Source organism: Danio rerio, chromosome 5 (assembly GCF_052040795.2).
Source record: "Danio rerio strain M-AB ecotype USA chromosome 5, GRCz13ab, whole genome shotgun sequence".
NCBI lineage: Eukaryota > Metazoa > Chordata > Actinopteri > Cypriniformes > Danionidae > Danio > Danio rerio.
Genome location: NC_141025.1, coordinates 5,061,265 through 5,205,443, shown reverse-complemented (window position 1 = coordinate 5,205,443; position 144,179 = coordinate 5,061,265). Strand labels below are relative to the sequence as shown.

Sequence of the window (144,179 nt, the reverse complement as noted above, 5' to 3'; positions counted from 1 at the left end):
CACACTGAACTGAGCTAAACTGAACTGAACTTAAACACTAAAAACTGAACCACACTGTTCCAGTTACTATGACCATTTATGTGAAGCTGCTTTGACATATCTACATTGTAAAAGCGCTATACAAATAAAGCTGAATTGAGTTGAATTGAGGGTGATATGCAAATTAATGCTTTTGTGTGCATGATGTGTTGGAAAAAATTTTATTCTTTAATTTGTTTTAATTCTGGTCATCTAGTTTGTGTGTGATATGGTGAAATATATATTCTAAAAGAGCTGGTTTATATATTCTCTTAGAACTGGTTTAGAATGGGAGTTGGTAAACCTATTCAAGGGCATGCACAGATTTTCAATACTTTATTATTATCATTATATTTTTCCATATCTGCAATGCCTGTATTTTGGCATTTTTTTGCAGTCCACTTAGAATCCAACATGGAAATCAATGTTGTATTGTTTCACAGTTACACCCAACATCCCTCATGTTGCAGATATGTGTAGATGTGCTGACCTCTGCAAAAACAATTGAAATGGGGAAAAACTATTTATTGTTTTTTTTTTATTTATGGTATTTATTTTATTTTTAATTCAAATTCGAGTAATTCACATAGCATGATCAGTTTATTTCATTTTTTTTATTGCAATTAACAACAAACATCACTGTATATACTAATCAAACAGATAATATAGTCTGTACAAACCATACAGAGATTACATTTTAATCAGGGAATTATGACGCAAATTTATGGATCATAATAAAAGTAGAGAGAAAAAGGATATGAGAGAAATGAAAATACATATTATTGAAGAATATTTTAAAGAGATGTTTCAGCATCTTTTTTGTTTCTAGAAATTGAAATTATACTTAAATACTATTCCAGTTCTTGTTTGAAGATGCTAAAAAGGGAATACATTTAATATTACATTGAAGCTAAAGTACAAAGGACACCTGAACTACCTGTTTTTAATTTTTAGACTATGACTAGTTTCATTCAGATGAAACATTTGAAATCTGACTGAGATGTTTATATGGAGCATTTTCATTCAGATTAGACTTTGCCTGTTGTGAGTTTTATTTCATGCAGAAGAGTTAAGTGTTCAGGCTCTACTTCTGAAAACAGTCTCACAGCACTTCTGATTTTATCATCGAGGTAAATAAATAATAAGCAAAAAATAATAAGATCAATGCCGTGCACATGATGCTGATCTTGTGTAATAACCATTTGAATACCTGATTAAATAATATCTAACTATAGAAACTAAACTTAAGTTCACCGCCCACATTTCTTCAGGTCATGTGATCTCGAGAGCTTTAAAAGCACAGTAAGATCCTCCTGGTAGTCAGATTGAGTGAAAACTACACTTCTGCACACCGATCACTCATCAGATCATCAATAATGTCCGAGACAGAGCTTGAAGGATGTCCAAAAGCAGCCCCAGTCACCCTAAAGGTGATACAAGTCTGCCTTGAGGTATGAGATGCTAAATCACCTTTCTTTTGGTTACAGGCAGTAAAGTGTGTGTGTGTGTGTGTGTGTGTGTGTGTGTGTGTGTGTGTGTGTGTGTGTGTGTGTGTGTGTGTGTGTGTGTGTGTGTGTGTGTGTGTGTGTGTGTGTGTGTGTGTTTAGCTCTTTATTGTTTGCATTGTTGTTTATTGTTTTTATTCCACTATATGAAGGGTATATGTGTAACTGTTTGCAATAAATTGAGATGAATAATCACTGTGAATAAACTTTTCTTTAAACATTTTATCAAACTGATGTACTGTAGTCCAACATTCAAATCATCTCTAAATTGTCTTTATAACTAACAATAATCAATACTTCTGCACCAGTCTTTACTATAGTCAGTGGCGCAAAAAGGGGGTATGCAGTATATGCAGTGCATAGGGGCGCCACACATGGGGGGCGCCATTGTGCCAAAACTATTTGAAATTATCCATATTAAAAGTTTCAAATAATGTATATATTTTTTTGTTAAAAAAATTTATTTAGCATTTTATGCGTGTATAATATTGTATTTTATTAAATTAAAAATCGTTCCACCCCTCCCCCCATTTTTTATACCATATACATGTTTTTATGAATTTATTATGTATCATATTGATTCATCAGGCCTTTTGGTAACTTCTTAACTCAAAACTATTTTAATTTTAGCTACAAACAAAGTTATAACATTTCAATTAAATAGAACATTTCACACTGTTGGTTTCTGTTTGTTTTTTTTTTACACTAAACATTTGACAGTCTTTTTTATTTCACTTTTAGCAGTTTCAGTCAATTCTTCTTGCAAAGACAGACCTTCTGCCTCAGTCTGGATGTGAGAAGTAATTGCAATGTTCTTTTGCCCTTTAGGACTCCCATGTCTATCATTTTGTTTTGACAAATGTAGTACAAAAAGTCCAAAAGCAAGGCTAGTCAAGGTGCTATAATCATTTAGTAAGTGAAAATTAAATTGAGAAGAAATTTGGGGTGGTATGAGATGCATTTCTTTGCGACTTAACATGCTTAATGTAATTATACCTTTTACTACTTCAAACTATTTCAGTTGTGTTCAGAACTGTGAAACTGTTTTAAGCATATTGATATCTTTATGAAATAATATCTTTATTTTATTGATGGAAATATTTTCCACATTTTATCACTTGCCTGTTTTAAAATATAGTTGGATTGAAGGGGGGCGCGCAAAAGTTGAAGCCGCATACCCATCAGTAAATGTGCAGTTGCGCCCCTGACTATAGTAAATGTTTACTAATGTTCTCTTTATTCAGGTGAGGAAAGTCATACAGGAGAAAACTACTATCAGTCCTGGTGTTTTCTTGTGAGCTTAGAACCTAAAGGGAACCTGGATCTACACAGTCAAGGCAAGTATTTGTGTTTGTACTTTATTGATTGTAAGCATTTACAACTTGATTTGTTTCCCAACACAGAAGTTGACTGTGGCAGTGAGCACTAAACATATGTGATCCGCACTGAAAGTTAAAGTGCAACATATAAACTGACAATTGAAATGGGGGGAAATGTCAATCTTTTCAATTAAATGCAAAAGCATTGCTGAACTGTCAAGCTGTCACCCCTGAAGTTTAACATATTTAACAAGTGTGTGTCCATATTTACCATGGAGATTTCTCTCTCTCTCTGGGCAGGTGTATGTTGGTGAAGATGCATGTGCTCATGTGAAGATACATCAGGATGCTCCCAGCAATGGAGGGAAACTGACTGTGTCTGGAGTCCAGTTTCCCAAGCCATTTGGTGATCAACTGGTCTGCTTCTGATCATCTAGATAATGAGTGTGTGTAACTAGTGTAAGTGCAGACACATTAAGTGATCTGCCATACTGTATAGAGGAACTGTTCAAAACTGCTTCATTCCTCAACATTAAACTCTCAACTCAACTCCTGCAGTGTCTGTGTGTTTACCGTTGATGTTGATAATATCAAACTCTCTTTGCTTTATGCTAAAATAACAGAGTGCAGGTATTCCTCAAGATCTTTAATATAATCAGTGAAATAGCATTATCAAATGTGACTTCGTGTCTCTATGAGATTTTTGAAAAGAGCATAAGGAAGCTGATTTATCTTTGCACAAAAGCATCTGGTTTGTGTTTATCGCAGCTGATTTAGTGTAAAAGGCTTCCTTCTACACCTGAGACACTATTTTAACAGCATTATCACATGACAAAATCTAAACGTAAGTTCAGTAAGACTATAATCCCCGTAAGCGCTAATGATGTCAGACACTGTAATACTGTATGCTCTAATATGTAATATGCAGGTGACGCGGTGGCGCAGTAGGTAGTGCTGTCACCTCAAAGCAAGAAGGTCACTGGTTCGATCCTCGGCTGGCTCAGTTGGCATTTCTGTGTGGAGTTTGCATGTTCTCTCTGCATTCGCATGGGTTTCCTCTGGGTGCTCCGGTTTCCCCCACAGTCCAAACATGTGTGGTACAGGTGAACTGTGTAGGCTAAATTGTCCATAGTGTATGAGTGTAAATGAGTGTGTATGGTTGTTTACCAGAGATGGATTGCAGCTGGAAGGGCATCCGCTGCGTAAAACATATGCTGGATAAGTTGGCGGTTCATTCCACTGTGGCGACCCCAGATTAATAAAGGGACTGAGCCGAAAAGAAAATGAATGAATGTAATATGCCCTGCCACACTGCCAGGGCCCAAACATGCCCCATCTTCAGCTGGTGAACAAAACAACTGTCATTGATGTGTGTCGGCTGCCTGCTTAAATGACAGTATCTTTATCAGATGTTTACAGAACAATTGGGAACCCAATGTGACTGTAGCTTTCTCTATGCAGATATGTGTTGTATTATGTGACTGAAAATCAAAGGCCTCTTCAAGTCATAGAGCAAGTCATTCAAATGTAGATCTGAGACTACTGTAGGGAAAAAAGCTAAACTGTTAAGCACTTTTAAACATCCGATCACTTAACAAAAAGTCACTTCTAGTCATTGATTTTATCAACAGTCTTTAAGCTTTTTTATAGAGCTTTACACTGCTAGGCACACTTTCTTTTTAAGTCTTATAAACAGCAACTTAAATAATGCCCACACTCTCTTTGCAACAGCAGAGAGACTCACTAATCCCCCAGTAGGATTCCCAGTGAGCTACTCTCTGGAAGAAAATGTAATGAGTTTGCTCATTTCTTTACTGATAAGATCAATGATATCAGAAAGCCAATCAGCTCATCCAATCAGCCAATTTGTGTCTCATCAGACAAGCTCAACTACAAATTGATGTAACGTGTGGCGATGCAAGGTTTAACAACCACACTACCGCCCGTCTTCTGAGTCCTTATATGCAAATCCCTCAATTATAAAAAATATAAAAATGGATCAATAAAGGGACCCAGGGAGCAGGAAAGAAAGAGGTGTTCTGTGGTTGGCTGTGTGGGTTGGAGGAAGAAGATGAGCTGAGCGGAAGTGAAGGTGGAGTGAGTGTTTTTCTTAAGTTGCCATAATAGCGGAGTGTCCTAATAAAGAGAGTTGTTTACCAGAAAATCCTGGACTACTTGGATGTTCTCTCCGTGAGTAAAATGTCTTTCAAATCTGCTACGTTCAACATCTTCACGTCAAATCTTCACGTGAACTCCACAGACACTTGCACAACACGCTAAATTCCTTTTATGTGCAATGGTGCATATCAACACACCGGTGAGAAAAAGTTTTTTTTTTAAGAGCGTCATGTGGCCAAGTGGTTATGGCGCAGAGCTCTGACCCAAGAGACCCATGTCTGGATCCTGCCTCGGCAAAGATTTTTTTTTTTTGTCACAAATTAATGACATATTAAATTGTTCACTCCCACCGTTACATAAGTGGCGCCCGAACAGGGACATAAATAATTGCAACTTTCATTGATTGATTGACTTGAATAACTGAAATTTTCATTGACTGTGATTGTTTGTGAATGTTTAATAGTTGAAAATAGCTTTTTTTTTTCTTTTTCTCTTTTTGCTGAATGTGAGAACTATTGACAAAAATCATCAAACAACTGAATTTAGTTAGGGAATAAAAACTACTACTAATGTATGTGCATTTTGGTAAATTAGATGATTTATTGACAATAACTTGCTATGGTTACAACTGAATTAATTTCAAAATAACTGTATAAAATGATAAAATATGAAATGATTAAATATATGATATAAATTGTACCCAGCTTAAATTTAAAATTAAAGTTGCCAGAGGTAGAAGGACAGACAGGGGAGGGAGAGAGAGACAAAGAGAGCACGCCCAGAAGTTAGCCTGCAATCAGGCTAACTTCTGGGCCTGCTCTCTTTGTCTCTGAGCAGGAGAGGGCAGAGACAGAAAAGAGGCCAGGAAAAGAGACAGACCAGAGATTTACACCTGACCTTACAACTTGACCATGTGACTAAAGCCCAAATGCTGAGACATTCAAACTGACCAATCAGCATGTTACCACACCATAAAACCCCTAAAGACCACACACCAGGCCCTGATCTTATCAGTATCTGCCTTTCGAGTCAGTATGGACCTTCTTGAGTCAAAAAGACATGTTCTGTCATATAAACAAATGCATATGATAATTTAGCCTCTTTCTAGCTTTTCTGCATCTGAGATGGACAGCATACTTCGTAATTTAGCGATATTTCTCAGGTGAAAGAAGGCGGTTTTTGTGACATGGGATATGTGATTTTCAAAAGTTAGATTGCTGTCTAATATGACACCCAGATATTTTATAGTAGAGCCAACGCTAACTCTGTATCCCTCTAATTGTGGATTGAGTTGCGAGATCTGCTGTGTACAGAATTAAGGCCCAATAAGTAATAATTCTGTTTTTTCTGAGTTTAAGAGAAGGAAATTGTTGGTCATCCAGTCTTTAACATCTCTAATACACTCAGTTAGTTTTGACAGTTCAAACGTCTCATGAGGTTTAGTTGAAATATATAATTGAGTATCATCTGCATAGCAGTGAAAGCTGATCCCATGTCTTCTAATAATGTTTTCCAGAGGGAGCATGTAAATTGTAAACAGTAAAGGGCCTAAAACTGATCCTTGAGGCACCCCATACTTTACTGGGCTGACTTGTGAAGGCTGTCCATTAATATTCACAAACTGCTAACGGTCAGCTAAGTATGACTTAAACCGTTGTAGAGCCTGTCCCTGGACACCTCTAGACTTTAAGCGGTTTATGAGGATATTGTGGTCAATGGTGTCAAATGCCGCACTAAGATCGAGTAAAACTAATAGGGAGACGCAGCCTCAGTCATCAGCTAAGAGTAGATTATTTTCACTAAGGCGGTTTCTGTACTGTGATGAGCCCTGAAACCTGACTGAAACACTTTAAAAATATTGTTCGTCTGCAGAAAGGAGCATAATTGAGTAGAAACAACTTTTTCTAATATTTTAGACATAAATGGAAGATTTGAAATAGGCCTATAGTTAGCTAAGTTGTTGGTGTCTAGTTGCGGTTTCTTAATAATAGGCTTAATAACAGCAAGCTTGTAAGAGTTTGGAACATGGCCTATAGATAAAGAAGAGTTGATAATGTTAAGAAGAGGTTCTCCTATAGCAGGAGCAGCTCTTTCAGTAATTTTGTTGGAAAATTTTGTATATTGTTGAGTCCAGCATGCACGTGGATGGTTTAGAGCTATTTATAATTTTATCTTGCTCTTTTTGTTCTATGATGTTAAAGCACTGTAGGTTATTATTATGATTCAGTGAAATACTTACAGGATTTGGAGTATAAGCCGGTGCAGAAAGTTTAGCATCTCCTAATTTCTGTCTAAAGCCTTCTATTTTATCACTGAAAAAATTAATGAAGTCATCACTACTTATTTGTGGTGGAACATTTTGTTACAATGATGGCTGATTAATTGTTTAATTTAGCGATGGTGTTAAATAAAAATCTAGGATTGTTATGATTATTTTCTATCAGTTTGCGCAGGTGCTCGGTCCTGGCAGATTTTAGAGCCCTCCTATAGCTGGACATACTGTCTTTGTACGCAATTCTAAAGACCTCTAAATGAGTTTTTTTTCCCATTTATGTTCCAGGGCGCAGGTTGCTGTTTTGAGAGTGCAAGTATGACTATTATACCATGGTGTAGTTTTAGTCTCTCTAGTCTTTTTTAATTTGATGGTAATTTCACAGTATTTAGTGTGCTAGTAAAATGGCATCCATACTGCTGGTTAATACATCAAGGTCATTTGAGTTTGCGGGAGCATTTATAGATAGAGAAAGATCAGGTAAGTTATTTGTGAATTAGGAGGAAACCCACGCGAACATGGGGAAAACATGCAAACTCCTCACAGAAATTCAGACCGGCTCGCTGAGGGGCCAAACCAGCGGGCTTCTTGCTGTGAGGCAACAGTGCTACCCACTGGGCCGCCGTGCCACCCTATCAGAGAAGAGGAGGAATAGGGGTGGATGGAGGGATTCTTCAAGAAGAAGATGACTGGAGTAGAAAGTTCTGGTTATTTACATATTTATTTATATATGGAGCCGATGCAGTACCAGCTGTGTTCAATCATAAGCATGTGATCCTCTCGAAATTAGTTTATAAATAAACCATACATTTTAGAATGAAAACCCTTCCTCGTTACAAGGCAAGGCAAGGCAAGTTTATTTATATAGCACATTTCATACACAGTGGCAATTCAAAGTGCTTTACATAAACAAGAATAAAAGAAACAAGTAAAATAAAAATAAAAACAAATAATAAAAATGCGTAAAAACAAAACAAAACATAAAAACAGGTAAAATGTGATATAAAAGAATGAAGAAGAAGAGAAAAACATGGTAGTGCAATCTGTCGGACGCAGCACAGTGCTCATTCAGTATTAGTACAGCTAAACAGATGTGTTTTCAGTCTTGATTTGAATGTGCCTAATGTTGGAGCACATCTGATCATTTCTGGAAGCTGATTCCAGCAGCGAGGAGCATAGTGGCTGAAAGCTAATTCACCCTGCTAACACCAAAAACAGCTTTTACTGAAATAAAGGTGACCAAAAAATCTAGATTTTCTACTTATGTATGAGTAAAAGCCACCTATAAAAACAAGATCAAACAGTCTTCAGCTTCACTGGTTCTGAAAATCGTTTTTTTTACCAGCCAGCTTTGAGAAAAATCACAACATTACAAGCTTTATTTTAAAGCAGAGTTCTGTATACACTGTAAAACACTCATCTTTATCAAATAAAATAAGTGTAGTGAACTCAAATTGACTGAAAGTTAAGTCTACTCATTTAAAAAGAGTTTTGAACTCAGTGTTGAAGGTAAAGAGTTAAAAAAATACCTCATTACTTCTACTTAAATGGTTTGTTGTTTCCTCAAACGGTTTGAGTTTCCTTAACTAATTGGGTTTTACAGACTTGGTTTAAGTTTTCTTCATTTATTGGGTTTTACTGTGCTCAAATTGCATCATTTACTCGAATGGATTAAGTTCACATTACTCATTTCAATTAGTTTTTTAACTTAAATGATTTGTTGCAATCGGTTTCCTCAAATGGTTTGATTCACCTTAACTTTTGGGGTTTTACAGTGTATGAAGACGAAAAGATAAAGCACTGTTAAGTCCGTCTTTGAGAAAGTACCACAATCATTAACAGATTTTACATAATAATGAGCATTTGACCAGGACATATATATACATTCAGATAAAACTTTTTATTAGAAAAAAATTAATTAGACAAGAAGCAGAGTAATACAATATTTTCAATCAGCAGTCCATTTGTTATTAAGTTTACAATAGCTTCGTTTCCATCCACCTATATTTTTATGCACATTTTGGAGATGCGCATAATAAAGTTAGTTGATGGAAACATCATAAATTTTGAAAATGTGCATTAAAAAATTGCGTGCATAACTGAGTAGGATAAACTTTTTTATTTGGTGAGACAAGATGCACATAAACTGAGATGGAAACACTTTTACTGTTTCTGGTTGATTGGATTTTCATAGATTATCTGTGTCTCTAAAAAAGATCAAGCATGAAAAAAAATCAGCGATTCTCTTTGATTACATGTGGACTTTGTCTCCTGATGTTCAGATCAGAAAACACCACTGATGTTCAGATCATCATTTTTTCCTAATGACTTCATTGATCACATTAATCAGCTCCTGTTTGTTGTTTGAGATGTTTTTTCCAGCGACGTTCATTAGATCCATGATCTTCTCAGCGCTGTAAGCTCCTTGAAAAGTAGTATAGTTCTTCCTATATTGCCCAAGTTTATCTGATGAAACAGTAACACAGTTAAATCAGATCACAGCATTATGAATCAGATCTTTATTTAGCTAGACAATCTAACTTACCTCCACAGTTGATCACATTAAAGAGAGGAATATGGATCACGGTTGGGGCCTTTTTGTCTGTTGATGTGTTTTTGAACACATAGAAATCCTTCGGGTTCTTGATGTCCTCATCAAGTAAGTTGATTGGAGGGAAAGGGATGTTTAGTTTCCTGCATGCCTCGGCAGCTTCTTTCACTGTCTGTAGTAGAAAATCAACACAGATTTAACATTGAGATTCTGAAACTTGTGAATAAAACTGTAGAGCATTATTTTTGCATATACAGTTGAAGTCCCCCTGAATTATTCGCCCCCTTTGAATTTCTTTTTCTATTATAAATATTTCCCAAATGATGTTTAACAGAGCAAGGAAATTTTCACAGTATGTCTGATTATTTTTTTCTTATTTGTTTTGTTTCGGGTAGAATAATAGCAGATCTTAATTTTTTTAACATTTAAAGAACAAAACTATTAGCCCCTTTAAATTATATATTTTTTCGATAGTCTACAGAACAAACCATCAACATACAATAACTTGCCCTAACCTGCCTAGTTAACCTAGTTAAGCCTTTAAATGTCAATTTAAGCTGTGTAGACTTGAAGTGACTTAAAAATATCTAGTAAAGTATTATTTACTGTCAGCATGGCAAAGATAAAATAAATCAGTTATTAGAAATGAGTTATTAAAACTATTATGTTTAGAAATGTGTTGAAGCGATCTTCTCTCCGTTAAACAGAAATTGGAGAAAAAAATAAACAGGGGGGGCTAATAATTCTGATTTCAACTATAATACCTGGAAAGGATCGCCTTCACTGAAATCCAGAGAAATGATGATGTCAATCTTTCTTTCTGTTCTCAGCACAGAGAAATAGGGTGAGTTCAGCAACAGTCCAGCATCTTCATAGTCTCTGGTTTTACTTTTCAGAAGAGCAGCAGGAACTGCGGGATCTGGGGGATCATGGTGTAAATGAGTCTGTTTTATTATTCACACTGAATTTACAGTTAACAGCAGGTCTTTTCTCACCTCTCATGTTGTAGAGAAAGTCATAATTCCTGCCCCAGGTCCACTTAGCCATGCATACAAAAATCCTTATCCACATCTTCAAATCTGAAATTGAAATTCAGTAAATGGCTCTTATATTGTTTTACAGGTAACTATATGTGTTCTTTGGTAAAGTAAAATAATTTGATCTTGTTTATGCTTTTAATTTTATTACTGGCTGTGTAAAGAAACCTAGTCTATTAACTTTTTTGCTGTCTTTTAGTAAAACGCATCTTACTTTAAAGCATCAGTCTGGTTTTACAAGTCAAAAGTGAAGGACATTTCCAAGACCTCTGCCATGTGTCAAAAGTGTAAGATATCTACTGGGACACTTCTTCATATGCTCTGGAGCTGTCCAGTTTTGGAGACATTCTGGAAGTTTGTCATTGCAACATCCTCTGGAATATCAAATAATCAAATTGATCCAGATCCTAAAATTTCAACACAATCTCACGGCAATTTAGTGGCTAATTCGTATGAATTCGTATGATCTAATTCGCACAGTTTAGTGTGGCTTGCTCATCCCCCAATGATGGTTGGGGTTAGGGGTGGGGTTAGGTGCCACGCCTCCTTTTTCAAATCGTACAATTTCGTACGACTGAACTCGTATGAATTCGTACGAATTAGTCACTAAACTGGCAAAACGTAAAATTCTTACTTTTTCTCGTGAGATCAGGCTTAAAATTTTGATACTAGGTGATATCAGTTCACTTCAGTTGACTTACCACAGCAGCTATTTTATTTTGCTCGCAAGCACTGCAGCTAAAATGCATACTTCAAAAATGTCAATCTGAGAACTCTGCTAGTGAAAAATCTGCTAGTGTTTTTTTTGTTGTTGTTTTTACTTTCTCTTATTTTATGTTATTTGTGGCGAGGGGGCGTGGCCGAGAGCCGTGGGAACGGGGTGAGGCCACCGCGTAAGTGGATACACGTGCGGTGCGCACCTGCCTCGGATCCCACGGAAGGAGCTCTGGACGATAAAGGGAAGACCGATGGCAGAGGAAGCCGAGAGAGGACCGGGCCCGGGAATATATTGTTTTACTTTTGCTTTCAGTTTGACGGCAGTCTCCGCGAGGAGCTGCCGTCCGTTTGTTTTGGTTTAAATGGCAGTCTCCATGAGGAGCTGCCGTCATTATTATTAATAAATATTTTAAACCTGCGTCGGTTCTCCGCCTCCTTTTTCCCGGCGGCCAAAGGGCCGTAAACTTCATTACATTATTGTTTTAATTTAATGTTTTATCATATATGTAAATGTAATTTATTTGTGCATCATTCTGGACATTACTGTTTTTATTTATTATTACCATCAACCATTTCAACTTTCTTTACGTAACTTCAAAATGAGAAATGTTTTGACAGAATTTGTGACAATTATATCTTGTATGGATGGGGGGTGGCGGGGTGGGTTGTATTTGTATTTCTTTTTTTTTTTTTATTATTAATATTTATCTTTGCTAATTGTTAAAAAAAAGTCCTGATATTCTTTGTAATTTCACTTTCTACACAATGTCATGTATATTGTCAATAAACATACTTATTAAAAAAAAAAGTGAAGCACATTATACAAACCAGTAGATTGTAAAGATAATTTAACCTACCTACAGGCCAGCTTATGTTCAATTTCACTTGCAATTCCTCCAAGAGTCCGCACACTTCCAACGTGTATTCATCTTCACTGCTTTTATCAGGAGAAATTAATTGAGGATCGTGTCCAGCGAGATCTGTAGAAAATAAGAATATGAGGTCTTTCATCTGACAACATAGTCTATTTGAAATGTGTGTATGTTGTAATGCATTTGATTGGCCCAACAGGTTTTTGCATGTTTTATTAAAGGGGTATACCCAAAAATGAAAACTCTGTCAGCATTTACTTCATTCAAATCAGGCAAGTGCACACATAGGGCTCAACCTGTGTAGTGCACATGCCCTTTTTAGTCTTGGACAGAAAGTGCCCTTCCAAAATGATCAAAAGTGCCCCCTTGACGCGGCACACCCTACCTTCAGTAGGCGCGCATCAACACCGCTCTTCAGTACGCGCGCAACAACAACAACCCGGGCTGATTTGTGGTCATGGAGGAGTGGAGAGCATGAGACTGACTCCAGTGACGCTCCAGGGACAGACGAGTCTTCGCTTAGGCCAGCTTCCAGCCTCCACCGCTGAGACTGCAGCTCTGCACAAGACTTTTGGCCAGCGGAGGAAATAAAATGGTCTTGCCGAACTGACTCTGGTTCTCTCAAGGTTTTTTTTCTTCACTCTTCTATTGGTGAAGTTTGTTCCTCTCCGCTGTCGCCACTGGCTTGCATGGTTTGGGATCGGTGGAGCTACGCATCGAGGAATTTGCTCTTCAGTGTTTGGACTCTCAGTAATTATTTAAAACCACACTGAACTGAGCTAAACTGAACTGAACTTAAACACTAAAAACTGAACTACACTGTTGTGATTGTGTGTTTTAAACTGTGAGAACTCCTGTTTAAAGGAAAGGGGGTCTGGATGCAGACCTGGTGCCTAACCCTACCCGTCACAGTGACATCACTCACTCCATTGAGTGCATTGTGTCTGACATTGCATCGCTGAGGGATGCAATCTCAGCTTGCATCATAAAAGCTGCATCCAGATACTATTGGCTGCTTTACACAACTACGAACACACGTTAAACACATGTTTGATAATAATTTTACCAGTGATGCAGCATGGGGAAATTCCAGAGTTTGCAGTAACTGATATGCCAACACAACAGCACTGGTCTGCAGAAGGGCTTCTCTAGAATGTATCTGCTCCACAAGTGCTGCAGCCATGCACCTCTGGCTCTGCACCAAAGTTGGGTTATTATTACCATCTGATGATGCAATGAACTAAAGTAAACATTCTAAGCACACCGTTGTGATCGTACGCTTCAGGAAACACCCATTGCTGATCACATCAGTGTAAGCATTTGTGTCAAAGGGTTAAAAGTGTTTTTTTTCCTTTTCTTTCGTTATTCAGTATACGCTTATTTCACGCGGTCGCCATTTTAAAGAACCAAAGCGAGCCTGCGGTATGAAGAAACTCAGAAGTATAGGACCAGCACTGTAAACATTGCAGTAACATACTGTGGACTACAAACCTCCAGCGGTTGCAGAGATTTTAAAATGCAGAAATGGTGTAAACATCACTTTAATATCATACAGTACGTTTAATTTAAACAATTAAAAGCAGATTAGGCATCAAACAACATCACAATCTCTGTAAGAGTAATACACTTAAGTGTCCTCCTAGGCTTCACTTCATGGCACCAGTTAAACACGGTGGGTACGTTTTCCTGTTTCAGCCTATGTAACCCGGTGAGCAATAAAATGCTGCAGTCCTCTGTAGCACACCCTCGTGTTGTCTGCAATAGTGTGTTCTGGTAATGAAGTTTTAATACCGTCTATTTCCCGCTAACATTCAAGCACCGCTGAGCGCGTTCATAAACAGCGCTGATTTACCATAGTATTCACCAGAGGTCATCAGTTTACCGCTCTTCACCCAGTGCAAACACAGACACTGGAGCGCGAAGCAGCCGTGAAGATCAGTCGAGTCATCAAACAGATCGCTCGGCTCGTCTGTGTTTGTACTCGGTAAACAGTGGTGGGTGAACTGATGACCTTCTCGGCCAATCACAGTCATTTCTGTTGAGCACGTGATCACAATGGCAAATCAGTGCTGTTTAAGAACGCCATCAACAGTGCCTTGAATGTTAGCAGGAAATTGACGACTTTACTTTTAATTCAGTATCATGACAAGTCTGATATAGTGAAAGAATCAGTTCATTAACTCGAGTTTGATAAGTGAAGTTTATTCATAAACTAATTTCGAGAGGAGCACGTGATTATGATTGAACACGGCTGGTCCTGCATTAGCATGCTTGATCCACCAATCAGGCCATTCCTAACCACTATAAAGAGCCAGGGTTTTCTCACTACAGTCATCTTCGATTTGAAGAATACACTGCTACTGCTACTGCTACTGCTACTGCTACTGCTACTGCTACTGCTACTGCTACTGCTACTGCATCAACTTCTCCAGCTACAACTTCTCCAGCAACAACATCAACTTCTCCAACAACAACTTCTCCAGCTACATCAACAACAACTTCTCCAGCTACATCAACTTCTCCAACAACATCAACTTCTCCAACAACATCAACTTCTCCAGCTACATCAACTTCTCCAACAACAACAACAACTTCTCCAACAACAACAACTTCTCCAGCTACATCAACTTCTCCAACAACATCAACTTCTCCAACATCAACAACAACTTCTCCAGCTACATCAACAACAACTTCTCCAGCTACATCAACTTCTCCAGCTACATCAACTTCTCCAACAACATCAACTTCTCCAACAACATCAACTTCTCCAACAACAACAACAACTTCTCCAACAACAACAACTTCTCCAGCTACATCAACTTCTCCAACAACATCAACTTCTCCAACATCAACAACAACTTCTCCAGCTACATCAACTTCTCCAACAACATCAACTTCTCCAACAACAACAACAACAACTTCTCCAGCTACATCAACTTCTCCAGCTACATCAACTTCTCCAGCTACATCAACTTCTCCAACAACAACAACTTCTCCAGCTACATCAACTTCTTCAACAACTTCTCCAGCTACATCAACTTCTCCAGCTACAACTTCTCAACCTTCTACTTCAATTGCCTCACACAATGCAATCTCTGTGTCTTCAACCCAATTCTCCAACAAGATCACAGTAAAAACTCGATCACCATCCATGAACTTTGCCTAAACTCTCGATGCCTGCGATTCAAGCTGAACTCTCTTCTAGGGGTGCACCAGCGGTAACATACATGACACTTTTTAAGGGGAAGCCTCACAAACTACAACTATAATTAAACATCCATCTTTAAAGGATGATTCTAGCGTGAATAGAATGACTCACCTCTCAATCAAGGTTGTAGACAATCCAATCCTTAAAACATCAGTCCACAACTTATGCATACATTGATAAACATCCATGTTAATCCTCCAAACTAGTCGCTGTGGTGCATTCAATAGAGTAGCGTCTCCAATCATAACACTAGTTCTCTGGCAAACAAAATGGCCGCCAGCCTTTTTCTGCAACTTTGATTGACACTCCTTCGAGCCAATAGCTGAAAGGAGAAGCGTCACCATCCAATGAACTCTCAAAAATTTGAGATGGTCCCACCCTCTCTCATGACAAGCTCATGAATGATTATCATTACATTTACACAATTACTACTAAATGGTGACATTAATTTTAAGTTCAGGGTTTGATGTTGGCAGATGATAAATAAATAAATACATAAATTAATAAATAAATAATAAAGAAAATAAATAATTATAAAATGTATAAAAAAAATAAATAAATAAAAAATAATAATAAAAAAAAATAAATAAATAAAAAATAAAAAATAAAAATAAAAATAAAAAAAAAAATAAAAATAAAAATAAAATAAAAAATAAATAAATAAATAAATAAATAAATTAAAAAAAAAAAAAAAAAAAAAAAAAAAACTGCCAAATCTGATAGCAGTTTAACTTCTAAAAAGTTTACTCTGCTACTAAAAAACATTCAACGCATTAGGCATAGAAGTCCAATCGTAATATGCCCCAGTGACTCATGTCCATACACTTATAAGCCATAAGCTTATAATGGCAAGTTGGTTAGATGTGAAAACAGCAAAGAAACAAACTTCCCGCTTTGACTTCCACGAATGAGAGGAGGACATTTCTGACATGTCTGATGTTTCATCAATTGACTCTGCGTTAGATACAAACCAAGGGGTTTAAACTCCACTATAATTCCACCTACCCTGTCTTCAAGAGGTACATCAGGATCACTAGACGAGCAGATTTCCCATTTAATATGCCATCCTTAGGAGGGACAAATGCCTACCTCTACTATCTTTGCTCGTTGCGACAATGAGGCTTCGTACCATGCATTAACAAAGGCACTTCCACACTTAGTTGCCCATGCTCTTATTAAGACGCCCCGCATGGTTATCAGCTAAAATAATTCATTGTGTTTGCCATACATGTACCATGTTGTAATGTCATTTCTGATTCTCTCTTGTTTTTCTCATTTCAGAGATCATGTCAGCTGGTTGCAGAAGCTGACCCTCATCCAACCTATTACACTCCACATCCATTTCTAAATACATTTACACTCTTTGCAAATGACACTTTTCCACTCACATAGCCCACACCCTCGATGCCATATTCACACTAGCCTTTTTAATTTAAGTCTTCTGAACTAAGTATGACATTTCAATCCAACGATACACCTAACCATATCTGATCTATCTTCGCAGGATGAAGGGATGCAGGATGATATCCGTTCCCCCACACACCTGTTCTAAACAGGCCCGGATTGGCTAATTGGGAGGACCGGGAGAATTCCCGGTGGGCCGGTCTGTTTTTTTTTTGGCCGCGAGGGCCGGTGTCCCTAGCTCCAGAATCTGTTGCTCTCAGCAGTGACACTTTTTTAATTCATTTACTTGACCACAGCTTTTTATTCATTATTTTACCACAACTTTTCTCTTTTGTTGTGGTCGAGTGGTTGGCACGTTAGGTTAAGACGCTGCGGACCTGGGTTCGATCCTTGCTAGAGTAATTTAGTGTTTTCATTTTTTGATAAGACATATAATACTGTTAGGGTTGTAGAACATTTGAAGTTCTAAAGCAGCTGTTTTCTCAAAAAAAAAAAAAAAAAAAAAAAAAAAAAAAAAAAAATGATAGTGCTATTAGAAACTGATTTGGAAATATTTATTTACTTATTTTAATATAGTCAGTCGTGAACTGAGGTGGGCTGGTCTGAGGCTTGAAACTCCAGAGCTGAAAAGGTGTCCCACTCCGGCCCTGGTTCTAAACCTCTTAGCATTTTTACACCACAGAAGAGCAATACCACCTCGGGGAAGCCCAGCCGATCCTCTCCAGCCAACTTCCACCATCATGCATTATTGGGTATGAAGTATGACTCTGTCATTTCCTTCCTATTTCCCTTCCTATTTAACATAGGAGCTCCTTCACTACCCTTCCCTGTTTTTCTAGCTTTAACTTTTTCTCTCCAAATTTAAACTATCCTATACTTCTATTCACTTTCATTCACCACCGCTCCGACCAATTCAGGGGTTGTTTTGAGTTTCAGTTGCTGCAAAAGGAACGTTCTAAATGAGCTTGCATACACTTACAAATTTTCTAAATACCACTATCGTTGCACTCCCCGCACTAATACAGCAGTAAATGCTTCTGCGGGAGCACAAGTTGCCTCCATACTGGCCCATTACACCACTGCAGCCGCAGAAATGCTCCGCAGAGTTGCACACCCAAAGCACCACTGCTACCGCAGTGACCCTCTAGCATATGCCTTATTCACCTTCATCTTTACATATCACTAAAGGCAGTATTTAACGTCCCTGCGGGAGCACTCAAAACTTACCAATATCGACTGTTTAGGTGCTCCACTTAACTATACACCCCATTAACATCACTGCAACTGCAGTGACGCTCTAGCTGAGCCCCTTTTTCACTTTCATCTCTAAATATCACTGCTAATAGTACTTAGTATTTCCGTGTGAGGCTCTAATACTGAGTACCACTGCACCTCTGCTCTTGCAGAGACGCTTTGCCGAGCCTTATTCTCCCTCTGCACCACTGCTGCAACAGTTAAGCTTTGCCTGAGCTGCAACTGCAGAGACGGCTGTTTAGCCTTAATTCTCTGCACCACTGATTTTATTGCACTTCTGTAACTGCAGAGAAGCTCTGCTGAGATTATTTTTTCCCCTGCACCAATGCTGCAGCAGTGACGCCCTGCCTGAACAGTCTTCCAACAACAGATATAAACTGTCATTGGTCCTCTAACACCTCTAAATCCTCAATTTGCCTCAGCCAATATTTCCTCAGAGAAGCCCAGCTGATTCTCGGTTGTAGACTTCAACCTAGTTTCCAAGCAGCACGACTCTGTCTGTTCTTCCTACTTTCTGTCTTAGTTGCATAGGACTCATTTTTACTAAACTTTCCTTTTTATTTTATTAAACTTCCCTTCTCTTTCTCTTCATAATTTTTTAATTTCACTTGCACTCATTCTCCGCAGCCCGGACTCCCACAGGGGTAGCCCCAAGCTCCCACTGCCACAGCAGTGAAGCTTTTTAAAAGCTCACATGTACACTTTTCAAAAAATTTAACCATTATCACACTCCGCCGCAATAATACAGCCGTAAAGGCGTAGCGGGAACTCGTATTGCTTCCATACTGACTACAATTACACCTCTACAGCAGCTCCACTTAATTACATTGCATTGTAGCATCAATTTATTCTCCATCACCACACTCCCCGCAACAATACAGCCATAAAGGCTTAGCGGGAACTCGTATTGCTTACATACTGACCACCATCACACCTTTACAGCAGCTCCACTTAATTACATTGCATTGTAGTATCAATTTATTTTCCATCACCACACTCCCCGCTATAATACAGCTGTAAAGGCTTAGCGGGAACATGTATTGCTTTCACACATATAATGCACCAGACTCTGAATACCTATGCACCCCTGCAGCCACAGAGTTGGTCTACTGTGCCTGATTCCTATCTGCTACACAGCTGTTAATCAGCTCTCCAAAGCGCACTTCCCTTTAGAAACTGACTTTCACCGCACCTCTGCAGCCGCAGAGACGCTCAGCCGAGCATCACTCCCCTCTACATCACTGCCGCAGCAGTGACGCTTAGCGAGCGCATATACACTTCCACTTAGCAATCCACTACTGATACACTCTCCAGCACTGCCAAAGCAGTTAAACGTCTCTGCGAAGGCGTATTTACCTTCCAGATACTGACTTCCATTGCACCTCTGCAGCAGCAGAGACGCTCAGCCGAGCATCATTTACATCCCCTGCACCACTGCTGCAGCAGTGACGCTCTGCTGGAGCTCATGCACACTTCCATTACACTTATACCACTTCTGTCACTCCCAGCACTGCTAAAGCAGTTAAAACGCTGCTGCAGAAGCGTATTCTTCCCCTTAGGACTGACTACCACCGCACCTCTGCAGTCGCAGAGACGCTCAGCCGAGCATCACTCCCCTCCACATCACTGCCGCAGCAGTGACGCTCAGCGAGCGCATATACACTTTCATTTAGCAACCCAATACTGATACACTCTCCAGCACTGCTAAAGCAGTTAAACGTCCCTGCGGAGGCGTATTTCCCTTACAAATACTGACTTCCATTGCACCTCTGCAGCAGCAGAGACGCTCAGCCGAGCATCATTTACATCCCCTGCACCACTGCTGCAGCAGTGACGCTCTGCTGGAGCTCATGCACACTTCCATTACACTTATACCACTTCTGTCACTCCCAGCACTGCTAAAGCAGTTAAAACGCTGCTGCAGAAGCGTATTCTTCCCCTTAGTACTGACTACCATCGCACCTCTGCAGTCGCAGAGACGCTCAGCCGAGCTTCATCCCCCCTGCACCACTGCTGAAGCAGTGTCGCTCCACCGGAGCTCACGCACACTACCATTTATCCATACCACTACTGACACACTCCCCATTGGACTGCCAAAGCGGTTAATCAGTTAACCGCTTCTCATCTGCAGCTACAGCTCCGCAGAAACTTACAGCTTTATTTTCCATCACTACTATACTAAACCTTTACGAAACTCACCACATATGTTTTAAACCTTTACACTTACCCCACTCACTCTCCCGCTGGTCCTTACAATTAACAGAACCCGGGAGCACACATAGTCATACATAAGCACTTTCAGTTAATTTTTACACCCACACCAGTCTCTGTTGCTCCTCCAAGCTATTTCTATATCACTTTTCAGCAGCCGGATATGGCATTAATCTCCTGTGCCTTTTGGGGGGTTCTTCAAATACGCGGCTGCTGTCCCGAGCGGAGCATTTTGGGGAGTTGTCGAGATCTACCTGAGCTCGAGGCTCCCCTCTCTTCCTCCAAACGGGAGGGAGCCCAGGGCTCAAGAACCTTCGAGCTCAGGGCTCTCTCCCGGGACAGCATGCCAAATTTGCTTAATCAATCATCAGCTAAGTGTGAACTCTTGAAGTGAAGTTTATTCATAAACTAATTTCGAGAGGAGCACGTGATTATGATTGAACACGGCTGGTCCTGCATTAGCATGCTTGATCCACCAATCAGGCCATTCCTAACCACTATAAAGAGCCAGGGTTTTCTCACTACAGTCATCTTCGATTTGAAGAATCCCCCCTTCCACCCCTACCTTTTCACCTTTCCCTCCATAGGGCAGCACGGTGGCTCAGTGACTAGCACTGTCGCCTCACAGCAAGAACGTCACCGGTTCTAGTTCCTTAACAGGCCGGTGGTCGTTTCTGTGTGTAGTTTGCATGTTCTTCCCGTGCTTGCGTGGGTTTTCCCCGGGTTCTCCGGTTTCCTCCCACATTCCAAAAACATGTACAACAAGTTAATCGTTAAATCTAAATTTTAATACAGGTAATCTAATAATGCAGCATATCTTTTAATAGCCTTTAATCTTAATCTTTAGCTATTATAAAAAGGGGAGTTGTCGAGATCTACCTGAGCTCGAGGCTCCCCTCTCTTCCTCCAAACGGGAGGGAGCCCAGGGCTCAAGAACCTTCGAGCTCAGGGCTCCCTCCCGGGACAGCATGCCAAATTTGCTTAATCAATCATCAGCTAAGTGTGAACTCTTGAAATGGCATCTAAAACGTGTGTTTGGGAAAGAAAACGTAAGCTAACTAGTGCCATTTCTCAAAATGAGCTCTGATATGCCTTTTTATTTTCACCATTCATTCAGAACGGACCTTCACTGATAAGATATTCAGCCAGGTACACACCGTTCCTATGTAACTCCCAACGATACTTCCGGGTTTTTTCCTACCGCAGCCTCGATTTCACTTTTAAAAAAGGCGGCCGCGTGAAATCAGTCTATTCCTCCGCGTACTACTTGTGGTACAATTTGAGACCCACTGCTCTAACAGATTGTTCAGAGGAACATGACTTTAACTAATGGCTAAAAGTAATATCTACTAATTATATTGTTGCGCAGTAGTCACAGGTCTTACCTTTCAGACTTTTTCTGATAGAATGATCAAGAGTCGTAGGATCTTCTCCATCCAAAAGACAGATATTTATGGCCGCAAGTTCCTCCAGCACGTCTGAACACGTGTCTACCTGTTGGAGGATTGGATCTTTCAAAGGAAACACACAGTAAACAAACATCACCATACTGTAGTAGATTGACTCAGATATCAAATAATTTTTTTTCGCTGCAAATTCAAAATATTTAAACTAAAACTAAAATTGAGGTGACACTTTATTTTGATGGTTCATTTGAGTAGTAGTAGACTGTTAATGTCTGCTTATTCTGCTCCTTCAACAGACATTTAACTGACTATAAGAAACTGAGCAAGTACATGTCAACTTACACTAACCCTAACCCCAACCTAACAGTCTACTTATAATCTAATGAGAATTAGTTGGCATGTAGATCAAATGTAACTTAAACTCAACAAACGAACAATTAAAATAAAGTGTGACCAAAATTGCTTAATTGAAACTATAATATGCTACTGATACGCCACAAAAATGTGTGCAAGCATTATATTGGTTATAATACTTAAGACACAAAAGATAAACTAAAATGCAAATGAGAAGAAATGCTTTACCTTGCTCCATCTGCTCAATCATTTGATCACTTGCATGTCTAAACAGACCTGTGGAGAAAATCAGATGGAATCAGTACTGAAATAACAAAATGATTCAGAAGTGAATCTTTAAATGCGACGGCACCTTTGATTTTGCTCCAGAGGAATTTCTTATTTTCTTCTCCATCAGCCAGAGCACTGCCACACAGAGCTGTAGAAAACACAGTTAACAGTGTTCAGGGTTTCCCCTACCATTATATTAAGGGGGCTAAAATATATACAGATGCGGTGGAACCTGTTTGCAGTTTATTGGCGCGACTCGAGTGAGTGATGCTCTCTTTGTTGCAAGTGCAGCTATTGTATTTTCAGTGTTTTGAGCTGCAGTGACGCGAGCGGAGCGATCGCCCCTATGTAGTGTATCATCCAACTTTATGACCTCTCCCGGAAACCCGTGAGTCTCTTGCAGTGATCCCCAAAAATTTGTTAAAGTTGCAGGAAATCATGTCGATGAGAGTGAATGACAAGTGAACAGATTGCGAGAGGCACAGTGATCATAGATATATACATTAGATGTCACCTACCCTGTTCTTGCACTGCAAAAAATGCTTTTCTTACTTAGATTTTTTGTCTTGTTTCGAGTCCAAATGTCTAAAAAAATCTCAAAACAAGAAGAATTTTCTCGACAAGCAAAACATATTGTCTTGTTTTGAGAAATAATATGCCATAATTAGGTGAGTTTTTCCTTAATACAAGCAAAATTTGCACTTGAAACAAGACAAAAAATCTAAATAAGAAAAGCATTTTTTGCAGTGTGTCTATTAGAAGGAATGTGTCAATAGAGCCGCCATTTTAGTACAGGGTAGCGCTCCTTTAAAATTTATGCGGGACCAAGCAGCAATGGAGGACTGTGGCCATCCAGAGCCAGAGAATTACAAATATACACATATATCTATGACCTCCAGTTTTCCCAGTGGTCAGTATGCAATTTTTTTATTTTTATAAGAAACTTATAGGCATTTTACATCATTTTTCTACATTAATGGATCCGTGATCACACGGGCATTGCACGGGATGCAGACCTGGTGCAATGCAATCTGAGCTGCATCCAAAGCTTTTTAAAGCCGTCACCTAACCCTAGCCGTCACAGTGGTGTCACTCACTCCATTGTGTCTGACATCGCATCGCTGAGGGATGCAACCTCAGCTTGCATCATAAAGGCTGCATCCAGATACTATTGGCTGCTTTACACAACTACGAACACACATTTAACGCATTTTTTGATAATAATTTTACCAATGATGCAGCATGGGGAAATTCTAAAGTTTGCAGTAACTGATATGCCAACACAACAGCACTGGTCTGCAGAGGGGCTTCTCTAGTGAGTATCTGCTCCACAAGCGCCGCAGCCACGCACCTCTATCTCTGGCTCTGTGCCAAAGTGGGTTGATTTTTAGCATCTGATGATGCAATGAACTAAAGTAAACATTCTAAGCACTCCATTGCGTTTGTACCCATCAGCGAACAGCCGGTGCTGATCACATCAGTGTAATCCTTTGCGTCAAAGGGTTCATTCATTCATTCATTTTCTTGTCGGCTTAGTCCCTTTATTAATCCAGGGTCGCCACAGTGGAATGAAACGCCAACTTATCCAGCAAGTTTTTAGACATCAGATGCGCTTCCAGCCACAACCCGTCTCTGGGAAACATCCACACACACATTCATACACCACAGACAATTTAGCCTACCCAATTCACCTGTACCGCATGTCTTTGGACTGTGGGGGAAACCGGAGCACTCGGAGGAAACCCACGCGAGCGCAGGGAGAACATGCAAACTCCACATAGAAACACCAACTAAGCTGAGGCTCGAACCCCCTGTCGCTTTAATGAAGACTAATTGTTTAATTATTACATGCAATAGAATAAAGACTATTAAGTGGTATTTTGCATATAAGTATGGAATTTCTATTATTGAAGGCTGTTAATGTTGTTGTTCAGTTCATTTTTATCTTAGTTTATTTTGTTTTGCAGGATTTTGTACATTTTATATTTCATTCTGTAGAGAAGATGTTATATCTCTACCTTTCCTCCGGGTGGAGCTGTGTGTTGTGTTAGGGAGATGGGCAGTTGTTTGGCCTCAGTTGTGTTTCCTTGAGGGAAAGGTAAGGAGGATTGATCCAGCTCTACACAAAATCTGTTTAATTTTGTCAATAATATTTGCCATTCATGTGATTTTATAAGATATGTTATAGTTAGGGCATTAACTAATGTGTGGGTGTGCTTATTTTTGATAGATTGACTTATATTTCTGACATTTTAGATGTTTCCATGTGGCAGAGCACATTTTGTGTTGTTTCGGGTTTGATTTGGTTGGTTCATTAAAGGGCCATGAAACCCCCTCGTTTCAGCAGGATGTTTTCACACCTCTACTTTGGAAAAAGTCAGAAAAGGGGCGAGTCAAAATACACACACACACACACACAGGAGAAAGTGATGGTGTTTAACCTACATGGACATCTGTAGTCGAATTATTCGCCAAATTATTAAATGTTGGACTTTAACTGCAGTTTGGCTCTTTCATTCAGGGAATTCATTCATGCCCCTCACGACAAACGAGATATTTGATTGGAGGATCTGCTCTAAGCGTGTATTTTTTATGCAATGTTTGATACCGCACGGCGAATGAGAGAAAAAAACCTCCGCATTTCCCGGAAACTTAGATGCACACGACAGGTAGTGTCAGAAAGCCGCGTGTGTTATTCCGGTCACTAAATGCGGTGAAAACCCTAGACGAGGTTAAAGTTTGGTTGTGGTGCTAACATGTTTACACTTGGTGCTATAGTTAACTTAGTTCGATACGAACAAACTGAATAAACAAAGAGCACTGGTCGCTCACTTACCAAATCTGTAGAGACAGGACAATCACCAGAAACTAGAGCCGCGTCTTTATGAAGAGAAGACTACAAACGAATCCGGATCTCAGCGTTTGCAGATGAGAACAGCTCTCAGGTAAACAATAATCCTCCTTAGACACGTAAGTTATTGTTGTCGAGGGTCGCGTACACTGTTAATCCACACGTGAGTCTGAGCTCTCACAGAGAGAAAAAACTATAAAAGCAACACTTCACGCTTGTTTTGCCAACACAACGTGGCGTCTCTGTCGTCTAAACACTGTGACAGTAATAAATATTAATGAAGTTGCACAATGGAGCGCGCTGATTGGTTTGAACCAAGCCTTACTCATGCATTAATGCAGCACACTCTGAGACGTAATGAGACACACTCTGGCACAGACGTTCAGTCTGCACGCTGGAATACACGCTATTATGTCATGGCCGTGACGCAGCTTCAAAAATTCGTTTACAACCGGATGTACGAATTTGCTTGAAATAACGCAAAAACAACCAATTTACACTTTTTAGTGTAATATATGTGTCCTAATAGTGTTTTTAGCAGTGTGGGACACATATACGACTATCAACAGCTCAAAAAATGTGTTTTGGTGTTTCGTGACCCTTTAAATTCTAGGTCATATGTTGTAGTCATATGTTGTAGTTTATCTTTTAAGTGGTTAAGTTAGTTTGTGAACAGCTAGCTTACTAGTTATTTAGCTGCAGCCACATTTACATCATTTATTTGTGATAATTTGTTGCACGTTGTAATCTTTGAAGTTATTTTGTGATGTTCTCAGTTGTGTTTCCTTGTGGGAAAGATGTTGCAGTGCCATTGCTGCTGTGCGAGTGACAAAATAAAGAGAGGAGTCCATTAAAGGGAAAGCTGCTCTGTTTGGCTCAACCACAGTCTTGGTGTCCTTCTAATTCATCCTATCACACATACACAACGCAAAGACCTTTTGGGGAAGCAAACCAACAAAGAGGGTTACAATTCCAATCAATATAAAATGAGGAATTCTTTCCAAATAGTGTCATCTTGTAAAGTAATTTTCACATTGCAGTATACAGTTGAAGTCAGAATTATGAGCCCCCCTTTGAATTTTCTTCTTTTTAAAATATTTCCCAAATAAAGTTTAACAGAGCAAGGAAATTTTCACAGTATAATATTTTTCCCTCTGGATAAAGTCTTATTTTTTTTTATTTCAGCTAGAATAAAAGCAGTTTTTAATTTATTAAATCCCATTTTTTCGATAGTCTACAGAACAAACCATCCTTATACAATAACTTGCCTAATTACCCTAACCTGCCTAGTTCACCTAATTAACCTAGTTAAGCCTTTAAATGCCACTTTAAGCTGTATAGAAGTGTCTTGAAGTATATCTAATCAAATATTATTTACTGTCATCATGGCAAAGATAAAGTAAATCAGTTATTATAGATGAGTTAATAAAACTATTATGTTTAGAAATGTGCTGAAAAAAAATCTCTCCATTAAATTGGGGGAAAATAAACAGGGGGGGAGCTAATAATTCAGGGGGCTACTAATTCTGACTTCAACTGTATATCCTAGAGAAAGAAAATATCGCAAGTCTGTTTTTGTCCTGTATCATGCAGCCCTGTCTCCTGTATGTGTTACCTTGCAGCAGCAGCATGTCCATTTCAGGCTGAGATGTTGTCTTACGGCCATTTACAAACTGACTGCCGAAGCTGGGAGTTTTCACAAACGCTCCAGTGAGAGAATAGCCTGCTTCACATGGACTAATCTCGAACCAGGGATCTGTAGACTCACAACACAGAATTATAAAGATGTGATGATTACAGCTTAAGGGTAACAACTGTAATCTTTCTATTATACAGACCTCCATCTCCGGACTGTTTACATTCCTTGTCAATCAAAGTGTAGATGGGAAACGGGTTGTTCTTGGACTGTCCCAGCCAATCTGTGAATGTGCGCTCGTCGATCTATAACATATATACATATTTTTGCAGATCTTATGGCAGTCCTGAGGCAATTTCTTGACTCAAATCATAAAAACAAACATCCTAGTAATACTATTTTATCACCTTTGACCAGTAGGTGGCACTGTTATCGAATTTATCAGGGGTCGCCACAGCAGAAAGAACAACCATAACATATTGTTTTCATATTTCAAGAGTTCACTCTTAGCTGATGATTGATTATAAAGCTTGTTTGGCATGCTGTCCGGGGAGAGAGCCCTGAACTAATAAGATCCTCAAGTCCAGGGCTCCCTCCCGATCGCAAGGTGAAAAGGGAGTTTGAGCTTTGGTAGGTCTCGAGAACTTCCCTGCTTATTATATGGGTAATGGCAATTAAGAATTCTGATTAAGAGCTCATCAATGGTGCCAATTTGGTTTGGTCAATTCACCTATGTCATATGTCTTTGGACAGTAGGAGGAGACCGGGGAACCCGGATGAAAACCACGCAAGTACAAGTAGAGCATGTGAACTCTGCACAGAGACATCTACTGGCCAAGTAAGAATTTGAACCAATGACATTCTTGCTGTGAGGCGACAATGCTAACCCTTGGGCCGCTGTGCTGCCCTGCCTTGTTAAGAAAAGGAGGGAGGGGTAGGGGTGGAAGGGGAGAAACCTAAGGTAAGCTCTGATTATTTGTAGTGAGTAAGAAATCATCTGATTGGTGAATTTTGTGTTGCTATTGCAGGACCAGCTGTGATCAATCATACACACGTGCTCCTCTCGAAGTTAAGCTGCTGTCACACTTGACTTTTCTCCTCATAGACTTCCATTCATACGCACGCGAATGCCTCAGACCGGTAACGCAGGGTCATGCGCAGGGCCAGACGGAATCTGCAGACGTTTTTTGCTATTTCTGCGAAGAATTTTGGAATTTTACGGAATTATTTTGGGAGTATCCAGCGGAGTGTCATAACTAAAACCTTAATATATGAAATAAAAAGTAACAAATTACTGAATAAAAACTGACTACATTCAGATTTACACATTTACTCAAGTAAATAAACAGAATTAATAATGGGCTGAAAATCTGCAGAAATCAGCGGAATTTTGCTCGCGCAGATTCGTGTGGGCCTAGTCATGTGTTAAGTTTCCGAGTTAGCTGTGGTGCAAAGTTCAAGCTTGGTAAACTCTGACCTGCGAAATCGCACCACTTGACTGCGTGAGACCAATCAAGGATCAAAACATGACCTCTCTGGACAGAAATTTAAAACATGGAGCAATCGCTCGCTTTTTTTTATGTCTAATCATCTTGTTTAATCCCGCCCCTTTTCGCATCGCTGTACGACAGAATTTCGCACACACAAACTCTACTGTGACCGCAGCTTTATATCATAAACAAACTTCGCTAATTGGACCAATAATAGACAGAGACTAAAGGTAAATTTAAAGTTTTATGATGGGAAATGTCAGCTTGAACCAATATACTTTTTAGGTACAGCTTTTCACCGACGTAAAACTACAAGCTTTGAAACAGGTTCAACATTGACTCGGTTTTAATCAAATAAAAGTTTACTAATTAAAACTTGTCATTCAGCCACTACTGCGCATAGGAGGATATGGGTGAAGTATGTTTGTTAAACAGAACAGCGATAGACTGTATAGGAGCCATATTACTTTTCATTTAATTATAATGTTTATTTGTATACTGATTGGTTTGGGTTTCACAGTGACGTTTTATGTTTTGGTCACGTGGGCATAACCGGCACCTGCTCGAACATATAAAGCGCGTGCACAATCACACAGGTGGAGGAGAGAAGGAGAGTGGGGTAGCCGTATTTTTTGGTGACCACAAACAGCAGCGCAAACCAAGCAACGCAAAACTGTATCACAACGGCACACGCAACAATCATCACACCAACGCAATAATCGGCACCATACAAAACAGGTATTCAAAGACACAAATTGCTGTACTGTTTTTTCATGCTTCAAGTTTACATAAAGTTTTCCATATAACATCTTGGGCTCAGTGTCTCTGTCTAAAGCCACCAGCGCGTCACAAATATAAAGGACCCTCACTGCCTCTCGAGCGACCTATAGGAGCCATCAGGAAGTCGCAATAGACTGTTTAGGGATTTATAGAAAAGAAGATGTTAGATTTATTTCTATAATGATCAGGCAACCAATGTAGAGATCTGAGAGGTGAAACAAAGGATTCGTTTTTACATCCCTTGAGGAATCTAGCTGCTGAGTTTTCAAGTACTTGTAAACAATCTTTGAAATACTATAACATTCCTACCATAAAAACACACACAATGCTCACACACGCAGCAGTTGGATAATGATGTTGCTATTTACAGTTTCACTATCAGTAGAGTCATGACTGTTGCTTCAACTCGCTCTCTCTCTTTCTCATGTGTAATTCCTGCATTACTCTGTATGCATGGCTCCTGCCCGTGTTACTACTGTAGTTCTAATATTTCATTTAGTAATTTGATATATAGACTAAGGGCTCTATTTTGACGATCCATGCACAAATTGCAAAGTGCAGGGCACAAACGGATTAAGGGCATGTCAGAATCCACTTGCTATTTTAAGGATGGAAAAATCGGCTTTGTGCTATTGCACATGGTCTAACAGGGTTGAGCTTATTCTCTTAATGTGTTATAGGTGTGTTTTGAGAATAAACCAATCAGAGTCTCATCTCCCACTTTCTTTAAGAGCCATGTTGCGCAGCGCCATTGCGCATTTGCTATTTACATGGCAGACCAGCTTTGATATGATCTATTGAACAGTCTATTTAAGTTCCTCAAAATAGCAATGCACCTCAACAAGCCTAGAACGCCTTTAGGCGCACATATGAGGGCAAATGCATTTGCTATTTAAACAGCGTGGCGCAAAACGTCAAAACGACTCTTGCACCAAGCTATACTATGGCAAACTATAGCAAACAACAATTGCGTTATAGTTTAATCAAAAAGGAAACTGAGCATATAGGCACAGAAAAAACCATGCCTGCGTGCCTCACGCACCATTCCTGCTTGACGCTGACGTGCTGCTCTGCTTCCAGTTGTGAACATGCACGCCAAAGAAAAGTTGCACTGCTCATGCACCGCCCATGCATTGTGAAACCGACATAGCAGTCTTTTATGTGGAGGCATTCAGTGAGTATTGCAAGTCGACAAAACAGTTTTTTAAATGTAACTTTTATAAAGTTTAAATAATATGATGGTGTTTTTATTTAAAGCATGGCTCCTGATAGATTTTTTTTTTTTTGTATTGTGGAAAAAGGAGGGATAATGAGTCAGGTCTAAGACAACGCACAACAGATAATTCTATATTCTTATAATAATCTTAATAAATATAAATAATGAATCTTATGAAATAGCATCTTCTGTTTTGTATTCTATAGAATTGTCTATTAAATTTCGTTCTAATAAAATTTTGTACTTGCAAAAGATTTCTTGAATTTTCTTCGCATCACTCCAGTTGTGTCTTTACATTGTTTTCCAGTTACATTTAGAATAATTTATGTTATTTATTTAGGATAATAATTGTATAATAACAATAATACCGTTATTTATTTATAATTGTACGTAATTTTTTTTGTTTTATTAAGAAGAAAAAAATTATATATATACATATATCTTCTTCTTCTTTGGCCTTAGTCCCGTATGGTTGCGGGGTCGGCTCTTTGGAACAAGTCCTCAATTTAGACTTGTCCATATGATAACGACTTTTTTACACATTCTGGCCGGCCTGTCGTCTGTGCCTTTCACCCTCATACACTACGGACAATTAAGCCTACCCAATTCACATGTAGCTTGTCTTTGGACCCTGCTGAAAAATCCAGCCTAGGCCTGTTGGCTGGTTTTAGCTAGTTGACCAGGCTGGTTTTAGAGGGGTTTTGGCCACTTCCAGGCTGGTTTCCAGCCATTTCCAGCCTGGTCTTAGCTGGTCAGGCTGGAAAATGACCAGATAAATCCAGCTAAAACCAGCTGGACCAGCCTGGTTTAAGCTGGACATAGCTGGTTTTGGCTGGGCTCCTAGCTTGGCTAGGCTGGTCAAGCTGGTTTTAGATGGTCATCTCCCAGCCTGACCAGCTAAGACCAGGCTAGACATGGCTGGAAACCAGCCTGGAAATGGCCAAAACCCCTCTAAAACCAGCCTGGTCAACCAGCTAAAACCAGCCAACCAGCTTAGGCTGGTTTAAGCTAGATTTTTCAGCAGGGGACTGTGGGGGGAAACTGGAGCACCCGAAGGAAACCGATGCGAACGCAGGGAGAACATGCCAACTCCTCACAGAAATGCCAACTGAGCCGAGGTTCGACCCAGCGACCTTCTTGCTGTAAAGCGACAGCACTACCTACTGCACCACTGCTTCGCCCCATATATATATATAAATTTTTTGAGGGAAAGCTGTGAACCAGCAGATATAGATTAGAAAATTGTCTTGCTTGTGCATAAGGTTCCCTGACGTCTCACTTTGGAAATGCAAACTTTTACCAAATCTGCATGAAGATTGTGCATCAAGGAGTGTTTGAATAGTTACCAACCTCTTTCACATATGTTGTGACGACCATCGTTGCCCACACATCAGTCAAGCTGAAGTACTCTTTCTCTCTGTAATATTTCTTCAGTTTGGCATACGCATCTGACCAGCTGACTGGTGGACCGCTGATTCTCCTGACGATTTTCTCTTTCACAGCCTGTAGTTTAGTGGACCAGTCTGGTTCCTGATATAAGGAGGCCATGCACCTTCAGAAGAATAACACACTGCTCTCATTTCTGACGTGCAACACAATTCAATCTTTATCTGTGTGTGTGTGTGTGTGTCTGTGTGTGTGTGTGTGTGTGTTTGTTTGTTTGTTTGTTTGTTTGTTTGTTTGTTTGTTTGTTTGTTACCAGGTGGATCCAGAAACTCCGCTCAGATAAAGAAGACAGCTCAGAAGACCTGTTTTATCAAGCTGATCCAGGGATCCCAGCAAACCCACCATGGCTCTTTGTCCTCCTCCAGAACCCAGTAATGCAATGTTTGGAACTTTATCCTGCATGTACACACACACACATTCATTAACTACATCTGAATTTTTTTTTTTTTTCAGTTCTTGAAGAAAAATCAAGAAATATGACATGTTTGACCTAGTCTTGCTTTTGCATAAATATACTGAATGTAAAAATAATGGTCAATTTCCCGCTAATATTTGAACACTGTTGAGCACTTTCTTAAACACAGATGTTTGGCCATTAAAGGTAATCACTTCACCACTATTCACCAAGCGCAAATACAGACATACATACACTGAAGTGTTTGAAAGCCATGGCTGTCAGCGGATTGCTCATATGTCTGATGATTGACGGATCAGCTGACAGACATGGCTTAATGGATGTTTTTAAAATTCCAGTATTGATTATCAAAGTCAATACTTTCGATGTTAGACTAACCTGACTACAGTTTATACCAAGTGTTTTCAGGCTTGACCAGATTTCACTTCTCCTTTTTTTCACACACGCCGCCTCCTTCATATTCAGAGAGTGTGCGATTCGCACTTCACTGCACAAAAAGACAACATTGGGCTGAATTTTACATCATAGATACTGTATGTATTGAAGCCATATTGAAGAGTACTAAGTTTTTCTTCAATAGTTGTTCACAGAATTATATATTTTTTACTGTGTGAATCTGAACAGATCTCTGCTTACCTTTCCTGTACATTAGATGCACTCATCTGCAAAAGGATAGTCAACAAGAAATGCTAAAGTATTTACAAAAAATAACAGTACAACATCAGTCACCTCTAGAGCCACTGTTTTTGGCATTAATGCTATTTACTCAAGTAGTGTATTAGAAAAACAAGAGAGCCAACTGTTGTGTCATGTGCGCTGTTTTAGTTAATTATTGGAAAGAGTGTGTTCAAAATAATAACAGTGTGAACTTTTATTCAATTAGAGGGAAAAAATTCTAAAAAATAAACTGCAGTCATCAATGGTTCTTTATTAAGGAGGAAGGTCAATAATGTGTCGCACCATGAGAAATCCAATATGGCACTATATGGAAATTACGTATCTGATATATAAGGATTTCACAAATATAAAATATGTCAAATATGCACTTGATTTACATTTTTTCAACCTTCTTGAGCCTACGCTACAAATACAACAATGTATATATGTACATACCCAGCAGGCACACATCATACGACGTTAATATTAGGTTAGATTTATGTCATGATATCAGGTGACCAAAATTTAATCTATAGTCAACGTCTAAGAACAACATTATTTTGACATCCAATAACAACATCAAATATATTTGGTTGTTTTTAGGTTGTGTTGGAAAGTGACCAAAATCCAACGTCTTATAGATAAGTCCCACACAAAGTCAAGGTGTAACATTGAAAGTAGACATTGAAATTTAGTTGATTTTAGGTTAGACGTTGGACATTGACATCGGCCTGACATTGGTTTCTGACGTCAACCCGATTTTCATTTCCAAACCAAATCCAACGTCTCAACGATGTTGGGGTACAACGGGGTACAATGTCAATATGACATCATGTTGACCTCATGTGCCTGCAGGGTACTATACAGTGTGTACATATATGCTATAATTGTGTACAATTGTAGTCAGAATTATTAACCCCTGTTTTTTTCCCACAATTTCTGTTTAATGGAGAGAAGATTTTTTCAACATTTCTAATCATAACAGTTTTAATAACTCATTTCTAATAACTGATTTATTTTATCTTTCTCATGATGACAGTAAATAATATTTGACTAGATATTCTTCAAGACACTTCTATACAGCTTAAAGTGACATTTAAAGGCTTAACTAGGTTAATTAGGTTATCTAGGCAGGTTAAGGTAATTAGGCAAGTTATTGTATAAAAATGGTTTGTTCTGTAGACTATTGAAAAAAATATATAGCTTGCAGGGGCTAATAATTTTGTTCGTAAAATGGTGTTTAAAAAATTAAAAACTGCTTTTATTTTAGCAGAAATAAAACAAATAAGACTTTCTCCAGAAGGAAAAATATTATCAGACATACTGTGGAAATTTCCTTGTTCTGTTGAGCATCAAAAAAAAAATCAAAAGGGGGGCTAATAATTCTAACTTCAACTGTATATATATATGTATGTATATATATATATATATATATATATATATATATATATATATATATATATATATATATATATATATATATATATATATATATATATTAGGCCGGTTAGAACAAAGACAGCCATTCTGGCACGGAAGACACATTTTCAAAGCAGAATATCTGACTTCAGTATTGTTTTACAGATTAACAAGAATATTCACTGAACATGTTTCTGAAATATCTACAAACATTTTATGCGAACATATAATAGTAGTTATACTTTAGAAGAGTGAAAAACTCACATACAGCACCTTTAAATTAGATGAAATGCTGAAGAATCACAAAAACATGGACTAACAAGTGATGTCCATTGTAATAAACAAAGGGGCTGAAGGAAAGTGCTGCAGAACGCTGAAATGTTTTATCATACTGTTATATTGTAAAATTTATTAAATTGTTGTTTTATCAAATGTGTTGTATGAACAAAAACATTATTTTGACACTCCTGTTATGCAGAGATGTTTAGGCCCCGTTTACATTAACAAGTTTTAGTTTTAAAACAGCGTTTTAGAATGAAAATGATCCGCGTCCACACTGGCGTTTCACCCAGTGTTTCTGAACAACTCTCCATCCACACTACACTGCTGAAAATGCACATCATGTAACCACACTCACACACACACACACACACTCAGGCATGCACTGCAGTGTGCTTTGAGCACGTCTACCCATATGAGAGCTGTGCACGTTGGACTGTTTATCAAGGATCTACCGCTGGATCTAATTTCACGATATTTGTTAAACAGGATATTTAGTTAATCTCGTCTATAACTAACGACATATTTCTTGTCTTTGGTCTTTTGAATCAATACTTGCTCTCAGGTAACGTGTTTTGGCTGAGTGCAACATAAGTTCATATATTATTTTATGTAATTGCGCATTTGACTCATTCCTTGCCTCTATTTCCTATATTGTATGAACTTATCGTACGTTATACTTTTATAATGGCCATTATTGACTATTAAAACTGATAGTCAGCAAAAGAGAATGTATGTTTTGTAATTTTCACTGAGAAGGAAAGGAGGCGGTAATTTTATCAGCTCCGTTTTGTTATAAATATGCATACAGTGAAGATGACGCTCATATAAATATGCAGCTACACAATGTCTCAACATTTCTGCTGTCGGTTAAGTTGATATTGAAATGAAAATAGGCAGTTCCTCATATCATGTTTTCATTGTTAAGAAAGTGAAACAGCGTAGCCAGGGTGATGTGAATGAGGCTATATAGTTCACTGTTGCCTTTGAAGATTTACCCGATGTGTCTTCGGGAGTTTGTTTTCCATATCAAACTTGAGAAGTCTGAACTTACAAGGAGAGGATGAAGGACTAAACTGTGTGTAGACTACTTAATATTGAAGAAAAAGCCCCAATCAAATAGCAGCCCCGCCTCCGTTTTCAGATGTCTCCGTTTTCCCCATCCACACACAGAGCAGCAGTGGTTTTAAAACAAAAATGTCTCCTCAGCGTTTTTAAAAAAGCTCAGTTTTCAGCGCTCAAAAATTCCACCGTAATGTGGACAGATTTCGAAACATGCATTTTAAAACAAAAACGTATTAGTGTAAACAGGGCCTTAAAGTAATGACTGATACAGCCGATTACTTAAGATGTTATCTAATCACACAGCTTTGTAGATTAAAGTCTAAAAAAGATAAATTAACGATTTTCAAATGCTTATATGCTGTTATTTTCCTTTTTGTGAAAATAGCAACAATTTGTGTCAAACACACAATAGTTTATTAAATGTTTGTCAAGCAGAAATATCAACTTCCCAAATTATTATTATTATTACTATAAGTATTATTATTATTATATACTTTATAAAGGACACTATTTCTGACCATATTTAAAATGTTTTTAATGCTAATTGCTAAAAAAAAAAAAAAGCTATTAATTGCCCTGCATTATTAAAAAAAACAGCTTTAAAAACTGAAAAAAAAAAAAAAAAAAAAGCACTTACTGTTTTTGTGAGTCTTCACCAACAATAGCAAACCAATAGCAACATCCAGAGAGATGATGCTCTTTTATAGAGAGATGATGCTCTTATATGCTCTTTTATCTAAGACTCCAAGTCCAGGTATCTTCATAGGGTTGGGCTTATGAGTAATGCAATAATTCAGTTCTGGGGAAGTGTGGCATTTTCTTGTGAATCCATCCTACACCTGTCTTTATGGCAGGTTGCTAAACATATTTATGTAAAGATTAACTCATGTCACAAAAGTGTTGCTATGAAGTTCTGAGGTAGTTTTTAGGGATTGGTTGAACTGATTAAATAAATGCAATTGTGTAGTTTTTGTTTTTGCGAATCCGCGAAGGGCTACTGTGTGCGCTTTTTCGCGTCTGGAACACATCTCGGGAGCGCACGCCGTTTGCGCCCGCGCTGCTCTCGCGTGAAAAGCCGCCGGAGGCCGCTGTCGAGCAACCGTCTGTCTGACTGACTGAATGACCAAACGATTGACTGTGCGACCCAGCCCCCCTCCTCCTCCTCCTTCCCTAAACCCAAGCGACGATTTACAAAAGCCATCCAGAAAACAACAGCAAAAGCCCTCGTCTGATTTTGACCGGGTTTTCGGATCTCACTGCGTTCTCGCCCCGCCGCAAACTCATTTGCTTTTATTTTATGGATTCTGTTTTTCATCTTACCTGATTTCTGGAACCGCTCTTCCCCAGACTCGAACACGGTCGTTGCTGCAGGCGGCTCCTCCTCCTCCGTGCCTCCGCTCCGCTAAAGTAACACTACGAGCTAAGTGAACAAACTGGTTGTGGCAGGACAGCCCCCCACACGGAGGTGAGCCATCATGGCCTCCAGAAACGTCCGCAGGGCTACATTTCCAGAATGAGCCGGGTTGTTCGTTTACCTCACAAATTTAGAATGGAACCAGATATGTGGTAAAGCATTTGTCAATTAACACTAGATTTAAACTGATCCAATACAACTGGCGTATTTCACACCAGAAAAACTAATTAAGTAAGTTTGAATCAAACATATAGATATATGCTTCAAATGCCTAAAACATAAAGAAACACTGTTTCACTGCATATGGGAATGTGGGATGGTTAAAACCTTCTGGCAAAAAGTAATAACATTAATTTCCTCGATAATTTCAAACAAATTCCAGTTACCCCTATCTAGAGGCCAGTCCAAATAGTTCTCAAATACCTTTCAATTAATCAGATTGTTAAATAAACTTTAGTATTTGTGCACTCCATTTTAAAATGAAATAGTCATCCATAGCATAACGGACATAATTATTAAAGGTGCAGTAGGTGATCTGCCAGAATGCTAGCATTAGCATAATAGCTTAGAAATTTTACAACCCTCCTCTGCCGTCCAAAGCCACTCCTCCTTAAGTCATGAACGTGCACTGATTAGATATAACACTAGGCCATGTCATTCACCAGTTAGAAAACTCTATGGAGACCTATGGCAGCCTTTATCAAGCGTAGTTTTTGACAGGCCAGCAGTTGCAGGATTATATTTCCCCAAAACTGTGTCATAGACTGTCACTGTTCAAAAATGAACAAATGTGTGAATATAAATCAAACTTCACCTCAGAAGAGCTGGTTAGGTGGAAGAGCACATTTAGTGCTGTTTTGTTATTAAACTAAATTAAAATCAGATCAGAATAAAGCCGTGCAAAAAACAGAAATATCCTGTCATCTTTTTACATTACACTTATGTTTACATTACCAGAACAACAAGTTACTTTTAATTTTCAACTGTGCTCGCTGCATCTCCTTTTTCACTTGAACAACTAAACGAATGCTCAGGTCTATAAGCCACTATATTATAAGGGTGTCACGATCCTCCAAATCCTCGATTCGATTACATTTTCGATTCTGAAGGCACGATTCGATTCGATTTTCGATTATGAATAATTAATTAATTAATGACCAATTAATTATTTGTAGCCTACCGTTGAAACTACCTGACCTGCATGGTCTTTGTTTTACCCATAAACAAATCATACAGTAAATGAATAAAGGCAAGATACACACATAATTACCACCTGTCAATCACTTTTTCTGCGGGACTCGTGAATAGGCAGTGATCTGTGTCGTTATAATGGCGTCGGTAAAAAAAGACGCACAACCAACAGGAACCAGCCAACAGTATCTGAGGTGTTCGCTAAAATGACTAAGTACAAGTGAGTGAAAGATTGAAGCAGTCCTCTGACTGCCTGGACCTGCTGTCTCGAGCGCATGGCTGTGTGTGCGTCTGTGTCTGTGTGGTCACGTGATGTGCATTTTCAGAGGTAGAGAGGAAGGAGGGCTGCTCAGAAATGCTACACGCCACTGTGATTGTCAAACCGTTGTCGTTCTAAAATGCCATTTAAAAACAAAGACAGTGTAAACAGGGCCTGAGTGTGTACTTTTCACGAGCGGATTTGCAACGGGGGCGGGCGGAGGATCGCGATGCCGGTGTTGTCTATCGGACGAACCGTACGTAATACGTACATAGCAGAGCTTGTAAAACTGTGTTTTTTTTGTCGACAACACGAACGTTGTCAACATAACTCACTGAAAATCCAAAATGCTTCCACACCGGCGACTTCATTGAAAGAGGAGAGGGTTTAAGCTCTGTCGACGGGTCTCCTGCTTCTGCAGTTTAACAAGCACTTCAACAAGCCTGCTTTTTCCCGCTTGGCAAGCCAAGCTGACGTGACATGGGGGCGTGGCAGCATCGACGATTCTATTTTTTGATTCGATAATCGAAATTGAGCATAAATCAAGGATAATTGAGCATAAATCGAAATCGTGACACCCTTACTATATTATCGATGCTGTAAAAGGTGCTCCATTAACTTGAAAATAGCCAATCTTCTGCCGGATGTTTTGAGTGGCTGAACAACACTACTGTGCAAATAAACCCATTCATAAAAAAGAACACAATCTACATCATGTCTAGACTAGTTTTAAAAAAGACCTGTCTAAAAGAAATACTTCAGCCTTGTTGAACTGCATAGCATAATTTCCCTCCAGCGTGCAAAAGTAATTCTGATATTGATTCAGGGTTTAGAAAAGTTTTAATTCCGCATTTCTGGCAGAAGCCCTTTCAGATACAATCTTTCTTTTCATGGATACAAGGCCACGCTGGTCTTTTAGAAAGAAGTTCAGGTTGATGCACAGTTTGCCTGACGTGTCTCTGTCAGCTGTAGATCCGTGCTTCATTTGAGTGACGTATCTGTCTGCTTAAAGAGGCAGCGCAGAAATTCAAATTTAAATTTGTTGACAGACAGTTTGAGATACACATCGTAATTGAGTTATTTGTCGGTCCGACAATATTTAATTGAATAAACATTTATTAGTCTTATGCCTTACCCAAAATATAAAAATACATAATAATACATTTAGATCATTTACTTTAATCAGTACTATTGGAATATGAAGAGACTTTCAACCAGCACAACAACACGCTTCTGAAGACGATCACCTACTGCACCTTTAAAGCTTTGATGCATTAAAGTGTTGGTAATTGTCAATACAGACAATTGTTTCATTGCACATGAACACATCTTATTATTGTTTGTATTTCAAGAGTTCACACTTTAGTATTGCATGATAATAATAATAGCAAGTTTGGCATGCTGTCTCAGGACAGAACCCTGAGCTTTGAGATAATTAAGCCCAGGGCTCCCACCTGTAAAGCCTGGTTTATACTTCTGTGTCAAGTGATCGGTGTGACCGCGTTATCCAATCAGGAGCTTTCTCTTGTTGGGGCGTGCTTATGACGTAGTGGCTGTTGTTAGTGTCTCAAAGGAAAATCCTCCAGCCGACAGTTCATCAAACTGGGCTTGGCTCAGTCGGAAGCACTGCTGAAAGCCTCCACCATCCAGGTTAAGTTTCTGAAGGAGTTTATGAACTCATAGAGCGGGGTGCACCTCTAAAAGGATCTAGTGGACTCAGACACGACTCCAAATGAATCAATGCTGTTTTTCAGCCTTCTTAAAACACAAAAACACTGTTATTTTCTTAATAAAATCCATGTTAGCCATTTAGCAATGAAGCTACAGTTACCGGGTAGATAGAAGCCCTGCCCAGGACGCAAATCCGCCTCTGTTCTGAAGTAATTTTTATGCACGAATGAAGCAAATTTGACGTGCAAATGAAGCAGATTTTGACGCGTGAATAAAGCAAGAGAACTCAAAACACTCACGCATCTATTTACGAGCGAATAGCATGATTTATCCGCGCGTTCCGCGTCTGGTGTGAACACAGCATTACAGTCTTTGATATGTTTCCAATTACAGAAAAACTACACACAGCAGACATTTAGTCCTTATTTGTGTTCAAAAACAACACGCAACATATAATGTAGCCCACAGTCAGTGCAAACCTCTCATCTGTGTCTGTAATCTTCACCACCACATGTATCCTCCTGTTAGAGAGTAATTTCATCATTCCGAGTTGATAATAGTCCAAAAGGTAATGGCAGTTTGTTCATGTTTTAGGTTGCTGAAAAAATGATTCGCTTCTTCAATTTTTCGGCACCTTTTTTGTTTATTTTTTGCGCTTCACTCTCGCGTTGGTCTGTTTCTGAAAAGATCGGATGTCAGAAGCACTTCAATAATCACATGCAATTATCATCAACTCTAGACGTTCGTTATTTCAAGTATACTGTAGATGTCACCGACTCGGTCCCAGTCATTCCCCTCGCTGGCCAGCAGAGGCCGCCATCTCCGGACTTCTAGCATTACATCATCCACATACGCTGATTGTGCATACACCTGTTCTGAATCAAGCTAACGACCCACGTACCCTTTATAAGCCAGCTCCAAACACTCAGTCAGTGCGAAGTCTTGTTTAGCCCCGGCCAGCATTACTGAGCGTTATTCCCTGCCTGACTCTTTGTGTATTACTCCAGCCTGTTTCTGACTCTGCTTCGCCTTCTGCCTGCCCACGACCCACGCCTGATTTACGGACTCTGATACTCTCTGCCTGCCCACGACCCATGCTTGATACACAGACTCTGATACTCGCTACCAGCCCACGACCCACGCCTGATACACGGACTCTGATACTCGCAGCCTGTCCTCGACCAATGCCTGGTAAACCCCCTTGTGTCTGTTCATCGCCAGTCTTGATACTTCATAGACTATTGTGGATGTGTGTTTGCACTTTAGTGCATATTGTGTGTTTGAGTGAAAGCTTGACTAATAAATACTGCATAATGGATCCCTCCGTGTCAGTCTCCTCGTTACAGTAGATCACAAGCTCCCTGGAGAAAATTAAACAGCTCGCACTTTTAGACAGCCTCGTAAAACAAAAACATGACACGGCAGATTTTGCTCTTCTTGACTTTGTGGCTGTACATCAAGACGACTAGGTTTGTCTGAGTTCGGGTCAACCATGGCTTGTTATTATATGCATATTACGATGTAATGTCTCGGCTGTGTAATAAAAAATTAAGCGTCCTTTCTTTTTAAACTTCTGCTTGTTTATGCGAGAGTGAGACTTCTCTGTAAACCAATAGCCTTTAGCTGCGTGTCTGGCTCCGCCTTTTGGTTCCCTTTTGTCATGCTAGGTACCCTTTGCAAAGGGTGCGTGAAAAGTGGTACAGTACGGTTCGCTTTTAGGTACCTTTTGACAGTGGAAAAAGGCCAATATTGTAGTTATTATTATTATTATAACCTTTATTTTACCAGGAAAGTCACATTGAGATTAAAAATCTCTTTTACAAGAGTTTCCTGGCCAAGATTAGGTAGTACACAAGTCGCATGAGTCTAAATTGATTTTTGTTTGTTGTCTGTTAAAGTTAACATGAATCACACTGACAAACTATTTAAAACATCTTCAAACCTGTCTTTCAACTTCTAAATCTTTTATCGTCTTTTTAAAAAAAAGGCATGATAGATTCACTTTTGTGCTTTCCATAAAGAACGGCAACTGCAGCATTTTGCACCGACTGCAGATGAGAAACACATGACTGAGATGCACCGATACACAATGAGTTGCAATAATCCAATCAGGAAAATACAGAAGCATGCATGGCCGTTTTCAATCTCTTTTGAATCACTTTTCTGCTCATCAAATTTAAGATCTATCTATCTCATTTGATTTAAACAGAATGAATTAATTTTACTTTTATTTAGGCTCAAGAAATGACTCGTGAGCCAAAGTTTTAGTTCATGTAAACAATCGAAAATGCTTTAAAACTTGTCTGCTATCATGTTTCAAAGGGAAATAAATGAACCTATCATCAGCATACAGATGACAAGAGATGTCATACTTATTAAAAGTAGATCCTAAAAGAAACATCAATAGAAAACAGTATCAGACCAAGAACTAAGCCTTGCAGAACACCAGATTTAAAAGATTTTTTTAGGAAGAGTTTCGAAGAGTTTTTGATTCTTTCAATGTGACATGAGGCTGAATATACTTATTATTTCTGTAGTATAAAACGTTGCACACAACACATAGTAAAAAAAAAAAATCCTTGTATTGGAGATCTTGGTCTTATTGAAACAAATATCCTTAATATGACGTTTATGTTACTTTATTTTACCATTTCATTGATTTACCACTGTTCATTTTGATTTTGTTTTTCTATTTATGCTCGTGGTAAATGCCTTTACTTAGAGACCAGATTGATGCTTAAGAAACAAACGCAACTGAGTACAAAACTACTGGAGAAACTGATTACAACAGTGGGTAAAATAACAACAAGCCCATTTTCCTCCAGCGTGCAAAAGTAATTCTGATATTGATTCAGGGTTTAGAAAAGTTTTAATTCCGCATTTCTGGCAGAAGCCCTTTCAGATACAATCTTTCTTTTCATGGATACAAGGCCACGCTGGTCTTTTAGAAAGAAGTTCAGGTTGATGCACAGTTTGCCTGACGTGTCTCTGTCAGCTGTAGATCCGTGCTTCACGCGAGTGACGTATCTGTCTGCTTAAAGAGGCAGCGCAGAAATACAAATTTAAATTTGTTGACAGACAGTTTGAGATACACATCGTAATTGAGTTATTTGTCAGTCCGACAATATTTAATTGAATAAACATTTATTAGTCTTATGCCTTACCCAAAATATAAAAATACATAATAATACATTTAGATCATTTACTTTAATCAGTACTATTGGAATATGAAGAGACTTTCAACCAGCACAACAACACATGTTTCTGAAGACGATCACCTACTGCACCTTTAAAGCTTTGATGCATTAAAGTGTTGGTAATTGTCAATACAGACAATTGTTTCATTGCACATGAACACATCTTATTATTGTTTGTATTTCAAGAGTTCACAAAAGAAAAAACTCCTTGTATTGAAGATCTTGGTCTTATTGAAACAAATATCCTTAATATGACGTTTATGTTACTTTATTTTACCATTTCATTGATTTACCACTGTTCACTTTGATTTTGTTTTTCTATTTATGCTCGTGTTAAATGCCTTTACTTAGAGACCAGATTGATGCTTAAGAAATAAACGCAACTGAGTACAAAACTACTGGAGAAACTGATTACAACTGTGGGTAAAATAACAACAAGCCCATTTCCATTGAACATACAAGTCAGAGTTCAGCATTTCTTCAGTTCAGTTTGACACTTGCCTGTAAAACAAACAGTTATCCAGAAATAATTAAAGCAGTATAATAAAACAGTTAAAGGCCACGTGGCTGAAGTACCAAATCACTTTTCCAGTGAACATCAGATCTGACTGCCCATTACCTCGGAGTAATCAGATAAAAATCCCTGGCGCCGTGTTGCTTTCATTCCAATCAGCAGTAAATGATTTGAAAGAGTCATAGTCCACATATCTTTCACATTTGCAACACATTGATCATATTAGACTGCTGTGATTTAGAAATGGATGACATGGGTTTTACAATACAAAAACATTGTAAAACATAAATACAGCTTTTTCATACATGGAACATGTGATTTATATGTACATATATGTAACGGGGAGACTGACACGGAGGGATCCATTTGCAGTATTTATTAAGTCACACTTTACTCAACATACAACACGCACGACTGTGCGCACATACAACATACACAGCAATGAATATGGGCTGGCGATGGACAGACACAGAGTGATTACCAGGCATGGGTCAGAGGCAGGCAGCGTGATTCAGAGTCCGTGTAACAGGCTTGGGTCGAGGGCAGGCAGCGAGTATCAGAGTCCGTGTAACAGGCTTTAGGTCGTGGGCAGGCAGAAGGCAGAGCAGAGTCAGGAAACGGGCTGAAGTAGTAAACGGGAGATCAGATAGGATAGACCGCTCAGTAATGCTGGCCGGGGCTAAACAAGACTTCGCAAAGGTGTGTGTGTGAGCTGCTTATAAAGGGTACGTGGGTCATTAACAGAATGGAGATCAGGTGTGCTGGAATCAGAGTGAAAGGATGACGTAATGTTTAAAGTCCGGAGATGGTGGCCTCTGCTGGCCAGCGAGGGGAATGACTGGGACCGAGTCGGTGACAATATATTAGGGGTGTAACGGTTCACAAAAATCACGGTTCGGTTTGATACGATACAGTGGTGTGACGGTTCGGTACGTTTTTGATACAGCAAAAAAAAAGAAAAAAGCCAGAGGAGTTCTCTGATTTATTTTTTGAATGTATTAAAACTAACATCATAAAAGTACGATCTTGTTTTTGTTTTCTTTTACTTCAAACAGTGATAGAGCTACACTTGCGGGGTTTCTGCTTCGCAGCAAATAAAACAAATCCTTCTTTATACTCAAAACCAAACAGCTGCTTATGAAAATAAATACATATAATATTGTAGCAGTTAAACAAATAAAAAGAAAAGAACAATTTATTTTTATATGGGGCTCAGTTTTAACCTATTTTTCAGTATTTCTTTATTTGCAGAAAGATGAGTGTCCACCTTTTTCTCAGACAGCACAGATCTGCTGGATTTGACGGTCACCTGCCATTTCAGTGGATCTGAAAGCAGGAATTATCTGACTGAAATCATGAAGGAATAATGTAACGGGGCTCTATTACATTTAACATTTTCTTAATTTTCTTATCGTTTCAGTCGTTTGATATGCAGTCAAATATTTCGCCAAACAGTTCTCAGGGATGCAATGACACGCAGTCAGATATTTCGCCGATCAGATACGCCACTTTTGGCGCTCATAAACCATCACAAAGCCCTCGTGCTGCAGGAATTAGGAGGTTTGCTGAAGGCGCAGCTGTACGGCAGTTTGCGTTCACTGAACAGTAAGAATGATTAATAAATCCATATGAAATAGTCCCTTAAAAGTCACGTCTCGCTTTCAGTTTCGGGCTCAGGCGCATTTTGCACTCACACACAAGCATATTGGCCAAAGCCCAAGTGAAACGCGCTCAGGCCCACCTCTTCCAACCGAGCCAGGGTCGGCCAAGTGAACCGTGCCTGAGCCTGATTCAGCGCACTCACACTTCTCAAACGATCTGGGAAACAGGCCTGGGCACGGTTCGGATAACATAGTGTGAGTATGCCCTTACATTCACACACCACTCTATGGTCAGCTTAGTTAATCAATTCCCCTATAGCGCATGTGTTTGGACTGTGGGGGAAACCGGAGCACCCAGAGGAAACCCTTGCCAGCACGGGAAGAACATGCAAACTCCACACAGAAATGCCAACTGACCCAGCCGGGACTCGACCAGCACCTTTCTTGCTGTTAGGTGACAGTGCTAACCACTAAGACACCGTGTCGCCCATACTCAAAATAATAAACAGTACATTTTATGGAGAAGTAGAGATCAGAGTAATAATGTTGTCTCATGTAAATGTTACAATGACCAGCATGGCGGAGTTGTATTTATTAATAAATATTAATAAATTGAACCTGCAATAAAAGAAACCCTAACCATAGAAGAATGAAATATTATTAGTAGTATTAACATTGAAACATTAATTAAATTAAACTACATTCATGTTTCAAGAATCATAAGAATGTAAAGAGATTCTGCTTTTTCTCTTTTCAGCTTAGTCCCTTTATTAATCTGGGGTTAATCACAGCAGAATGAACCGCTAACTTATCGAGCATGTGTTTTACGCAGCGGATGCCCTTCCAGCTGCAACCCATCACTGGGAAACACCCATACACACTCATTCACACACATACACTACAGACAATTAAGCCTACCTGATACCCCTATAGCGCATGTGTTTGGACTGTGGGGGAAACCGAAGCACCCGGAGGAAACCCACGCCAACACGGGGAGAACATGCAAACTCCACACAGAACTGCCAACTGACCCAGCCGAGGCTTGATCCAGCAACGTTCTTGTTGTGAGGCGATTGTGCTACCCACTGTGCCACCGTGACGCTCTTATACAAGATTTATAATATGAAATAAACCTTTTAATATATAAAATGAGAAGGAGGTGCTTAAGGAAATGGCCAGATGTGTGAAACAGACTCTGCAGAGTCTGGAAATATATTCAGAATGAACAAACTGGACTCTTCATTTTTAATATGTGAACAGATTTAGTTCCTGTGATAAACTGAAACTGAGATTCAAAAGGAAACATGATTTAGCTGTATTAGATTGAGAAATACAGTCTCAACCTCAGTGATTCTCCCTCTAGTTCTTTTGGACCTGTTTTTCTCTTCTGTTGAACACAAAATAAGGCTTTTTTTGACTTTCAAAGTATTTTCTCCTCCTTCAAGAGAAGTCAATGGCTATCAGTTACATTCAACATTCTTCAAAGTATCTTCCTTTGTGATAAACAGAATAAAGAAACTCATACAGGTTTGGAGACACTTGATGAGAGTAAAGAGAGAGTAAATCTGCATTTCTGGACTGTCTCTTTAAAAGGACGCCTGTGGACTTATTAATCCTTTACATCATTAAGGAGTGATAAAAGAGAAAAGATTACCAGATTAAAAACATCTGTTTAAAAAAAAAAAAATATATATATATATATATATATATATATATATATATATATATATATATATATATATATATATATATATATATATATATATATATATGACTAGTCAGTGGCGCAAAAAGGGGGTATGCAGTATATGCGGCGCATAGGGGCGCCACACATGGGGAGCGCCATTGTGCCAAAACTATTTTTGAAATTATCCTTACTAAAAGTTTCAAATAAAAAAAATAAATAAATAAATATGTTTTGTTAAAAATGTTTTTTTTTTTGCATTTTGTATGAGTATAATATTGTATTTTAATAAATAAAAAATTATACCATGAGTTGCATACGTTGGCACACACATTTTAATTCAAAATCAACACAATAACATTTTTTGGAACTGAAATGTTTTTAATCCTTCTATCAAAATCCATTTTATACAATATACATGTTTTTATCAATTTATTATGTGTCATATTGATACATCAGGCCTTTTGGTAACTTTTTTTGTTCAAAACTATTTTATTTTAGTTACAAAACTTGAACCCGCATACCTCTCAGTATATGTGTAGTTGCGCCCCTGTGACTAGTATATGGTTTGTATACTAAACTTCTTGTAGTGTTCCTCTATAGTGCACAGATGTGTATAATATTTGATCATAGAATAAGCCAAATACAAGTCTTCCTGATTACACACACACACACACACACACATTTACTGCCTGTTTCAAACATAACATTTCACTGTTTCTACATTTTACATTTCAACACTTAAGTACAAGCTTCTTTCTGTTTCTGTTTTATTAAAAATAAGACTTTGCCGATAAAAAAAAAAATACAAATGTTTCCCAATCTGGCTCATCATTTATGACATTTTTAATAATGCAACATATTAATACACGTACAACAATCACAATTAAATTAGTTGGTCTGGCATTATAATTTTTTATTATTTATGTATTATCACTATGGTTGGATGTTGAGAAAAATCTAACTAAAAGTATTAGGACATGTTTGCAAAATATAAAATATGTTGCTCCAGATGCGTTTTAGAGAACAAATCCACTAGAGGGCGCCGTCTGCATTTTTTATAAATCTAAAATACTTTACTCAGGGTACGCTTTGGTTTCAGTTGCGGGTGGAAGGGAGAGAAAGTCCTGGCTGCAGCCTGCATCTTGATGACATGCTGGACCAGTTCCACTACATAGTAGACTATCATCTACACCTTCCCCTACCCTAAACCCAACAGTCACAGTAGTATAGGTGTTACCTTAGTGAGCATTACTATGTCCACTATCTATTGGACCTGATCCCGAACGTCATCATGATACAGACTGCAGTAAGGACATTTTGGAAAGGGCATCTGCCACATAGAGCATGCCAGAGTAATTGGGTTTTCATTCGGCTGTGGCGATTGCTGATAAATCAGGGACAAACCATAGGAAAATGAATGAAATATTCACAGTACCCAGTTCATGTCTCTTTATGATGAACGGAGAAATGACTGAGCACTGATACAGACATTACTAACAGAGGCTTTGACAACTCTTACATTAACACAGATCAGCGGCTTTACACTGAGAGTGATGATTAGCTTTAGACATTAAACCCAGTTATCCCAACAACACAACACTGACAGCAGTCAGGCGCCAGGATATTGCAGTGGACCAAGTGCACTTATTGATAAACACACACACCAGACCACCAGAAGAGACGAGTGAAGAAACATCACAGACATTAGTGAGGAGAGTTTGATATTGCTGACATCAGCAGTAAATGCACAGACACTGCAGGAGTTGAGTTGAGAGTTTAATGTTGAGGAATGAAGCAGTTTTGAACAGTTCCTCTATACCGTATGGCAGATCACTCAGTGTGTCTGTGCTTACACTAGTTACACACACTCATTCTGCAAATGCTCATTTCTTAGGAAGATTCAGAGGATCATCAAATTTTTTAGGAAACTGGACATCCGACACAGTCAGTTTCCCTCCATTGCAGGGAAGATCTTGAAATATCCACACATGAGCACACTCATCTCCAGCAATAAACACCTGACCAGAGAGAGAGAGAGAAATCACAATGTTTAAAATGAAATGAAGTTTCATAAACTAATTTCGAGAGGAGCACGTGATATGATTGACTGCAGCTGGCCACTCATCTACACTCATTAGCCCCTTTCACACATACAGACCTTTCCGGAAAACTGCCGGCAATTTTCCGGAAAGGTTGTATGTGTGAACAGGTCCTTTTTGAAAATACCGGTAAATTCGTTCTGGCTATTTTCCGGAAAGAGAAGTTGTAACATTACCGGCAATTTGCCGGAATGCTGCGCTGTGTGAATGCAGACGGAAGATTGCCGTAATAAGCGCGTGCACGTCTAGAACGTGCTGACGTGAGACGTCTGCTTTAGCCAATCAGAACACTCAGACGCATTTACGTCCACGCGGTTTATGAGGATAAAAGCCTTTGAATATTTTTCCAGACACATTTAGCTGCTAAAAGTTAGTCAGATCATGTTTATATGTTCTTTTCAATGCCAACGGTGTAAATAATCATCGATGAGATGCTTATGATAAGCCGTTGTTTGTTTACCTTCAAGCTTTGCGTGTGCCTGTGAAACAGCCTGTGAGCGCCTGCACACGCACATATTATGAACATCTCGACATGCGAAAGTGATCCTGCGAAAGTTGTTCACAATATTGATCATCCACAGAGTTTGTAATTTAGTCAAATGTTTACAAATACAAGCGCAGCCGTTTAAAGCTCATTTGTAGTGAATGATGTCAGAATTTACCGGTATTTTGGAATGGATGTGTGAATGCTCTTTTCCGGAAAATTTCCGTAACGTCCTCGCCTGTGTGAACAGGGCATTTTTGAATATACCGGTAAAGTCGTTCCGGAAATTTTCCGGATATTTACCGGTATCACTGTGTGAAAGGGGCTATTGGCTAGCCAATCGAATCGATCCAAACTCACTATAAGTAGCCTAGCTAAGATCTACTCCCTTATCTTCGTTTCCCGAAGAAACCCCCCATCCACCCCTTCTCCTCCTTTCCTCTTTTGCCGAGGGGAGCTCTCGAGAACACCTGACCTCGTACTCCCCTCACATGCTTTATGGACCTGGCGGGAGCCCTGGGCTCAACTATCTCCGAGCTCAGGGTTCTCTCCCGGGACAGCATGCCAAACCTGCTAACTTGCTAACAAGTTGTCAAACAGTATCTAAGTGTGAACTCTTGAAAAGCACTTTAGCATCAGCAGCTGGACAGTTCAGCAGTTCATTTGCAATCTTTTACAGTCTCACACATCAGAGACTTACAAGTGGTGCTCGCTGCAGAGCCATTTGAGGCGAGCTGAGCTCCAGCAAGGGGGAGCTTAAGCTCGAGCTCCACCTTTTTTGCACTTCTTCTACGAGTGATGTCACTGGGGGTAGGGTTAGGGGTGGGGTTGGTGTACGCATTAAAACAGCTTACAGGAGGAGGAGCGACAGCTCATGCTCCCCCTCGCTGGAGCTCAGCTCTGCTCGAATGGCTCTGCAGCGAGCACCCTCTCGAGACTTATCAGTCTTTCAATCAGGATCAGACCTGATTAGGACTCACAGTCGATTTGTTTAGGAAGCAAGAAATTCAACTGTGTTGTGCTCACAATCTATAAAAATACAGACAAAAATACTCGCCTTGACCAAGTAGTTTGTCCCTGCTACAAGCTGAGATCTGAATGTGTGAGGAATGAAATCATCACAATTGACAGGAATCTTCGCCTGTATGGTTTCCTTAACCTGAATGAACAGATAAATAAGATCATTAAAGAAATGCTTCACAGTAAATATGTTTATTAACATTAGTATTATCTGCATTAGTAAACATTATTGTTAATAGTTAGTTCATGCATTAAAAAGACCACTTAGAGATGTGTTGAAGGAATTTTGAATAAAGTGTAAATTCACATGCAAAAAGTTATTAAAAGTTATTAAAAGTACACATTTATACACTTTAACAAAAACAATGAAACGTAAATATAAGAAAATCTTTGATAAATCAATAAATGTTTACTGCCAATAACAAAAAAAGAGAAGTGATTAAGCATCTCGTACCTGCAGGCAGATTTTTAGCACCTCTAGGGTGACCGGCGCCTCGTTTGACCATGCTCCTGCCTTTGCCTCTGACATTGTTGATGATTGATCGATGATAAGAGGTGCAGTTTTCAGTCAATCTGACCAACAGGGTGATTTTACTATGCTTTTAAAGCTATCAAGATCACATGACTTGAAGAATTTTGGGCGTTGGGCTGAATTTTGCAACATAGGCTCTTTAGAAATACGTGCTTCAGCTAGATTATTATGAAACTGCAACACATGTTTGACTGTAGTTTCTAGGTGAAATGAGCACTAGGGGGCAGTGTGACAACACCAACTTTGGTTTCTTTTCAATCTAATGATATTAATACGCGATATCACATGAGTAGCAGTGCTTTGTAGCATGCTTTGGCACAAACTCCATACAGAAACACCAACTGACCCAGCCGAGGCTCGAACCAGCTACCTTCTTGCTGTGAGGTAATAGCACTGCCTACTGCGCCACTTCGCATTTTTATTATATTATATTATATTATATTATATTATATTATATTATATTATATTATATTATATTATATTATATTATATTATATTATATTATAATGCATAATTATTATATTATATTATATTATATTATATTATTTTTATTATATTATATTATATTATATTATTTTAATAATTTTTTTATATTATATTACATTATATTATATTATTATAATAAATTATATTAAATTATATTGTATTTTATTATATTTTATTTTACTATATTACATTTTATCGTACTATACTTTATTTTATTATATTATATTATTATAATAAATTATATTATATTATATTGTATTTTATAATATTATATTTTATTTTACTATATTATATTTTATCGTACTATACTTTATTTTATTATATTATATTATTATAATAAATTATATTAAATTATATTATATTATTATAATAAATTATATTATATTATATTGTATTTTATAATATTATATTTTATTTTACTATATTATATTTTATTGTACTATACTTTATTTTATTATATTATAATAAATTATATTAAATTATATTGTATTTTATTATATTTATTATATTATATTTTATCGTAATATACTTTGTTTTATTGTATTATATTATATTATTATAATGAATTATATTATATTGTATTTTATAATGTTATATTTTATTTTACTATATTATATTTTATCGTACTATACTTTATTTTATTATATTATATTATATTATATAATAAATTATATTAAATTATATTATATTGTTATAATAAACTATATTATATTATATTGTATTTTATAATATTATATTTTATTTTACTATATTATATTTTATCGTAATATTCTTTATTTTATTATATTATATTATATTATATTATATTATATTATATTATAATAAATTAAATTATATTATATTATTATAATAAATTACATTATATTATATTGTATTTTATAATGTTATATTTTATTGCATTATTATATTATGTTATGTTATGTTATGTTATGTTATGTTATGTTATATCATGTTATGTTATGTTATGTTATATCATGTTATGTTATGTTATGTTATGTTATGTTATGTTATGTTATGTTATATCATGTTATGTTATGTTATGTTATGTTATATATTATATTATATTATATTATATTAAATTATATTATATTATATTATATTATATTATATTAAATTATATTATATTATGTTATATTATATTATATTATATTATATTATATTATATTATATTATATTATATGGGTGTGTGTGTGCGTATCTGTGTTGATAATGAAATCACTGACCGTTAGACAACTGATTGAGTAAGACAGTTTCATATTAGATACGGATCACTTATCTGATAGCTGTTTCCTATTAACTAATATATGTTGTTAGCTGATAAAGAAGATTTCCGCTAACTGTTAAGACAACACCCTTGTCCAGACAATTGCATGTGTGTTAGCTCCGCATAAGTAAATGTTTAATTATCATTTATTTTAAAATTATTTTAACTTTATTAATGCAATAAATTAAAAATAAATAAATATAAATGCCTACCTTCTGCATAAGCCATTCTACTGTAAAAAAATATATACTCATTTTTAAACTAAGCTAAAATTAATTGCTTATTTCAGTTCGCTCGCTCAATCACTATTCATTTAAAAATTATATCATACATGAGACATCATTTTATTTAGATAACAAACACACAATTAAGCTACATATGATTAAAATAATATACATTTAAAACTAATTTGATAAATAACTGTAATATTATTTACCAAATGTGTTTTAATATATTAAAAACTAGGTGTATAAAAGTGCACTGCACTGTAAAACCCAACAGTCAACTTTATCAAATGAAATGAGTGGAGTTAACTTAAAATTGACTGAAAGTTAATTCTACTCATCTGAAAAGAGTTTTGAACTCAGTGTTGAAGGTAAAGAGTTAAAGAAATACCTCATTACTTCAACCTAAATGGAGTAAGTTCACAGTACTCATGTAGATTAGTTTAACTAAAATGATTTGCTGCAATCTGTTTCCTCAAACGGTTTGAGTGGCCTTAACTTATTGGGTTTTACAGGTTTTACTGTGCTCAGATTGCTGGGAGTACTCGTTAGCAGTGGCGGTTCTCGACCAGAGTGATTGGGGGGTCCTTGTGCTTTTAGGGGGCACATTTTAACATACATCATAAACTACTTAAATTATTCAGTCTTTTTTTTCATGCATCACTCTGCAGTCTTCATATACAAGATAATTAAATAACTTAAAATAATCATGTTAATTTATTTGACAGGTCACTTTGTACTGTAGTAGGCTAACACATTTTTTAACATTCAAGTACATCAAGGCACATTTTCGCACCTGTAAACTAACTGATACAGTTGAAGTCAGTTTTTTACACCCTCCCATTAGTTTAAAATACTGTTTCCCAAGTGATCTAAATCAAACTTTCACAGTATTTTCACAGTATTTCCTATAAAACAAAAAAAAAAATTATCTTCTGGAGTCATAATAAATCTTAATTCTCACAGTTTATTTTATTTTTTTATTTTTTTATAATTTTTTTCCACCGCAGAAACAGAATGTATTTATTAGAATATAAATTGGGATCATACAAATACAAAGAAACATACAGTTTATTTCTTGAATAAAAGCAGTTTTAATTTAAAATAAATAAAAAATGAAGGTCAGTTTTATTAACCTTCTCAACAGGACCGCTGCTCCATATAGACGAACTACCAATCTACGCCACACATGATGTCACACGGGTTCCCGGTTGCAAAAAGAGACCGGCTGCAATAGTAAACATGTCGTGTTGTGCGGTAGGATGCCAAATTCGTCCGAAAATAGAAAACTTACTAACTTTACCGTACACCACACTGCTTTAATGCCAACAGCAGACGTCTTTGGCTAAAAGAGAGCTGAGAGCTTATTACAAATGCTGGACTCTGCAGTTCTCATGTCTTATCAGGTAAGTTCACGATATGCTGAATCATACACATTACTCATTTTTGATTGCAGCAATGATTTCAGTAAAAACAGTTACATGTGGTGAATTAAACTGTGGACAGTGAATGCTAAGAATGAAAGGTGAAAGTGTAAGTTATTAAGGGAAAGTTGGTTTTATATTCACACATTCATTCAGTGACACCTCGTGACACACTCCCTATATTGTTTACCACGGCACTTTGAATATTCGGTCTGAAATAACCTGCAAGTGTGACTTTGGCTGCTAATCTGAATTTGCTATTTAGAGTTTGCAAATAATACTTTTGTGAAATTATTAAGGAGAAAGTCTGAATGAGCGAATATTAAACCAACTTTACCTCTATGTGTGTTCACACACCCTGCCGTACAGGTGCAGTTCACTGTCAGAATGCATGTTGATGATCACCCAGGCCTTGTATAACGTTAGCTCTGTCTTCTTTGCTTGTCTTTGGCTAGGCAGAACCTCGGTTTTTAGCATAGTGTTGAATCTGGTCATCATGGAGCATTATTTCTTGCACATGACCACACAGAACAACATTGTTGGCATCTAAAGACTTGTAGGCCTTTAACTTCTCTCTTGTAAAATCACTTTGAGTTTCATTGAGATTGTATATTTGGGGCTGGATGCTTGGTCATTTCGTCTTACCCAATATTCATTGGGAGGGAGCTATCGCAAATGGAGCTGTCAGACGAACGCCGCTCACTTTAATGTTAATTTAGCTGAATAACTGTGCTTATCACTGGGTGACGAGCTGTTATAATATGCTGTAAGCAGTATGTAAATAACATATATAATATGTAACCAATATATCTTATTTCTAAGACAACAACAAACTCTGTACCATATCAGATGTCATTCCCTCGCTGTAAATGTTAGCGCTCCCGGGTTTTTTTCTGCCATCTCCCTGCGCGCGCATCCTAAATGTTTACAAACATGGTAATTGGTCTTTTGCTGCTGTTAATATTGCTTGTATCACTGCAATGACAGTAAAGTCTCTTTAGTGTTTATAGCAGTGGATTTGTGTGTTTTTAATAGGCCGGTTTTTCATTGTTTGAACACTACAATATGAAATAACTAAACTGACTCTTCTGTGATTTCTGACAGATTATATATATCAATATATAAAATGAGTCAAATTACTGTAAGCCACAGGCCAGAAACCATTTTATTGCATGAATTCATTAATGATTATTTTTTTCTGAATGTTAACAAAGTTTTTTACACTCACTTTGATTTATACTGACAGCAGGGGTCAGCTTTTGTCACCATAGATTATAGTGCAAGTTAGATGCAAATGTTGGTTGTAGTTTAGACACATTATGAAGAGTGCTGGACTAGTTCATTGTTTTAATGGTATGTCATGAGTTTTTCTTTAAATGACTAATTTCTTCTGTGTTGTAGAGGAGGTTTAATGCTGAAATTTGTCACAAAAGAAGATGAGGTGGAATGACCAGCACTGCTGCAGAGGCACAGGTACAGACACAGGATGCAGCACTGAGGACCGTCCATCTCTACAGGTACAGAGAGGTCTTTATTCCCTTAATATATAATTAAAATAATATACATTTAAAACTAATTTGATAAATAACTGTAATATTATTTACCTAATGTGTTTTAATATATTAAAAACTAGCTGTATAAAAGTGCACTGCACTGTAAAACCCAACAGTCAACTTTATCAAATGAAATGAGTGGAGTTAACTTAAAATTGACTGAAAGTTAATTCTACTCATCTGGAAAGAGTTTTGAACTCAGTGTTGAAGGTAAAGAGTTAAAGAAATACCTCATTACTTCAACCTAAATGGAGTAAGTTCACAGTACTCATGTAGATTAGTTTAAATAAATGATTTGCTGCAATCTGTTTCCTCAAACGGTTTGAGTTGCCTTAACTTATTGAGTTTTACAGGTTTTACTGTGCTCAGATTGCTGTGAGTACTCAATAGCAGTGGTGGTTCTCGACCAGAGTGATTGGGGGGTCCTTGTGCTTTTAGGGGGCACACTTTAACATACATCATAAACTACTTAAACAATTATTTAGTCTTTTTTCATGCATCACTCTGCAGTCTTCATGTACAAGATGATTAAATAACTTAAGATATTCAAGTTAATTTATTTGACAGGTCACTTTGTACTGTAGTAGGATAACAAATTTTTTAACATTCAAGTACATCAAGGCACATTTTCGCACCTGTAAACTAACTGATACCCAACTTGAAGTCAGTTTTTTTAAATGTTGAACTCACCTTTTGTAAATGTTTGAAATTGGGAATGCTTCTGCAGAAGACATGTTCGTGTTTATTTCAACACAATCTCACGGAAATTTGAAACTTTTTGATTTAGTGGCTAATTCGTATGAATTCGTACGATCTAATTCGTACAATTTAGTACGATTTGCTTATCCCCCAATGACGGTTGGGGTTAGGGGTGGGGTCAGGTGCCACGCCTCCTTTTTAAAATCGTATCATTTCGTACGACTGAAATCGTACGAATTCGTACGAGCCACTAAACTGGCAAAACGTAAAATACTTACGTTTTCTCGTGAGATCAGGCTGGATTATTTTGATGTAAAATATTATTTTATAATATTTGAATGCTTAAGTATAATTTTGAGTGTTTATATGCATATTTATGTATATATATAAATAAATACATATTTAAACACATATGTTTGTGTGCTTGTGTTCCTCTATGGGGGCACCACAGTAAACTTTCACATAGGGCACCCTTTGGGCCAGCAGCAGCCCTAATGAAAATAAACAGCTCTGTTCATGGCACCCATTTTAGTTTATATCCCTTCAAATGATGTCTGTATTTTTATTATTTTTGTTTATTTTTCTTAATTGATAAATGAATACATTTTAATAACAACAACTATGGTATTATAAGATTTATCGGCCAGACTTATTTTTAACTGTATCTAATCTCTGTATTAGCGTCTTCAGTCATAGATTTATTCAGTGAGGGGGCTTTTGGGAATAGCTATTGCCTTTCATGAAATAATACTAAGTGTGAACACACCCAGCTGAACTATTACAATGAGCACCCGTACATCAGTAAGAGCACCTGGCAACCCGACTGGAAGAGCTAGCAGAAAGTGACCTGATCTAATGAATGAAACATCCAGAGCATCACAGCAATGACTGAGCACTGACACAGACATCACTAACAGAGGCTTTGACAACTCTTACATTAACACAGATCAGCGGCTTTACACTATGAGTGATGATTAGCTTTAGACATTAAACTCAGTTATCCCAACAGCACAACACTGACAGCTGTCAGGCATCTGAGTATTGCTTTAGACTAAGAGCACTTATTGATAACAACACACACCAGACCAGCAGAAGAGACGAGTGAAGAAACATCACAGACATTAGTGAGGAGAGTTTGATATTGTGGACATCAACAGTAAATGCACAGACACTGCAGGAGTTGAGTTAAGAGTTTAATGTTGAGGAATGAAGCAGTTTTGAACAGTTCCTCTATACAGTATGGCAGATCACTCAGTGTGTCTGTGCTTACACTAGTTACACACACTCATTTTCTAGAGGCTGATTGCTTAGGAGGGGTCAGAGGATCATCAAATGTTTTGGGGTACTGGACTACTTCCACAGTCAGTTTCCCATCAGTAGACTGATATATCAGTGCATGAGCACATTTATCTTCAGCGACATACACCTGAGCAGAGAGAGAGAGAACACAATGTTTAATATGAATAAGCACTTGTTTAATATGAGCAAACACTTTGCATTTAAGTGAAGATATTTTCTTTAGAAGCGTTCTTCTGCAAATAGACTTAATAGTCTAGACCACAGGTGTCAGACTCAGTTCCTGGAGGGCCGCAGCTTTGCATAGTTTAGTTCCAACCCTAATTAAACACACCTGTTTAAACTAATCGAGTCCTTCAGGCTTGTTTGAAACCTACAGGTAGGTGTGTTAAAGCAGGGTTGGAACTAATCTGTGCAGGGCTGCGGCCCTCCAGGAACTGAGTTTGACACCCCTGGTTACTTTCACATCTGATTTGGGCTCACTTTCAACTAGTTTGTGTTGGGAAGCATGCAAGTCAGGTTTTTTGTGTTTACAGATACCTGGGGTTCTAAATGGACAGTGTTTTTTTGTTGGAGAACACACACTGACAGCTTGTGCACACAACTACAACAGAGGCTGGTTTTATTTTTTTAAGAAGGCTGAGATTGTATGGGGTGGGTAGCAATATCTTGGTTGTTTTTATCGAGCTATATTTAAAAGTCTTATGGAATCACAGTCTGGGGTGCGTTTCCCAAAACCATCGTTAGCCAACTAAAGTTGCAAGTTCCGTTGTTACAAACATAGTTTGTTGATTTGCCGCTTCCCAAATCCATCGCTCCAACATGAGCACTTAAAACTACACCTTTAGAGCTGAAGCTAGAAACATAGTTCCTGGCTGTGTTCTATTCCCACATATCTCCCCTATGTCCTATTCATTTAGAGCAGTGGTTCTCAAAGTGGGGGTCAGGACCCCTTGAGGGGTCACGGAACAATGAAGGGGGGTCGCTTGGTGATTTCCAAAAATCTACTTATTATAATTATTTGACCATAACCCTGCTAAAAAATCCAGCTTAAACCAGCCTAGGCTGGTTGGCTGGTTTTAGCTGGTCGACCAGGCTGGTTTTAGAGGGGTTTTGGCCACTTTCAGGCTGGTTTCCAGCCATTTCCAGCCTGGTCTTAGCTGGTCAGGCTGGAAAATGACCAACTAAATCCAGCTAAAACCAGCTTGACCAGCCTGGTTTAAGCTGGACATAGCTGGTTTTAGCTGGTCATCTCCCAGCCTAACCAGCTAAGATCAGGCTGGAAATGGCTGGAAACCAGCCTGGAAATGGCCAAAACCCCTCTAAAACCAGCCTGGTTGACCAGCTAAAACCAGCCAACCAGCCTAGGCTGGTTTAAGCTGGATTTTTCAGCAGGGAAGAATTACCATATTTTATCCATAACCAACTGAAGAGAAAAAAAACAGTCGTTTATAGTTACTATAGTAGCTTATTTACTTGTTCTATTGGATTGCGACCCTTGGGGTAAATGCATTATATTAAAGGCAGCAATAGCGTCAGATGCAGCAGATTGATTTTATAACACCAGGTTAAACTTTCTGGCCCATTTACAGCACTGACATACATTAAAAAAAATTAAACGAAGAATAGACTTTGGTCTATTGGTGTGTGTGTGTGTGCGCCATTGCATGCAAGTTTTCTGTATTTATAACCACCTCAGAGGTTATTGGGGGTCGCGAGTCACTGGCATTGTTATTTTAGGGGTCGCGTGCTGAAAAGTTTGGGAACCCCTGATTTAGAGCATTCTAGCATTCAAAGTTGGTATTATTAAAAATAAAAAAGCATTAAGGTCATCTCTCTTAGGTGTGATTTGCTTTCAAACTTTTTTTACAGTTCCGTTTTAGAGATCTTCATGTTTACAGTTGTGCTCCCTTCACAGTGCATTTTGAAAACATTGATATCAATTTGAACACAGCTTCATGTGGAAAGCTATAGGAGACCTATTATTTAAAATCGAAATTAACGTTACGTCTCCAAAGCTTGTGAAAACAAAAAACATACGTTAATTCTTTTAATTTATTGAAAATCTGTCTGTTTAATTGAAAAATAAATCATAAGTATCTGTACTGTATGTGACATGGGCCTGCTGGTTAGAACTTTCTGCAGTGGTTTACATGTGTCAAATTGTAAAAGTAGACTTTTCAAAAAAAAAAAAACATAAATAAACAATATCATAATTAATAATAATAATCATCATAATAATAATAGTAATCATCAATAATATTATTAATAATATTATTAACGTTTTTTTTTTCATTTCTAATACATAATAAATATTAAATTTCATTTTATAAAAAATCGCTTTATTATATGTGATATTAGTATAGTGTTAGCTTTTGTGATATTAGAATAGTGTTAGCTTTTGTGAAATTAGAATAGTGTTAGCTTTTGTGATATTAGTATAGTGTTAGCTTTTGTGATATTAGTATAGTGTTAGCTTTTGTGATATTAGAATAGTGTTAGCTTTTGTGATATTAGAATAGTGTTAGCTTTTGTGATATAAGAATAGTGTTAGCTTTTGTGATATTAGTATAGTGTAAGCTTTTGTAAGTGATTTTATGTTTTAGAATAGAATATGTAATGTTCCTAATAATATTTGTAAAGAAAACACAGGCCCTATATGTGCCGTTTACTTATACTTCAGTTAATATAGAAAGTGAGTGCATGTTTTTACCAAAACTAATATTGGATTTTATATTAAATGCATGTTTGTGTAAAACGATATAATTTGCATAAAGAAATGATGGGATTTTTCTCTAAAGAAGTTGTTACCCCACCCCGTTTAGAGCATCATTATGGGCATTTTACGTTATACCTAACATGGTTCAAGCGATGGATCTGCGACAGAGAAACTATACATTTTGGGAAACACTCGTCAATACATCGTTCTTATTACAAATGATGCTTCGTACTATGATAGTTCAGCCGCGAGTTACGTCGTTGTTTGGGAAACGCACCCCTGATCTGTTCAATTGAAAAGTAAATTGGTTCATATTAAAAAAAAAAAAACAGCCATGAAAATCATAGACAAAAAACAATACAAGCCCATACAGACTCTATATTAACAGGCGGTCAAGAGAAGGGCCATAAATATTAGTGCTGATTCCAAACATTCTGTTTCAGTGAAGCTCATCTGTTACCATCAGGAACAACACTGACAATGCCAATGAGCAAATCCAGTAGACCGAAGCTTTCGTTTGTTACCTTGATAAAACTGTTGAACTCTACTAAGAACAATGCACCTGTAGTACATCATATTTACAATTGAAGTCAGAATTATGAGCCCCTGTTTATATTTGTCCGCAATTTCTGTTTAACGGAGAGATTTCTTCAAGACATTTCTAATCATAATAGTTTTAATAACTCATCTCTAATAACTGATTTATTTTATCTTTGCCATGATGACAGGACATAATGTTAGACTAGATATTTTCCAAGACACTTCTATACAGCTTAAAGTGACATTTAAAGGCTTAACTAGGTTAATTAGGTTAACTAGGCAGGTTAGAGTAATTAGGCAAGTCATTGTATAACGATAGTTTGTTCTGTATGTAACCCTGCCAGTCTTATACCACCCAACCCGCTCCGAGCTGCTATCGAACCGGCGATCTTCCGCATGGGAGTCAGGTGCTCTACCAAGGAGGCTGAAGACTATAGCCTCTAGTGTCTGTCACTAGAGCACCTCTAGAGGTCAGAGGAGTGAGGTCTACCTGCACAGCACCTACTAGCTGGCCTCCGTTACACTCACCCCCCTAAACCTCACTCCCATCCGGGTCACGGCACCAATATAACCCCACCGGTCCTACACCACCCAACCTGCTCCGAGCTGGGATCGAACCGCCGACCTTCCGCATGGGAGTTAGTTGCTCTAACAAGGAGGCTAAAGACCAAGGTCTCTAGCGTCTGTCGCTAGAGCACCTTTAGAGCTCAGAGGAGTGAGGTTTACCTGCACAGCACTTTCTAGCTGGCCTCTATTACATGTAGACTATCAAAAAAATATATAAGGCTAAAATTGGCAAACAATTTTGACCTTAAAATGACTTTTAAAAAATAAAAAACTGCTTTTATTGTAGCCGAAATAAAACAAATAAGACTTTCTCCAGAAGAAAAAACATTATCAGACATACTGTGAACATTTCCTTGCTCTGTTAAACATCATTTGGAAATATTTGTAAAAAAATTCTGTATATATTTATATATTTTGTTAACAATGTGTGTTCTTAATTGTTTTGCTTGTTTTATTTATTTGCTTAGAGCAACGCTGTAGCACTTTTTTTTTTTGCCCAAGACAAATTTCCTCTCGGGGATGAATAAAAGTTTTTCCTATCCCATCCTACAATCCACAAAAAAAAAATACAAATGAAAAATACTTGCCTTGACCAAGTAGTTTTTTCCTGCAACAATCTGATATCTGAATTTAAGAGGAATGAAGATACGAGAATGGTTCTCAGACTTCTCCAGTATGAATGTCCTCACCTGAATAAAAAGATCAATAAGATCAACAAGGAAACACTTCACAGTACAGATCTGTTTAATAACATTTACACGCATCTACATCAGTAAACATTATTGCTAATAGGGATGCATTAAAAAGGCTTAGCGATATTTGGAGTGTTCGTCATTTTAGATGTATTTATTTATTCATCTGAATTAACCACAAAAGAATTTCATGCATAATTTAAACAAAAACAATGAAAATGTAAATATGTTAAAAGCCTATTTTTAATGTAAAAACTGCATATAACAAAAAGAGAAGTGATTTAGCGTCTCGTACCTGAAGGCAGATTTGTATCACCTCTAGGGTGACCGGCCTCTCATCTGACCATCCTCCTGGCATGACTGCCTCTGACATTATTGATGATCGATTGGTTAAAAAGAGTGTGGAGTCTTCAGTCAATCTGACCACCTGCGTGATCTTACTGCACTTTTAAAGCTGTCAAGATCACATGACCTGAAGAAATGTGGGTGTTGGACTGTATTTTGCAACACAGACCCATCAGAAATACTTGCTTAGAGATGAGTTATTACAACTATTATGACTAGAAATGTGCTGAGGAAATCTTCTCTCCGTGAAACAGAAATTGGGGGGAAAATAAACAGGGGGCTAATAATTGTAACTTCAACTCTATATAGATATTTCCTCCAGGTGCTCTGGTATCCCCCACAGTCCAAACACATGCGGTCCAGGTTAATTGAATAAACGTAGTGTATGAGTGTAAATGAGTACGAATGTATCCTAGTACTGGGTTGCAGCTAGAAGGGCATCCTTTGTGTAAAACCCCCTTTGTGGCGACCCCTAATGAATAAAAGGACTAACACAAAGGAAAATTAGGTGAAATGAAATGAGATGTGTCAGGCTTGATCTTCATTCGATCATTCAATCATCACTTTCTTGTCGGCTTAGTCCCTTTATTAATCCAGGGTCGCCACAGCGGAATGAACCGCCAACTTATCCAACACGTTTTTACACGGCGCAACCAATCTCTGTGAAACATCCATCCACACACAGACACACACACACTCATACACTACGGGTTATTTGGGCTACTACTGTCACCTCACAGCAAGAAGGTCGCTGGTTTGAGCCTCAGCTGGGTCAGTTGGCGTTTCTGTGTGGAGTTTGCATGTTCTCCCTGCGTTCACGTGGATTTCCTCCAGGTGCTTCAGTTTCCCCAACAATCCAAAGTCATGCGGTCTAAATAAAAGATTTTTCTCAGTAAATGATCGCTCAGACTCAGATAATGAATAAAACGGAAATAATGAATGCTTTTTTGTGCGGCCCGGTACTAATTGATTTATAGACCGGTGCCGGTTTGTGGCCCTAGGGTTGGGGACCACTGCTCTAGCACATATCTGCTCTGCAAGCACCACGCACCCCTTTCTCTGATTCTGCGCCAGTTGGATGACGTGATGCTCTAAAGTAAACATTTCAAGCACATGGCTTTGATTGTAGCCTTTAGAGAACACTTAAGAGAACTGCTTTTGGACAATCAGTTTTTTCAGTTAAAGCAGCAGCAAGATGGAATAAAATACCAGTGTATATCAGAGAGAGCAGCACTTTTTATAATTTTAAAACTGTTCTTACAATTCGGCTAAAACAAAATCAAATATGCAGCCACTGATTTGATTTCATTTTAATAATAATAATAATAATTCCTTACATTTATATAGCCCTTTTCTGGGCACTCAAAGCGCTTTACACAATGGGGGGGGGGGGTTCTCCTCATCCACCACCATTTACATTTACATTTACATTTAGTCATTTAGCAGACGCTTTTATCCAAAGCGACTTACAAATGAGGACAAGGAAGCAATTTACACAACCAAGAGCAACAATGAATAAGTACTAAAGGCAAGTTTCAGGTCTGTAAAGTCTAAGAAGGGAAGTATTAGTAGTATTAGTTATTATTAGTTATATATATATATATATATATATATATATATTTTTTTTTGTACAGTTAGTGTGATATTCAAAGAGGCAATTGCAGATTAGGAAGTGAAGTGGAGACTAAATAGTTTAGTTTTTAGTGGTTTCTTGGAGACAGCGAGTGACTCTGCCGTTCTGATGCAGTTAGGGAGTTCATTCCACCAACTGGGCAGATTGAGCGTGAGCGTTCGCGAAAGTGATTTCTTCCCTCTTTGGGATGGAACCACGAGGCGACGTTCATTCACAGAACGCAAGTTTCTGGAGGGCACATAGATCTGCAGAAGTGAGCGCAGATAAGAAGGAGCAAGGCCAGAAGTCACTTTGTAGGCAAACATCAGAGCTTTGAATTTGATGCGAGCAGCAACTGGCAGCCAGTGCAAACGGACTAGCAGCAGAGTGACATGTGCTTGTTTAGGTTCATTGAAGACAACTCGTGCTGCTGCGTTCTGGAGCAGTTGAAGAGGCTTGATAGAGTTAGCTGGAAGCCCGGCTAGTAGAGAGTTGCAGTAATCCAGTTTGGAGAGAACAAGAGCTTGAACAAGGAGTTGAGCTGCATGTTCAGATAAGAAGGGTCGGATCTTTCTGATGTTATAGAGTGCGAATCTGCAAGATCGAGCAGTTCTAGAAATGTGGTCAGAGAATTTTAGTTGGTCATCAATCGTTACTCCAAGGCTTTTCACCATTTTGGATGCAGTAATGGTTGCCCCATCCATCTGGATTGAAAAGTTATGGTGTAGAGTCGAGTTGGCAGAAACTACAAGCATTTCCGTTTTTGCGAGGTTCAGCTGAAGATGATGATCTTTCATCCAGTGTGGAATATCCAACAGGCAGGCTGAGATACGAGCTGGAACCGAGGGATCATCACCAGTGTGCAGCATGTGCAGCATCCACCTGGATGACGCGACGGCAGCCATTTTGCGCCAGACCACACACCACACACCAGCTGATTGGTGGAGAGGAGACAGTGATGCAGCCAATTGAATATGGGGATGTTTAGGAGGCCATGATGGACAGAGGCCAGTGGGCAGATTTGGCCAGGATGCCGGGGTTAAACCCCTACTCTTTTCGAAGGAGATCCTGGGATTTTTAATGACCACAGAGAGTCAGGACCTCGGTTTAACGTCTCATCCGAAAGACGGTGCTCACTGAGCAGTATAGCGTCCCCGTCACTATACTGGGGCGTTAGGACCCACACCGACCGCAGGTTGGGCGCCCCCTGCTGGTCTCAGTAACACCACTTCCGGCAGCAACCTAGCTTTCCCATGTGGTCTCCCATCCAGGTACTGACCGGGCGCAGCCCTGCTTAGCTTCAGTGGGTGACCATGTGAAAGTTGCAGAGAGCTAGCTGCCGGCTAATTTTATTGACAATGATGAGTTGCATTTATTGTACTGTAAGTGTATATTGTATTTGTTATAACTGTTAAATCTGTTACTACCTGCCCAGGGACTACAGATGTAAATTAGCTTTATAGCTAACTCTGGCACAACATGTCATGTTGTACATTGTCCCTGTATAAATAAATCAAGTAAATAAATAAATATTTACACAGGACCAGCTTAATTTTTAAAGCTAAAACTACCCGATATTGCAATGTTTACAGGCCTGTTTTTGTCAAAGGGATTGAGAAGAGGCTAACAGATCTTGAGACCTGTTAAATATAGAACATACGTGTTATAATTATTTAACAGCAAATGCTGATCACATTAGTGTTATCGTATGATTAATTAAATGTTATTCATTTTTTTCTATCATTACTCAGTGATTTCTTCGCGTACCACTAGAAGTAAGCCTGCTTACCACTAGTGGTACACGTACCACAGTTTGAGAACCACTGACCTACAGTATATAGCTCAAATTAAAGGAGTACCATAAAATTTGGGATCTGTTTAAACAATTTTTGGAACAAAACTATGCAATGGCACGAGCAAATACTTCTCACGCTGTTGGTTAATTGATTGATAGATGTACAGTTGAAGTCAGAATTATTAGCCCCTTTGAATTATTAGCACCCTTGTTTATTTTTTGCCCCAATTTCTGTTTAACTGGGAGAAGATTTTTTTCAACACATTTCTAAACATAATAGTTTTAATAACTCATCTCTAATAACTGATTTATTTTATCTTTGCCATGATGACAGTAAATAATATTTAGATGTTTTTCAAGACACTTCTATACAGCTTAAAGTGACATTTAAAGGCTTAACTAGGTTAATTAGGTTAACTAGGCAGGTTAGGGTGATTAGGCAAGTTATTGTATAACGATGGTTTGTTCTGTAGACTATCTGGTAAAAATATAGGGGCTAATAAAATTGACCCTAAAATGGTGTTTAAAAAATTTAAAACTGCTTTTATTCTAGCCAAAATAAAACAAATAAAACTTTTCCCAGAAGAAAAAATATTATCAGACATACTGTGAACATTTCCTTGCTCTGTTAAACATCATTTGGTAAATATTTTAAAAAAGAAGAAAATTTCAAAGGGGGGCTAATAATTCTGACTTCAACTGTATGTGTACTATTGTATGTGGAATACAGTATATGTTTGTCTTTGCCTTAGCCTATGTATAACAATACATTTACCTGTTCAACTGAATCTGTATGCTTTGGGTGAGAGAGGGGGGGATTAAAATGTAAAAAAGTGTATTTTCATGCTAAATTACTAGTGTTTTTTGTCTGCAATAAAAAAAAGTAAAAAAAAAATGCAAATGCTAGAAATGAACAAAGCAAAATGTTATATCATGCTGTTCTTGTCATGCCAGTAAACAAGTCCAATTGCAACTGCAATGAAACCTCTTGTTCTGATTATAATCAGATTTGAATGTGTCGGTCTGGATGTTGGCACGCAGCTTTCAAATCATTGACTAATACTCTGTACAGAGAAAAAGAGTGTTGACATAAATTGACTAAGACATGGATGAACAGGCATATTTCTTAATGCAACCATGTAGCAGAAAACAGTAAGTCTCCCGTGTCATGTTGGTGTTCAGAGAAAATGTTGCTCAATTGAAAGAACAAATACTGTGAATAATATACTTAATCAAATGTATAATACTTTGCCCGAAAACATACTGGATTAAGAGTAGAAGAGCAACACGACAATGGAGAAGATAAGCAATTTATCGAACATGACATGTATTGAGAAACTCTGGCTCTTACAGTGGGTTAGGAATCGTCTGATTGGTGGATCATACATAGTTAATGCCGAACCAGCCGTGTTCAATCACGATCACTTGATCTTGTCGAAATTAGTTTATAAATAATCTTCGCTTAAAGTTAAAACAATTCAAGCAACAGCAAGAATGAATCTAGAGATTCTTGTTTAAACTTTAAAATCCAGCCGGATCTCATGAGAAAGCGTAAGTATTTTACGTTTTGTCAGTTTAGTGGTTAATTCGAAAAAATTCGTACAAGTTCAGTCGTACGAAATTGTACGATTTTAAAAAGGAGGCGTGGCACCAAACCCCACCCCTAACCCCAACCGTCATTTGGTGATGAGCAAATCGTATTAAATTATTCGAAATTAGATCGTATGAATTCATACGAATTAGCCACTAAATCAAAAAGTTACGAATTGCCGTGAAATTGTGTTGTAAAATCTCACACGCTGCAATGTAAATGGACAATGTGCAATGTATGTACTGCATTACAACTGTAAGTGTTCAATTGTATTTAATTATCGAACTACAAACACAACTTATAAAATTACGTAACATGCTCAAAGTTGTAAAACCTATGAATTACCTTAAGCAGAAGCTGAATTTCAAAGTTTATTTGTGGAAATAAATAAATTTAAGGTAACACTTTACAATAAGGTTCATTAGTTAATGCATTTACTAACATGAACCAATCATGAACAACACATGTACAGCATTTATTAATCATAATTGAACATTTACTAATGCATTAAATACATCAAAGTCCATGCTTGTTAACATTAATGCACTATGAGTTAACATGAACTAACAATGAACTACTGTATTTTCATTAACTAACGTTTACTAACATGAATAAATACTGTAGTAAATGTATTGTTCATTGTTTGTTCATCTTAGTAAATGCATTAATTAACATTAACTAATGAACCTTATTGTAAAGTGTGACCAAATTTAATCCATTTTGGAATAAGGCTGTAGAATAAAAAAATTGTTATGAATACTTTCCGGATGCACTGTGGGTATTTTTTTTTCTTTTTTAAGCTTCATAGAAGTATACTAGTAGTAGACTTAAGGAGGTTGACTGGTCTTTCAAAGAACCGACGACCAAATCTGACCAGCTTCACGATACAGTATGTTGGATTTAATGTCATTTGCATAATAAATACTCAAAAATACCCCAACATATAACCCAACTATAGGTTATTACAGCACCTTACAGAGTAAGCAAAATATGTTCAAACATAATTTAACAGTCAGGTAAATGTGTATAAGCCAATTCATTCAGTCAATTCATAAACAATCAATACAAAACATCAAATTCTCAAAGATAAATCCAAGATTAAGAGATGCATACCTGATGACTTCAAAATATACATGGCGTGAAATATGAAGTTCCACGCTATGGGCAGATCAGCCCATAACATGGAGTTCTAACACTCCACGCCATGTATATTTTGAAGTCATCAGGTATGCATCTCTTAATCTTGGATTTATCTTTGAGAATTTGATGTTTTGTATTGATCGTTTATAAATTGACTAAATGAATCGGCATAATACACATTTACCTGACTATTTAATTGTTATGTTTGAACATATTGTGCTCACTCTGTAATTATTCATTCTAGTAGATTACGCTATATCCTTGTTTCCGTACTTCAGGTGTCAGGTCAGTCGATGGACTAAAATCCAGTTGAGATGGAGCATTGGGCACACTCATTGTATTTTAGGGATCCGACTGACTGTTGATATTGATTCAAGTGTACTTACGTGGAAAGAGCGTTAACTTCCATCTAGGACAAGTTGCATGACTAACCTAGATTGGGTACCTGACCCTTGTTTGTTATTCTAAATTAAGTGTATATGGGAAACCATGGGCTTGGCTAAACCAAAATTATTATAGAGTACAGTAGTCAGTTACATTTATAGCAATGACCCTAACCTCTGATTGGAAATGATATTGCCTTTACTCAAGGGTGTACATCTAAGGAGGACTAATCAAAAATACTTTAGAATGAGCAAGCATGGGAGCGGCCATCTAAAAGTAGCAGTCATCTACCTCTGTTTAATATTCAAGACTGACAAGAGTTTGACCGTGAGGGACGCCATCGGCCAGGGCGATCTCTCTGAGCGACATGAGCACCTGAATGAACAAATGTAAAGGTCACGGGTGAAGATAAAAGTTTCAAACATTTATCTGAATTATATATTGGAATAATCTTCTTAATGTTTTATGATTGGAGTCAGATAAAACAAAAGATAAATATATTAATATTCTAAACCACCTCATATTCAAATTGGAGTCAGATATGAGTTAAATTTAAAGAAAATCAACATTGTGCACTTGAAAGACCGAACAGGCATTGAACCTTCATCTACCAGTGGACACCGCCATTGGACCAACTGGGTGGACCTTACAGTATTATACATTTTAACCACATCCAAACGCTTCTTAAAAGATGGTCTTGGATGGTGAAACATAGAAGCCCTGCTGAAAAATCCAGCTTAAACCAGCCTAGTATTGTTGGCTGGTTTTAGCTGGTCGATCAGCCTGGTTTCAGAGGGGTTTTGGCCATTTTCAGGCTGGTTTCCAGCCATTTTCAGCCTGGTCTTAGCTGGTCAGGCTGGAAAGTAACCAGCTACAACCAAAACGGCAGAAACATGAAGTGTCCTAAATCATCACGCCACGCATTTTAGAACTCTAAACACAGATTTTCATCAGGGCCCACACAACAGCTCCCCCATAGATATATATACTAGATATAGCATAGGGACCCTGAGCATGCGCCAATAGCGCCGCCACATTGGTACAGTGCTCCTATATCATTCAACCGCACTAGTCAAGACAGTGTTATTACGTGAAGATGCGGGACTTTAGCGCTGTCTACGGGTGTAGTAACGAGCAAACAAACAAAACAAAGCGCAAAGGCAGAACATTTCATAGGTAAGATTAAGTTTTTCATGTTTTTGTATGTTATGAACTTTTGTGCTAATCAGGTAACGTTATTGATGATAACAGTCACTTACTGCATTCAACATAAGGCAAAGCAGCTCCAACTCACACTAAACACTCGGCTTATGCTAGTTTTGTTGAATAAAATCAGCAAACAATGCAAAAGAAATATGACAACGAGATGCTGCGGTGCCAGAAACTTGTATTATTGTCAGCGAAGGAGTCGTTCATAACGGAGATTCATTCACAAACGAATCACTTCGTCAGTATGAGAAATGAAAGCAGGAGAGGAGCTGTGTTTCAGGACATGAATAGATCAAATTTAACGGGGAGGGTGGGTGAATAGTACATTTCTGTACACACAAACACAAGCTTTTTGTCAGGAATACCTGTGCGATCCATCAATGTAGAAAAGTGATGTAAAATTATAATTTTCGTAAAAAATTGCATACTAACATCCAGGAAAACTCCCTCCACTGTATCTTGGTCTCACATTCATTTCAAAGGAGCGCTACCCTGTTTCAAAATGGTGGCTCTATTGATGCATTCCTTCCAATAGGCAACAACAGGGTAGGCGACATCTAAAGCAGGGGTTCCCAAACTTTTCAGCCCGCGACCCCCAAAATAACAATGCCAGTGACTCGCGACCCCCAATATCCTCTGAGGTGGTTATAAATACAGAAACCTCGCATGCAATGACACAGACACACCAATTAAATTTGTGTCAGTGCTTTAAATGTGCCAGAAAGTATGACCTGATGTTATAAAATCAAAATGCATCAGACGCTATTGCTGCCTTTAATATAATGTAATTACCCCAGGGGTCGCAATCCAATAGAACTAGTAACTATAAGCTACTATAGTAACTATATAGTATATAGCAGGGGTCTCAAACTCGCGGCCCGCAGGCCATTTGCGGCCCTCAGTGCAATATTTTGTGGCCCGCGCCGACAGCTGTACTCTGACAGAATCAGCGGAGCGGGGAGAGAGAGCGCTCCCCGCTCCGCTGATTCTATCTGTACACAGCGCGCTTGTCACTCAATGCGCGTTGTCGCGCGCGTACTCAAAAGCGGTGTTATCGCGCGCCTACTGAAGAGTGGGACCGAGGGTGTGTTGCGTCGCGGGGGCACTTTTGATCCTTTTGGAAGGGCACTTTCTATGCAAGACAGCCTGATCTCACGAGAAAACGTAAGTATTTTACGTTTTGTCAGTTTAGTGGTTAATTCGAAAAAATTTGTACGAGTTCAGTCGTACGAAATGGTACGATTTTTAAAAGGAGGCGTGGCACCTGACCCCACCCCTAACCCCAACCGTCATTAGGGGGATAAGCAAATCGTATTAAATTGTACGAATTAGATCATACGAATTCATACGAATTAGCCACTAAATGAAAAAGTTACGAATTGCCATGAGATTGTGTTGATATAATAGGTAGATACAGAGTGGTACAGACTGATGTGACTGGAGTGGGGTGGGGGTGTTTTATTTATACATATATACGCCTTTTTTAGGTGAGGGAATGGAAGTTTTGAGTGAGTTCCCCCACTTTTTTCCCTAGGACTTCAATAAGTCAAAGTACAGGTCTAGACTTAATGATGATCATCTTCAAGCCATACTGAGGGTCTCAACTGCTTCCGCTCTAAAGCCAAATGTGGTTCAGATTTATGAGAAGCGCTGTCAAGTCTCTGGCAGCAAGGAGTAGGCAAAAGATGCCATGTTCAGAAGAACTGTTCATAATCTTCACTCAATGTTCTATTAATGTTCAGGAAACTTCATGTTCAGAAGAAATAATTAAAACTGTTAATAATGACATTTGAGGACTTTTTTTTGTGAAATCCCTTATGCGGCCCAGCCTCACCCAGACTTTGCCTCCTGCGGCCCCCAGGTAAATTGAGTTTGAGACCCCTGGTATATAGTAACTATAAACGACTATTTTTATTTTCAGTATAGTTATGGATGAAATATGTTAATTCTTATGGTTTAATAAAAATAAATAGATTTTTGGAAATCACCAGGCGACCCCCCCTTCATTGCCCCGCGACCCCTCGGGGGGTCCCGACCCCCACTTTAAGGACCACTGATCTAATGTATATATCTATGCGGTGCCCCAAGTTGGCGCCACGACTTGAAGCGCCGCAGCGTGCACCCCGACAGAAACACACGCCCAGAATTCTAAAATGCATGGCGCTGTGTCAGTGTTGCGCCACGCAGAACGGAGCTTCTGGTGTGCGACCTGCAGGCAAGTTTGTTATTTTATTTCCAATGGAGAGACGCGCACATGAGGCAACGTGTTTGCACTTTTCCAGCTGCACCCTAAGATCACAGGGACCTTCTGTGAACGTGAGAAATGAAGTTTAAGGTAGACACAATGAAAAGTACACGTTTGCAAACCTACCTAAAGTTGCAAACAATAATTCCGATTAGAGCAATCATGTGGAAAATATTGATCCTGTGTTGAGCCTAATGAGCCTTACATCTAAAAATAGAGCAAGGATGTTCCCTTAGTGGTATCAATTTGAATCGCACTGAAAATGGCGGACGTGACACGACAAACTGAGGATTAGGTGACGCGTGCCTATCAATCAATATTGATGGGCGGGGTGAACGCACTCCTACGTAAAGTTACAGTCAGTCTGAAAACCGCTCCAGTTGGTCCACTGTTTTTATGTAGTTAAATTGGTAAAAAAAGCACTGTGTGTGATTATATCACCCTAATATGACGGTCTATACACTATACTTAAACACATGTCTGTCCAAGCAGCTGGAAAAAGTAGATTTTTCACCATAGGTGCCCTTTAAAATATAATGAAGTAAAAGTAAACACAATCAGTTTTATTTGCACACACACACACACACACACACACACATGAAGTTGTCAGGGCCAGGCTGTTGTCTAATGGTCAGCGGATGTCATTCTTATCAGTTAGCAACATATATTAGTTAATAGGAAACAGCTGTCAGATAAGTGATGCATATCTGATATGAAACTGTCTTACTCAATCAGTTGTTTAACGGTCAGTGATTTCATTATTAACACAGACACGCACACACACCGAACACGCGAAGGAAACATACATATGGCTAAACAGAGATATAAATGATTATGCTGATGGTTTATGAATCATAATATAATACAACATATAATATGAAAAATAACAGTTTTTTCAAAATAATATAATTTGTTATAATATTTTAAAATATAATTATTTGTATAATTTTATATTATAATATTATAACAATATTATTATAATAATTTGAATGTAATAATAAAAATATATAATAACAGTTCTAATAACTGTGGGAATAATTTAAGTAAATGGTTTAAAACTACCGCCAAGAAGGTCGCTGGTTCGAGCCTCGGCTGGGTCAGTTGGCATTTCTGTGTGGAGTTTGCATGTTCTCCCCGTGTTGCCGTGGGTTTCCTCCGGGTGCTCCCCCACAGTCCAAACACATGTGCTATAGAGCAGGGGTTCCCAAACTTTTTAGCCCCCGACCCCCAAAATAACAATGCCAGAGACTCGCGACCCCCAATATCCTCTGAGGTGGTTATACATACAGACACATTGCATGCAATGGCGCACACACACACCAATAGACCCAAGTCTTTACATTTTTTTAAATGTATGTCAGTGCTGTAAATGTGCCAGAAAGTTTAACTTGGTGTTATAAAATCAATCTGCTGCATCTGAGGCTATTGCTGTGTCTTCAATATAATGTAATTACCCCAGGGGTCGCAATCCAATAGAACTAGTGACTATAAGCTTAAGCTACTATAGTAAGAATAAAGTATATAGTAACTATAAATGACTATTCTTTCTCTTCAGTAGGTTATTGATAAAATATGGTGATTCTTATGGTTTAATAAAAATAGATTTTTGGAAATCACCAGGCAACCCCTCCACCCCCACCCTTCATTGTCCCCCGACCCCCATTTTGAGAACCACTGCTATAGAGGAATTGGGAAGGATAAATTGTCAGTAGCGACGCAGTGGCGCAGTGGGTAGCACTGGGTAGGTCTCTGGGTCGCTGCTTCGATCCTCAGCTCAGTTGGCGTTTCTGTGTGGAGTTTGCATGTTCTCCCTGTGTTCATGTGGGTTTCCTCTGGGTGCTCCGGTTTCCCCCACAGTCCAAAGACATGCGGTACAGGTGAATTGGGTAGGCTAAATTGTCCGTAGTGTATGAGTGTGTGTGTGTGTGTGTGTGTGTGTGTGGGGATGTTTCCCATAGATGGGTTGCCCCTAGAGGGCATCCGCTGCGTAAAAACAGATTAATAAAGGGACTAAGCCGACAAGAAAATGAATGAATGAATGAATGAAATTGTCTGTAGTGTATGTGTGTGAATGAGTATGGATGTTTCCCAGTGATGGGTTGCAGCTGAAAGGGCATCCACAGCATAGAACATTAGTAGTAGACCCCACACTGGCTATTCTACTTGTCGTTCTTTGCATATCTATAGTTCTACATTGTGATTTCCCATGTTGTTTGAGCACTGGTTATCCAGATTTATTGATCCTGAAAGTTTCAATCGGGATCAGATTAATCCAATCCACTGTTGCTTTGAAAAACTGGCTCAAAAAGTAGGCTGGATTACGTGATCAAGGATCGCAAAAACAGGATTACTAAATCCGGATCATTTTATCAGGATTAAACCTTTTAAAAAACGTCCCTGTTCTGTTCGATTTGTCCTTAAGAGAGCTAGCTCTCTGCAACTCTGGTCGCCCACTGAAGCTAAGCAAGGCTGTGCTTGGTCAGTACCTGGATGGGAGATCACATAGCTAAGCCAGGTTGCTGCCAGAAGTGGTGTTAGTGAGGGCAGCAGGAGGAGCCTAACCTGCGGTTTGCGTGGGTCCTAATGCCCCAGTATAGTGAAGAGGACTTTCAGATGAGATGTTAAACTGAGGTCCTGATTCCCAGGAAGTCCTTCGAAAAAGAGTAGGGGTTTAACCCCGGCATCCTGGCCAATTTGCCAACTGTCCTATACATCCCCATATCATAATTGGCTGCATCACTCTAATTTATTTTATTTATTTATCAGGATCCCCATTCGCCACTACCAAGGCTATTCTTCTTCACAACAACAATAGCAGTAAAGGTCTCAAGGCTGGCGATTCCAGAGTCCGTGTATCAGGCTTGGGTCGTGGGCAGGCAGCGAGTATCAGAGTCCGTGTAACAGGCTTGGGTCGTGGGCAGGCAGAAGGCAAAGCAGAGTCAGAAACGGGGTGGAGTAATACACAGGAGATCAGGCAGGATATAACGCTCAGTAATGCTGGCCGGGGCTGAACAAGACTTCGCACTGACTGAAGGTTTGAGTGCTGCTTATGAAGGGTACGTGGGTCATTAACTGGATTGGGAAACAGGTGTGCACGATCAGTGTAAGTGGATGATGTAATGCTTAGAAGTCCGGAGATGGCGGCCTCTGCTGGCCAGCGAGGGGAATGACTGGGACCGAGTCGGTGACACCCTCAATAGTACATTAATAAAAACAGGGATTCATTCTGCAATTCCTATGTGCAATTTGTAATTTTCTTCAAATAAATGGCCATAATGGAACAGTTACTGTCATTATCATTAACATTCTTTCTATTCATAAACACAAAGCTAATTAATTAAACTATTAATAACCTAAAATTAAAATGTCATTTATTCTTTTCTTTTATTTGGTTGCTTGCTCTCACTCTAGCCAAAACCTTTATATATATATATATATCAAAGAAAATGATCTGAAAAGAGAGGAGAAATCCCTTGCAGATGAGGAAGAGTATGTTTAACGTAAGTGTGTTTAATCTTTTGGACTCCTTTACAATAGCACCATCTTCTGGCTTAATCCAATTGAAGCATATGAGTAGCAACATTCATTTTGAAATGCAATATGTTAAATGACAATGTTTGTATTTATTTAAATGAGCATTTTTAATGACGTGTGCAAGTTTAGTATATTTGTTTGTAGCAAAATTCAAAATGCCATGAGAGCCAAAGGTGTAGCACCATTCTTAATCCTAAAAAATGGATTTCTCAAACATCGTAAAAGTCCCATAAAAATAAAATAAATATTTTTAGATGTTAGAATCAGCATTGTTCGTTTTTAGTATATATACTTTTGAAGTCAGAATTATTGGCCCTCTTTAATTTTTTTTCCTTTTCTGAATATTTCCCAAATTATGTTTAACAGAGCAAGGAATTTTTTACAGTATGTCTGATAATATTTTTTCTTCTGGAGAAAGTTTTATTTTTTTTATTTCGGCTAGAATAAAAGCAGTTTTTAATTTTTTAAGCACCATTTTAGTGACAAAATTAATAGCCCCTTTAAGCTTTTTTCCCGATAGTCTACAAAACAAACAATAATTCTACAATAACTTGCCTAATTACCCTAACCTGCCTAATTAACCTAGTTATTCTAATCTCGTTGATCACCGGCTGCAGACGTGCTTCATGTCGAATGCACCTACAGTAATGTCAAACATCGAATAAAAATGCACATTTCAAAGCACTTCACGGGACCTTTAAGTATGAGTGTCAATGCATTAAAGACAATTAACTCACTATTTTGCTATACTTTTGGCTCAAAATGCATTTTAAAACACATACTGAATTTTGCTATAAACATCCCACGCTGTGATGATTAAACTTTCCCTAACCCTGAGTCTAAATGCAATAGGGTACATCCACAGCTAGTATTTTTTCCATACCAATAAACCTCCGGTGAGCGGTTAATGTGACTTTATTAAATTTTAAACTGTTCCTTTTACAGCTTTGATGTAGTAATGTAATTAAAAAATAATCAGTTAAACAGACTTCAGCATTCATTTAGTTGCTCAAGCATAATAACGAGTGACGCGTTCTATGGTATGAGGGGAATGTATTGTCCCTAGACATAACCTCTTTTGGTCAATCCTCTTTTATTTATAAAGCCTCAAATCTATGGAATTCTCTCCCAACAGAACTAAACACATGTAGAAATAATAAAATGTTTTCACGCCTGACTAGGAGGTGGTTTTTGTCAAATCAAATTTGTACACACTGAGTGAGATGTTTTTGAGTTGTCAGTGTTCTAGTTTATATGCGATTATGCCTGAATGTTTTAAACTGACTTTTTAATTAATTGGATTTTATTGTTTTAATTTTTACCTGTTCAGGCACTGCAGGTGGAAAATAGCAATCCTGCTACAACCTGGCACAATGCATCTTTCCTCTTTGAGGTTAATGTAATTTTTGAGCATTGTCCCTGTTAAATAAATTCATTCATTCATTCAAAATGAGATGAAAAGCCGTTTACATGCACATGCCTGTCAGGTTCAGCAGGCTAGTGCTGAAACTCCATTGAAAATACTGGAGTAAAATAAACGTTCATATTTTAAGACATGAAGCAGAACATTAATATTTAATGCAGTGATTCTTGTACATTCACAGACCCACTTTATATCGGATATCAATCAGGCAGTGAAGATCACAGATTTTTTAAGAAAACAGACCTTAAACATGCCGATTTTTTAAAGGCATACAATTCACCAGAAGCCCTTGACCTAGGTTTCTGAAAAATTAAAAGTATATATATATATATATATATATATATATATATATATATATATATATATATATATATATATATATATATATATATATATATATATATATATATATATTTGTGTGTTTAAATGGGGGCGAAGCAGTGGCGCAAAAGGTAGTGCTGTTGCCTAACAGCAAGAAGGTTGCTGGTTCGATCCTTGGCGTTTCTGTGTGGAGTTTGCATGTTCTCCCTGCGTTCGCGTAGGTTTCCCTACCGGTGCTCAGGTTTCCCCCACAGTCCGAAGACATGCGGTACAGGTGAATTGGGTAGGCTTAATTGTCCGTAGTGTGTGAATGTGTGTGTGGATGTTTCCCAGAGAAGGGTTGTGGCTGGAAGGGCATCTGCTGTGTAAAAGCGTGCTGGATAAGTTGGCGGTTCATTCCGCTGTGGCGACCCCAGATTAATAAAGGGACTAAGCCGACAAGACAATGAATGAATGAATATGTTTAAATGATTATTTTGCTAGCAATTCTACTTGAACATGAAATTAAATGTTGGTAATGCATTATAATAAGTGTGCAATTTACATGATAAGAGTGGTTGGAAATGCCAAATGTAAATTATGTATTTTAATTTTGAACCAAAATCTGCATGTCATGGAAAGTTCTAATTTAATTAATAAATGCATTACCATTTTATATTTTGCTAAGCCATTTTGTATATTACATTTCAAAATGAATCTTGCTACTCATATGCTTCCATATAATCTGCAGTATATTTCATACAAGGCTAATTAAGTGGCAAATTATAAGTATTTTAAGTATTTCGGGGCCCACTATTATGTACTCTTATATAGGAAATGTTGCAAATAGTCCATTGCTAAAGAGTTTGTGCTTACAAAATCAAATTATGACAGGAAAAATTGCCAAACTATTATAAACAGAGCAATTTTATTGATTTATTTTTTCACTTAAAAATATAAAAACATCAATGAGGTATTCTGAATAATACATTGTTGGTCTGTGTTGTCTTTTAAACAGTCAGGAGCTTCATGAATTTCAGTCATGGTCTGCTTATGGTTCTGCACTGAGCAGAAATAATCGTCATTTAGTCAAACGTTGAGCCTTTCTGCTTACACACGCTCACGTTCAGCCCACTCGCTGTATCCTCCAACGTAATGACGGGCCCTGAGAGAGAGAGAGACACACACACACATCATTGCCCTGGTTAAACAGTTAACTGATGGCATTACCACACAAAAAAACTGAGGAAACTCAATGCAATGTGTCACATTTAAAATACATGTAAATCAGAATTTGCAGCAGACATTTAATTCATTATGATGATTTATTTCCAACTGAAACTGAATAATGATTAGGAGGTGGGGTTTATTTTTAAGCTCCTCCTCTCATTTTTCACTTTAAGCTAACTAACGGCGGGAGGGGTGGGGCTAAACATTTAAGCCAATCGGTTAATCTGATGTAATCAGAGAATGACTTTAATTAAATATTAACAAAACAGCTTTTTTTCACTGGGTTAACTGGTACAGATTAATTAGAATAAGGCTAATTTATTTGAATAGGACTGACAACAAACATTGCAAATTTTTATATCATGCAGACTTTAATATGCACGTCTAAGTCCTCTATGATCAACAGGATAAACAATGTGCTGTTAAAGTTGTTGCACTTGACTTCATGAATAAATCTCAATTTATAACTATCATGAAAACCTTGGCCGGCGACACAATAGCTCAGTGGTTAGCACTGTCGCCTTACAGCAAGAAGGTCGCTGGTTCGAGTCCCGGCTGGGTCAGTTGTCATTTCTGTGTGGAGTTTGCATGTTCTCCTCGTGTTGGCGTGGGTTTTCTCTGGGTGCTCCGGTTTCCCCCACAGTCCAAACACATGGGCTAAAGAGTGAATTGAATAAACTAAACTGGCTGTAGTGTAGGTGTGTGAATGTGAGAGTGTATATGGGTGTTTCCCAATACTGGGTTGCAGCTAGAAGGGCATCCGCTGCATAAAACATATGCTGGAATAGTTGGCGGTTGATTCCACTGTGGTAACCCATGGTAAATAAGAGACTAAGCTGACGGAAAATGAATGAATGAATGAATGAATGAATGAATGATAGTTCCAATTTTGTCCATACCTTGAGTATTCCAGTCTTATTGCAATCTCCAGTGCGTTGAGGCTGCGGACGCCTCTCTGACAGTAAAGCACAATGTCTGAGTCGTCTGGATGAGGCTTTGAGACGCCGTAACGCTGTCTGAACTGATCTGGGTCCAGTGTCAGGGCCTCCTCCAATTCTCCCACTATAAAACCATAAGCAAACAGATTCTTCATTCCCACTGTGCGAATATAGTCAGATTCAGGCAATCCTTACAGTGGAAAAACATCTAACTAAAATATAGACAAGACATCTGAGTATTAACCAGTCCAAACAAGGCAATAGTGCAGAATTAAACCTGCAAAACAGTCAACAATAAAAAGTCTCTTTATTTGGGTGGTAAAATCCGTGTGAACCAGAAGTTGCTGATACTTTTATTTCAGTGTGTTGATGAACTTCCAACTGAAACTGAATATCGGGGGCTTTCCTTTTGGGTGTCATTCCCTCATAGCAATCTAACGGCACATTTCCACTGGCGCGTGTAGTTTATTAATATGGAAGTTAAGCATAATGGCAACACTGCATCGTTGAATTGAAAACAGCATGGAGAAAGTGCTGAGAGCATCAGAAAGCTTAGACATTTCTTGACTTTATGCAAATGTAAAGCAAAATCTGCTGGGCTGCAACCAATCGCTGTAAAAAAGAATGTATATTTCATAAGTTCGCTTACGAATATAGATAACAGAATAAAGATAAGCATAATCAGTGTGCTGTAAGACAACCGAGCTAGGGGCAAAAAAGAGAAGAGTCAGAACTCTACATCTAGCTAGCCCGATCCCAAAACGCTTCCCAGAGCTGGGTATGAATCAGACTAAAAGTGTGGAGCTGGGGTGGTGGAGGGATGCAAAATCAATAGTGATGTTTAATAATATTGTGATATTCACGATTGGTGAAATCATACAGCTCCGGATAACTCGAAACTGCGACCACAAGTCTCTCCTCCATCTTTAAAAGTCTCCATAGTCATCTTGACAACACAAACACTGCTGTCACCTCAACGGAAACCCCACCTCTGCTACCATTTGATTGGACAGTTTTTTCCACTTAAGCTGCCTTTCCACTGCACACGACATTTGGACACGACTGTTGGAATATGCCCCCTTGTGGCAGTCGTACAGAATTTTCAGTTTTGTAGTGCACTAGAGATGCGCCGATCAGCTGAAATGACACCCGAATCCGCAGCTTCATACAAATCATCCACCAGCCCACACTTATAATTTTATCTGATGAATCTATCCACACCCGATCGTCACTTTAATAATTTAATTCTTTGTTTTAGGCATGATAGGTCACAGTCAGGGCCAAAGCAAACCGAACTGGAGCTCTATGCAAAAGATAATCATGTCACCCTAATACCAAAAGCTAAAACGAGAGACGGGGGTGTGATTGTGCGTACGACAGCGAGGACCGGGTGGTGGGGGGGTTGTCACGGACAAAATTGCTGAATCTGTGCTTTGGTTTCTTACGAGGAATGTTTGTGGCTCCAGGAATAAATCCAGCCGTCAGTTCATCCGGTTCACGAACGTCGATGAGCTGAACTCTTCCAGTGGACATCATGTGCTTCAGCTGTTCGTACGTCACCGCAATCCCTAAAACAAGACAAGTGAGCAGGTACAGTTAACGATTAATGTAAATTATTGTTAAATATTTGCCGAGTGATGTTTAACAGAGCAAAGACATTTTCACAGTTTTTCCTACTGTATTTTTCTTTTGGAAAAAGTCTGTTTTATTTTAGTTTGGCTAAAAACGAACTGTAAAAAAAGGCTATGAAATTATATATTTTTTTAATTGGCTACAGAGCAAACCACTATTGCTCAATGACTTTCCTAATTACCCTAACCTGCCTAGTTAACTTGTTATAATATGTTTACGTTTATTGATATGTTTTCTCTTACCTGTTTTCTCTTATTGTAAGGCACTTTGTGACTTAATGTCTGTGAAAGGTGCTATATAAATAAACGTTTACTTACTTAATTAACTTAGGTAAACTTTTAAATTGCACTTTAAGCTGATACTAGTATCTTCCAATATAACTAGTATACATTTTTGCTGCTTGTTCAAACTATTTATCCTAATTGAGCTCAATCAACACAATTCTTGGACATTTTTGGGGGACAACTTAATTGTTTTTCGTTCGATCTACTTAAATTTGTAAAAACAATTATGTTAATCAATTTGTGTAGTGAGAACATGAAGAAATTGTGTGGGATCCAGCATTTGTTATTATGTACTGTCATCATGGCAAACCCAAAAGAAATTATTCATATATTCATTCATTTTCTTGTCAGCTTAGTCCCTTTATTAATCCGGGGTCGCCACAGCGGAATGAACCGCCAACTTATCCAGCTAGTTTTTTATGCAGCGGATGCCCTTCCAGCTGCAACCCATCTCTGGGAAACCCAAAAGAAATTAGTTATTAGACATTAGTTTTAAAAATATGTAGAAAAATGTGTTGAAACAAATTTAGTTAAACATCTTTTGGAATTTAAAAAAAAAATAATTGTTAAATTGTTTGTCATTATTGAAAATCCACTGCTCTCTAAACAAATGTTCACTCTTTATTTATATATTTATTTCCATTAATATTTTCATGGTGGAAAAAGATTTTTTTAACAGAAAAACTTTAATTTTGAACAACCAATTCTTAAAATTCTGTTTTTTGTCCCATAATCCAATCCGGTTATCCACCACAGTTTCCTATAGTACAAATTAATTATTATTATCAGTAGTTAATACAACACCATGCTTTTATAACATTCATTAATAAAGTGTTAGACAGTAAATTATTTTAAGAGAAGAGAAAAGAAGTTTTAAGAGAAGAGAAGAGAAAAGAAGTCAGGCAGTATAGCGCTGTTGCCTCACAGCAAGATAGTCGCTGGTTTGATCCTCAGCTGGGTCAGTTGACATTTCTATGTGGAGTTTGCATGTTCTCCCCGTGTTAGTGTGGGTTTCCTCCGGGTGCTCCGGTTTTCCACATAAGTACAAAGACATGTAGCATTAGTGAATTGGGTAAGCTAAAATGTTCGTAGTGTATGAGTGTGAATGAGAGTGTATAGGTGTTTCACAGTGATAGGTTGCAGCTGAAAGGGCATCCGCTGCGTAAAACATATGCTGGATAAGTTGGCGGTTCATTCCGCTGTGGCGACCCCGGATTAATAAAGGGACTGAGCTGAAAAGAAAATGAATGAATGAAAAAAAGAAGTCTTTGTAGAGCCAATTCTTGAATTTTTTTACAGTGAAAAACTATGGCTGCATGATATTAGAAAAATTGCCACAATATACTGCGATATAAATATAAATTCCCCAGATGATCTGAACAGCTCTATTTGAAAATATTTCATTAATTTAGATCGACTGGGGTGATCTAGTCTGTTTTTACAAGTAGTGTGTGATCTACACCAGTGGTTCCCAACCTTTTTCTTTGGGGCCCCCCCTATAAACATATACAAACACTGGAGCCCCCCCACCATATAAATACACACGCACGCACGCACACACATATGTACTGTGTGTATATATATATATATATATATATATATATATATATATATATATATATATATATATATATATATATATATATATATGTATGTATATATATATATGTGTGTGTGTGTGTGTGTGTGTGTGTGTGTGTGTGTGTGTGTGTGTGTGTGTTTGTGTAATATTAATATATAGTAATATGTATAGAAAATATTAATTAATCAGTTTTAACTTGTCTTGGCCTTCAATAAAACCAAAATTTAGGTAGGCTTTGTCATACTGTCTAATCTTTTTCTTCGCCTCTGAAGAATCACTGCATTTACGTTTGTCTGCCATTTTTGTTTTGATTTTGCCTTTACGACACGTTGACAAGCAGATTGCCCGAGTGAGCAAAATTTAAATAATTATTTAAAGTTATTTATTTTAATTATTTTCACTATTATGTTGGAATTTTAAGCATGTGTTTAGATTATTTTTTATTTTTTGGGCTGCTCGATTTTGGGAAAAATCATAATCACGATTATTTTGGTCATAATTGTAATCACGATTATTCAAAACCATTGCCAGTTAAAGTCAAAATTATTAGCGCTCCTGAGATTTTTTTTTTTTTATAAATATTTCCCAAATTATGTTTAACAGAGCAAGGAATTTTAACAGTATTTCCTATAATATTTTTTCTTCTATTTGTTTTATTTTAGCTAGAATAAAGACAGGTTTTAAAATTTTGAAACCAATTTAAGGTCAATATTATTAGCCCCCTTAAGCAATATATATTTTTGATTGTCTGCAGAATAAACTACTGTCATACAAAGACTTGCCTATTTACTCTAATTAAGCCTTTGAACTGCACTTTAATCTAAATGCTTGTATTTTGAAAAATATCTAGTAAAATATTATGTGCTGTCATTATAGCAAAGACAAAAAGAAATCAGTAATTAGAAATGAGATATCAAAACTATTATGTTCAGAAATAAGTTAATAAAATATTCTTTCCATAAAACAGAAATTGGGCAGGAAAAGGTTTGCTTATATTCAAGAGGGTTAATAATTCTGACTTCAACTGTATACATACGTTATTTTCCACCCTGCAAAGGAAGGAGAAATAAATACAATAGAATAAAATAAAAATATGAAACAAACTGTGCTTTAAGCATCTTCACTGTAAGAAAAACACTTTAGCTTCAGCATTCCTTCAGTCAAGAGCAGCGAGGGTTTTCTCGTTGTGTTTGTTTAATAATGATACAAACAGGCGGCAGAAGGATTATAGCGCGCTGTCTCTTTAATGGTTTCTCTTTCACGTCTTTTGATCCTCAACTCGTTTGTTTATTACACAAATGAGGGTTAATATAAATAATCACTAAACACCGCGTTTTGACACCTATTTGACCATTAAAGCGCTCACGTTAAGATGACTTTAGATGTCTGCGCTCCTCTGCTCGTCTCAGTGTGTGAATGAGAGCGAATGCTGACCGGCCGCATGCTTCTGACTGCGTGATCGTGCTGCACACACACATAAGCTCTTTCGCGCTTTTAAGAGCAACACGTGTACAACTTGAACGTGGCAAAATATGATGCAATAACCATTTATCTCGATTAATGCTTTTTTATAATTGTTTGAAACCGAAATCTAAATCGGATTTTCGATTAATTGCAAAGTCCTTTATAATAGTGGAGCATTTTTATGCCTTTTTCTACCTCAATACTTATCCTCTCCCGCGCCCCCCCTGTGAACTCTGGCGCCCCCCTTAGGGGGGCGCGGACCCCAGGTTGGGAACCACTGATCTACACAGTACTTGCCACACACTTTTATACACATATACACGTATTTAACATCACACTTTACATGCCAATTTGCACATAACAGCTGCACATATAACGTTGTATATAGTAATGTAGCTCTACATACACTTGTCTATTTGTATATTTGCATTCACTACATACTGCTTTTTTATATATTTATTATCTGTTTATTGTCCTGTCTCTGTAATTCTGTTGCACTGTAGAAGCTCTGTCACAAAAACAAATTCCTCCAATGTGCAAACCTGGCAATAAAGCTCTTTCTGATTCTGATTCTGATTTTCTTTAAAGTCGATCTGCATAAAATAACAAGCAAAAATGTATTAATTAATTAATTTCCAGAATGTCTAACAGCATTCAAGTACAGAAAATGGTCATCATTTTATAAATGATTCTAAAAATATTCATATTTAATAACATATTTTAATCCTTATTAAATAATCTAATCCTGTGATGTGACTATTGCAGACACACACACATTGTGATATCAATGCTCGAATAACATATTGTTGAAAGCTGTGCAAAGTTATAATCAATAAAAAAGTAATATTAAATTATAAATCACAGTGTAGGCTCGTGGGAATTTGGTTTCCACCCTAACACCAGCAACGCTGATTCAGTTTTCTGAATAAACCCTTAATCTTCTTCTCGTGGGTGGATCACACTGATTCACCAAACTAAACAAATATTTTCCATGTGAAACTGTCTTAATCAGATTGTTTGGTTTTCTTTAAATCTTTTAACCATTTTCCTACCTATCAATGTAATGTAATGTCAATGTAAATGTAATGCAGTCTGGATGATGCATATTTATTGTTAAATCATTCAGTCATTGACCTGATAAAGATATATATGAAAGCCTTCTCTGCTAAATCATAACATTTATTTGTTCATTTATTTTTCTCCGGCTCAGTCGCTTTATTCATCTAGGGTCGCCGCAGCGGAATGAACCGCCAATTTATCCAGCATATGTTCTACACAGTGGATGCCCCTCCAGTTGCAACCCAGTTCCGTGGGTTATAAGTTAAAGACATGGCTGTAACCCCCCTCGACAACTCACAAACTGACCAAGAGCAGGGCGATTGGGCAGCTGAAATGCCGGTGGTGCTGCCTTGATAAGAGCGGAGGGGTGCTGCTATATCGGCCAAACAAAGTGTTCCTCTAATACAGTGGTTCTCAAACTGTGGTACATGTAACACTAGTGGTACGTGGGCCTCCTTCTAGTGGTACGCAGAGAAACACTAAATAATAAAAGAAAAAAAGAAAAACATTTAACTTTTTGACTCGAACGATTACACTTGTGTGATCAGCACCGGCTGTTCCCTGAAGCGTACGATCACATCGGTGTGCTTAGAATGTTTACTTTAGTTGCATTATCAGATGCTAAAAATCAACCCGCTTTGCCACAGAGACAGAGGTACGCGGCTGCAGCGCTTGCGGAGCAGATATGTGCTTTTGCAGACCAGTGCTGTTGTGTTGGAATTTCGGTTACTGTATGCTGCATCAATAATTATCACAAATGTGTTTTAAACAATGTGTGTTCATAGTTGTGTAAAATAATGCATGTTTTCAATACAAGTTATTTGTTTTGTAAAGCAGCGTGGCTTTCGATTAATTTGTTACCTTAGATCAGGGGTTTTCAAAGTCTAAGACAGTGGGCCTCCCTTTTGACACAACTTATCCATTGGCGCCCCCCTCCTCCCAAACACGCACACACACACACACACACACACACACACACACACACACACACACACACACACACACATATATATATATATATATTAGGGATGTGCGGAGCAGCCGGTATTTGTATTTGTTGAGGGGGGAAAAGTATTTGTATTTGTATTTGTATTCGAGTAAAAAATTCAAAATGGCGCAAAAATATATATTTTTTCTATTACACTTCTAATTTACGTTATAGTGAAAGTATTGTTTAATTATACCCATTATATAAATTATAGACATGCAATATTGGTTGTTGTTTTTGAACATGTGACAAGAAATGTCATTGAAAAAATAATAACATAGAAGCCATTATCTCATCCATGGTTAAACCAACAACTAATAAAATACCATTGTGAAGATTATGAACCCCACCACCACCGTTCTTGTTGAAGGACACTGTATAGACAGAATAAACACAAATAATACTTCAAAAAACTGTTCTTCTTCTGAAAGAACTTCTTTCCAATGGACAGAATTCCAAAAACTAAAATTAACTAAATAAATCTAAATAAAACCCTGCCTGGGAGATCTGGCAGAACAAAAGTATTCTATATAATACTAAAAGATACAGCCCTGCTATTATCATCTGCCAGCCACAAAACAGACACAAAGTTTTTTTTTTTACTTTTTTATGTTTGAAACTGACTTGCTGGGGCAGAATGTGGCTGTGTTGATGGTTTGGTGCTTGTGGAGGATTTAGCAGAACATAGCTGTGCTGATTAAGGGGATTGATGCTTGTGGGGGGTTCACAGACAGTATCAGGAGAGGATGCTTTTAGTGCATGTGATAATACATTACATAGAAGGTTGCGCGGTGGCACAGTGAGTAGCACTGTCGCCTCACAGCAAGAAGGTTGCTGGTTCGAGCCTCGACTGGGTTCTCCCCATGTTGGCGTGGGTTTCCTCCGGGTGCTCCGGTTTCCCCACAGTCCAAACACATGCAATACAGGTGAATTGGGTAAGCTAAATTGTCCCTATTGTATTTGTGTGAAAGAGAGTGTATGGATGTTTCTCAGTGCTGGGTAGCAGCTGGAAGGGCAGCCACTGCGTAAAACATATGCTGGATAAATTGGTGGTTCAGTCCACCGTGGCAACCCCAGATTGATAAAGGAACTTAGCCGAAAAGAAATGAATGATTATGCATAGGAGATGTTGACAGATGTTTAATATCTCTGCCGATTTCACTTTTGCACACATTATAACGTTACAGTATCAGTTTGTTTTATATGCAGCACCACTGACTGTAAAATGCTTCCACAAAGAACATGAAGTTTTATTTTTTTTACTGGTGGAGGACCAAGAAATGGCTTAGCAGCACTCTCACTCTTTTTCATGGTGCCCAAATGTATTTGAGGAGTTTCGAGTTAATAAAAAGTGACGGGAAGCTATGCTAAGGTTAACTAGCCAATAGCATATATCTTGCTGTCTGCAAAAGACAGTTATTTAGACGTACCATATAACTCCCATAAGTGCATACTATTCGACACAACTGCACAAGCATCATTTTAACCTTTATAAACGAACGTTAATGTTACTCTGTCAACAGTCTATTGTCTAAATTACCGCGCTAACAGAGCTAAAGTTGCGTAAACAGAGCACCCGATTGCAAACTTCAAAAATGCAGCGTAATGGAAAATCCCGAACAAACTCCGCTACAAGTTTATAAACTGCATCTGGAACCCAATTAAGGTACAAAAATCTATTTAACAAAAATACTGATGCAGAGAAGTGTTTTTTTTCGCTCAGCCAAGCCTTCTCTGTCTGCTGTTGTGGAGAAGCTTGTGCCAGAGACCTTTTACCTCCGCCCCGCCCTCCGACTGAGCGCCTCTCTCTCTCTCTCTCTCTCTCTCTCTCTCTCTCTCGCTCTCTCTCTCTCTCACTCACGCACTGTGGTCTCAGGAGGAAACGCTGTTTTTTGATATAGTGTTTTTCTTGCTCCCGAATACAAATAATTTTTCAAGTATTTGTTCGAAATAAGTATTCGTAAACACACGCTATTCGTGCCTTTCCGAATACCGTATTCGGGTTCGGCTCCACCCTTAATATATATATATATATATATATATATATATATATATATATATATATATATATATATATATATATATATATATATAAAGACACAGACAGATGTCAGACTGTTAACTCACTTTTATCATCATTTGCATGAAAGTGCAATTATTTACAGAGTAATAACAAGTATTTTAATATAACATTTTTAAAACTAGGATGATGGTTCAATATGAATAGAACAGATCCAAGAACTGTCCATCCCAGTCAAAACAGTCGAAGTTTAGCGGGTCTCATGCTGTCATTAGCCAAAATATCTTGACAAACCACACATAAAGGTCGTGGTTCCTCAGCTGGTCCTGTCCACGTAAATCCTAAACTCAAATACTGATCATCATATCGTCGTCTTTAGGGTTTAAGCTCTGAACTTGAAGGCTTTGAATCGGGGGGGTCTCAGAAACCGATCCATTGTATTAGCAGGCATATACCTGTATTGGCAGGCCAAACAGAAGCGAATTCACAGCTATGGCCTTCTGGGTAAAAAAAGGTTTTCTTATATTTGACGTATTATTTTTTTTAGCTTTGTTTAATTAAGACGTTTAAATATAATAAAAAATACATATAATAATTAAACTTAATAATTATATTTTTATTATATAATATTTTTCCTCCCCTGACATGCTCTGGCGCCCCCCAGGGGAGGCGCGCCTCACACTTTGAAAACCCCTGCCTTAGATTTAGGCTAATTTATCTGGATGTGATTTAAATGTTGCAGGATAGCCTGTATTTATGAGGTCCAATTTTGCTAATACTATTTGGTAATACTTTAGATTTAAGTACAACAGTATTTAAGTACAACAGTTTTTTTTTACTTTAAGAACAGTAGCCTACTATTTTTATTGAACTTTTAAAAGCACATTTTAAACACTGACATTTTATTGATTGATTTATTTTTCACCTATAAACACAGAACAGTTTTAATGGTCAAAATATTTATAATGGTTAAAGTGGCTGTAATAGGAATTAATCTGCCACATCAATATGGTGGTACTTGGAGAGACAGTTTTTTTCTGAGGTGGTACTTGATGAAAAAAGTTTGAGAACCCCTGCTCTAATACATCTGTGTCTCCCACAGACACGGATACAACTCCAGACAGTAAAGTGTCGCCCACAATTGAGGCAACTCTCTCCTCAAAGAGTGTCAGTTCAGCATCTCCTGTTCCCCCGGCTGTTGTGTCCACACTTTGACAGTGGCCGCTGTTCTCCTCTTAACCTGCACCTTTACATCGGATCATTTCTTTTTTAATTAATTCACAGTGCGATGTTCAGACCTCACTGCGTTAACCGCGTCAGCTAAACTCTCCCACTCATTTTCCTCTGGCTTAGTCACTTTATTAATCAGGGGTCGCCACAGCGGAATGAACCGCCAACTTATCCAGCATATGTTTTACACAGCGGATGCCCTTCCAGCTGCAACCCAGTTCTGGGAAACACTCATACACACTCACATTCACACACATACACTACAGCCATTTTAGTTTATTTAATTCCCCTTTCAAGAGTTCACACTTAGCTGATAATCAATAAAGCGTATTTGGCATGCTGTCCCGGGAGAGAGCCCTGAGCTCGTAATATCCTCGAGCCCGGGGCTCCCTCCCGTTAGAAGGGCGAGAGGGGAGTTCGAGGTCAGGTAGGTCTCGAAAACTCCCCTGCTTGTCACCGTGAGAAGTGTGAACTGAGGTTGTATTGGGTGATAATTTGTTTTAGTCGATTTGGCTATGGTTCATGTTTTGGACGGTGGGAGGAAACCAGGGAACCCGGGGGAAACCCACACGAACACGGGGAGATCATGCAAACTCCGCACAGAAACACCGACCGGCCCGAAAGGTTGGACCGGCAGTGTTCTTGCTGTGAGGCAACAGTGCTAGCCACTGGGCCACCGTGTCGCCCAATCAGGAAAGGAGGAGGATGAAGGGGTGGAAAGGGGGGAGCTTCAAGACGAAGATAACTGGAGTGAAAAACTCAGGTTATTTATAATGCTTTAGTAATCATCTAATAGGGCTGATTACGGAGCTAATAAGGAGCCAGCCGTGTTGATTATAAGCACGTGATCCTCTCGAAACTAGTTTATGAATAAACCACACATAGCGCATGTGTTTGGACTATGGGGGAAACCAAAGCCAACAGAGGAAACCCACGCAAACATGGGGAGAACATGCAAACTCCACACAGTCCAGCCAGGACTGGAATCAGTGACCTTCTTGCTTTGAGGTGACAGTGCTAACCACTGAACCACCGTGTCGCCCATATTGTTTTATTTTAAAATAACTTTTTACGTCTACATTAATTTCTACTATTTATCTTATAAATGACATATTTGAATAATGTCGAAGTTTTGACATCATCATCATCATTTCTGATCTTCTCTAATAATTAACACTATAGCGTAATGTCTACTTTGTATCTCAGAATTGACAGTATGTAATGTACTTTTTACATTTATGTTTAATTTATAAGCAAGAAGGTCGCTGGTTCGAGCCTTGGCTGGGTCAGTTGGCATTTCTGTGTGGAGTTTGCATGTTCTCCCCGTGTTGGCGTGGGTTTCCTCCGGGTGCTCCGGTTTCCCTCACAATCTAAAGACTTGCCGTACAGGTTAATTGAATAAGCTAAATTGTCCGTAGTGTCTGTGTGTGTATAAGTATGTAAGGATGTTTCCCAGTGATGGGTTGCAGCTGAAAGGGCATCCGCTGCGTAAAACATATGCTGGATAAGTTGGCGGTTCATTCCGCTGTGGCGACCCCGGATTAATAAAGGGACTGAGCTGAAAAGAAAATTAAAAATTTATTAATAATTAATATATAATAATGTTAATTTATACCTCATACATTTCTACCAATATCCTTACGACAGTGTTATGTTTGTTTTTAATTTTTAGCTCACATTGTTTACTTTTTGTCAGCTTCTGTGTTCACCACATAATTTGTAGTTTTTAATCTAGCATGTCATAATGTCTACAAACATTTACCAAATAATTTATGCTGTAAAACCTTAGCTTAGGGGCGTCACGATGGCACAGTGGGTAGCACAACCGCCTCACAGCAAGAAGGTCGCTAGTTCGAGCTTCGGCTGGGTCAGTTCGCATTTCTGTGTTGAGTTTGCATGTTCTCCCCATGTTTGCATGGGTTTCCTCCGGGTGCTCCGGTTTCTCCCACAGTCCAAACACATGCTCTATAGGCAGGGCCAGACAGAATCTTGCATTATTTTTTTGCTATTTTTGCTGAGAATTCTGTTAAAAAAATAATAATAAAATCTGTGAATTTATGCTAAATAGTTTTGGGAGTATCGTAACTAAAAACTCAATATATGAAATAAAAAATAAAACATTTTGAACTTTTATTTAATGTTTACAATACAAATCCAATTAGATCCACTTATTTGGTAAACAAAGCAAGTCTCTTAATAGATCTACTAAAAGACAGAAAATATGACTTTAAAAACTATTGAAAATAAATCATGAACATTTTAATATTAGTATTATTATATCACAATAATAATACTGAAATGAATTTAAAAACTGAATAAATATACATTTACACACATTTACACATGTAAATACCTAGACTCAAAGATAGGCTAAAAATCTGCGGATTTCTGCACGCTCAGATTCCGTGTGGGCCTAGTTATAATTGAATTGTGCAAGCTAAATTGGCCGGAAAGAAAATGAATGAATAAACTTTAGCTTAAGTACTAATTCTTACTGTATAGTGGCTTATAACTAGGCCCACACGGAATTTGTGCGCGCAGATTTCCACAGATGTTTAGCCCATCATTAATTCTGTTTATTTACATGTGCAAATCTATATTTATTCAGTTTTTAAATTAATTACAGTAATATTATTGACTAATATGAAAATATTCATATGATTTATTTACAATATAGTTTGTAAAGTAATATTTTCTGTCTTTTAGTAGATATATTATATGGGAAGCTTGCTTTGTTTTCCAAATAAAGTGGATCAAATTGGATTTGCATTGTAAACATTAAATACAAGTTAAAAAGGTATTACTTTTTATTTAATATATTAAGGTTTTAGTTATGATACTCCCAAAATAATTTAGCATAATCCGCAGATTTTTAACACAATTCTGCGCAGAAAAAGCAAAAATGTCCGCATATTCCGTCTGGCACTACTTATCATCCATCTATTATCTAAAAATTAGCTGTTTATTAGTACTTTTGAAGCACATTTGCCATGGTACTAAACAAAACTGAATTTAACTGAACTTCAATATTGACATTTATACTAAACTGATTTGAATCAGTTTTAATTTAACTACAATTACACCAAAATTATACCAGAACTGCTGGAATGTTCCACTTTCTGAAATATTTTTAGGACTTTTTATTATTTTTTCTTCATGTTAAGCTGCTTTGACTCAATCTACACTGTTAAAAGCACTATAGAAATAAAGATGAATTTAATTGAATATATTCTGCATGATCCTATACTTCAGCCCTAATCTACTCAATAAATAAACACAACTACTACCTTATTGACTATTATTAAGCAGCAAATTAGGAGTTTATTAAGGCAAAAGTCATAGTTAATGGTGTAGTAGTAGTGAGAATTGTAATAAAGTGTGACCATTTCTTCTTGTTACTTAAATAGCTTTAATGAACATCAAGTTAAACCTCTCATCATCGCATGATGCAATATTAAAAGTCCACTAAGCCATGATGAGTCAATGACCCTGCGTGCAAACGAGCATGTTTATTCTGTCACTTCATACAATAAATTATTACTTTCGCTTACGAACAGTATTATACATACAAGGTTTAATACAGAGTTAAGACATTTTATAGATCATTATAAATGAAATTTGAGACTCGTAAAGGGCTTAAAGCTAAAGCAATTTTACAAATGGCTCAGATGGAAAACATTTTTATTTGACCTATTAAAATATTATTATAATTTAATACATTTAATAATGCAATAATAAACAATTAACATATTTTAGATTTTATTTCTTAGCTAAATATTTTAAATATTGTGTAAAAACAGCCAAGCTCTACTTGTCTTCATACACTTTTTTTCCCAACATAAACTTTCTTTAAAATAAAAAAATGAATAAATGTTTTAAAAAGTATAATAAACTAAATCTATTGACAACAATCTGACCAGGTCGGTGTCCTCAGCAGTAAATGCATGGAGAACTTTTAAACAAATGTTATTGTAGGGAAAATAAGGTAACACTTTGTTGAATTTCAGTTAGACTGCATCTACGTGCCAACTAATTCTTATTAGATTATAAGTAGATTATAAGTAGACTGTTGGGTTGGGGTTAGGGTTAGAATAAGCTGACATGTATTTGCAAAGTTTCTTATAGTTAGTTAAATGTCTGTTGAAGGACTGTTAAATGTCAGTTTCAAGAAGAGATGTTAAGTAGAGTGTCTACTAATACTCAAATGGACCATTATAATAAAGTGTTACCGAAAATAATTAAACCATTATGATAAATAAAACTGCCTTTTTAAATAAAAAGTTTAAAGTTTTATTGAGATGGGTTGTTTGTGATTGTATAGGTTTTGGCCAGATTGGTTAGCAATACACAAACAAAGGAAAATTAAGACCTGTTTAAAAAAGATTTAAGACCTACAACACAGTATTTTAGTAAATTTAAGACTTTTTAAGGCCTAAAATTTGGATTTTGAGATTTAAGACATTTTAAGACTTTTTAAGACCCCGCAGGAACCCTGTATATAGCATAGTAGTTGAATTAATCAGTAATTCAAGTAGTTGAATTGATTAGTTGTGGTTTGTGTAAAGTTGCTATGGTAACACTATACAAACTAATAATATACCATAATAATAATAATAATAATAATAATATACTGTACGTTTTCTGCGACTATGGTGTATTATACTACAATACTACTGTATATGGTGTATTATGCTAACTTACATCCATTAACCACGTGTTAGATACTATAATAGTCTAATACACTTCACTATAGTATGGTTCAAAAACACTATATTTATAATAAATGACTAACTTGTATAGTATTTTACAAATAATACACTTATAAGCTCGATTTTTACAAGATTTCTCAGCCACTTTAATCCTTTCGTAGGTTATTATGCTGTAATTCTCCCAGATTTGAGTGTTAAAGTCTACTTTACCTGTATTTCGAGGCTGATTGTGAGATGTTTCGGTCCATTTATTGCAGTTGTCAGCTGTGTTGTCATTGTCACACTGATCTGCTGATACGGACAGAAACAGGAGCGATAGCAAAACGCAAACACCTGAACTATTCATGTCGACAGATTATCGTAGAAAACACGAGGGCTTTCGAGTATAGACAAAAGTGCAACTATAACAGATCTGAAGCTCTGGATCACCGCGTGATTGAGGAGATAACACAAACGCAAGCGTTGCTGATGGTGTTAACTGTGAGAAATGAAGTCTGTTATCCTCTACGTGGCGCTCAGTGGCTCAAACACGTCGTTTTATTATCTTAGGTCGTTTTATGATTCGCTTGAGATGCTTTAAAATAACGAATACAACTTTTATAATTACATATACAATAACCAATATATACAGAACACTCGTTCCCATTTATTTAATTAAAAGTTTTGTTGAACCAACTAATCACTGGATGGTAATCAGAGTCAAATGTGATTAGTCCATTCTGACAAGCGCTGAGAAAAGCAACGCTAATCACGTGACTTACTTGTTTATTTTTCGACGACTGCAGTATTCTGAACCAGTTTATTGTTAAACTGACTAAAAGCAGTTGAATTGCTTAGGGAAAAAGTGTCATTTAAATAAATTAAAACATTATTTTTAACTATCAAACAAGCCCCGCCCACTATTGTATTTCTACTCTTGTGAAGATCCTGCCTCAGATGAAACTAAACACGAAAGAGGAATATTTATTGAATGTTGGTGGACAACATAAACGTATCAAACTTTAATAACTACCTATAATACCTGTATTTATGTTAAGATTTAGCTTTTAACATTAAAATAACTATTTAACCCTAACGCTTTAAAAGAAAGTGAAATAGTTTAAATCCCCCGCCTGTTCTGCAGAGATGGTACGTTCCATTGATGGCTCATCGTCATATGATCGAGTCAACATAAATACTGTAGTAGCACTGTCAGGTCTGTGAATTACAGCATCTAAGAAGAGCAGACTTCATTCAATCTCTCCACTGAATAACTAAAAATCGCTGCAATGGCAACTAAAAAAGTTGGAGGTCAATCGGAGGAAAAACAGGCCACTCCTGAGGTGCAGAAGATCTGCGATGAGGTGAGAAACAGATGATCTGCGTCACGTGATTACTTTGATAAACTCGGGTGATTGTTTTAATAAACCTTTTATTGTTATATATTTAGTTCTTGTGCTATATGTTAATAAAACAATGTATAAAAGTAATTGCTATAGGAGCAAAGTGCTTTTTAAATGGTTTTAAGTAAGTAAGTCTATCTAAAATAGTTTCTATCAGTAATCCCATGCAATAAATAGTATTAAAATTATGTAAGGCTTCAGCTAATAGGCAAATTTGTGTGTTTGTATTAATAAACTGTAAATAATTTTATATATTTAGAAGTTACTATGCTTTATGGTAATAAAAACGATGAATAAAAGTAATTGCTGTAGGACAAAGTGCTTTTTAAATGGGTTTGAGTCAGTAAATCTATCTAAAATAGTGATCCCAAGCAAAAAATAGTATTAAAATTGTGTATTCATAAGAGGGAAATTAGGGTGATTGTATAAATAAACCTTATATATTTTTTATATATTTAGACGTTACTATGCTATATGGTTATAAAAACAATGAATAAAAGTAAATACTGTAGGACAAAGTGCTTTTTAAATGGTTTTAGGTCAGTAAGTCTATCTAAAATAGCTTTCATCAGTGATCCCAAGCAATAAATAGTATTACAATTGTGTAAGGCATCAACTGATTGGCAAATATGGGTGATTGTATTAATAAACTGCATATATTTTAATTTATAAGAAGTTACTATGCTATATGGTAATAAAAACGATAAATAAAAGCAATTGCTGTAGGAGCAAAGTGCTTTTAAATGATTTTAAGTCAGTAAGTCTATCTAAAATAGTTTGCACCAGTGATCCCAACAAGAAGATTAAGCGTCATACGATAATCATACAAGTATAAGATATGTAAACAACAAAACAGAGTAAAAATGTGGTAAAGCAGGTTTAAAAGTATATCCTCTGAGGGCTTAGTGTCCACATATTCGGACAGCACATTTTAGCTCTTAAGTGGCTATTTAAAATACTTCGAATGTTTTATATTTTGTTACAGACATACAGTGTCATCCCGCGACTGTTTTGCATTATATGAAATGTCCAAAACACTATTTTAACTGTCCGAAATTAGGGGGAAAAAATGTTTTTAATCTCTGATAGTCAAAGCAAGCAAAAAAAATTGCATGTTAAATATGCATTAAAATTAAACAAAAGGTGTTTATGTGTAAGTCCACATATAAAAACATAATTCTCCTCTAAAAGTAAATCATATCTAAAGATGATACTTAAGATTTTTATTCTATTTAGGTCTCAATAAATCCAAATAAAAGATGCATGTACAAAAACACCTTTGGCCTTAAGAGGATAAATAAATAGAAAGACTCAAATAGTGCGATCTTAAAATCGAAAGACAGAAATTGCATGCATAGTTCAAGTTACAAAGAAACATGAATCTTTGCATGCAATTTATATGACTTTTTTATTTAAATTACATAGTGTAACAAATGCATTATATTGCACAACGCTCTAGATAATATAGTATTCAAGGAGCTGACATTCTTACCAAGTAACCAAGTAATGTTATTGTGTATATTGCTTATATATGTCCCAACCTGCACAATGAATGCTAGTAAATAGCTTCAAGTGAGTAAGTGTTTGGGTGTGTCCTGGTAATTCATCACAGTTGACAAATCAGGAAATGTCTGTGAAACAGGATTTTGCGGTCTACATCAAAGGGGAAAGAAAAAACAATGAATTATATTTTATGAAAACTATAAAGCATATTTTTCTGATCCATTATTGTGTCACAAATTCATGAATTTGTTTTGAAATATTAGAAAAATATTGGCTAAAAAACATGATATATGTTTTGTAATGTAAAATAATAGGATAGAGTGAAGGAGAAATCACATAATTCAAATTACAAAAAAGCATTTAAAAAAAGAACATTTGCATCTAATTTACATATTTTATTAACCCCTTAACTGTTTCCCCCACTTTTTAAACATAGGCATAAAAATAGCATGTTCAACTTAAATGATTGCCAGTCTTCAACACTTTGGTCCACAGATTTTAGCTTCATCTTATTTTAAGAAAGACACTTTTCGGATTGTACCCAGACTTCAAAAAGTAAAATAAAACTATGTAAATAAAAAATAAAATTTATTTATGTAAATAAAAAAATAAAAAAAATGTATATTGTACAAATATTTTACAAATTATATATTTACAAAATTATATATTTACAAAACCTTTTTGTAATGTGAAATTATAGAAGAGAGTGAGAGCGAAATTGCATAATTAAAGTTACAAAGAATCATTAAAAAAAAAATTGCATCTAATCTACATATTTTATTAGCCCCTAACATAATTTATTTTATTAAGCCCCCCAACCCCAAACGTCTAAAACATGTACATGAAAATGACATTTAAAAAAAGTGTTAATAAAAAATATGATATGCCTTTAAGTTTATGAAAATAATAAAACATTTATATTTTATTATATTACATAAAATATGAGTTTTACACAACCAGATTTAGCCCAAATTTGAAAGAAAAACAATGCTAAATATCTAAACAAATTATATTCCCAATTTGAAGTTGATACCTCAAACAAATGACCTTTCAGTAAAATTTTGTTTGGCCGCAGTACCAAATTTGACCACTATATAACATTCAGTTTACATTGGTGACCATACAAGTGCGCCCTTTATGTTTTGAGGAACCATATTTTTCATACTTTTGACAATATTTGTATAGTAGACATCAAATTCAAACCTTGGATTGAGAGTTTGGTGGTGTTTACCTCTAAAAAAAACATCTTAAAATGTTTTACATCTGGATTGCTGTAGCAAAGTAATGCTTTAGGACTATATTATCTATCAAAATCAGTCCCCGAAAATGTAAGCTAGAAATAAAGCTTTCAAATGATGTATAGTTTGTAATGATTGCTTAATGTTTAGACTCTATTATGATTTAAATATGTAACCTTAAATGATCCCACAGGTTGAAAGGTGACAGTAAATTAGATAGAAGCAGATTTTTCATCTATTACTCTTCTGATATAACAAAAAAAAGCTAAAAACAGTGGTAAAATATGTAATTAGAATAATTTCATGATTAGATTAGGATTTAAATGCAATAAAGTGACGAAAACGCAAGCAGTTTAGGGGTTAATTTAACCTACATTGTGGTATTATAAATGTATATGGGTTTTGTATGATATGCACTGTATAACAACACAATATAATGGCAATGTGTAACATTTTGATTCATTGGCTGGATACATTTTTATGATCTCGTTCATTTATTTTAGCATGATTTGTTTATCCTCCAGTAAGGTTAGATTTAGGGGTGGTTTGGGGACATGCCTCCTTTTAAAGATCATACATTTTCTTTTGGTATGATGATGTTGTGCATTAATGTTCAGATTAAACTAATGGAAAAAAACATACAGTAAATTTTCATACAAATAAAATCTTAAAAAATTAGCCCATTTTTTTCTCCGATACATTTTTTAAAAAAAATTTGTCGTGAGATCAGGCTGGATATACTGTGCAAGTAAAGTTAAACAAAATTGTGTATAATAATAATAACAATAAGTTTGACATGCTTTATTGAAGTACATAAAAAACAATAAATAATATATATTAAATAGACCATAAACAGTATATAAACCATAAGAGAAGCAGCTGTTACAAAATGACAGCAATAAAGTAACACATACAATATAAAAATATTGCTTTGTCATAATTTAGACGCATTTAAATCTTCATATTCCCACCCTACACTGTAAATGTTTGTAAATAACTGTGCAAAGTGAGTGAGTGTTCGGGTGTGTCTGGGTAATTCCTCAAAGTTGACAGATCTTAAACCGTTTGTAAAACAGGCTTTTACAATTAACAGACGAACAAACAATATTTTTAAATGGAAATAAAGTGTATTTTACGCCCTAGTTTGCAGTGTGACACTATTTATGACACTATATACAGTTGCATTCAATGTGAACTCTGTGCGTTTTGATTCAGGTCAAGCATCAAGCAGAAGAAAAGGCTGGAAAGAAGTTCACTGCTTTTACTGCCATTCTGTTCACCACACAGGTCGTGGCCGGGACCAACTATTTCATCAAGGTAAATGATGAAGAAGGAAATTTAAGGGGGAATTTTAGAGTTGCTGGTACATTTTGCTTCTCCTTTATAATAAACTTTTTATTATTTCTAAGACACAAAAACTTGAATGAATCCGTTTTCTGTAATATTACAAATTATTATCAACGTACCTCAAATAAATAATGTGTGTATATCTATTTAGGGACATTTTGTCTTAAAAATATGACTTTAAATTATAAATAGTGCTGTCAAAGATTAAGATTCACATTTAAAATAAAAGTTTGTTTTGACATTAGATATGTGTGTTACATTTATTTATTGTGTATATGTCATACGCACACATACAGTTGAAGTCAGAATTTTTAGCCCCCCTGTATATCTTTCCACCATTTCTATTTTTCTGATATGCGTTGGCAGGAGGCCGCAGGAGTGCCTTAGTGTCTCACCAGTGCTGATATGCAGCCATATCGCACTGCTATGAGTGTGATATTGCGTTTATACAACAGTTCAACAGCACAATCGTGTATATAAAAAAGAAAATCAAACACGGAGAGTCTAAAAACCCTTTTGTATTAGGAACTACTTTCTTCCACCATTCATTCACATCTGCAGCTGACGTCAGAACAGCAGACTAATTTACCAACATCATATTAGAGCTAGTGTTTGAATGACTCGATATAGCGTAATGTCTAAAGTGATGAAAAACAGCTGGTTTTGCTCACAATTTCAGATTATGAGGCTGAACGTGACATGAAATGCCATCAGTCTACAGAAATGCAGTGTTACAGTCTACAGTATTTCTATGTTACAATCAGAATATCACAATAATTAACCCTGAAAAAAGCAGCGCAATCACTACCAGACAAGGAAAAACGCTAAACACGTGCGGACATTGCTTTTTTCTTTCTGCCAACACGACACACATTTCTGATATGCCAGTCCCATCTCACACTCAATACACTACAGTTATATGGTATAAATACAGCACTACAACATGCAAAAGAGAGATCGACGTAGAATATCACCTAACAGTATAATAATGATTTGATCAGCTGTAGTTATTCTTGTAAGGGCTTATTATGCGGTCCTGTCGCTATCTTGTGGATAGATAACGTCAAACGTCTTTGGTCAGCTCAGTATGGCAGTTTAATGGCATCTCGGAAATTATAAATGTTTAAAATAGGCACTATCCTTATAAATAAACTGCATAGTTGCAATCTAAACAGCTACATTCTCGACTAAATAAGCCTCAAAAGTACATTTATGTTATCTAACAGCAACAATATTTGTCTAACTGTACAGTGTCTCTCTGCTTGTTGCTGTATGTGGGCGGAGTATATATATATATATATATATATATATATATATATATATATATATATATATATATATATATATATATATACACACAACAGTTCTGTCTGGTTCTCGAATCTGATTGGCTGATAGCCGTGATATATTTAAGTAATATCAGCACCCGTACAGCCTCTTTACCCTTTGTGTATTACTCCGCCCACATACAGACAGCAACAAGCAGACACTACAGATCTAAAGTTTAAAAGATGCTTGCTCAGCTGTTTAACTGTCAGCTTATGATTTAAATCCAACGCGGAAGAAAGTAGTTCCTCATACAAAAGGGTTTTTGAGACTCTCCAAGTTTGATTTTGTTTTTATATACACAGTTATGCCGTCAAACTGTTGTATAAACGTAATACACACTCGTAGCAGTGTGATATGGCTGTATATCGACACTGGTGGGGGCACTAATCATGCACGCACGCACGCCTCCCACTATTGCTGATATACAGCCATATCGCACTGCTACTCGTGTGATATTGCGCATATATATATATATATATTTATATATATATATATATATATATATATATATATATATATATATATATATATATATATATATATATACATGCACGCACACACACACACACACACACACATATATATACACACACACATATATATATATACACACACAGTTGAAGTCAGAATTATTATCCCCCTTTTGATTATTATTTTCTATTTTAAATATTTCCCAAATGATTTTTAAGAGAGCAATGACATTTTCACAGTATGTCTGATAATATTTTTTCTTCTGGAGAAATTTATTTGTTTTATTTCGGCTAGAATAAAAGCAGTTATTAATTTTTTAAAAACTATTTTTTGGAACAAAATTATGAGCCCCTTTAAGCTAATTTTTTTTTCAATAATATAAAGAACAAACCTTTGAAATAACTTGCCTAATTACTCAAACCTGCCTAGTTCACCTTATTAACCTAGTTAAGCCTTTTAATATCACTTTAAGCTGTATAGAAGTGTCTTGAAAAATACCTAGTCTAATATTATTTACTGTCATCATGGAAAAGATAAAATAAATCAGTTGTTAGAAATAAGTTTTTTAAACTATTATGCTTAGAAATGTGCTGAAACAATCTTCCCTCCATTAAACAGAAATTGGGGAAAAAAAATAAACAGGGGCGCTAATAACACAGGGGGGCTAATAATTCTGACTTCAACTGTATATAAAATTGAGATGATTTCGTATGTCAGTGGATGATGTGCATAAAATATAATAAACAAATTGTAAGCATAGATAAATAGAATAAAGAAGAAAAATAATAAATGAAATAGTATAGGCTTTCTATTTGAAAAAATGAAAACGTGATCATGTCTTACACACAAATGGTTTGAATTTGCTTGAAATCGTATAGTCACAAGCCTTAAAAACACAAGCTAAATTAAAAACATTCACTCTATTGGGGTTAAACTTTACAATGACTCCACAATGTCCTGAACTCAAGTGTTTTTTGTTTATTTACGGTTGTGAATTGCATTATGGGATGTTGTGCTCTCCTCTGTCGATTTTTAATGTTGACAATTCAACTCTAAAGTTTACCAAAGTGACTTTTATTGACATTTGATTTAAATAATATAATGTATTCGACATAATATCTAGAGAAATAAGTCTGTGGGATAACAGAAAATGTGCTGCAGTTTATCACAAGGTTTCTGTAGCGTAATATACAACACCAACACAGACAATATAGCACTGCAAACTATTACAAATGTTTAGAAGAGTCACTTTTTTCCAACTACTCAAGGTTAAAAGTTGTTGGAGGAAAGATCAATCTCCCATAATCCAACTCAAATAAAGAATAAATAAAAACATGAATCACAAAATTTGGAAAACTGCTCATTTACAGATATTTCTTTGCACATAATGACTCATAAGCGTGTCATAAAGACTGCCATGTTGCAGATTACATATTGTGTTAACAATTCTAGCTGAAACAGTGTGATTTATTTCTTTCTTTCTTCAGGTCAATGTGGGAGGAGATCAGTTTATTCATCTGAGAGTTCACAAACCGCTTCCTCACGCTGGAGATAAAGTACAGCTGCAAGGCGTTCAGGTGTCGAAAAGTTGTCAAGACCCCATCCATTACTTCTAAACAAACCCTCATTGGTGGATCTTAAAGCGACAGTGCACCCAAAATATGAATCCCTCTATTAATACACTATTTACAGTATTACTATTTACTCTATTAGTACACTTTTTACAGTATTTACTATGTACACTCAAGTGTCTCCAAACCTTTATAAGTTTATTTCTTCTGTTGAATGCTAAAGAAGGTAGTTTGAAGAATGATTGATTAAAACCTGTAACCATCGACTTCCACAGTAGGCAAAATAAATACTATGAGTTTCTTTCACCTGTTAAATGCTAAAGAAGGTCATTTAAAGAATGCTTAAAACCTGTAACCATTAACTTTCATTGCTGGAAAAATAAATAATATGAGTTTCTTTCATCTGTTAAACTCTAAACAAGATAGTTTGAAGAATGCTGAAAACCTGTAACCATTGACTTCCTTAGTAGAAAAAAAAAATACAATGAGTTTCTTTCATCTGTTAACGCAAAAGGAGATAGCTTGAAGACTGCTGAAAACCTGTAACCATTGACTTCCATTGAGGGAAAACAAATACTGTGGGTTTCTTTCATCTGTTAAACGCAAAAGATGGTTTGAAGAATGCTTAAAACCTGTAACCATTGACTTTTTTATATAGGACAAACAAATACTATGGGTTTCACTCATCTGTTAAATGCAAAAGGAGATAGTTTGAAGAATGCAGAAAACCTGTAACCATCAACTTCCATAGTTGGAAAAACAAATACTATGATAGTCAATGGCTACCGGTTTCCAACATTCTTCTGTAAATCCTTCTTTGAGTAAATAATGACAGAGTTTTCATTTTTGGGAGCACTGTCTCTTTAAATGTTTCTCATTCATGCACACCAATATGCCATACAGTATGAGGAGTTTGTTTACATGTGTGATATACTCTTAACTAATGCTGTTACAAAACCTTTATTAAATTCTGCAATGTTAAAATGAAGCAATTCATTTGAGATTTCCAGTGCCTGTACTGTACAGTCGATGAGTTTTCTAAAACCAGCACGTCACATGCTCAGATGCTGCACTGTGGTGAAACAATTGCACACGAATATGACTCATCATTCCAAAATCTGTTTTATAAATGCCTCTTCTAAAATAAAGGGAAATGGATTTTCAAATTACACAATTTGTGTTTGCTTTATTTACACCCTAATGACTCAATGTCGATACTTTTCAATTCAAGTTTATTTGTTCAGCTCTTTTCACATTAATTATTGTTTTAATTATTGCATTACAATTCAGAAAGGTTAAGGTTATTACTAGTGACCAAAATTATTAGGTACTAATACTAAAAGCTTTAACTGTTAATAGCCATTACTTACTAGTTAAAGTTATTATGTATAAACATTGTTAACCAGCAGGTATAGTATATAGGTGATATCTCTGTGTCCATGTTCAAGGAAGTGATCCACTACCAGATGAAGCAGAACTTTTCATTTTGAATGGCCTGGAAAAAACAAACATTACCTTGTTAATTCCACAAATGGCCTTGTGCTGCCAAAGATTTTAAAATGTTAGGATGTTTAATAGTAATAGTAAAATATTTCTATATTTTACTTTCACTTTGCATTTTAATTTTAAATTTTAATTATTGTATGTTTTTTTGTCTTTATATATATATACAGTTGAAGTCAAAATTATTAAATTGAATTATCATTACCTGATGGACTGCAACAGTAACACTTTTTTTTTTTGATCATCCAAAATAAAGCCTTTTTTTTTTGGAGTCTTATCTGTATGCTTATGCTATGTTTTAGGGGATATGAAGTACTTTTTTTCACACCAACACAGGGAGAACATGCAAACTCCACAGAAAAATGCTTCTGACCCAGCTGGGACTTAAACCAGTGACCTTCTTGCTGTGAGGTGACAGTGCTAACCACTGTCACTGTGACGCCCCTAAAAGCAAGCATTAAATATGTTAATAAAATCAACAGCATTATACAGAAATGGAATAGGAGTCACTAATGAAAAATTCTTATTTATTATGTCTTTATTTATTAAAGTTATTATTTTACTAACCATGTATAATAAAAAAAATTACTAACCCGTCATCTAAAATCTTAAAATGATAAAATAGCCTATTATTTTATTCATGGCTAGTGTTTGATTCAATTGATTGACATCCTAGACAATGAGGCCTTTACTTCGCCTGACTGAGCTTGTGTTTATAGCATGCAGCACTGCAATAGGTAGCACAAAAACTGTCTCTGATCCGGGAGAGAACTTTACCAACAGCTGCATGCACTGCTGAAAGACTTTTTTTCTGCTGTGCATCGAATAAAGACACGCTTGACATCATCGATGTCCACAATCATATAGCTACATCTTACATCCATGAAACACGAACTTGTGGACTCTTTGAACAACGAGGAAAAAAACTGCACTTCAGTCAAGCCAGATGGCTTGTTTTGTAATTTATTGCCAGCTACAGCACCTATAGAAAAATACTCTTTTTTATTTAACTTGATGCATTTGTTATTTAATGTTAATAAAATCCTGCAGGCGTCCCCTGCTGGTAACTATTGCATTGATCTGACACAAATTTGCTGAGGATCAAGTGAGAGTTGGACCCGGTTTTTCAAAAGTAATCCACTAGAATTTTGGATAAGGGATTGGATAAAATCTTGACAATGGGTTTTTCAAAAGAAAAAAAGGATTACCTAATTGGATTAGATCACACAATCCAATCTTGGTTTTGATCCGGATCAAACCTTTAGGTTGGGATTTTCAGACCTTTTTTTGTAGGATTTAGATCACTTTGATCCAAAAAAACTGGATTAAACTGACCCCATCAGAAGGATGGAGAGCTGGTCTCTCCACATCAGATGAGGACATGGGCGTAAATCCCGGGGGGGACATGTCCCCTCCCATTCGAGGGTTGTCCCCCCCCAAAAAAAAAATATATATATATTTTAAAAATCCTCTCAATTGTGAAAAATATATGTATATCTATACCTAAAATAATTTGGTAAGTAGAAAGAAAACCGCATTCATCATTTAAAATGCATTTAGAAACAGTTGAGTTCCCCCTCTCCTTCCTCAGAGTGGTTCGGTCCACTGCGTGATTTCCCCAGCTCTTCTCAGTTACCGTACGTTCACACCAAAAAAAAAAAAAAAAAAAAACGTACGTTCACACCGAAAGCGGCGAGAGCGTCCAAGGTCGCTCTGGCCGCCCTGGCGACAACGCTGTCTGCCTTCAGCTTCTGCGGCGAGAGCGTCAAAACTCGCTACATTGATCTAGTATTTAAAGGAGCCGTTGCAGCATATCAGTTACATTCCTGCATAAAACATGTTTCTAGCGTGAAAATGTTGCGCACTTCTTATTAAATTCATACAACAATGGAAGATCAAGGTGCGTGTATTGTGGCTTTGCTCTATTTATCCAATATGTGTCAATATGTCAGAAATATCCTGAAGCAGCAGTACTGTTTTGTACTGTCACGTTGCGTGAGATTCCCGCTTTTTTAAGATAAATTTATATAACATTAATGAACATCAGTAACTTGCCAGTAACTTATTTAATGTATGTTCCATTAGGAAAAAAATTTAAATAATTGGAAATCCGGCGACCGCAATAATCAAACCCTTGGGAACAACTGTGGTCGGAACCAAAGTTCACAGGTCTGTGTTCTCTGAACTGCTATCAAGCGGTGGACGTCTTCATTCTGATTGCTTGCCGCCGAACCGCGTCATAGCTCATTACCATAAAGTTGACTTCATTTCAACTCTCCTCGACGCTCACGCCGGCGAAGACGCGCCGCGCTGCTCCTCGCCGCTTATCGCCGCCGGCTCTCATTGAAAATGAATGACTTCCGGATACTTTGACGCTCTCGCCGCTTTCGGTGTGAACGTATGGTCACACAAGCACACGTCAGGTGTGCGGCTGCAGCCATGGCTGAGTAAATGTTGAATTTCAGAAAGTAAGTAGGGGATTTTATCCAACTTAAATGAAGTGATTCTCTTCAATTTAGTTAATAAAGACTCGTTCATAATTTTTTTGCAGCAAAAATGCTGATTATCAATGTAATTGTCCACGAATCTGCTGTATTAGCGGTAAAAAGGACTTATCTAGTTAGCGTTAGGTTGTTGCAACCTATGTGTAGTTTGTTGATATGAAAAATGGAGACAGTTATCAGGAACAATAGGCTTACTTTATTTTAGCTTTCACGTGCTTGGCTGCTCATAACATCACTAACTTGTACAACCACCCGGATAGGGAAACTGTGTTCTTCCGGGCACCGGAAAGACCATATATGAACATAGCAGTTATCTACATCCCCTTTCTTTAGTTTTTTTTTTTTTTTCCTCTAAGAGAATACTTTTACAACTTTACAAATGTCTTGGTAACTTATAGAAATAGCTAAACTTGGATTGCAACTGAAAATAACAATAAATAAACTATCAGAATTACTCTATGCAATAATATGTTCTTTATGTTGAATTTTTAACAACATTTAGTCAAAGTACTTTGGATTAGGCTTTGAAACCCGACCATATCTAGTACGATAAGGCAACTTTTGATCAGTTGGCTCAGGTGGAATGTTCTCTTCCGTACGCACAGCATCTTTAGGTGGGCTGTTGCTGTCTGGCATAGAATGAAGTTGTGACAACAAGTCCTCCAGATCGGCCTGTCTGCAGTGTGGTAGTGGTTCTTTTACAGGAAGCAGATGTCGACAATTTCTCCTGTACTCTTTGCCATCGGACTCCACAATATACGATCTGGGCTTGGCAAGAGGGGTTCTGACAACTCCAATTTTGTCGTGTCCTTTTGTTGTTTGCATCCTTACTACTTGGGATTCATGTAGTGGGGAGAGCGGTTTGCTCTTTTTGTCGTAGGACATTTTTTGCATTTGTCTCTTTTTCGAAAGTTGTGTTTTTACCTTCACTGTGTCCTTCGTCCTTGGTTTCAGCATCTGTTTGCTGATTGGCAAATTGGTACGTGTTACCCTGGACATCAGTCTCTGTGCTGGTGAACCCAGTATCTTATCCCGAGGAATGTTGCGGATGTTTAGCAAATTCAAATACAAGTCCGTCCCATCCCTCTTGGTAGTTTCAAGCAGGCGCTTCGCACTACGAACAGCTCTCTCTGCGAAGCCATTCACCTGAGGGTATTCAGGACTACTAGTGATGTGACAAAAGTCCCATGAACTTGCAAAGTCTCTGAAAATCTGGCTTGTGAACTGCGTGCCATTATCGGTGATAAGCTTTTGGGGAATGCCATGCACAGAGAAGTGCCTTTTTAATTTGCTGATGATGTTTTGTGAGGATATGTTTGTAAGTGAATTTATCTCAAACCAGCCAGAGTATGAATCAACTAGCACTAGGTACTGTTGGCTGTTCCATCCCCAACACTGAGCTCATCCCTGAAAGGAAAGAAGGGTTTCAATTGCACTGGAACACTTTGAATTTTTCTTGGCCAACCATGCCTAATGGTGTTACATAGAATTTGCAGAGAGCTGTCTTTTTCAGTGTGTTCTCTGAGCTCTTGTAGCCGGTTGACTGAAATCATCTGAACAGCCAAGACATCAAACTCCTCCTCATCATTTTTTGTTGTCACCTTTCTGGGAGCACGTGACAGAGTGTCAGCCAGGTAAAGCTGTTTTCCTTTTTTGTAGGTAAGGGTCAAATCGAACTTGTGCAGCTTCAGTATCATTCGCTGTAGTCGTGCTGGAGCTGATTGTAGAGGTTTGTTCAGAATTGTAACAAGGGGCTGATGGTCTGTTTCCACCAAAACTGGTTTTCCATAGATATAATCGTAGAACTTTTGACAGGCAAAGACCACAGCCAATAGCCTTTTTCTCGATTTGTGCATATCTCATTTCAGTTTCAGTGAGAGTGCGTGAGGCATAGCTAATAGGCTGATCATCCTGTAAACATGCTGCGCCCAATCCATATTGAGAAGCATCACACGTGATAGTTACAGGTTTGCTTACATCAAAATACCTCAGCACTGGTGGGAATGTGATGCACTTTTTTAGCATGTTAAATGCCTCCTGCTGTTGATGCGACCAGCACCAAGCTACGTCCCTGTGGAGCAGCTGTCGTAGTGGTGTTGCCAGTTCACTAAAATTTGGAATGAATTTGCAGAGGTAGTTAGCCATGCCCAAAAAACGTTGCAAAGCAGCTTTGTCACTTGGTGGTTGCATTTCTGTTATGGCCTGTATTTTGGCTGGGTCTGGTTTTAATCCTTGTTCTGTGAACAGATGGCCCACATAACTGACTTCTCTGAGCTTGAACTTACACTTCTGTGGGTTGAGTTTTAGATTCACCTGCCGTGCCCTGTTTAGAACCTTCTTTAAGTTTTCATCATGCTCTTTTTTCCCCTTTTCCTCCGACGATGATGTCATCTACAATTATGGCACATGGAAATCCTGCAAAGATCTGTTCCATTGCCCTCTGGAACACCTCAGATGCCGAATTAATGCCAAAAGGCATGCGCAAAAAACGATATCTGCCAAATGGAGTTACAAAAGCAGTGCAAAGGGAGGACTCGTGATCTAACTTAATTTGCGAGAATGAGCTTTTAGCATCAAGCACTGAAAAGACATTGGCATTGGACATTTGTGAAGCTACCTCTTCTACTGTGCGCATGGGATGGTGAGGGCGCATGAGGGCTTCGTTTAGATCCCGTGGATCTATGCATAAACGAATCTTGTCAATGTCTTTCTTATGTGTGGCAACCATTGAGGACACCCACTGTGTGGGCTCTGAAATGGGTGTTATTACCCCCAGCTTTGTCATGTTTTTTAATTCAACTTCCACTTTATCCCGCATCGCCACAGGTATTCGGCGAGGGGGGCGGAGCACAGGAGTAATGTCCGGGTTAATCTTCATCGAATATGTCACTGGTAAGGTGCCTAGCTTATCATCAAAGAGGTCAGCATATTCTGTAAATATTTCTTGTGGCAAATTTGGATTTTTGTTGAGATCAATTCCATGCACTTCTTCCTTAAGGGATATCAAGTCCATTTTTAAACAGTCTGGTAGGCCCAGCAATGATTTGACATTTTTATCAACTACGTGAAACTCCAACATATGTGATTTTTGTTTGCTAGTTCAGCATTGCATCATCACCGTTCCTTGTGTTTATATGCATGTGTGGCGTTCCATAAGCCACTAATGTTGTTTTTGACTTTTCCTGGATTTTCTCGTCATGTCTCAGTGTTTGGTATGTCTCAGTTGAGATGACATTACACTTTGCTCCGGTGTCAATTTTAAGCTCAAGTGGCTTGCCATTTACTGTCAGGCTGCAATGTATTTCTTGCTTGTTTATCCTGTTATGACTAACTGCATCTATTTCACTGGCACCCAGACACAGTCCATCGATATGAAATGACTCTTCGCTACTGTCTGTGTTTGCATCAGTGATTTGATGAATGGATTTGAAATTGTCGTATGACGCAGATTTGCATTGGGACATGAAATGATTAAACTTTTTACAACGGTGACATTGTTGTCCAAAAGCTTTGCATTGATCACGTTTTGCTGGATGATTTCCACCACAATTTTTACAGTTGACAATGTTCTTTGTCCCACTCATGTGTTTTCGCTGCTGGTGCTCAACTGCCTTTTTTCTCCCCTTTGCATTGAAGTGTATTGCGTCGATGCTTGCAAGCCCGCTTTCGTGTGCTGTTCGGTCAATTCGCTGATTTGGCGTATCTTAATCGCTTTTGTAAGCGTCAGATCACTTTCTCTGAGCAGCACTCTTCTCACGCTATCATTGTCTATGCCACACACTAGTCTGTCTCTGATTAATTCGTCTGTGAGGGCACCAAAGTTACATGTTTTTGCTTTATTTCTAAGTGTACTCACATAAGATTCGATAGTTTCTCCTGGTTTTTGATTCCTGGTATTAAATGAATGTCTCTCCATCGTCACATTTGTCTCCGGATTACACACTTCTCTGAATTTCCGTTTTAAACATTCTGGATCCTCTCTTGACTCCGCTGGCGTGATTACATCTTGACCATCGGCTGCCAGTGACGCTGGAGCGTATGTAAACGAACGCTCTCTCTCGATCGCCTCTGGTCCCGCAAGATTGAGGAGTATGTAGGCTTTGTTTTTTTCTGGCTTATCGCTGTGAGCTGCGGCGATGAATATGTCGAATTCCAATTCGAATTTTCGCCAGTTTTTAGCTATATTGCCATCGAATATCAGCGGGTCTGGTCGGCGAAATCCCTCGGCCATTATTTCTTCTTTACTTCTGACACCATGTAGTTTGTTGATATGAAAAATGGAGACAGTTATCAGGAACAATAGGCTTACTTTATTTTAGCTTTCACGTGCTTGGCTGCTCATAACATCACTAACTTGTACAACCACCCGGATAGGGAAACTGTGTTCTTCCGGGCACCGGAATGACCATATATGAACATAGCAGTTATCTACACTATGGTTGCAACGCCAAAGCCGTTTCCCATGCATTGTTTTATTTGTGACGACTTGGCATAATGTTAACTTAACATTAACGACCACAATTAGCATATTGTTTAGCTCTGTATTTGCTAAATGAGCACTGTGCTACGTCCAGTCTAACCCCACTGTATTTTTGTATCATCAGTTTCTATTCCGTTCTTAAGTGACTCAATTAATTTGAAATAAAAAATGTCCTTGTTTTTATTGTTGTGATTATTTTTATGATAGTTTTACATTCTTTATGTAAAGCACATTGTTTATAAAATGTGTTACAGTATAAATAAACCTGCCTGGCAGTGTCATGCATTGTATAAAATGACAGAGAAAATGGACATAAGATCATTTTTCAGTGCAGCTAAACGCCAAGTACAAAAAGTTCACATATTAAGCAATTTGGCTTTAAGAATGAGTGCTTATGAAAATACTAATGTCACAATATTAATCACAGGCAAAGGAGAAAGAAATGATGGAGGAACAGGCAGAGCAGGGTCAGTCAGATGTACAGTGGCAGGTAAGGGTGTTGTGCTTCATTGAAGGGATAATGACAATTCTTATGGGGAGTGAACAATTTTTTAAAAAATATTTTTGGAGTTGTGGCTGTTTAGCAGATGAACTTCACAGGCTCACCTATTTACAATGTGATCTGTCAATTTAAGAAGTTTAATGTAAACTATTTATTTTAAGTATGGAAAATATATTTTCCTGCATTTATTCTGCTTCAGGAGTCTGTAAACAAAACAACAAACAATGCAAGAAATAGTTTTGATGAAAAATTTGCTTTATCTTTGAACCTGATAAAAACGTATAAAAAAAAATCATAATGACGTAGTCTCCATGCTATAATAATAATAATGAAACTATTTTTAACTGCGGGGACATATCTTTATTAGTACAATTCGGCTGTATTATTTGTGTCCCCTTCAAAAAACTGCTGGAATGAAATTTTGTATTTATTGTCCCCCCCCCTACTGTTAAATCAGATTTACGCCCATGGATGAGGAAGTGAAATTATTGTGGAGGTTTTGACATCAAGTCTTTTTTTATTTAATACATCTGTATTTGAAACTTATTATAAATATCATCAATGTACAGTGATCTCAGATGAGTGGACTGCTGGAAGAGGATGGAGTGGGTTTTTTCTTGTTTTTAGTTTTTTTTAATGTGTGTGTTTTCATTGCAAATAAAAATTAAATTATATTGACCCCACACTGGCTATTCTACTTGTTGCTCTTTACATAGACCTATCTATAGTTCTACATTATCCAGATCAGATTGATCCAATCCGATGTTGCTTTGACAAACTGGCTCAAAAAGTAAGCTGGATTACGTGATCACGGATCACAAAAACAGGATTACTAAATCCGGATTAATTTTATCCCATTAAAAATCCCATTATATCCCATTATTTCCATCCCAGCACACTGACTGATCAAACTGACTGATGCTTGTTCTTGAAAAATCAGCTGAAATATAGCCACCCCATACACTAGAGCAGGGGTCACCAATCCTGGTGCTGGAGGGCTGGTGTCCCTGCAGGGTTTAGCTCCAACTTGCCTCAACACACCTGCCTGGATGATTCAAGTATACCTAGTAAGACATGATTAGCTTGTTCAGGTGTGTTTGATTAGGGTTGGAGCTAAAATCTGCAGGACACCGGCCCTCCAGGAACAAGTTTGGTGACCACTGCTCTAGTGTAATGACTTTTGCTGCTTGTTCAAACCACTTATTTAAAATGAGCTGAATCAACACAGTTCTTAAGGTTTTTTGGGACAACTTTATTGTTTAATGAACAAGGAATTGTGTGAAACAGTATTTTTACACTATAAAAGCAGCTTGCATTTAGAATTTTTTCTTGCATTCGCTTGGTAATCGAATACATTTAATCACAAATTTAGTTTTCTTCAAAAAAAGATGGTATTACAAAATTTGTTGGCATGATTTGAATGAAATACCCAGAGCATCATGACAAAGATTAATGATCAAACTAATGCACTGATTACAAACAGAGGCTTTAACAATTTGTAGATTAACACAGACCAGCAGTTTCATACGGAGAGTGATGATTTCTGAAGAGACATTTAACCCAGTTATCCCAACAGCACAATACTGACAGCTGTCATGGGGCTGGAATATTGTTGTGGACCAAGAGCACTCAAAACACACGCCAGACCACCAGAAGAGATGAGTAAGAGTTGAAGAAGTTCCTCTATACAGTATGGCAGATCACTCCGTGTGCCTGCACGCTCATTCTCTGGATGATTAGAAGGGGACCAAAGTTTCAGTAAATGTTTTGGGGAACAGGGTTCCTTTCACAGTCAGTTCCCCTTGAGGGCTGGTAGGAGCCTGATATATCAGTGCATGAACACACATATCTTCCCCAACATACACCTGAGCAGAGAGAGAGAAATCACCATGTTTAATATAAACAAACACTTGTTTAATATGAGCAAACACTTTAGCAGTGATGGCTGGGCATTCTGCAATGCGTTTGGGTGGAAAACAAATGTCATTCATTCATTTTCTTTCGGCTTAGTCCCTTATTTATTATAGTTTTCCACAGCGGAATAAACCACCAACCTATCCAGCATATGTTTTACGCAGCAGATGCCCTTCCAGCTGCAACCCAGCAAAGGGAAACTCTTTCATTCACACACACACACTCATACATTACGGCCAATTTAGTTAATCAATTCGCCAATAGTGCATGTGTTTGGACTGTGGGGGAAACCGGAGCACCCGGAGGAAATCCACGCCAACACGGGGAGAACATGCAAACTCCACACAGAAATCCCAACTGACTCGAACTAGCGACCTTCTTGCTGTAAGACCACAGTGCTAACCCCTGAGCCACCGCGCTGCCCTTAAAACAATTTTTCAAAATGTAAAAAAACAATTCTGCTAATAAACTTAATAGCCATAAATTTGCAAGTCAGTTGTATTTTAACTTTTATTGAAAATCACGCCTGTTTAAGACTCACTGCCACCGTCAACTTGACTGTTCACAATCCATAAAATATAAGCAAAAATACTTGCCTTGACCAAGTAGTGTGTTCCATGTCCAGACTGAGACATGAAGAGCAAAGGAATGAAAACATCAGAACTGATTTTAATCTTCTCCTTTATTGATTCCCTCACCTGAATAACAGATTAATAAAATCATTAACACTTCATAGTAACAATCTCTTTATTAACATTTCGTCACCTTAGAATTATAAGGTTCTGTCAGCGTTCTGAATGATTTTGAGATATTGAGCTTCAAAGTTTTTGCATTCCATACAGCAAACAACATGTGTGTAACAGTTCTCTTTCATACATTAACATGACAGAGACCCTAAGGGTTATCTAAATGTAAACTATCAAAGTTCTTTTACATTTGCAAATTGGAGTAAAAAAAAAACAGGGTAAATGCAGATAGAACCTTCTCAAAAGTTCTCTGAAAAGTCATTTTCCACTTGGATTTATAGGTTCTATCTGCCAGATCATTTATTGAAGCATTACTTTTCAAGAAATACAATCAAAAATATATAGAAACTGGTGTTGTAACAATATGTTGATGCCTGGGAAAGTTAAACTTTTGCTTTCTAAAGCATTTATTTCATGTTTTAGGATGAATATTTTTTCTTTTTCAAATTAAGCATACAAGGCTTATGTTTTTTTAAAGTGCAGCTGTTAATTTTATCCAATTAATATGTTCATATTTATGACAGTTTATGCTTTATATGAATTACTGAATTATATTTATTGAATTATATGCCCCATGAATTAAGTTAAGTATTTGCCCTTCAAGGCTTAACATCAAATTTAAAGACTTTAAAAGAAAACAGACGATAACCAAGTGAATTTATTATACACTGAAAAGTGTTTCACTGACTATATGTAAACAAATAAATATATTTCACATTTAATACATACATTTTTTAATATTCATTTCTTTTTCAACAATGTAAAATTTAACATCTCAGTGTCGGCTATGTGGTGGCGCAGTGGGTAGCATGAAGGGTGCTGGTTCCAGCCTCGGCTGGATCAGTTTGCATTTCTGTGTGGAGTTTGCATGTTCTACCCGTGTTTGCGTGGGTTTCCTCCAGGTGCTCCGGAAACATGTGGTACTGGTGAATTGGCAATAGTGTATGTGTGTGATTGACTGTGTATGGGTGTTTCCCAGTGATGAGTTGCAGCTGGAAGGGCATCCGCTGCGTAATACGTATGCTGGAAAAGTTGGTGGTTCATTCTGCTGTGGTGACCCCTGATTAATAAAAGGACTACGCCGAAAAGAAAATGAATGAATGAATCAATCTCAATGTCAAGAAATGCTTCTAATTCATCACATTTACACACATCTCAAATTTGTGTGGTCGTGGTGCATTATTTAGCCGACTCTGATTTAGTGTGATTTTGTCTTTCTGGTGTTTCCTGCTGTCAATGGAGCAGTCCGGAGAAATGACAAAGAAAGCTGATCCTGATTGGTCCTCGTGTGTGCATTAAAATGCTGATTGGCTCACAGAAAGAAGCTTATAGAGTCAAGCTAGAGTTCGACTTTGTAGATAAAACCTTTTTGTTTTTCAAATAAAAGTCTTAAAATGTAAACAACTTATGAAAAAGCATCACATAATGTAAATAAGACATCATTTAATAAGAATATGTCAATAACTCATTTTTGACAAAAATGTCAGACAGAACCTTATAATTCTAAGGTGACGATTTGTTAAACACATAAGTAAGCATGAACTAATGTTAATAAATGCTGCAGAAGTATTGATTAATGTTAATTAAAAAGAAAACTTCGAAATGGTATGAGGGTTGCACATCAGTTTGGACGAATTTTGAAAAAAAAAAAGTGTTAATTCACTGTGATTATTTATCTGAATTTATTGCAAAAAGGAACTTTTAAATAAGTGAAAAGCTTTAAAAAACACACAAAGAGCACCAGGTTTACTGCCTGTAATAAATATTAAAGTTTACAAACGTCTTGTAGCCTACCTCAAGGCATATTTGTATCACTGGCAGGCTGACGTACGATACAGATGACCATCCTGCTGAACTTGACATTATTGCTGATGGATGAGTGAGCAGAAGTGTAGAGTCTTCAGTCAGTCTGTCCACCAGGATGATCTTACTGCACTTTTAAAGCTGTCAAGATCACATGACCTGAAGAAATGTGGGCGGTGAACTGAAGTTTAATACTTTAGACATTTATTCAAATCATTATTCAGCCATGATGTTTAAGCAAAAGCAATGATTCAATTATCAATTCAACTTTATTTGTATAGCACTTTTACAATGTTGTCAGGCCAAGTCCAATTTATTTGTAATTATTGTGTTATAAAGCTGTTCAATAGGTTTCCATTTTGTTCCATTAAAAGATCTGATTTTTACAGTATATTAGACGCCACGGCTCTTGTCTGTATAGAATTTACACTGTGAAAATAATAATAATTATTATTATTAACAAATTAATATTATTTTAGGAGTGTATTATAGTGTATAAAATAGATTATTAACATTTAGACATACATTAAGTTTTTATTTTAATCCGGTTTTATTATTAACTATAATTGAATTTAGGCAGCATGCACGGATGTTCAGTGGTTAGTACTGTGCCCTCACAGCAAAAAGGTCACTGGTTCAAGTCTCGGCTGGGTCAGTTAGCATTTCTGTGTGTAGTTTGCATGTTCTCCCCGTGTTAGTGTAGGTTTCATCCAGGTGCTCCAATTTCCCACACAGTCCAAACACATGTGCTGTAGGGGAATTGATTAACTAAATTGGCCGCAGTGTGTATATGTGTGAATGAGTAGGTATGGGTGTTTCCCAGTACTGGGTTGCGGCTGGAAGGACATCCGCTGCGTAAAACATATGCTGTTTGGTTCATTCCACTGTGGTGACTCCTGATGGATAAATGGACTAAACCCAAAGAAATTGCATTTGCATTGCATTTGACTTTATTAGTTTTACTCCAATTTGCATTCACATATTTATTTATTTAATTCAAATGATTATTATTTGTAGAAATATTCAGATGGTTTTGCTAACCTTGTTTTTGCACAAACATTATGTAGGGGATCAACCTACGTTTTAATATCGATCAGGGGTTTATTAGCTCATTTCAATGAATCGGATCCTGAAGATTCGAGTCATTGATTCGACTCAATTGAGTCAGATTGAATCAGATTAAAAGATTCACACTTTATCTACTATTTGTCCCGCAAATAGAAGACATCGTATCTTACCAATCTTGTTAATATTATTTACGTGGCCAACGATAATAACATAACACAGTATTGGATGATCTTTTAGCAAGGTAACAAGATCTACAGCTCGAGGCAATGACTTAGAAGCACATAAACAAGAACACAGTTCTTACAAAATGAGTACAAAGATTTATTGAGCTACACTACGATACATGAAACTAACTACGTAATAAGCAAACAACAAACAAACGCACACACACATTCACACATACACACAGAGGTAGTTCAGAGGATGCAATATGAGTTGACAACGTCCCAAATTAATTCTAATACTTCTTGCAAGATCTTAGAATAACACCTGAGAAACCACAAAAGCAGAGATATGGCTTATCTTTAACTGCTTAAGATCAATCTGCACAAGATCAGCAAGAGACAACATTAGTTTGTGTTACTTGCGCCCCTTTTGCTGAAGTCGAATCTCCCTCGCCGGCTGGCCTTGGGGAAACACGGTGCTCCTGATTGGGTGGTTTCTCGCTTCAATGACGTCTTTGGGATTCACTCGCTCGTGAATGGCTGTTGTCCTGGGTTACCGAGGTGACAGACTGCTGAGAGTCGGTTTGCGGAAGTTCGTGCAGCTTCGGGAGTCCCGAAACTTAAGAGGTTTGCGTGGAAGTTCGTAGTAACCCAATCGCGTGGCGGCGCGGTGTCCGGGCAGGCGAAAGGGGGCAGAGAGCAAAAGCATGCGCAAGCTAGCTGATGCAAAAAGCAAAGTTTCTTTGTCGCAGGGCTTTTTTAAGTGACCTGGTCTGGTTCGTCCCCATGGCACTGTCTGCCAATGAGCAGTTGCCATGAAGGGCGGGGCCACACCCCGTACTGACGTAGGAAAGGTCAATAATTAACAGACTGCATGTAGATTTCACTTGGTAGAACTCTTGCAAGATTGAAACTATCTTACATCAAACGTTACAAGATGAATACTGTTTGTACTACTAGTTTTTCATTTACACCAACGTATTGCAAATGTCACTAGCTTTCGTTCAATACCAGACATCATACATTTCAGACACATACAGAACATTTTACTCTGTTATAAGGGTTAAAACAACACATTGATTAACCTAGTTGATTGGAATAAACAGCATATGAGGAACATTATGGCATATTATTCAAAGATACATCTGCCTTAGTTCTAACATTTTAAGAGATTGTCTTTTATTCATATACATTAATGTTTCTAGAGATCTCTTTGTCTCTACGAAATTGTGCTTCTAGCAGGATGTGCCCAAGGCGAGCACATGACCAGGAGTCATTTAAAAGTCTCGTGAAATGGTTTCCGCTGAAGATCCTGTAAGGGCCATTGTTTTTAATTTAACTGATTTAATTAATCATTGGCTAGTTAGCCGAAGGGTACTAGAACATCTGCGGAGAAGTACTGGTCAGAGGAGCCCAAAATCAATTGGCGCTCTGTTATCCTGATGGTATAAGCCCTCAAGCTAGTTCAATGAATGAGACCATTGGAGATGCCCAAGATTTCAGATTCAACTTGTGTTGACCACTGAAAAATGCCGATGAGTTCCTACAGTCCCCCTTTGACTGGTGATGTTCCCGGTGTGAACATTGGCAGGCACTGGAACAAACAGGCAGAAGCAGAGAGAACAGGCAAACACAAGACACAAACAACATCATCACTAACTGAATCTTGGTGCAGGGTTTAGGCACTTTGGAATGCTCGGGTTAGCAATGCTTAAGGTGTAGAAGAGCATAGTTTACTATGATCAGAATTTAGGCTTTTAAGACTAACCGAGGTATTGAAGGTTCAACGAAGTTGTATAGGCATTATTTCAATCTGTAAAGAATTAAATTTTTGGTCAGCGTTATCGCATCTAAGCATGCACGAGATGTGGGACGTGCACATTTGAACAACTTTTGCATGGCCTTTACTCGCTCGTGGAGGAAGAGGGCAAGTGTCAAAGTCAACGTATACCCTACAATGCTATTTTGACGAGAGTCGAACCAATAAATTTTATTCTTTACCCTCAATCCCTTTTTCAGTTCTGGATTGAAGATGAAGAAATGTGGAAAACAAATCTTTTGAGTTTTCGCCTAAAACGTGTCGTCCGACAGGTGCTACAACGTTAAATTACCAATACAGCGATCACACCTTTAAGGCATTGATCCGTGAGGCTTGGTGAAAGGAGTCAATCCTAATTCTGAGCTCTGGACTTAAACATCATCTGTGGGGGTTCCCTGATGAGGCAAGAGAAATTAATTAAAAGACAGAGAGAAAGAGAAAGAAAAGAACACTGAGACATAAGGACATTGAGTGACGTTAACACAACAAACAAGTGTCACATATGTAATAGCTCCTCTCTACTAGAGATTGGTCCTAGTAGTGCAGTGGAGGGGAGAGTGCATGTATTGGGTTTAGGAAACATAGCAAGGGCTAGGCTAGTCTACCTAAAATGGCACAAATGACAACAACAGTTTAGCGTTAAAATAAGAGTTTAGGATAGTGAGTCTGTGTCAGCAGGTTGGTCCCTCCCCCTTTCTGGTCACTTGGAGTTGAGGGACTGGAGTTGGCATGGCACAGGTAGGATTTGGATTGATTCTGAGTTCAGCTGCGTGGCAAACGATCAAGACAGCACTCTTAGGAATTGGAAGGGTTTCATCCACAAGTGTTTGTGTGATGCAGTGGGGACCTGAGGCATCAGGTGTTGAGTTAGCGTCTAACTCTGGTGTTCAGGTACAGTCTATTGAGTCTTTGAAGTTATGGTGCTTACAGTTCTCTGTAAGTGAGGTGAAGAGGTGCTGTTTAGTGAGGTCGTTGCTTGTCAGGCAGAATCAGGTTTTCCTTTCCTTTCCCACTTCCGATCCGCTTCCCTTCGTTGGAAGAACTCTTTCAGGATCATTTTCATCAGTTCTTGAGGGTCAAAACATGGTGATGTTGTCCCTTGTGGGGATTCAGTTGGAGCTCGATCAGCGTGGAATCTTTGTGAGTTCTTTCGTTGACCTCTTGGGCTGGTTGTATCAAGGTGATGTTGCTTTACCTTGGAAGTACCACTTGATTCCCACGAGCTTGTCCCCCTTTGGTTCACAAATGAGGTAGACCTGTTCCACGGACTCTCCCGGTGACGTTCAGGTGAGTGTTGTCGTCCAGACAGTCCTTTCCAGCGACGGTTCCACTGTTTGGGTCTGGTATCAGCATGACAGTCTCGTTGTCTGTTGTAAGATGACACATTCCACTCACTGGGAGGTAGTCTAGCATTGTCAGGGCCTTGGGCACCCTCAAGGGCCAGATCTTGACTTTGAGTGTTAAAGTCATAAACGGCAGGGATTTTGGCACTCTTCTCTGAAGCCGTCTTTTGTTTGACGTAGGCTTTGTGTGCCAAATCTCGTAATTGCTGAGTGTTCATGGTGTGGGGGCATGCAAGAACCCCAAGATGGTGGCTTACCCCAGGATGGAGGTTTCTCAGGAAGAGGATTTTGAAGTTCAGGTCCTCTTCCATCTCAGGTTCATTGCGGGTGCCGAAGTAGGCTCGTCTGAGTCTGCTGTAGTAGGCTTGAGAAGACTCATGGCGACCTTGTTTCGTCTCCAGGGCAGCTACAAGTCCTTGTTCAGACTCGATGTCATCAAACTCTCTGATGAGGGCTTCTCGGAGCAGGAGGTAGTCAGTCTTTGTGTGAGCCGGCTGACGGTCCAGGAAGCTGCGCACTTCAGGGCTGGAGGTTGCTCGGAGCAAATACAGTCTATCTTTGTCAGTGACATTGGGTCTCATTTCCAGGTGAAAGTCAATGTCTTGCAGATAGGCGTGAACATCTTGGCTACCTGGCAAATTCGGCGTGAACTTGCCCAGGTTCTTGACTAGCTTGTCAAGGTCTCTGAGGTCCAGGCCACATAGTGATATGTGGTTGTCTGGAACAGAAGGAGATGGTGAGGGTTTTGGCAGTGACCCCTCAGCTTTCTCATTGTGTGTCAGTTCATATGCATGCTTGAGTTCATCTTTAGTGCTGTTGGACTCTTCTTTGATGTAGTCCAGCTGCTGCGTTAGTCGTCTGACCTCATGTCTAGCTTCACTCAGGTGAGTTTCGAGGGCTTTGATTCTGCTGTCCTTGTCTTTAGAGTCAGCATTTACCTCTTCCAGTAGCTGTTCGACATACTCAAGCTTGTTAGCGACGTCAGCATGTTCGGCTTTGGCTTGCTCCATTTCTTGGGTGGTGGCGGCTAGAGTCTCGTGAAGTTTATCAATCTCCTCTTTGGCAGCTTGATCAGTCTCATCTGGCTGTTCCGGTCGTTCCTGAGCCTCCAGTTCTAGCTGGTTGATGCGGGACTGCACATGTGTCAGCTTGTGCTGGAGCTCGGCGGAATGCCTGTCACTCAGCTTAAGGGTGGCGATGAGGACGTGACTCAAAGTACCTGTGATCTTGGCTAGGTCTTTGTGATTGTAGCTTTTGCTCGGGTCTTGCTTCATAAGGCTGTTCAGGTTCTCATCCAGCTGGTCCTGTGTCAGATGCTGTAGCGTTTCGGCGGCCTTAGGGAGGAGGCTGTCCGTTGCAACACTTAGCCATGCTTCTAGGTCCTTCCAGTGGCCAACAGGGTCTTTAGGGCGAGCCATGTTTGCGGCGGTGAGGGGGAAGACCTATAACCGACACTGACACAGACCTAGAGGGGAGAGAGAAAGAAAAGGACAAAAGAAAACAAAAACAAATGGCAAATAAAAAGTGTCAGGGTGTAATGTCAGGTGTGAGCTACTGTTGAGTGAGGAATAAACAGGTGGGTGTTGTTCTCTGTGACTGTGATCCTCTAGGGGGCGTGCATCTAACTTGTAGTCTCTGTGGGGACAGTCAGTAAACACACACAGTTAGAGAACAGAGGAAGAGAGGAAGACTGATAAGGAGTAGAGTGATAATTGGCTGCTTCCAGGTTCCTAGAGAGAACGATTCCTTTAGCTTTTGTCAAGCATGAGGTAAAAGGATGCTTCTCGGCTGGAAGTTGGAAATGGGGAGCTCTAAACACCAGGACTGTGATTGTTATTAAATTTCCTCCGCTGTGAAAGAAAGTACAATAACAATGACAGTATTGGTTTCTTACTCATTAGGATTGACACCATACACCAAGTAGACCACTTTTGATGCGGATCTAAAATCAAATTTGAAAACACCTGTCTTCTGGTTGACTCGTTTCGTCCTTGATTGGGTAGCGTCCTATGGCGAGAAAGGGTAGAGAAAGTCAGATCGTTTTAACACGAAATGTTTAGGTTTCACAACATCTGTTAAATGTTTCTAACATTCTCTGCTTTCATGATTCACACAGGTACAATCTCAAAAGGGCAGACGTAGTCAACTCGGAAGAAGACAGTTAAAAGAAACAATAGAAAGTGAAGCAAGTTTTCAAATTACAAAGTTGACAAAGTGGTGGCACTGTTGAGTCAATACATCAAAAGGGGTTGGTTTATTGTGTTATCAAGATAACTAATTAGCCTAAGTAGACAGGAAAATCCTATATTTCCTTCGTGGTTTGGCTAATCGAAGGCTACTGCTCTGGTATGCTAGGTTTAACGATGACTTGAGTTCAGTTGTAGCCACCTACAGGCAACACTGTCTCATTGCATCAACCAAACACCAGGGGGAGCACTGTCCTGTGAGGCAATTTAATACCTGAAGGATAATAAAAAAACTTGATTGCAAATTAATTTAAAACTAATTCAAATTAGTAATGACATGAAATGATTCAGAAATATGATTTTTATCAATAACCTTGATTAAGAGTTGCTATAATTAAATAAATCAATAATTGTAATAGAAAAGGGAAACCAAACACCAATTAACTATTAATGAAATTAAAATTTTCAAATAATAATAATGTTGGTTGAGACTAACACTCAGTGAGGTTGTCATTAAAGTCATAAACACAATTATGATTTAATTAATCAGCAAGCATTCCTGCAAATCAGTTATGAGAATAAATCAATTTCAAAATCAATGATGATAGGGAATGCGTGGTATTCCTTATGTCATTAAATTTGATCAAAGGTGTTTATTTAAAATTAATCAATAACTGTTATTGAGATAGGGCAGCCAAGCATCAATGAACTATTAAATGAAATTAAAATTTCAGAATAGTGATTGTGTTTGTAAAGTCCTAGGACAATAAATGTTATAATTTAATTAATCCGTAAACACTGTGCTTATAAATCAACTTCAAATATCAACAGTCATAGAAAATGGTTGTTCCTATAATGTTGATAAGTTTCAGAAGAGGAAAGCATTAATCATTAATTAAGCCTTAAGCATTAATTTGATTGAGCAATCAAAAGCATTATGTTATAGTCATAAACTATAATTCATTGCTAATAAACCAACAACTTATGAGCATTTGAATTAATAAAACAGGCCAGGTTAAACAGGAAAAGCATTTGACAATTGTGATTAAACCAGCGATGAGATCGCGTACAATGGGGTTTACTAAATCTGCATTAGTCAAAGCCTTTTCCAAGAAAGGGAGAAAAATGAGAAATAAGGCAAATAGCCTATAAAGAGTGAGAAATCAAGATTCAAAATCTCGCTAGCGTGAATTAGGTTGTCACTTCAACTTAACACACTGCATTCAAGACCACAAGAAGAGCGCTACTACACTAGCCTTTAATGCTATAATGGCATAGCCATACCACACACTTCAATGCAACAGCGTGAGCTTCAGTTAGCTTAGCCTTGTGCTAATGTCTACAGCCGATGCAAGCGCGGAGGACTGCGCATGCGCACTTGAGAGTACTCTGAAAAGTCTTCCAGGACTTTCGGGAGGCTGTTACTATGACGACGTACACAGAATGAACCAATATGCGATTATGCCCACAAACATACATGCATCACGTGAAATAGCGGCGCATTTCACACTGCTTAACAGAATATAGCACTGTTAAGATCTCGGCGGATCCCAGCGCTCTGTGTCAAGACTATTCACAATCAAAGACACGCGTGGATTCAATCACGCACACTTTACTTGATCAAGATAAGTTCTCCCGTGAGAATACGCTCTGCCGCTCTCTCGAGCGCGGCGCGCTGAGTCCACTAACTCTGTTGTTAGTGAATTAAATGGCAAAAAGACAGTTAGCTACTCTGTGCTTAATTTGACCAGGGAGAAATGCACAGTTAGTCTTTAAAGCTGGGACACGCACCTTTAAATCAACTGTGAAGGCCTTATAGGAGAAAGAATAAGGAACACGCTTATTGTTTCTCAATCTGTGCGCTTTACAGCGACGTATCGTTTTTGTCTCGTGGACAAATAACTATTTACTGCAGTTCGCTTTCTCAAAAGCACTCGAGTTGCGCATTCGTGCGTTTCAACACACTGGGTACCACAATAAATCATACAGTAACACAACAACTTTGTTTCTCTGTCTCTGATCTATTCTTCCGGACAAAATAGAAAAGATAAACAATGTTTTTGTGCTTAAAAGTCAGATCGTGCTGTGCCCGCATTCTCCACCATTAATATGTAGGGGATCAACCTACGTTTTAATATCGATCAGGGGTTTATTAGCTCATTTCAATGAATCGGATCCTGAAGATTCGAGTCATTGATTCGACTCAATTGAGTCAGATTGAATCAGATTAAAAGATTCACACTTTATCTACTATTTGTCCCGCAAATAGAAGACATCGTATCTTACCAATCTTGTTAATATTATTTACGTGGCCAACGATAATAACATAACACAGTATTGGATGATCTTTTAGCAAGGTAACAAGATCTACAGCTCGAGGCAATGACTTAGAAGCACATAAACAAGAACACAGTTCTTACAAAATGAGTACAAAGATTTATTGAGCTACACTACGACACATGAAACTAACTACGTAATAAGCAAACAACAAACAAACGCACACACACATTCACACATACACACAGAGGTAGTTCAGAGGATGCAATATGAGTTGACAACGTCCCAAATTAATTCTAATACTTCTTGCAAGATCTTAGAATAACACCTGAGAAACCACAAAAGCAGAGATATGGCTTATCTTTAACTGCTTAAGATCAATCTGCACAAGATCAGCAAGAGACAACATTAGTTTGTGTTACTTGCGCCCCTTTTGCTGAAGTCGAATCTCCCTCGCCGGCTGGCCTTGGGGAAACACGGTGCTCCTGATTGGGTGGTTTCTCGCTTCAATGACGTCTTTGGGATTCACTCGCTCGTGAATGGCTGTTGTCCTGGGTTACCGAGGTGACAGACTGCTGAGAGTCGGTTTGCGGAAGTTCGTGCAGCTTCGGGAGTCCCGAAACTTAAGAGGTTTGCGTGGAAGTTCGTAGTAACCCAATCGCGTGGCGGCGCGGTGTCCGGGCAGGCGAAAGGGGGCAGAGAGCAAAAGCATGCGCAAGCTAGCTGATGCAAAAAGCAAAGTTTCTTTGTCGCAGGGCTTTTTTAAGTGACCTGGTCTGGTTCGTCCCCATGGCACTGTCTGCCAATGAGCAGTTGCCATGAAGGGCGGGGCCACACCCCGTACTGACGTAGGAAAGGTCAATAATTAACAGACTGCATGTAGATTTCACTTGGTAGAACTCTTGCAAGATTGAAACTATCTTACATCAAACGTTACAAGATGAATACTGTTTGTACTACTAGTTTTTCATTTACACCAACGTATTGCAAATGTCACTAGCTTTCGTTCAATACCAGACATCATACATTTCAGACACATACAGAACATTTTACTCTGTTATAAGGGTTAAAACAACACATTGATTAACCTAGTTGATTGGAATAAACAGCATATGAGGAACATTATGGCATATTATTCAAAGATACATCTGCCTTAGTTCTAACATTTTAAGAGATTGTCTTTTATTCATATACATTAATGTTTCTAGAGATCTCTTTGTCTCTACGAAATTGTGCTTCTAGCAGGATGTGCCCAAGGCGAGCACATGACCAGGAGTCATTTAAAAGTCTCGTGAAATGGTTTCCGCTGAAGATCCTGTAAGGGCCATTGTTTTTAATTTAACTGATTTAATTAATCATTGGCTAGTTAGCCGAAGGGTACTAGAACATCTGCGGAGAAGTACTGGTCAGAGGAGCCCAAAATCAATTGGCGCTCTGATATCCTGATGGTATAAGCCCTCAAGCTAGTTCAATGAATGAGACCATTGGAGATGCCCAAGATTTCAGATTCAACTTGTGTTGACCACTGAAAAATGCCGATGAGTTCCTACAATTATTATTATTATTATTATTATATTTTTATTTATTTTGTTGTTAAAATCAGAAGAATTATTTCTTCAAGCACTTTGTCTCAATATTTTATATATTATAAAGGTTATAGAAAAAACATGTGCTCAAACTGTATCTCAATGCTTCAATTCCCACGATATAGCAAAAATCTGACATTTTGATATTTTTTTTTGCAAATTATATAGTTTAAGTCAGAATTATTAGCCCCCCTTTTATTTTTTCCCCAATTTCTGTTTAACGGAGAGATTGTTTCAGCACATTTCTAAACATATTAGTTTTAATAACTTATCTCTAATAATTGATTTATTTTATCTTTGCTATGATGACAGTAAATATTATTTGACTAGATATTGTTTAAGACACTTCTATACAGCTTAAAGTGACATTTAAAGGCCTAACTAGGTTAATTAGGTGAACTAGGCAGGTTAGAGTAATTAGGCAAGTTATAGTATAACGATGGTTTGTTCTGTCGACAAAAAAATTAGCTTATAGGGGCTAATAATGTTTCCCTAAAATTGATACTTTAAAAACTAAAAACCGCTTTTATGCCAGCCTAAATAAAACAAATAAGACTTTCTCCAGAAGAAAAATATTATCAGACATACTGTGAAAATTTCCTGGCTCCGTAAAACATCGTTTAGGAAATATAAAAAAAAAACAAAAAAAACAAAGGGGGGTTAATAATTCTGACTTTAGCTGTGTATGCACTAGTATATATATATATATATATATATATATATATATATATATATATATATATATATATATATATAAATTTGAAGTTTTTTGTATTTTGTGGTTCATGTTTTTACTTTTTCTTATTTATTAATCATTTTGAATTGCATTATGAGACTGTGATCTTTCTTTTTTTATTTAAAAAAGTTAAATGAAGTGACTTTTATGAACATGTTTAATAGTGTGCAGTGCTCTATTGTCTGTGTTGGTGTTGTATATTGCACATGAGAAACCTTGTAATAAACTTGCAGCACATTTTCTGTTATCTTACACACTTATTTCTCTAGATATTATTTTTTACACATTATATATTCTCAAACTACTAAAATGTCACTCAAAGTCTTTTCGTTAAACTCTACAGTCGAGTTTTCAACAACAAAAGTCGACAGAGCAGAGATCAACATCCCATAATGCAACTCACAACCATAAATAAACAGAAAAATACACAAAATACTGTTTTATTTTTGTTTTATAAAATGTAAAACACAATATATCTAAATCGTTTTTAAAAATGTAACTGTATATGCTGAATATACGTTTTTAAAAACTGGTACTGTATATACTGAAAAGATAAAAACATTTCTAGTAATAGGAAAAAAAAATAGGTAACACTTGAATAATAGCTTATTAGTTAAAGTATTTACTAACAATAACTAAGTATCAATAATCTTGTACAACATTTATTAATCATAGTTCATGATTACCAAGTGCATTACTAAAATCCAAAGTTGTACTTGTTAAGATTACTTTATAGCATGAGATAATATGAATTAACTATAACTAATGTATTCAGGGCCGGAGTGGGACTCCTTTTTAGCTCTGGAGTTTCAAGCCTTAGACCGGCCCACCTCACTTCACGACTGACTATATTAAAATAACGTTATTTCCAATTCAGTTTCTAATGTCACTATCACGTCTTTTTCAAGGACACAGCTGCTTTAGAACTTCAAATGTTTTTTTCATAAATATAAGAACATTAATGCTTTATATCCACTCCTTTGTAACGGTCGTCACAAAAAAAAAAAAATATATATATATATATATATATATATATATATATATATATATATATATATATATAAGTAACCCAAACATTATTATATGTCTTAACACTAAAAATAAAAAATTTATTTATGATGAGGTTCGAACACGGATCGGTGGTGTGTTAATGCAACGTGCTAACCACTAGGCCAAAATGGCGTCATTACGCTAAGATGTACGGGATAAAGAATAAGTATTGCACTGTTATCTGCTTTTTTTTTGTTTACCGTACTCTTTTTCTCCCCTTTTTAGATTTCTAATCAAGTTATGTCAGATTTATTAATGTAGTGAATCATCTGATTTTCCTTGAGCAGGTGTATTATTCATTAATATTAATTAATATTCACTAAGGTGCCGCTGTTTGGGGAGGAATGACCACAGGTTGCAGCATTTTGCTCACGTGGCTGCGAGAAAATAAATAAAAAGAGCGGAGCTGCGGCAAAACAATGAATAAAAAGAGTCAGGCTATGGTCAAATAAACAAATAAATGAAAAAAGTGCAACTGCTGAGAGTGCGAGCAACTAGGGACACCGGCCCTCGCGGCCAAAAAACGGACCGGACACCAGGAATTCTCCCGGTCCTCCCGATTAGCCAATCCGGGCCTGAATGTAATTTAAGCTAAATAACAATAATGGTGGCGTGGGTGGTCACGGTGGTGCAGTGGTTAACACAATCACTTCACAGCAAAAAGGTTGCTGGTTTGAGCCGCGGCTGGGTCAGTTGGCGTTTCTGTGTGGACTTTGCATGTTCTCCCCATGTTGGTGTGGGTTTCCCTCTGGGTGCTCTGGTTTCCCCCACAGTCCAAAACATATGCTGGATAAGTTGGTGGTTCATTCCGCTGTGGCTGATTAATAAAAAGACTTAGCCGAAAAGAAAATTAATAAATGAGCATTAACAAACGTTAACAAAGATGAATAACTGTAACAAATGTATTACTAATACCAAAAAATAAAATCTTGTAATGTCTCAAAATAGACAAAAAGAAACAAAAACAAAATTCTGTTCCAGACTTGTTTTGTGAAAGTCATCTGTTTCTTATCCCTCAAAACGGTTCATATCCTGTTTTTAAGTCAAATTCACTGACGCATCAATGCCAACTGTTTCATGCATGAAAAAAAAACTCATAACAATTGATTGCATTGAACTGACATATTAGCTGAGCACCAAGTGACTTAATTTTTGATTAATTCAGTTCATGTTTGTGTCTTTTTTGTGTCGTGCCAGAAAACTGACTGATCATGTAATATGCTAGTTCTTGAAATATCATCTGAAATAACGCTTCACTAAATAAACACTGCATGGCATAAACTTGCTTTCAGGTGTGGCGACCAGAAAATGCACATTAAGCATAAAAGAGGTCAAGCAGTTATCACGAGAGCTGCCCATATGTAGGATGATTAATGATCACATGTTTAGCATTAGTCTCCACAACACCACATATCAACCACAACAAACAAAATAAAGTCTGCCTTTACAGTATTTTAGTTTCTGTTCATCAAATATGGTAAATTGTTTTCTCAACATGCAGACTGACTGGAAAAATATCACTTAGTCTCGTAAATGGCCACTTTATTGCTTGCGTCTACTTTAATTCTTATTAATATGAAAACCCAAAATCGCTCAAAATCTCCAATTTGATGAGTGCATTAAAAAACAAAACAAATAAAAATAAGTATTATGTCTGCAGACTTTCACCTATTTGTTTGTTTGTTTGTTTGTTTGTTTGTTTGTTTGTTTGTTTATTTATTTATTTATTTATTTAGTTAGTTAGTTAGTTAGTTATATTACTTATTTACTTGTTTTATTTACTTGTTTTGTGTACTTACCTACATATTTAATAATTTATTTATTTACTTAGTTATTTTACTTATTTGTTTTATTTATTTATTTATTTACTATTTATTTACTTATTTACACATTTATAATTTTTTGTTATGTACTATAAACTTGCTTGATTATTTATTTCTTTTATTTACTTACCTGCTTTCTCTTTTATTTACTTATTTATTTACTTATTTAGTATTTATTTACTCATTTATGTACTTATTTACTTCTTTTATTTACTTACCTACATTCTTATTTATTTACTTATTTAGTATTTACTTACACATTTATTTACTTATTTACTGCTTTTATTTACTTACCTACTTTCTTATTTATTTACTTATTAATTTATTTATTTACTTATGTAGTATTTGCTTACTCGTTTATTTTCTTATTTGCTTGTTTTATTTACTTACCTACTTATTTATTTATTTATTTATTTATTTACTTATTTTTTATTTATTTACTTATGTAGTATTTACCTACTTGTTTATTTACTTATTTAATTATTTTATTTACTTACCTAATTAATTATTTATTTACTTACTTATTTATTTACCTATGTAGTATTTGCTTACTCGTTTATTTACTTATTTACTTCTTTTATTTACTTACATATTTATTAATTTACTTATTTATTTACCTATTTAGTATTTACGTACTCGTTTATTTACTTATTTACTTCTTTTACTTACTTACCTACTTATTAATTAATTATTTAATTTATTTACTTATTTAGTATTTACTTACTCATTTATTTACTCATTTACTTGTTTTATTTACTTATTTATTTGTTAATTTATTTACATATTTAGTATTTTCAATTATTTGTTTTATTTACTTACCTACTTATTTATTCATTTACGTATTTATTTATTTATTTATTTATTTATTTAATATTTACTTACTCATTTATTTACTTATTTTATTGTTTTATTTACTTACCTACTTTCTTATTTATTCATTTACTTATTTATTTATTTACTTATGTAGTATTTACCTACTCATTTATTTACTTATTTGCTTGTTTTATTTACTTGCCTACTTATTTATGTATTTACTTACTTTGTTACTTATTTATTTATTTATTTATTTACTTAATTATTTATTATTTTACTTATTTACTTGTTTTATTTACTTACCTATTTTACTTATGTACTTAAATCTTTTTTATTTATTTATTTACTTACCTACTTGTTTATTTATTTACACATTTATTTATTTACTTAATTATTTATTAATTTTACTTATTTACTTGTTTTATTTACTTACCTACTTTCTTATTCATTTATTTACGCATTTATTAATTTGTTTATTTACTTATGTAGTATTTACTTACTCATTTATTAACTTATTTACTTGGTTTATTTACTTACCTACTTATTTATTTATTTACTTACTTATTTACATATTTATTTATTTAATCATTTATTTATTCATTTTATTTTCAGCTTAGTCCCTTTATTAATTTGGGGTCGCTACAGCGGAATGATCCACCAACTTATCCAGCACGTTTTTATGCAGCAGATGCCCATCCAGCTGCAACTCATCTCTGGGAAACATACACACACACTCATTCACACTCATACACTAGGAAAAATTTAGCCTACCCAATTCACCTGTACCACATGTCTTTGGACTGTGGGGGAAACCAGAGCACCCGGAGGAAACCCACGCAAACGCAGGGAGAACATGCAAACTCCACACAGAAACGCCAACTGAGCCAGCCGGGGCTCGATCGAACAACCTTCTTGCTGTGAGGCGACAGCTCTACCTACTGCGCCACTGTGTCGTCCCTATTTATTTATTTATTTACTTTAATATTTATATATTTATTTTACTTATTTACTTGTTTTGTTTACTTACCTACAATTTATTTACTTATTTATTTTAATACATTTTCATTCTTAACTATGAGAACCGCAGCAGGACACAGTTAAAGTTTTAGCCCATAACAGTCCAACTCTTGCTCTTTACATCTGTTTGTTATTACAGATCCGCCTATACATACAGCCTATAAGAGCCATACAGTAAACGACTTCAGTACAATCACAGCCTTTTCTAAGAAGTAGCTTTTCTCAGAAAAATCACAGTGTGTGTTTCTGTGTTTCAGTCTGAGGTGTGCTCCTGACTTTAACACACAAAGTCTCCAGAGCAGGTATTATTGATGAGTTTCGTAGGTTAATTCACAAAACTTTCAACCGGTAATAATAATAATAATCATAATAATAATCATAATAATAATAGATAATAAATTATAATTAATAATAATAATAATAGATAATAATAATAATAATAATAATAATAGATAATAATAATAATAGATAATAATAATAATAATAATAATAGATAGTAATAATAATAGATAATAAATAATAATAATAATAGATAATAAAAATAAATAATAATGATAACAAAAATAATAATAATGATAATAATAATAATAAAAATAGATAATAAATAATAATTATAGTAATAATAATAATAATAATAATCATAATCCATTTATTGATACGCTTTTCGTAAAGTCAAAGCGCCATGAAAGTCACAGCTCTGTTTTATCTGGAATATGATTATATATTTTTAAAAATGATTAGTTTTATAGTAAAAATTGTTATCACTTTCCAAACATATCTTGTCGCCTATCCAAGTTTTGGGAACAACACATAATAACTTGACTTCTAGTTGATCATTTGGTATCAGAAGTGGCTTATATGAAAGGCAAAGACCTCTAAATTACACTTATTTTACATATACATTATAGAATATAAAGTCCTGCTGCAGTGGAGACAGAATGAATATTGTGTCTGACTCCATCATGAGCTTGGAGGACTGCATCCATACATCTCTGACATGACTCAAATCACTGATTAATAAAGTCATCTGGAATGGCAAAGAAAGCGTTCCTGCAGGATATCCGGAGCTCATCAAGACTCTTTGGATTCATCTTTAATGCTTCCTCCTTCAATATTAATATATTTTATTGAGTATGCGCTTTTCTTAAACTCAAAACGCTAAGTAACAGCTCTGTTTCATCTGGGATATGATTATATTTTAAAAAAGTATTAGTTGTCCAGTGAAATTGTAATTATTTTCCAAATATGTTAAAAAGAAAGACGTCACGGTGGCGCAGTAGGAAGCACAATTGCCTCACAGCAAGAAGGTCACTGGTTCGAGCCTCGGATAGGTCAGTTGGCATTTCTGTGTGGAGTTTGCATGTTCTCCCCGTGTTGGCATGGGTTGGCGGGTGCTCCGGTTTCCCCCCACAGTCCAAACACATGCGGTACAGGTGAATTGGGTAGGCTAAATTGTCCATAGTGTATGTGTGTGAATGAGTGTGTATGGGTGTTTTTCCAGTGATGGGTTGCAGCTTGAAGGGCATCCGCTGTGTAAAACGTGCTGGATAAGTTGGCGGTTCATTCGGCTGTGGTAACCCCAGATTTTTAAAGGGACTAAGCCGAAAAGAAAATGAATAAATGAATGAATGATGTTATACAGAGGATGAAAAGAGTTCAATTTAAGCTGTGCAAACATTAAACTTTGCTGTGGTCGACAATGAGCGTGTTCTGTGATAACTGTGATAAAGTACAATTATCAATTTTATAACAGAAACTAATTATAGAAAAACAAAAAGAAAAACTTAACTAAAACTAACAAAACCATTAATGAAAGGAAAATAAAAATGAAGCTTAAATTAAAGCAAATTTAAACACTTTTAACAATTAATTAAAAATGCTAAACTATGGTGATATCCTTGATGCAAACTGTGACTAAAGCGACACCTGTTGGTAAAAAATGTGCAGTTAAATAAAAATTTATCTCATTCATTTATTTTCCTTTGGCTTAGTCTCTATTTCAGATGTTGCCACAGTGGAATGAATCACCAACTATGTTTTACACAGCAGATGCCCTTCCAGCTGCAACCTGGGAAACACCCATACACTCTCACATTCACACACACACACTCATACACTAAGCGGACATTTTAGTTTCTTCAATTCACCTATTGCACGTGTTTATACTCTGGGAGAAACCGGAGCACCCGGAGGAAACCCACGCCAACATGAGGAAAGCATGCAAAGTTTAAAGTGAAAACAAGTTTGATCTATACAGGAGTTTGAAAAAGTTATGATTCTGCATTGCGGGTAACAGCTTTTCAGGCCCTAAAACAGCTTTTCCAGCCCAAAAGGAGAATAGATGTGGATAATAACTGCTTAAAACAGATCTTTCTGCTTTAAACAACATTACATGCTGTTTTAAACACGTTTGACTAATTTAAACTTAAAACCAGGGCCCGGTTTTTCAAAAGGTTTAATCCGGATAAAATTGATCTGGATTTAGTAATCCTGTTCTTGCTATCCGTGATCACGTAATCCAGCCTACTTTTTGAGTCAGTTTTTCAAAGCAACATTGGATTGGATCAATCTGATCCGGATAGGAACTTTTCAGGATCACTAAATTTGGATTACCAGCAGTGCTCAATCACAATGTAGATGGATAGATAGGCCTATGTAAAGAGCAACAAGTAGAATAGCCAGTGTGGGGTCAATATAACTTTATTTTTATTAGAAATGAAAACACACATTTAAAAAAAAAACAATAAAACCCCCACCCCATCCTCTTCCAGCAGTCCGTTTATCTGAGACCTACAACACAAACACTGTCCATTGAGGTATTTATAATGTTACAAATATAGATGTAAATAAAAAAAAAATTGTTAATGTCAAAACCTCCACAATAATTTCAGTCTTCCTCATCTGATGTGGAGAGAGACCAGCTTGTCTGAGTGTAGACTTTAGGAGGTGGATCTCTAGTCTGGCCTTGGTTTGCTGCAGTTTGGTCAGAGTCAGTTGTTTCTCTGCCAGATGAAGCTGTGCTTCTGCCCTTTCAGTCTCTTTTTGCAATTGTTGAAAGTGATTTCAGAAATCAGTCATTGCCATTCTTTGCATATTTTTTTTTTGTTATTCTGTAATCATCGCATGCATCACTAATAAATATTCTAAAAAGAAAAATATTTTCTATTGTGATGAATATATATATCAATTAGTGACAGAATAAAACGTATTGTTTTTGGTCAATTTTGACAGCTGTTTGGGGGATTATTTTATGAAGCCAAACTCTTTCTGCTTTGCTGTAGGCCTATACTGAAAGGCTGAATACGTTAAAGCCAATAATCACTATAGCCTGACAGATGAACAAATAAAATTAAACCCTTATGAATAAATAGTATATCTCGTGAGATACTGCATGATCCAAATATAGTTTTATTTAATAGATTTTTTAAATTTTCATTACATTTCGGGCATAAAATCCACACTAAATCCACCCTTCTGATGGGATCAGTTTAATCCAGGTTTTTTGGATCAAAGTGATCCAAATCCTACAAAAAAGCTCTGAAAAACCCAAACTAAAGGTTTGATCCGGATCAAAACCAAGATTGGGTTACGTGATCTAATCCGATTACGTAATCCGTTTTTTCTTTTGAAAAAAACATTTTCAAGATTTGATCCAATCCTTTATCCAAAATCCTAGTGGATTACTTTTGAAAAACCGGGCCCTGCGTGATCCATAAAGGTTCCATTAATATACTTTAATCTATATACATTAATACACACGCGCTATAGGTGAATTGGATGAACTAATTTGGCTGTATGTGTGTGAATGAGAGTGTTACGGTCTGTGTCTCTTTTTCTTTGTGTTGTTCTTTTTTTATTAACCCTCCGTTGTTTTTCTTGTCTTTAGATACGCGCACTCGTTCCAGCTCTCAGTGGGTGGACGCACCTGTTTCCCACGTCGGGACTATTGGAGAGGTTAAAGATGCCAACGAGGAGGCGAAAGGAAGACACAGCTTTAGTGGACCAGCCAGCATTTGATTTGTGGTTTCGTTTTCTTTTCTTTCTTTTTTGTTTGTCTGCAGATTTATTATTTCATTGGTTTATTCGTTTGTTGTGGGGTAAGCCTATGTTATCGTTATTATTGGTTTTCTGGTCAAAATAAATTGATTTAAAAAACGATTATTATGTTTACTAAGTTACTTTTTTATGTTGCTTTCTCTCTGTTTAAAACGAGTCATTCTTTTTGAGAGAGGTTGTAACAAGAGTGTATGGGTGTTTCCCAGGGATGGGTTGCAGCTAGAAGTGCATCTGCCGCTTAAAACGTATGCTAAGAAATGGGTTTTTAACTATAAGCCTTTAAGCCTTTAAAAGTCACTTTAAGCTGAAAACTAGTGTCTTGAAGAATATCTAGTCAAATATTATGTGCTGTCATTATGGCAAAGATAAAAATAAATCAGTTATTAGAGATGAGTTATTAAAACTATTATGTTCAGAAATGTTTCCATTAAGCAGCAATTGTGAATAACAGTAATTCAGGAGGTCTATTAATAACTGTATATCTCTCTCTGTATCTGTGTGTGTGTGTCTGTTGTGACTGAGTGACTGAGGGGTTTTGACTGTAAACATTGTTGTTTTCAATGTGAAATGCTGACATTGTTCTCTGCTCCAGGTTTCCAGAACAGCCGAGAGCTCGAGCCAGAGAGACACACACAGCAGCTCTTTGTGTTTATCGCCCCGTTTGTGTGTGTTTTGCGGTGATATATTTGTCACTGCTGATTATCGATGGCTGTTTTTCCAACCTCAGATACTGATGATGCCTATAGGCAAACATCCACTATCAGCTTCAGGAATACTGTAAAAAATATATGTAAATGAGCAGCTTTTAGTATTTTGTGATTGATGTTTTCATTTTTCCTCGTTTATTAATGTTTTTGAATTGCAATATGGGAGCTTGATCTTTCTTTCAACAACTTTTAACCTTCAAAAGTTGTACAAATGACTATTTTTAAAAGTTTGCAGTGCTATTTTGTCTGGGTTGGGTTTGGATATTACGCTACAGAAACCTTGTAATTAACTGCCAGTACATTAGCTGTTATTTACACACTTATTTCTCATTACTTATATTATTTCAAACCAAAGTTATTATAGTTAACGAAAACGAACGAAAAAATGAAAACTAAAATGTAAAATAATTGTCGTTAACTGAAATAAAAATAAAAACGAGTTTTTTCAAAAAGCAGAACTAACTGAAACTGTATTGTGTACATACAAAACTAACTGAAACTAACTAGAATTATAGCAAAAACCTTCTTAGTTTTCGTATTTGTAAATGTATTTAATAAATAATCTTACTGTAAGCATTTTAAAAGTAAATATAATCCGCGCTGCAGGTGTTTGTGTTCGACCAATTCGCACCTCAGAGTCTATATTTCTAGTCTACAGAGATTTAACTTATTTTTAAAGCATTTAAGCACACTTTGAAAAAAAATATCAATACAACTAGGGGAAATAATGGATTTTATTATACTTGTTTAAGTTCACTGAAGCAGCGCTAAAATTTATATTTAAGGGTATTTTTAATGTATGACTTCTACAGACTTATAATGCATATGATTTGGATAACACCTCTCCAATCCAGTTCTAGGAATCCAGGGGCGGACTGGCCATCTGGCAATTCTGGCAAATGCCAGAAGGGCCGGACCATTTTTTAAATGTGGGCCGGTATGCTATTTTTAAATTTTTTTAATGTATTGTTTTTACATGCAGGCAGCTTTTATCTCTTGCAAGATGCGAGTATGATGATGATGATGATGATGATAGTAATAATAGTAATAAATGTTAAGCATTGGCCCAATCGGCAATGACCAGCTGGTTTCGAAAGGGACCGACCCAATCAGAGGTTCCATGGACATAATCAAAATCTGGCAAGAATGTCAAACAAACAGTATGTGCAACACAAGGTAATTGTCAGAGATGGACCATAAAAAAGGAAAGGCGAAAAATTGAAAATCATATGCTGCCAAATGCATAAAATAACTAAAATAGTCTCAAAAGGGGGCAGAGCAGTGGGTAGCACTGTTGTCTCACAGCAATAAGGTCGATAGTTCGAGCCTTGGCTGGGTTAGTTGGTGTTTCTGTGTGGAGTTTGCATGTTTGCGTGGGTTTCCTCCCTTTTTCCCTCAAAAGTCCAAACACATAGGTGAATTGGGTATCCGCTGCCTAAAAGATATGCTGGAATAGTTGGCGGTTCATTCCGCTGTGGTGATTCCAGATTAATAAAGGGACTAAGCCGAAACGAAAATGAATGAATTAAATTATTGCATGTATAGATTTGTTATAAACGGGTTGTTTTTGTTCCACTCACATACATTAAATATCTATTACATATGGTACAGCTTATATTAATTCAACATCTGTACACTAATATAAGTAGTGAATGTGCGTGTCCATGGATGGGGCTTTGTGGATGTGGTAATATGGGCCAGTGTGGCTACAGTGCCAGGGCTGATTTTTAGTCCCAGTCCGCCCCTGTAGGAATCTGAGTCCTCTATAATACACACACTTATTAATTATTCCTACTTGTCTTCCTTGTGATGGGGAGAGTGTGCATATGTGCCCATAATGCCCATTGATTAATCCGGCCCATCACTTTGTCTAACCTCACAAGCAGCCTTGCACACATAATGTATGTAGGGCTGCTTTCTTGTGGGCTGTTGTATTTGAATTTGAGGATGGGTAGATGGTTGTGGTAGATGATAGTGTTCATGTGTCCTCTAAATACATGTTTCAAAAAATGTATGGCTGCATTTTTAATTATACAATATTTATCCTGTTCAGGGCTCAACAATAAGGACTGCTCGATGGCCCGGGGCCAGCGTGAAGGAAAATTGTTACTGGCCCGATCAGGCCAGTGCTGCCTTTTCACGAAATTTTCATTTGCCTGCGACTATTTGTCAGTTGCGTGCATATATACAGTCTTAGAATCAAGGAACAATTTGTGCTTTTAAGTCTTTGAATGTTGCATTTTCTATGAGATCGTAAACACCATATTGCTTTTTGCTTTCTTTTATTTGATTTGATGTTGTGAGCACGTTATTTTTTTCCACAATCTGGTAAAAACCAGTACAGTGAAGAGACGGCAACATCAAATTATGATATAATTCTTATATTATGCTATAAGAAAATGTTTGTTTCTAACGTTGTGGAAACAGATATTTACATGGGTACAACACTATGAAAAAATGAAGTGATGTTTTGCATAATTTTCCATCACTTTTAAGTCAGCAACCTTTTGTTTTGCAATAAAATACCTGCACATTTTCCATACTGCTTTATTTTACTGCTATATATATATATATATATATATATATATATATATATATATATATATATATATATATATATATATATATATATAAAATATTTAAATTCTAGATTCACAGGGATTATTTTTGACACATTATTTAAAATATGTGGCTAAGAATTAGCTTTTTTTTTTTTCTTTTCTTTTTTTGGTGGGGTCAGTGAAAATGTTCCCAAAATTTGGCCCAATCGGGCCAGTAGAAAATATCCTTAGCGTTGAACCCTGCTGTTGATTTTGAATCTTCCACCTAACAAATATCCTCATTTAGAAAAAAAACTAATAAAACTAAAAAAACTAATACTGAAACTAATAAAAACTAAACTAAAACTAAGACATTTTAAAATATAGAAACTAATAAAACTAGGAAATCTGCCTCTAAAACTAATAAAAACGAACTGAATTTGAAAACAAAAAGTCTAAACGAAATAGAAACTAAAACTAAAGAAAACTCCAAAGTTATTATAACCTTGTTTCAAACATCTAAAATGTCAACAAAAGTCTCTTTGTTAAACTGCAGAGTTGAATATTCACAACCCGTAAATAAAACGTAAACACTGTTATTTAACAGATATTTTACTGGTACATTTCAAGCATTTTCCATTCATTTTCCCTGAATTAGGGCTGCACAATATAGAATTTTCACATCGATATTGCAATGTGCGCATCAGCAATGTTGAGTTATGATTAGCAGACCAAGCACTACAGTTCAGGACGTTGTGAAATCATTGCAAAGTTCAACCTTAAAGGGCCATGAAACCCTCCTGTTTCAGCAAGGTGTTTTTACACCTCTATTTGGAAAAAGTCAGGAAAGTGGGCGTGTCCGGCTCTGTTTAGGGGGGAATGTCGGAGGAGCAAAAGAGGGAAGGTCTGTAAAAATTTGCATAAAAATGGGAGTGTCGGTTTGGGCACGCACTGATTTTCAGAGTCAAAACACACACACACAAACACACACAGGGGAGAAAGTGTTTACATGGACATCAGTAATCAAATTATTTGACAAATTATTAAATGGTGGACTTTAACTGCAGTTTGGCTCTTTCAAATAGGAAATTCATTCATGCCCCTCCTGACAAACGAGATATTTGATTCGAGGATCTGCTCTAAGCGTGTATTTTTCATGCAATGTTTGATACCGCACGGCGAATGAGAGAAAAAAAACCCTCAGCATTTCCCGGAAACTTAGATGCGATCTGCAGGTAGCGTCAGAAAGCCGCGTGTGTTATTCCCGTCACAAAATGCGGTGAAAATCCTCCACGATGGTAAGTTTGATTGTGGTGCTAACATGTTTACACTCGGTGCAATAGTTTGTTCGATACGAACAAACTGAATAAACAAAGAGCACTGGTCGCTCACTTACCAAATCTGTAGAGACAGGACAATCACCAGCAACTAGAGCCGCGTCCTTATTAAGAGGAGACGAGCAGCAAATCCGGATCTCACCATTTCCAGATGAGAAAAGCTCTCAGGTAAACAATGTTCCTTAGACACGTATTGTTGTCGTACGTCGCGTGCACTGTAATCCACACGTGGGTCCTGCTGCGCTCTCATAGAGAGAAAATGAAAACAAAACCTTCACTGCAGAAAATTATAAATGCAACACTTCACACTTGTTTTGGCAACACAACAAGTCGTCTTTCTGACGTCTGAACACTATAACATTAATGAATATTAATGAAGTTGCACAATAGAGCGCGCTGATTGGTTTAAACCAAGTCTTACTCATGCATTAATGCAGCACACGCAAAGACAAAATAAGGCACTTCCAGGTACAGACGTCTAGTCTACACGCTGGAATACACGCTAAGATCTCATGGCCGAGACGCAGCTTCAAAAATTTGTTTTAAATCGGAAGTACGAATTTGCTCGAAATAACGCAAAAACAACCAATTTACACTTTTTAGTGTAGTATATGTGTCCTAATAGTGTTTATAGCAGTGTGGGACACATATACGACTGTCAACAGCTCAAAACATTGGTGTTTCGTGACCCTTTAATAGAGTGAAAGTTTTTAGTTTTGCTCGTGTTTTTAAGGCTTGTGACTATAAGATTTCAAGCCAATTCAAACCATTTGTGTGTTAGAAATGTATGCTTTCTTTAGCTTTAACAAAGATTGGTTTTATTGATTTTTATACACTGTAAAAGGATAGAATCAGAACCTCTAAGTCCGCGGCCATGGTGCTCCACCGGAAAAAGGTGTTTTGCCATCTCCAGGTTGGAGGAGAGTACTTAACACAGGTGGAGGAGTTCAAGTATCTCGGGGTTTTGTTCACGAGTGAGGAAAGGATGGAGCGTGAGATTAACAGGCAGATTGGTGAAGCAGTAATGTGGTCGATGTACTGGTCCGTTGTGGTAAAGAAGGAGCTGAGCTGAAAGGCAAAGCTCTCGATTTACCGGTCAATCTACGTTCCTACTCTCACCTATGGTCATGAGCTTTGGGTCATGACCGAAAGCACAAGATCTCGGATACAAGCGGCCGAAATGAGTTTCCTTCAAAGGGTGGCAGGGCGCACTCTTATGAATAGGGTGAGGAGCTCTGACACCCGGGAGGAGCTCGGAGTAGAGTTGCTGCTCCTCCACATCGAAAGAAGTCAGCTGAGGTGGCTCTGGCATCTGTTTCAGATGCCTCCTAGACACCTACCTAGGGAGGTGTTCCAGGCATGTCCTACCGGAAGGAGGCCTCGAGAAAGACCCAGGACATGATAGAAGGACTATGTCTCTCGGCTGGCCTGGAAACGTCTCAGGACCCCCCTGGAGGAGCTGGAGGAAATGTCTGGGGAGTGGGAAGTCTGGGGTTCTCTCCTAATGCTGTGTTCACACCAGGACAAATCGCGCTATTCGCATGTAAATAGCTGCGTGAACATTTGAGTTCACTCGCTTCATTCGTGCGTCAAATTCACTTCAGAACAGAGGCGGATTCGCAAGATGGGCAGGGCTTCTGTCTGCCCGGTGACTCTAGCTTCATTGCTAAATGGCTAACTTGAAGCGGTGAAGAGGTGCTTCTGACTGAGCCCAGCCCAGTTTGATTAACTTTTTGTCGGTGTCGGC

At 37.2% G+C, this 144,179-nt stretch overlaps 5 protein-coding genes and 2 long non-coding RNA genes across 7 annotated transcripts; 2 read left to right on the top strand and 5 right to left on the bottom strand.

The window, feature by feature from the left end:
- The first annotated feature begins 1,340 nt into the window (after positions 1–1,340).
- Positions 1,341–3,391, top strand: LOC147843809 (uncharacterized). The gene is made up of 3 exons (XR_015490912.1): positions 1,341–1,469; positions 2,768–2,860; positions 3,143–3,391. It is a non-coding gene; the product is annotated as an uncharacterized LOC147843809 (long non-coding RNA).
- A 5,945-nt stretch (positions 3,392–9,336) lies between these two features.
- zmp:0000000629 lies at positions 9,337–36,512 on the bottom strand. Its single transcript, XM_087253220.1, has 15 exons — positions 36,408–36,512; positions 32,987–33,012; positions 32,729–32,837; positions 32,189–32,331; positions 31,840–32,041; positions 27,206–27,308; positions 26,983–27,123; positions 22,599–22,664; positions 22,475–22,522; positions 21,872–21,997; positions 12,395–12,517; positions 10,779–10,862; positions 10,548–10,702; positions 9,778–9,955; positions 9,337–9,698 (listed from the first exon to the last, which is right to left on the bottom strand). The coding sequence occupies exons 2-15, from the start codon at positions 33,010–33,012 to the stop codon at positions 9,544–9,546; spliced, it is 1,659 nt and encodes a 552-aa protein (XP_087109346.1). The 5' UTR covers positions 36,408–36,512; the 3' UTR covers positions 9,337–9,543.
- A 12,557-nt stretch (positions 36,513–49,069) lies between these two features.
- Positions 49,070–51,482, bottom strand: cst14b.2 (cystatin 14b, tandem duplicate 2). The gene is given in 3 exon segments (NM_001386819.1): positions 49,070–49,322; positions 50,945–51,046; positions 51,362–51,482. Coding segments are annotated over 3 exon segments (312 nt in total). The 5' UTR covers positions 51,437–51,482; the 3' UTR covers positions 49,070–49,187.
- Positions 51,483–58,269: 6,787 nt separating this feature from the next.
- On the bottom strand, positions 58,270–63,324 carry LOC101886910 (cystatin-A). Its single transcript, XM_087253279.1, has 3 exons — positions 63,199–63,324; positions 62,799–62,900; positions 58,270–58,515 (listed from the first exon to the last, which is right to left on the bottom strand). Exons 1-3 carry the CDS (start codon positions 63,274–63,276, stop codon positions 58,375–58,377), a joined length of 321 nt encoding a protein of 106 aa, XP_087109405.1. The 5' UTR covers positions 63,277–63,324; the 3' UTR covers positions 58,270–58,374.
- A 16,066-nt stretch (positions 63,325–79,390) lies between these two features.
- Positions 79,391–96,158, bottom strand: LOC561325. Its single transcript, NM_001326449.1, is given in 4 exon segments — positions 79,391–79,646; positions 80,611–80,773; positions 82,095–82,217; positions 95,828–96,158. Coding segments are annotated over 4 exon segments (477 nt in total). The 5' UTR covers positions 95,964–96,158; the 3' UTR covers positions 79,391–79,591.
- Positions 96,159–96,816: 658 nt separating this feature from the next.
- cst14b.1 (cystatin 14b, tandem duplicate 1) lies at positions 96,817–105,619 on the top strand. The gene is given in 3 exon segments (NM_001077274.2): positions 96,817–96,960; positions 100,956–101,057; positions 104,375–105,619. Coding segments are annotated over 3 exon segments (306 nt in total). The 5' UTR covers positions 96,817–96,885; the 3' UTR covers positions 104,504–105,619.
- A 9,056-nt stretch (positions 105,620–114,675) lies between these two features.
- LOC147843808 (uncharacterized) lies at positions 114,676–118,018 on the bottom strand. The gene is made up of 3 exons (XR_015490644.1): positions 117,902–118,018; positions 115,958–116,059; positions 114,676–115,312 (listed from the first exon to the last, which is right to left on the bottom strand). It is a non-coding gene; the product is annotated as an uncharacterized LOC147843808 (long non-coding RNA).
- Positions 118,019–144,179: the final 26,161 nt, after the last annotated feature.

Bases quoted from the DNA above. Each gene is read 5' to 3' on its own strand.
- zmp:0000000629 (XM_087253220.1), bottom strand. From the start codon at position 33,012: ATGAGTGCATCTAATGTACAGGAAAG. The intron at 32,332-32,728 runs GTTAGTCTAACA...GTGTACATGCAG, and splicing joins TTGGTATAAACTGTAGTCAG to GATAAAGTTCCAAACATTGC. The intron at 21,998-22,474 runs GTAAAGCATTTC...TTCCTTTGAAAG, and splicing joins GATTGAGCAGATGGAGCAAG to ATCCAATCCTCCAACAGGTA.
- LOC101886910 (XM_087253279.1), bottom strand. From the start codon at position 63,276: ATGTCAGAGGCAGTCATGCCAGGAGGATGGTCAGATGAGAGGCCGGTC. The intron at 62,901-63,198 runs GTACGAGACGCT...CTTTTTATTCAG, and splicing joins TGATACAAATCTGCCTTCAG to GTGAGGACATTCATACTGGA. The intron at 58,516-62,798 runs GCAAGTATTTTT...CTCTCTGCTCAG, and splicing joins GAAAAAACTACTTGGTCAAG to GTGTATGTCGCTGAAGATAA.